The sequence below is a fragment of the Carassius carassius genome, chromosome 31, assembly GCF_963082965.1.
Source record: "Carassius carassius chromosome 31, fCarCar2.1, whole genome shotgun sequence".
In the NCBI taxonomy this organism is placed as follows: Eukaryota; Metazoa; Chordata; class Actinopteri; order Cypriniformes; family Cyprinidae; genus Carassius; species Carassius carassius.
The window spans coordinates 27120048-27264226 of NC_081785.1; the positions used below are offsets into that span (position 1 = coordinate 27120048).

General features: G+C 39.1%; 3 protein-coding genes and 1 pseudogene across 6 annotated transcripts; all 4 read right to left on the reverse strand.

The window, feature by feature from the left end:
• Nucleotides 1-13282: 13282 nt before the first annotated feature.
• Nucleotides 13283-87040, reverse strand: LOC132111818 (collagen alpha-1(XII) chain-like). Of its 4 annotated transcripts, XM_059519430.1 has the most exons (66): nt 86928-87040; nt 86221-86322; nt 82063-82179; nt 81839-81979; nt 81243-81293; nt 80262-80525; nt 79853-80017; nt 79587-79760; nt 79176-79466; nt 77567-78169; nt 76672-76950; nt 76310-76582; nt 75941-76210; nt 70994-71263; nt 69027-69293; nt 68721-68913; nt 67902-68026; nt 65574-65723; nt 64962-65081; nt 63865-64029; nt 63619-63765; nt 62221-62363; nt 61766-61895; nt 60158-60303; nt 58756-58885; nt 58507-58643; nt 55672-55801; nt 55417-55556; nt 54481-54613; nt 54347-54367; nt 54097-54236; nt 52499-52628; nt 52244-52383; nt 51301-51430; nt 49463-49605; nt 47676-47805; nt 47238-47380; nt 46953-47082; nt 46642-46761; nt 46387-46533; nt 46160-46276; nt 44819-44971; nt 44669-44743; nt 44326-44465; nt 44117-44240; nt 43871-44014; nt 42716-42880; nt 42587-42625; nt 42345-42483; nt 40677-40819; nt 40261-40370; nt 29205-29363; nt 28847-28924; nt 27401-27487; nt 26895-26948; nt 26604-26699; nt 25647-25700; nt 25099-25152; nt 24817-24870; nt 23639-23710; nt 23435-23470; nt 23143-23209; nt 22857-23039; nt 22496-22573; nt 15497-15667; nt 13283-14044 (listed from the first exon to the last, which is right to left on the reverse strand). In XM_059519430.1, exons 2-66 carry the CDS (start codon nt 86288-86290, stop codon nt 13899-13901), a joined length of 9336 nt encoding a protein of 3111 aa, XP_059375413.1. In that variant the 5' UTR covers nt 86291-86322; nt 86928-87040; the 3' UTR covers nt 13283-13898. The 4 variants fall into 4 exon arrangements, with proteins under 4 accessions (XP_059375413.1, XP_059375410.1, XP_059375412.1 ...); XM_059519427.1 differs by lacking the exons at nt 58756-58885; nt 60158-60303; XM_059519428.1 differs by lacking the exons at nt 58756-58885; nt 60158-60303 and having other exon boundaries at nt 13901-14803.
• A 1020-nt stretch (nt 87041-88060) lies between these two features.
• On the reverse strand, nt 88061-90568 carry LOC132111819 (cytochrome c oxidase subunit 7A2, mitochondrial-like). Its single transcript, XM_059519431.1, has 4 exons — nt 90412-90568; nt 89780-89869; nt 89172-89256; nt 88061-88270 (listed from the first exon to the last, which is right to left on the reverse strand). Exons 1-4 carry the CDS (start codon nt 90427-90429, stop codon nt 88212-88214), a joined length of 252 nt encoding a protein of 83 aa, XP_059375414.1. The 5' UTR covers nt 90430-90568; the 3' UTR covers nt 88061-88211.
• A 20976-nt stretch (nt 90569-111544) lies between these two features.
• LOC132111954 (cell cycle control protein 50A-like) lies at nt 111545-122924 on the reverse strand. The gene is made up of 3 exons (XM_059519556.1): nt 122747-122924; nt 113519-113728; nt 111545-111738 (listed from the first exon to the last, which is right to left on the reverse strand). Exons 1-3 carry the CDS (start codon nt 122922-122924, stop codon nt 111545-111547), a joined length of 582 nt encoding a protein of 193 aa, XP_059375539.1.
• A 161-nt stretch (nt 122925-123085) lies between these two features.
• On the reverse strand, nt 123086-124252 carry LOC132111955 (filamin-A-interacting protein 1-like; annotated as a pseudogene).
• Nucleotides 124253-144179: the final 19927 nt, after the last annotated feature.

Genomic DNA, 144179 nt, shown 5'->3' on the forward strand with positions numbered 1-144179 from the left:
TGACTTTGCTTTTTCCCGTCCGAGCATTAAGGTGCTACGTAGACCGGACACAAAGCTTCAGGACCTCAGACCAGCTCTTTATCTGTTACTGAGGCCGGCAGAATGGGAGTGCCGTCTCTAAGCAGAGGATGGCCCACTGGATTGTGGATGCCATAACCCTGGCTTATCAGGCTCAGGATGTGCCCTGACCATTCAGGTTGCGAGCTCACTCAACTAGAAGTGTTGCATCCTCCTGGGCGCTTGCTCATGGCGCCTCGCTGACAGATATTTGTAGAGCTGCGGGCTGGGCGACCCCTAACACGTTCACTAGGTTCTATAGGCTTCGTGTAGAGCCGGTATCCTCCTGTGTTCTCACCTCAAATGGGTAGTGGCACTGAGAGGCCCCGGTTAGTGTCAGCTTGCTTAAACTGCTCCAGAGTGGAAGGGGCAGCACCCATGGCGCTTTGATAGGGATCCCATATTCGTCGGTCACTGACGTGGTGTCGAGAGTGACCGACTGAAAGGGAACGTATCGGTTACGTTTGGTAACCCTCGTTCCCTGAAGGAGGGAACGGAGACGCCACGTCCCGTCGCCATGGTTGCTGTACCGCCGCTGAGTTGCCGGGCCCCCGGCTCAGCTCCTCAGCGAAAAACTGGAATGCATTGCACCTGCTGCCTACTTATACTCAAGCAGTGATCAGTGGCAGCTGGATACAATAATTACATGCCAATGTGCATTGGCTCGTTTAGTTTACACTCGAAGTAGATTGGTCTATCGAAGCGATATCCCATATTCGTCGGTCACCGACGTGGCGTCTCTGTTCCTTCCTTCAGGGAACGAGGGTTACCATACGTAACCGAGACGTTTTAGGGTTCAAGGAAATGTCTGTATAATGTATAATTACAGATTCTTTTTTCTTACAGTGTAACACAATAAAGAAAAAAAAATCATGTACAGGCAGTTCATATCCCAAAATGATCAGGTCTGAACCTAACAAAGTTTAGGTAAAAAAAATAATTCTTATACCCTCATTGGGGGCTGAGCCCCCCTAACATGAAAATCCTAGAATCACCCCTGTTTACTATCCAGCACTGTACTTTCTCCTAATCAGTGATTTATATCTCTGTCAAAACTAAGTATATCAAATGCTCTTTTCCATGATTTATCCATGATGCCATGATTAAAGTCAAAGGAATTTTTCACAGTCTGCCAGCTTATGGGTCAAAATTGCTATGACATGACCATACAGCTTCTACTTTACTGCTATAGTTTAAAAGTTCCACAGCGACAAGCTGCTTGAAATGTCACATGAAATGGAAAGCATCGGTCATGTCTGCTGAAGCCAAACTGATTGTTGTTATACAACTAGGTTTGTATATTTTCTGAAAAGAATAAATGAGCAGTGTTTGCCTGTATTGAGGTTTTGGGTGTGTTGCAATGCAGCATCTAGGTTGCTGGTTGCTTATGATACTATGGTCCCTATTTGGTCATTATAAATGTTTGTGATATTTTTTACTCAATTTATTGTCTGCCAAATGAAATCTGACCTACTACAAGAAAAGCAATAGCACATAAAGAACACAACAATAGTAACAGTTTCACCTGGCTGTTCTTCATCTGAGCAATTGTTTCAAACATAGATTCCCTAACATAAACATTGTCCAGTTTTCCTATATCTTCTGATTGGTTGCAGTTCCAATTCCAATACCAATCAGTAGTACAACGTCTGAGTCAAAAGATGAACATGATAATATGTGTTAATAACACATTTTATTCATGACAACATTCAAAATAGTTTTAGCATTGTAACGGATATGACAATGGTAATTTATCTAGTCTTGGTGACCTAGATCTGCTTCACATGCTGCTGCATCAAAAGGCAATCATAATTACCATAGCAGATCTAGACAGGTGGTGCTGGGGAGGTGGAGGGTTTCAGAGGAAAACCATTTATTCTCATTGACTGCAGAATCAGCAGAGGCTAAACAGCTTGTGCCATAAAGTAAATGATGTGATTGTTTGCAGATTATAGGTAAAGGACTAGAGCAGGATTCCTCAATAGAAAAGAAATTCCAAGAAAAATGTCTGACAGAGAATATTGTTTGGCCCGTGCTAATTTCAAATAAAGTGTCATGAAAATTAAAACACAGCATCAGAAAGCGACATTAACTTACATCGTGTCCACACCGGATGCATGCGACGCAACAAAATACAACAGAACTTATAATCAGTGATGCTGTCTGCATCGGATGCAGCGGGGTGTCACGGTTGGTAAACCTGGGTAAACCTAATCTCTGGGTTTTGCACTTTGTGGGTGAAGGCTGTGTGTCACGCGTCAGCACTGATTAGTTTGTGGGTGTCTCTGTTAATTGTCATCAGCAACAGCTGATGACCCCGGAACCCCGTCCACTCCTCGCAACCACCATCAAGCAACACAACTTACCTTCGGCTCGCTTCCCCGCAGTTCCTGTGTCACCCTCTCCTGCTGCATACTCACCTCCGCCTTCTGGATTCATCACTCCTCACCACCATCTTGGACAGTGCATTCCTCCCAGCGTTGTTTGTGTTCCAGTTTTGTATTGTCTCCGTATTCTCATTAAACATTATTAACCTCGCACTTGCTTCCTGCTCCTCCTTCACCCAGTCATCACAGAACGCTCTCACCAACCATGGAAGCAGCGAGCATCACTTCACTGTCGGAATTTATTCACCACAGCGTCAACCGCATGGATCAGCAGCAGGAGAGCATCGTGAACACCGGACGCGTGATCCAAGCGGTGGTGACACAGGTGTCCGAGCTCACCCAGCAGATTCACCAACTCACCTTTCCCACTGCGCCCACCGCACCGCCTGCGCCGCCGTCCCCCGGGAGACCTCCCAGGACCACTTCCGGCCAGAGCCGCGACTTCAGTCCTACTCCGGTGAGCCAAACTTTTGCAAGACTTTCCTTAACAAATGTTCCATGCATTTTGCATTACAGCCCCGCACCTTCGCGACAGAGGAGTCCAAGGTTGCGTTTGCGCTTACTCTACTATCTGGCAGAGCCGCCTTATGGGGGACGGCGGTGTGGGAGAATCAACATCCGTGTTGCGCCTCGTTCCACACCCTCTCCGATGAGATGAAACGGGTCTTCGATCGAGCCGTGGCTGGCAGGGAGGCCGCCCACCAGCTCTCGGATCTTATACAAGGAAAATCATCAGTGGCGGACTATTCCATTCAGTTCCGCACCCTGGCGGCCGTGTGCCAGTGGAACGAGGTGGCGCAGTGGGATTGATTCCTGCATGGGCTGGCCGACCGTGTTCAGAAGGAGATCTACCTCCTCGAGCTGCCCCCAACGCTCAATGGTCTTATCGACCTGGTCCTTCGGGTAGATGCTCGGATTAACCACCTGGGTAGACAAGTCAGTCCTACACGCCATCCCATCTCTCCGGAAAGGGGGCGCTCGAGTCGAGAGAACATGGTCGGTCCCGTTGACGATGACGAACCCATGCAGGTGGGTAGAGCTTGGCTTTCCCGGAGGGAGAGAGAGCGGCAGAGGTCCCAAGGACTGTGTTTATATTGCGGTGGCTCGGAGCATTCCATCTACTCATGCCCGGTAAAAGAGCCAGCCCGGTAGTAAGTTTGAGGCTACTATCGGGTGAGATCTCCGCCGGGAAGTCCTCAACCACATCATCGACTCTCCTTCCTGTGAAACTGCGGTGGGAGAATCACACTCACGACTGTCACGCCCTTCTGGACTCTGGGGCCGAAGGTAATTTCATTGACTCTCTCATTGCACGTCACTTGAACATTCTGGTCCGTCCTGTGTCTCATCCCATCCATGTCACTGCACTCAATGGCCAGGAACTGCCCCACGTCACCCACTACACGGAACCCATCACTCTGCTCACCTCAGGCAACCACGGTGAAACCATATCCTTTTACCTTATGGACTCCCCTGTAGCTCCCATTGTTTTAGGTCACCCCTGGTTAATCAAACATAATCCACGAGTGGATTGGGGTTCCAACACTGTCACATTGTGGAGTGAAAGTTGTCATGAGTCTTGTCTGGTTTCTGCTTGTCCTGTTGTGCCTGTTTCTGTCTTTCAGAAAGAGAACATGGTGTTATCAAACGTGCCCGCAGAGTACTTGGACCTGAAGGAGGTGTTCAGTAAGTCCCGTGCTGCTTCTCTTCCTCCGCATCGTCCCTACAACTGTGCGATAGATTTAGTGCCAGGTAAGTCTCTGCCTAAAGGCAAACTTTACTCTCTTTCTATTCCGGAGAGGGAGGCCATGGAGAAATACATTTCTGATTCCTTGGCATCGAGGTTCATCCGCCCTTCCTCTTCTCCAGCGGGGGCAGGATTCTTTTTTGTGGGTAAGAAGGATGGTTCTCTGTGACCTTGTATTGACTACCGAGAGCTGAACAAAATCACAATAAAGAACACCTATCCGTTACCGTTGATGTCTTCAGTTTTCGAGAGGTTACAGGGAGCATCCGTATTCACAAAATTGGATTTACGTAATGCTTATCATTTGGTCCGCATCAGAAAGGGGGATGAATGGAAAACTGCATTTAACACCCCTAGAGGGCACTTTGAATATTTGGTGATGCCGTTCGGGCTCTCCAACTCGCCTGGGATTTTCCAAGCACTCGTTAATGACGTGTTGAGAGACATGGTAGATCAGTTTATATATGTTTACCTGGATGACATACTGATTTTTTCTTCATCTCTCCAGGAACATATTCAACACGTCAGACGAGTGCTCCAGAGATTACTCGAGAATGGACTTTTTGTCAAGGCGGAGAAATGCGTATTCCATGCACTGTCTGTTCCCCTCCTAGGGTATATCGTCTCGTCCGAGGGAATACGTATGGATCCTGACAAGGTTAAGGCTGTGATAGATTGGCCATCTCCAGATTCCCTTAAGGCCCTACAGCGGTTTCTGGGGTTCGCCAACTTCTATCTATGTTTCTTTCGTAATTTCAGCCAACTAGTCTCACCTCTGACAGCCTTGACCTCCCCCAGTACTCCGTTCAGGTGGTCGGATTCAGCCGAAACTGCATTTACCAACCTCAAGAGCCACTTTGTTTCGACTCCCATCCTTGTAGCCCCTGATCCCACACAGCAGTTCGTGGTGGAGGTCAACGCATCAGAGGTGGGGGTAGGAGCAGTTCCCAACGTGCTGCCTCGGACGATAAGATGCATCCCTGTGCGTTTTTCTCCCATCGATTATCTCCTGCTGAACGCAATTATGACATTGGTAACAGAGAATTGTTGGCCGTCAAATTAGCTTTAGAGGAGTGGCATCACTGGTTGGAAGGTTCAGGGGTACCTTTCATTGTTTGGACTGATCATAAGAATTTAGAGTATATTAGAAGTGCCAAAAGACTCAATTCCAGGCAGGCTCGGTGGGCACTTTTTTTTCGGTCGTTTCGATTTTACTCTGTCGTACCGCCCGGGTTCCAAAAATGTCAAACCCGATTCTTTGTCACGTCTTTTTAATCCCTCCACCCGCCCGGTGACTCCCGAGTGTATTTTACCTGAGAAAATAGTCATCTCAGCACTCGTATGGGAGGTCAAATCGAAGGTCAAGACGGCCTTAGAAGGGGTAACGTCTCCGCCTGGTTGCCCACCGAATCGTTTATTTGTGCCGGAAGAGTCACGGTCTGAAGTCATTCAGTGGGGTCACTGCTCTAACGTTGCTTGTCTTCCAGGGATAAGCAGAAGCAAGGGGTTAGTTAAACAACGATTCTGGTGGCCACTTATGGCTCGTGACGTCCACGATTTTGTTTTGGCTTGCTCAGTTTGCGCCAGTGGTAAGTCATCTAACCGGCCTCCTGATGGGCTTCTTCAACTGCTGTCTGTTCCTTCGAGACCCTGGTCACATATCACACTAGATTTTGTTACCGCCCTCTAATGGCATGACGGTCGTTTTGACCATAGTGGACCAGTTCTTGAAGGCGGCACATTTCATTCCCTTGCCCAAATTACTGACAGCCAAGGAGACAGCGGTCACTGTCCTAGATCACGTCTTTCGTTTACATGGCCTCCCGGTAGACGTGGTTTCTGACAGGGGATCCCAATTTATATCCAAATTTTGGAAAGAATTTTGTAAGTTGCTAGGAGCGTCGCTTAGCCTGTCTTCGGGTTATCATCCCCAGAGTAAAGGGCAGTCTGAGCGAGCCAACCAAAATTTAGAGAGGACGTTGCGATGTTTGGTCTCCAAGAATCCTTCTTCCTGGAGCCAACAACTCTCTATGGCGGAGTACGCTCACAATTCATTACCAGTGTCAGCCACGGGCCTCTCTCCATTTCAGTGCAGCTTAGGTTACCAGCCACCAGTTTTTCCTAGTCTGGAATCTGAAGTCACAGTCCCCTCCGCTCACGCATTTGTCCAGAGGTGCCACTGCACCTGGACCAGAGCCCGGGAGACTCTGCTCCGGGTAAGGGAGCGCACTAAGGCCAAGGCTGATCGCCACCAGTCAAAGCCTCCCGTTTACATCGTGGGTCAAAAAGTGTGGCTTTCTATGAACAACATTCCTCTCCGTTCCGTCTCTAACAATAAGTGATAATAAGTGAAGTGACATTCAGCCAAGTATGGTGACCCATACTCAGAATTTGTGCTCTGCATTTAACCCATCCGAAGTGCACACACACAGAGCAGTGAACACACACACACACACTGTGAGCACACACCCGGAGCAGTGGGCAGCCTTTTATGCTGCGGCGCCCGGGGAGCAGTTGGGGGTTCGATGCCTTGCTCAAGGGCACCTAAGTCGTGGTATTGAAGGTGGAGAGAGAACTGTACATGCACTCCCCCCACCCACAATTCCTGCAGGCCCGGGACTCGAACTCACAACCTTTCGATTGGGAGTCCAACTCTCTAACCATTAGGCCACGACTTCCCTAACAAATTAGCTCCCAAATTCATTGGCCCGTTTACTATCACCAAGATCATTAGTCCGGTGACAGTCCGCCTCAAACTACCACCAGCGTACAGGAGGATACATCCTGCCTTTCATGTGTCCAAAATTAAACCTGTGTTTTATTCACGTATTAACCCTCTGGAGTCGATTAACGCGTTATGAGTCATTTTCTCCTGATAACCCCGAAAAGAACTTAAATTACACTTTCAGTTTTAATCGTACAGATAAGAGCAATACATCAATCGAATCTGTAAAGGGTCTACTTTTTTTGGATACAGAGATAATAACAACAAAACTTTGTGCACAACAAGGTGTGCTGTCTGCAGCCTTTGTCTGCGCTGATCTTAATTTACAAACATGTCATTAGAATGAACTGTAACTCCGTGAATACTCAACGAAGAGACATGAGAGAGATATCTATAGAAAGCTTGACATGTCTATTTTTAAACTAAATAAGTGCTGCCGAAAACAAATATTCTGTGATAAAGTAATCCATATGAAAACAACGCAATGTCCGTTTTTCACGTCTTCCTTCATTATATCTAATGTGACCACGCCCCCGTGCTGAACGCTCTATTCAGATTCAAACTGAAGCACGCGGCTTGAATACGCCCACACAGAAGAAAAAGCAGCGAGACTGTTGTTCAAGTTTTTTTATTTTACTGTTTGCTTCGCGATGAGAGGAATAAGACATAATTCACCCAAAAAGATGCGATGTGGTTGAGGATTTGAGATTTAGATTTCCTCAGAAAAAAAGGATGAAGCACTTTATTCAGCAGAGATCATAAACATGAGTAAGTTTATTTTTATTTATTTATATACTTGTACTAGTTTTCACATAACGTGTAAACATTTTACTAGTTAGACTTTTTCCAAACTATAATTCCTGACTAAATGTATAATCAAGTGAAATATTATGAAGTTTCAATAACAATATACAATACTATACCATTCAAAATCTATATATGTAAATAATATAAATGTAACAAATAAATGTAACTGTAACAAATGTAACAAAAAATGGTGTTCTTTTAATTTATCTCCCCTAAAAAAACTGAAAAATATTCTCAGCTCTTTTCAACATTAATAATAATAATAATGATAATAATAATAATACAAGTTTTTTTTTTTTTTTTTTTTTTTTTTGTAGAAAATAAGATAGTTAAAAGGATTTCTGAAGGATTGTGTGACTGGAGTAATGATGCAAAAAATTAGTTTGAAAGTCAGCTTTGATTGTTCCTAATAAACTGTTTAACTGCTCCCCCAAGTGGATATTAAATTATGTTGTGGGATAATTAAATATATTCTTAATAAACTACAAACATAAAATTATATAGATTTATTTTGTCATCACATTCTTTCTTGTAACTCTTCCCCTCTCAGTGACACAAGCTGACTTAAAGGCTCATTATGCAGCTCATTATGCAGGCCTTTGTCTTCTCAGGTGTAAATCACAATGATATTCATGATAGTTGACGCCTACTCGCATATGACTTTTACCAACAAAAAGTGTCTTAGAAAAATTTAAATCAATATATTGTTTTCTGTAAGTGAGTAAACAAAATGATTTTCACATAATTTAGAAAGAAAAATTCTAGGCTACAAGCTCCAGTTCTCAAAAATCCCGGGAACCATTGTTCTTTATGCCTTATTCAAGTGTTTTAACATTTTTAGTTTTTCACTAACCACGCATAACATTTTTTTTCTCAAAAACACGATCATGTACATGCATGCATTTCACATATTATTATAGCCAAGTTTGTGCTGATTACAGTGAGATTAGACTTTACCCATTTAGATATTTATAAGAAACTGAAAAAAGCACAAATGTCAGGGCATGACAAAACTTCTCCAGGCCCCAAAAATACCCTTAGACTCCAGAGGGTTAATCCGCCTACCCCGGTTCCCCGCCGCCGCGTCTCGTAGATGGGGAACCGACCTATTCGGTTAATCGTATTCTGGACTTGAGACGGAGGGGACGAGGATTCCAGTATCTGGTGGACTGGGAATGTTACGTTCCGGAGGACAGGAGTTGGGTACCTGCTAGGGACATACTGGATCACTCCCTTATTGATGATTACAATCAGCAGGTAGGCCCTTCTGGGAAATCCAGGAGGAGTTCTTAGAGGGGGGGCGGGGGGTACTGTCACGTGGTAAACCGTGATCTCCGGGTTTTGCACTTTGTGGGTGAAGTCTGTGTGTCACGCGTCAGCACTGATTAGTTTGTGGGCGTCTCCATTAATTGTCATCAGCAACAGCTGTCACTCATTACTCATCCCTTTATAATGGCTTGTCTAGCGTCTTGTGTTCGTGAGAGCGTTGTTTCCTGTTTGTAACCCGTGCCTTGCTTTCTTGTGTGTTTCTGCGTTGGATGTCCGTGTCTCCCCGGAACCCTGTCCACTCCTCGCAACCACCATCAAGCAACACAACTTGCCTTCGGCTCGCTTCCCCGCAGTTCCTGTGCCACCCTCTCCTGCTGCCTACTCACCTCCGCCTTCCGGATTCATCACTACTCACCACCATCTTGGACAGTGCATTCCTCCCAGCGTTATTTGTGTTCCAGTTTTGTATTGTCTCCGTATTCTCATTAAACATTATTAAACTCGCACTTGCTTCCTGCTCCTCCTTCACCCAGTCGTCACACGGGGTGCCGCGTGAAAAATACCCTGCTAAATCGTTATATTTATGATGCAGTGACACAGAGTGTCTAAAGTGATTTCCAATGCTTCGTCACTTCCAGTGTAAATATACAATGTGATAACAAAAACATGGTGAGTGTTGTTAAGTAAAGAAAAGTAGACACTGAAAATAGATGATTCAGATGTGAATGGACTGACAAGTTTTGAGTGAGTGGTACCATCTTTGTTATGGATGCTGGTTCGCAGTGTGTTCACAGTTTAGCATAATTCATTTACATTTATTCATTTAGCAGACGCTTTTATCCAAAGTGACTTACAGATGAGGACAATGGAAGCAATCAAAAACAACAAAAGAGCAATGATATATAAGTGCTATAACAAACAGTCTCAGTTAGGTTAACACAGTACACGTAGCATGAGATTTTAAATAATATAAAAAAGAATAGAGCAAGCTAGTGTTAGAGGTCTTTACACATACACACACACACATACACACACACAATTGCATAATAAATGAATAGAAAATAGAATACAAAAAGATTAGAAAGGTAGTTAGATATTTTTTTAAGAATAGAATTAGAATAGTGAGTGTTAAAGTTAGAGGGTCAAATCAAGATGGAAGAGATGTGTTTTAAGCCGATTCTTGAAGATGGCTAAGGACTCATCTGCTCGGATTGAGTTGGGGAGGTCATTCCACCAGGAGGGAACATTTAATTTAAAAGTCCGTAAAATTGACTTTGTGCTTCTTTGGAATGGCACAATCAAGCAACGTTCACTTGCAGAACGCAAGCTTCTAGAGGGCACATAAGTCTGAAGGAACAAATTTAGGTAAATGGGTGCAGAGCCAGTGGTAGTTTTGTAAGCAAACATCAATGCCTTGAATTTTATGCGAGCAGCTATTGGAAGCCAGTGCAAATTGATAAACAGAGGTGTGACGTGTATTCTTTTTGGCTCATTAAAAATTAATCTTGCTGCTGCGTTCTGAATTAATTGTAAAGGTTTGATAGAATTGGCTGGAAGACCTGCCAAGAGGGCATTGCAATAGTCCAGCCTGGACGGAACAAGAGCTTGAACAAGGAGTTGTGCAGCATGTTCCGAAAGAAAGGGCTTGATCTTCTTGATGTTGAATAAAGCAAATCTGCAGGATCGGACAGTTTTAGCAATGTGGTCTGAGAAAGTCAGCTGATCATCAATCATAACTCCAAGGCTTCTAGCTGTTTTTGAAGGAGTTATGGTTGATGTGCCTAACTTGATGGTGAAATTGTGATGAAACGATGGGTTTGCTGGAATCACAAGCAGTTCTGTCTTGGCCAGGTTGAGTTGAAGGTGATGGTCCATCATCCAGGAAGAAATGTCTGTTAGACAAGCTGAGATGCGAATAGCTACCGTCGGATCATCAGGATGGAATGAGAGGTAAAGTTGAGTGTCATCAGCATAGCAGTGGTATGAAAAGCCATGTTTCTGAATGACAGAAGCTAATGATGCCATGTAGACAGAGAAGAGAAGTGGTCCAAGAACTGAGCCCTGAGGCACCCCAGTAGTTAGATGTTGTGACTTGGACACCTCACCTCTCCAAGATACTTTGAAGGACCTATCTAATAGGTAAGACTCAAACCATTGAAGTGTGGTTCCTGAGAACTTTTATTAAAAAAAAAAAAGTTAAACTTTTATTTAACAAAGTGTTTTATTTAACACTTTTATTTAAAAAATCTGAGGTAAAATATATATTGTTGCTTTCACTAGGGCTATAAAGATCACGCAAAATAATATTTAAACTCATATTATACCATTTTAACACTGAATAAAGTAAATAATCATTACCTAAGATTATCACTGTCATATTTTGTATGTTGTTCCTGCCACGATGTCGCAGAAAAAAAAAAGCATTTCTAAAATAGAATTCTGTGTCGCTTATTGTCATGTGTAGCTGTCGCGAGTGGTTAGGACAAAAACTACAAAGAAAAGATACATATACGTGTGGTTGGGACACACGGTGTTACAGTTTGGTCCCCCCAAAAAATCTAAGTATAAAAATTTTAATGCTAACAGATCTAATAATTGAAACTGCAATTAGGGAAAGTGGAGAGAAGAGATTCAGTCAGGAGATGAGCAGGAACAGTTGATTTGCATGGCAGATGTGGAGATCCAGATTTTTTGTTTGTTCATATGTTTTTAATATTCAACAGGTAAAGTTCTTCAGTATCTAAATGCTAAAATGTTCATAATTGTTTCAATAAATCAATTGTTTGTGACCATCTTTTGATTATATATATATATATATATATATATATATATATATAGCATAGGTCGAGGTCTTGACAGAATGAATTGGTATCGTTTGCAGAATTCAGTCTCTGGTGCAAACTAATTGAACCCTGGACTAGAGTTTCATGACTGAACTAGATGTTTAGCCTAAATATCTGTTACACATGCATGTTGTTCTGCACGTGAACGCAGAACCCTGCAATTATCCTGCAACTTAAACACACAATTATGGGGTGTATTATACTATAGTGTGGACGCATAAACTGTGATGTAGTAATTGTAAAATTGATTTGATAATCATCTTCTATGCCGTAATCTCCAGTAAGACAAAACATTCCCTACCTGGGTTTTGAAAGTACTATAAATACATGATGTACCCTGCTTTTATTTTACGAGTTAGAATGAAAAAAGCAGTAGGTGAAACGATCAAAGTTAACTGCTTTCCTTTGAAACAGATGAAAGAGATGAGGAAGTGCACAGAGGTATAGACCATTTGTGGCAAATGCCTTTAAAGGATTTTTTTCACTTTAGGCTTAAGATGGAGGAAAACAGTCCACATGAAACAATCAGCTCTAATTGAGAGCACATGTATTTGAGGAAACACCATGAAAACGAGAGCCCTTGAGGGGCTTTGCAGCCGCTAACAAGCCAACAAACTGAGGATGTTGCTAGAGTTTCTGATGAAAACTGTATGAACAAAGGTTAACTGGGATGTGAACTGGACTAATTCCCAGGAACAGACAGCTTTGTATTGGGCTCCTGTTGCTTTGTTATAGACTGGTTATAAAAAGACTTTTCAATGACTGATGGCTCTTAACCATTCATTGAATAAAAGAAAGAATGATATTCTAGAAGTTGGAACTTTTCATGTGGGGAAAAGAAAAAAAAAAGTCAAAAGATGTCAGTAAAATGGATTATGGTTAAGAAACACCCATGATGGATTGAATGTAATGTTTCTCGCTAAATGGTTAAAAATATGGCTTGAAAACATTTGCTCCTGTGGTGAACAACAGCATCAAAGAGTTTGTAACCCGGCCCCAAGTATAATATCAGAAACTGAGGGTTATATAATCCAACATTCCAAACTCTTTTCATTTATTCAGATCTCCTCTATGTTCCTTCGATCAAAAAGTCTTGAAAATAGTCACTGAAATAGACTGATAGAATGTTTTGAGGAAAACTTCAAATAACGACTGTTTGTCTTTAATGTGTCAAATACATCTCAGATACAATTCCAATGTAGCAGAACAAAATATATCTCAATGAACATCTTTGGCATTCAAAAGAACATCTGATCTCCTCTATACTTTTGTTTTCTTTGGAAATACACACTCCACTGCTGTATAGAGCTCACCTAAAGTGCTTTATTTCACTGTAAAACGTTTATGTTGAAAGCAAGACTTTTAGCTGTTTCTTAGAATTTCATTTTAGGAACTGAGTGTAATTTTAAATGCAGTTTATTAAAAAGAGAACACGTGACAATAGCACTTAAACATTTTCAGTAGTTTTATTGAAAAATGCCTCTTCTGATTCAGAAATAAATTAGAACATAAGGCTGTGGAATTCACAATGTGCAATTCAGACATGAAGAAAACAATTCTATGTCCATAGACTTGCAACAAATTCCAACTGCATTTCAACTGATATCACTGGAAAAACAACTATATTCTGATTGTAAACGTCCTTACTAAATATACAACACAGGCATGCAATTCTTCTTTTGGTGTGAATTGGTATACAACAGATAAATATTCAGTTTAGGATAACAAAACAAAAGCCAGGTCTAAGAATTAAGAGAAGTTTGTCATTTTCCTTGAGAGAGAAAGAATATCACAACGCACTGCAGCAAGCACGTTTACACTTTGCAAACTTTCAAATGTGCAGGGAATCAGTTCGTAGTGTTTATAGGACATAGTGCTAAACATGAGTTTCTTACAAATACAAAATGCACTTATGTTACAAGCAAAGACACATTGTGGAACCATCGGCAAGCACACAGATTTCTTACGAGCCTCTCCACTTGACTGTGTTAAATTTGCATGTAAACAAGGCTAGATCTGGACTTAAATGCAGTTTTTGACAGTACATGAGATACACGTTCACTCTATGTTTCTATACTTGTAGCTTCCTTTCTTGATAGCGATCTCTTTCCACGCTGGTATCGTAAACCTGGTGACTCTGTCTGGATATCTTCCAAGGGCTGGGCTGGTATGGGCACTACATAGGTTTCAGGTTCTGGCTGGTAGGGGCCTGCTTGGAAATATTATTTGGCCAGCTGAGCATGTGTTTTTGGGTCATTTCAACTCTTCATTCATACATAGTGTTAATAGAAAAATAATTCCTATATTAACAAAAAAACTATCCCCCTCCCCCAAAACTATCACTAATCTAACATTCATGTATAAAAGAATGCATTTGTGAAAACTGGCTGTGAGGTATCATACAATTATATAAATCACAATATCAAACCATAGTACTCTGCAAACATACCGAAAACTTTGCGGTTGCATATGCTAATGGCACACACTGCTTTTTTAACCTGAGCGTTGCCTACATGTATCATCAAATATAAAAACCACAATTTCAAATGAAACATCAGCAAGAAGCAAGTTATCAGCTGCAAGCTTGATCACTGCTGTTAACCTGTTAACATTTACACTGAAAACTTTGTTTATTTACAGTCATCTCACCCTCATGAAGAGCTACCACTGTTGAACACTGTTAACATAAACGCTCATTGTTAGTAGTTTCACATGCGTTCTCAGCTGCTCTAGATATAAACGGGCCACGGGTATATAACCATCACTAGCTCCAGTATGATATAGTAGCGCACAGCTGGTGTTAGTGGCAGTCCAGTCCTTTCTTTGGTTCGGTTGTTTTTTAAGAGTTGGTTATCATTCAGCAATCATATCCATGGTGGTTATCCTTATTAGCTCAGAGCGAGTGCTAATCTCATTGGCACGGGATGTGTAAGGGATCAGGCAGTCTAGATAGCATACTACGCAAAACCTGAAATGGGTTAAAGATTGTGTTAGTTCATCTCAGTGGCAAAACCGCTACTTTCAAAAGTATAAACATGCAGTTCTTCATTGATTAGCTATTATGTTAAGCAAAGACACAGCAATCATATGATAAGCCGCTTGCTCTCAAGATCTTTTCCAAACTCTGCTGAGCTACCTAGCTAGATGGGTTTATGCTGCCTTCTAAAAGACTTTGATTTGTCAAAATCTCACCTCAACACATTGCATTAATAGATATGATCTTCTTCATTCTGTCATTTCATCTGAATATCAACATTTCAGTCAAAGCAGTTTTTAGGTTATCTGATCTAATTATGTCTCTATAATGTGTGATATTATGTTGTTTTGTTTTGGACACATTAAAGTGTTTAGGTATATGTAGCAAGACAATACATTTTCTTTTCAATTCTATCAATGAGAACAAAGCTTTCAAATTCAGTCAATCTTATAATAAAAATTAAAAAATAAATGTAAAATGCTCTTATATTGCATTATATGTTTACTTTAAATAGAAAAACAAGGTGGAACTGTTGTTTTCAAATTATATGAGGCTTCTGTTTAATTTAGAATGTTGCTTAAGAAAAGCTCAACACACCACAGCAAGACAGCTCACTAGATTTTGGGACAGAGCTTAAGCTTAAGTTGATTAGTTTTTAATCAACCATACTCGTACTGTGCTCACCTGGGTAACCCTGTCCATTGTAAGGGATGCCGACACACTGAGAGGAGTCACAGTATCCTGGAGGCCCAGGTGGTCCGCTGACTCCGGGTCCACCCTGCCGCCCTGGTGGGCCACGGGGCCCTGCTGAGCCTGAGGGACCAGGGGGTCCTATCTGAGACTGCCCTGGTGGCCCTGGAAAAAAGCAGAGAGAGAAGGTATAAGAAAGCACCCTTTACTTCGCTTCTAGGTTTTCACTGGATAGGGTTGGGGAAAAGTGATTTTGAGCACTGTAATTTAAATATTTTGACTTCTTAATTAAAAGGAAGAAGGGGTAAATCCCCCACCCCAACCATTTTCTGTCTAGACGGTGTAAACCAAACTGGAATGCTGTCCCTTGACTCTCGCTTTCATGAACTCTGAAGTCAGCACATGTGTTGCCAATAAAGCCTCCACAGAAAACACAAGTCAAACTACAAACAGTGAGTCACCGCAAGCTTCCTCCCACTGTACATATACAATCGCCATGTATTTCATTCACTGAGACGTCTTGGCATAGTTTGAACGAGGGAGATGTTTCCCTTTATTCATAGTTTTCTAGCTCCTGGAAATGTGTGGTTTAACATTAGCAGACTGGATAGTAATTAAATGTGTCCCCTGGAGAAAGTGCAGAATTGTGTTTGTTGTAGTTACCATGGAGCGAATAATTCATTTAGAGCCTTTGTGATGGGATGTGTTATGAGTGTATCAGGAGTGACTGCTTTCAGAATGCTAAGCATGTCTGTACAAATTCTCTCCAATAATAACTGGATTACTGCGACCTTGTGATCATGGCTCAGCTTGGAAGCTACCACTTTGGCCAGCTTTACTTCTTATGATAATGGAAGAGCCTTGTTGACTGAAAGCAAAATTGTTTCCAGGTTTTTGTGTAGCAGGAGGCCTGGGTGCAGATTATTACTGTTATAACATCTGTGACATTTTCTGCATTGGCCCTGAACAGGCAAGAGGATTAAAAGACAATACAGATGTTCATTTTAACTGGTTAACCATTAACCAACCGTTAAGAATTTTGACCAATTAATACAATCAGTTAAACATTTTTTAAAAGTCATTTATTTATTTTCAGTAATTTATCAAAATATTTAAAAAGGTTTGCTGCATGGTTAAGATATGCTATGTGTAGGCAATAAAAAGTTGTAAAAAAAAAAAAAGAAGAAAAGTATGTACAAGTCGCATTTTATTATTTCTTTCAGAAATAGGCTGACTCAAAATGTTTATAAACATTATAATAAACACTGTAAATATAGCTAGGCTATTTTAGTTTCCCTTATTCCACAACAACTCTTTCAATTAACAGTATTTAGAAAAGAACAAGACTTAAAAATATAACAAGCTATAGCAATATAAATTACAGGCCAAAACAAATTAATTTAGGCTAAAACGAAACTGAAACCAATGTCGGGTATCTCTTTCAACACAAAATCAAATGACTCCATATTCGCCATGTGTTTGAATGCCAAATTATTATTTATTATGTAGCCTAGCCTAGATCACTTGCATTCCAATATCTATGTAAAACAAAATGTTTTGCATAACATCACGACGGTACGGTGATAACACTTAATAGCACAGATTTTACTAGCTTCATATTTAAACTGAGCATTGTTTTTTTTTTTTTTTTTATATATATATGTTTGGCTGACTGTATTTTATTATGATAATAAACAGGTAGCATTGTCAAGGTAGCAATGCACTTAAATATGCTTTTGTAAAATAAGCCTAAAGAAAAATTGGATGCCACTTTCTGCCGCCTGGTTTTCTTTCGCACAGCACAAAATGAACTGAAACTCTGCATACTAGGCTACTTGTTGCCCAGTTTTTCATTCATTTTCTTAATTTTTTTTAAAGTAAAAAATTTTGTTTTCGTATAGGCCTATTTGTTCATTGTTTGCTGCTTTTTGTGCATGTAAAAATACTCCCTGGAAACAAATGTTAGTATTTTTATTGGGTCACAGACACTTATCCTTTCTAAATTAATTAAATTCTAATTTAAAATAATCTTGTCGGTTAACAGTTAATAATCCGTTAACGAGTGTCAGTTGTCGGTTAGGAAAAAAAAAAAAATTAACATCCCTAAAAGACAATTAATATTTATGAATATTCAGATTTGATATTCAGAGAATTTCAGGTTCAATTTGAGTGCTTTGTCAAATGAGAACAAAGCTTGAACTGAATTTAGCTATATAATAACAGTACTGTCTTATTTAGCATTGTCCCATTTTTTTTAAAATCATTAATGTGACAATATTGACATTGTTTTTGAATTGAAATAAATCAACATTGAACTAAATTAAAATGAACAATTAGATTATTGTCTTCTGTAAAGCTGCTTTACAGCTAAACTTAATTCACTGCATAATTGATTAACTTTGCAACATTGAGAGTAAATTGAATCAATTTTGAACTGAATAATGACACTATATATCTTTTGTGAAGCTGAGCTGAGTTTGAAAGCTGAGTTCTGCAACACTGTTGCATTGTTAACATTTGTTACAAACACGCCAGGTTCCACCTCCACTCATTCACAATGCACGCCCTCACCTGAGTACTGAGCACTTCCACCTGACCCTCAACATTACCCAATAACCTCGGCACCATAAATACCACACACACACACACTCAATCAGCGTCCGGTCTCGTTCGCGACAAGGTCTTACCTGTATGCTAACTCAAAGGACTAACTCCTCCTCTACTTACCTCTCTCCAGCAATTCTCCGAAGATCAAGATCCCCAGTGTGCGTGTGTGTGGTTCACCTCCCTCCTCTGACGTGTTCACCCAGCTCTCACGGATCCATTCATCACTCTACCCAACACTACCTGCTCCTCTGCTTGTGTCTATTAATAAACCCTTCTGTCTGTTACTCCTCAGCCTCCCGAGTGATCTGTAACAGAAGACCGGACCAACACCGCTAGGCACAAGCATGAGCCTCACGGACCCCTTTCAAGATCTGGTCGATGCACTCCGAAGAACACTCACGGCTACACCTGCATCCCCAACACAAGCGAGCACTTCCTCACCTTCCGTTCACGCCAGTCCCATGGCTCGGCCGGCGCCCTACTCTGGTTCGGCGGAAGAGTGCAGCGGTTTCCTCCTACAATGCTCGCTGGTCCTGGAGATGCAACCGCACTTGTACCCCACCAAGAGATCCAAGGTAGCCTTTGTAATTTCTCAACTGCAAGGTTGTGGGCAGATTCAATATGGACTCAAAATAACCAAGTTATCCAGTCTTATTCCAGCTTCATCGACCATTTCCAAGAAGTTTTTGGCAGACCAGCTTGGGACTCTTCCATTGGTGAGAAGCTGTATAATCTCAAACAGGGAAAATTGGCTTTCAATGAATATGCCCTTGGAACCTCGAGTGTGGTTGCATCTCGCTGCATACGAGGACACCATCGGGCTTGATCGATTCATCCAGCTGTCCATCCGCTTCGCCACCCGTATGCAGTCGTGCTTAGAAGAGCACCAGGGCCAGGCATATTCCTCTATGCCACTCTGCCGACCACAGGCGGTCAGCTCCCCAGAACCAGCCAGCGAACCCATGCTAGTGGACTCGTATCGTCTCTCTGTGGCTGAAAGACAAAGACGGCTGGCCCAGAATCTGTGCCTCTACTGTGCAGCCCCGGGGCATGCCATCGCTGTATGCCCCGTCCGTCCTCCTCATCCCATGGTGAGTGCCATTCTCCCTTCAAGATACCAAATGAAACCACTCACCACTGTTGTGACACTTACTGCCGCTAACATATCTCTTCCAGTTTCCGCCCTCCTCGATTCTGGGTCAGCCGGCAACTTCATCTCCGGCGCCCTCTGCCATCAGCTCAAGCTTGCTACCACAGCAATGCCGTCAGCCTACCACAGGGTAGGCCGTCAAGTCCACACTATCACCGGCAAACCGTTAAGTAGAAGATGCGTGTGTCATAGTGTGGGTCCCATTTCCCTCCAAACCGGACTACTCCATCATGAGGAAATCCATCTGCTGGTTCTGGAGGAATCCACTGCTGACGTGATTCTAGGGCGCCCGTGGTTAGAGCAGCACAATCCCATAATCTCCTGGAAGACAGGCAAAGTCCTGAAGTGGGGCGACGCCTGTTTCAAGAGCTGCATCTCAGGTTGTCCAGTTCCGGCCACACCTTCCCCTGAACCTCTTCCAGTTTGTTCCACTGTTTTCACCAAGTTGGACCTCCGCAGCGCCTATCACCTCATCCGGATACGAGAGGGGGACGAGTGGAAAACAGCCTTCATAACCCCTACTGGCCACTATGAATACTGCGTGATGCCGTATGGACTTGTTAACGCCCCCCTCCGTCTTCCAGGACTTCATCCATGAGGTGCTCCGGGAGTTCCTCCACAAGTTCGTCCTCGTCTACATAGATGATATCCTCATATACTACCGGAGCCCGGCAGAACATCAACGCCACGTTGCGGAGGTCCTTCAACGCCTGAGGGCCTTTCAACTCTATCTCAAGGCCGAAAAGTGCTCTTTCCATCAGCCCTCAGTGCAGTTCCTTGGATACAACATCAGCAGCAGTGGCATCCGGATGGACGAGGGGAAGGTAAATGCTGTCAGAGATTGGCCCACTCCTACCACCATCAAAGAGTTACAATGGTTCCTTGGCTTTGCCAACTTCTATAGACGGTTTATCCAAAACTTCAGTACCATCACCAGCCCTCTCACCAGTCTCCTCCCTAACAAACCCACTCCTGGTTCATCCCGACCCCGACCGACCCTTCGTCGTGGAAGTCAACGCCTCAACCACCGGAGTGGGAGTGGCCCTTTCTCAGCAGCAGGGGAATCCCAGCCGTCTGCACCCATGCGCCTTCTTCTCCCGGAAACTCAACCCGGCAGAGGTCAACTATGATATCGGCAACCGGGAGTTGTGGGCCATCGAGTTGGCATTAGAAGAATGGAGGCATTGGTTGGAGGGAGCCAAACACCCCTTTCTGGTCCTCACAGATCATAAAAACCTGGAGTATCTTCGAGTGGCCAAAAGATTAAATCCAAGACAAGCCCACAGGGCGTTATTCTTCCCCCGCTTCCACTTTAGCATCTCATATATTGCCCAGGGGTGAAAAACGTAAAGGCTGACGCCCTGTCCCGGTGTCACGCCCCCGAAGAGAATCTCGAAGAACCAGATACCATTCTTTCAGAAAAGGTCATCGTCTCTCCTATTACCTGGTCCACAGAGACCCTTCCTCCTACCAATCCTACTATGAACACCCCGCCGGGTTGCCCACCGGGACATCAGTATATTCCCAGGACACGGCACACTCCACTCATTCACTCCGCTCACACATCTCTTGGCACTTGTCACCCGGGGGTCAATGAAACCCTCTCGTTGCTTAAGGAACGCTTCTGGTGGCCCAACATGGCCTCGGATGTCAGGAGGTACGTGAACGGATGCACAAGCACCATAAATACCACACACACGCACTCAATCAGCGTCCGGTCTCGTTCGGGACAAGGTCTTACCTGTATGCTAACTCAAAGGACTAACTCTTCCTCTACGTACCTCTCTCCAGCGATTCTCCGAAGATCAAGATCCCCAGTGTGCGTGTGTGTGGTTCACCTCTCCTCTGACGTCTTCGCCCAGCTCTCACGGATCCATTCATCACTCTACCCAACACTACCTGCTCCTCTGCTTGTGTCTATTAATAAACCCTTCTGTCTGTTACTCTTCAGCCTCCCGAGTGATCTGTAACAACATTTGCATGATGCTATTTTGTACAAAGCGCTATATAAATAAATGTGACTTGACTTGAAGAGTAACAAATTTCTAAAGAAAAGACGTGGCACGTGGAATCTAGGAATGGTAACCATAAAGGAATTTACCTGGTTCTGATTTCATTTATGTTTTGTTAACAATTTTTATTTAGTAATTCTTAGGAAGAAAAAATGGCTAATGTTAAGACCACAATTCTTATTGAATAAACCTCCCATGGATGTCTTGCGTCAATTCCTGAGGTCATTTCAGATTTTAACTCATTTGGACTGTTGATTCAGGTACAGCCAGCAGGAAAAAAGAGGGCTTACTGCCCTGACAGTGGCTCCGCTGCATATTTTTGCATGTAATATGGTTTTCCGTCTACGTCAACTGAAGAACGCAGATGTTCCAATGATAATGGAACCAAATGATTTCATGAACATTATTTATAATAAAATGCTTCTTAACTTCTATTCATTTCTTTATTTTAAGGGGGGGGGGGTCTGATTATTTTGTAGTCCAAAAAAATTCTTAAGAATATATTAATTTTTATTTTTTCCTAAGATTAAGACAAAACTGAAGAATTCAAATGCTTGGAATCACTTCTGGTTCCTGTCTGATGATACTCAGTGCTATATTTCTTCATAGCCAACACCAATTTACCATACCAATTCTCAAAACTAACAGAATGCATAGTTGCAGTGAAAACTATGCAAAACTAACAGAATGCAAAACAGAAGTGTTCATTATTGGACCAAAAACCACATGTAATAATAACCTAAAACACTGTCTAACACTTGATAGCTGCTCTGTTAATTCCTCGTCACCAGTTAGGAACCTAGGTGTGCTAGGTGCTCCCTCTTAATACCAGCTGTCACAACATGGTTTGATGAGGGGTTAGCACTCGTTTGAGCCAACCTATCCAAACAATCCATGGGGAAAAGCTGTTCCTGACCACAGTTGTGTAACAGGCCATTCATGTCTAATTCATCAATCATGATTCATCAATTTGTGCTAATGTTCATCTATCATGCCTAAATAGTCCCAGAATGAGAAACATTGTGATATGGAATAACAACGTAGAAATCACAGTTGTTAAATACACATTAACGATACTAAGAATTGGTTCCATTAATCAGGAGATTTTAGATAGTCTATGTCTGGAAGCCTTGGAAAGGCAAGTGTGTGTACACATTCTGGCAATAATTAGCAGTGAAATGGACCGGTTAGGCTGTGGTGGCATACGGTTGCACAAAGACATACCAGGAGGTCCAGGTAATCCTCTCTGTCCTCGAGTGCCAATGCCTGGACTTCCTCTTTCACCCTTCTCTCCGGGCGATCCTAGGATGTTATGGGTAAATGCATAAAAATTGTAAACCATATGCGTCTGTTTGGCAGTAACATCAAATGGCAAGTATATACATGAGGATGATTTTAAGGGGAAAATTAATTATATTACAATCATGTGCATCAAACACTTGTTTGAGTTTTTAATAAACCAATAAATACACAAATACATTCAATGTGTTTGAGCCCACCCTCAAATCTATATGACTATGACACATAAAGATGCCTTATTTTGCCATCTTGAAAAGACTTCTTTCCATGTGAGGTAACTGCATACCTCTTTCTCCTGGAGACCCAGGTAAACCTGGATTTCCTGGGAACCCGTTGGGTCCGGGCTGACCTTGCTCTCCACGGGGTCCCTGGTCGCCAGGTGGGCCCGGAGGTCCAGAAGGACCAGGACTATTACTCCTGTAGTTACTGGGGATCTGGTTTAGCATCATATCAATTCTACTCATTTGTCCTACAAGCAAATGAAACATTTTCTGTTTTAACATGAACAAAACTTGATACAGCCGTGGCTGGAATATTTTGTTATTTTTTGTTATTATTTTGAAGTGCCTTACTGCTGACTAATTGTTCACAGACTTGTCTTGCTACAGAGCGCATCATATTCTGTGACGCAGTGTCTCCCTGGAAAACAGAAAATACAATAATCCAGACTGTTCTTGCTCAAGCAAAAGCATTGCTAGGTGGTTGCTGGGATTTTATTAGGAGTTGCTGTGCAGTTCTTCATGCAAGAGTGTTCTTCATGGTTACTACTAGGGCATTGCAGAGTGGTTGCTAAGGTATTGTTAGCATTTGCTAGGGTGTACAATGCATGACTTAAAATGCAAATTGTATGAAAGCGACACATACCCTTTCACCCTTCTCTCCTTTCATGCCAACAGGTCCCTGGGATTGACAGATGAGAAAAGATGAGTCAGAAATCACTCAAATCGCCTATAGCTTGTGACCATATGTATGGTTAGGTTGATTGGCACACAAGCGAAAGTTGTACATGCATTAATTTATATAAATATCTTTAGAACAAAATATTTAGAATGAGCCAAATGTACATACGGCCATGCCAGTGTCTCCAGGTTTCCCTGGTTTTCCTGTAATTCCTGGCATTCCAGGTGATCCTGGTGGTCCCTAAACATATTCATCTCATTAAGCATTACTCATATTAATTATAATTGCCATTTAGTTACTGAAAAATAGCCTGAACTCACAATACCAGCTCATTCATAATCACTAACATAGAGAACCAGCAGCAAGGTCGCCTTGAAATAAACAGCAGTGTTATTTTAGTATTACTGAGATACTTTTAAGTTAAACTTTTAAGTTTTTATTCATAGTATAATTATTATTGTTTTTTTTGTTTGTTTTTTTTTTTTAGATTTTCTAGTTTTGTTTTAATATAATTTTATTTTATAGTCTTAGTAATTGTGTGCATTTTGTAATTGTCATATTTTATATATTTATATATATATATATTTATATATATATTTATATATTTATATATTTATATATTTATATATTTATATGTGTGTGTGTGTGTGTGTGTGTGTGTGTGTGTGTGTGTGTGTGTGTGTGTGTGTGTGTGTGTGTGTGTGTGTGTGTGTGTGTGTGTTGATTAAGTACATCAAGCTAAACTAAATTTTCCTTTGGAACTAACTTTTTTATGTCAACATTTACTTCAAGTAAACTATAATTAGCCTTATGAACAGCACATGTCCTATTAGACATGACAGCTTGGATAGTTGTGGTAAAAACCATACACACATTTAAATTCCTAATTCCAGTGGCTCCAAAAATGCTTACACTTAATTTTAAGGTGATGCTGTTATAGTATAATTACACAAATGAGTACTGAATAATATTAAGTACTTACTATATGGTTAAAGCTTGGGTTTGGTTGTTATTACAACAAGTAATGTGTGCAACTATGTCACTTTAAAATAAGTGTTACCTCAAAAAGCAGTTAGACATTCAAGCAATAATAAAAAAAGTAAATGTCTTTGCATTATATTACTAAATTATATAATTAATTTGTGTGTGTGAGTGTATGTGTGTGTCTGTAATCGGATATAATTCCATTATATTATAAGTCCTTGTAATTCACTGTATTTGTGAAAGAAATGTGATCTGTTATAAAAGAAGAAGAGAAAATTTGATGCACGTGCTATATTGCTGAATTTTTTTTTACTTTTTCAAGTCTCACACTCATCAGATTCAAAAGCTTGCACATTACATACCATTGGTCCCGATGGACCTCTTGGTCCAGACGGGCCTTCATTTCCTGGTGGACCCTGAACAAAAACATATACCATTATGAACTGTACAAGATCTTTAACTTATAGCATTAGCAAATATTCATTCAATCTGGAGAACATTTAAGGATGCCCTTGAGATGGGCCTAACACAACCCCCTGAATATGTCTGACAAAACAGAAGAGACAAGTCAGATGATAATGCTAAAACTGAAAACATGCACTTTCAAACCAGTTCAAGGTGTACTTTAAAATCTTCAATCTTACCCTTGCTCCAGAAGGTCCAACAGGGCCGAGTGGACCTGGAGCGCCAATCGGGCCCTTGAAAGAAGGAAAAATACTTAATTTCATTCGTCACACCGGTGGTTCATGGATCAAAGCTGAGCGATTTCAAATATTCTCAGGATATGACTAAATTCAACCTTTCCATGGAAGAAAGGGAAGGTTTTTCTAAACCATATGAATACATGTACAAATAAACGTCTTGCAAAGTAAATGTGCCTTCATCCTGTACAGAAATAAGTACAGACATTTGTGCTTCTATCTGTGTATTTCTTTTGGAAGTCAAAAATAAAATTACGTCATGATGAAGGTGTTAGCAATCATTCCACTCTGTTTTGTTACCCTGCTGTAAATCTGACTGCTTGTGAGGATGTGGGTTGTTTTCGCCGATTGTTTTTTAAGCTTGAATGTAATCATAAAGTCATTTATCTGATAAACACATTAAATCTTCTGATCCCACACTGCACGGACCTGCCAGGATCCAATACAACACACGAAGCACTTAAAAACAGCTCAAACAAAAAGGCACTTACCCGCTGTCCAGATAAACCTGGGTCTCCGGGGTCTCCCTTAGGTCCGGGCCGCCCCTGTAAATGGAAGAAATGAAGCAAGCTTTCAACTCAATCCTCTGTTACATGAAATTGAATGGAATTTACATCTCAGCCATATGTGGATGAGGGGTAAGGGGGCGAGTAAGTGCTGGACCCGTTAAATAAACGGGTCCGAGTCTTTTAGTCATAAATTACAGCAACACTATGCAGTACTGTAGCCAGACAGGAGTAAGATTTTAATGTCCCATAGAAGATGAACACAACAAAAATGAGAGAAATATAACATAACATATAAAAGACATACATGAAACATACCCAGTTTTAAACACATTCAATGCCTGACCCGTCCTAAATGTGTTCATCTGACATTCAAATCAGTCTATAAAAACCCTGGCGTATTTTTAGAACATTGTGCATTTTCAGTTAGGAAAAATTATATGTTGACCTTCTGAGAACATTTTCTTAAAATGTAAACACCTACTGATTTTCAAATAGTGTTATATCAGTATTATTTATATACTTATATATCATTTATTAATATTTTTGCTTGAATTAGCTTTTATTTTTCTACTGTCTTTTAAAGTTTTCATTTGAGTTCAAATGTTATTTATTTTTTTCAGTTTTTCAAGTTAGCAATTCTAGTACTTAAACTTATTTTATTTCAGTTAGTTGCCAAAGCAGCTTTTATAATTACCGGTTAAGTTTATTCATTTTTAATTTAATCTAACGTTTATATTTTATTTTATTTTACTTTATTTCAGCTTCATTTTAATTAACTTAAACTCTTTTAATAGTTTGAGTTTTAGTGAACAATACCAACACTATTTCAAACCCTGTTTCAGACTCAAGAAAGGTCTTAATATTTACTAATTCAATTCTATGAGCGGCAATACTAACATTTTACAGATGGGAATGGACAGAGTTGCGTGATTTACTTACTGGTGCACCAGGAATAGACAATCCATTAGGGCCCTGTGGGCCTGGTGGTCCCATTTGTCCAGGTTGACCCTGCTCCCCACGTGGGCCCATTGAACCCTGCAATTGCAATGATCAGGTTTAAATCCTGTTAAATTACCCAGTTTCAGCACTCTAGGAAAAAGTGCTGAGTGAAATGGTTTCTTGATGGTATCGATGGAGGAACCTGTTCAACGTCTACTTCACTATCTGACCATTTATCATTCTTCAGCAGGTCATTTAGAAACTAGAGATAGAGTAGGAAGATAAGCTTACCCTGGGGCCAGACTCTCCTCTCTCACCTCGTGGGCCTTTTGTACCAGGGCTGCCCTGGAAACACAAGGAACAAAGAAAAGAATTTCAGAGGATTTGTTATTTTATAAGACAAACTGTCAAAAGTCTATAAAGAGAGTGATGTTTTCAAGTTCACACCTAACAGTTTGCCTAACAGTCTTCACTTCTGCTTCCTGACTTTTAAGCGTATCTCCTAATGTCCACGAGTAAGTCTCTAGTCATTAGCTCACTCTGTGCTGTTAACCATCGCTAAACTCCAGATGTTCAATCCATGCATAACAGTGTGGAGAGAAGAGCCCCCATAATCATAGTCCTGTGCTTAATGCAAAGAGCAGAACTGAAATTACAGCACTGGGGCTTTAGGGGAAAATATCCCACCGTCCCTGAACTCTGGACCTTTTCATCCTCATCATGAGAAGCTAGATTTGCAGCGGTAGTACAATGACTTCAGAGACTTGGGAAATGTCATGGGACTCTAATGATCTTACCTGAGGGCCCGCGGGGCCTGGAGGACCAATGCTGTCCTGAGCACAGGTGCAGGAGTGAGGAAGAGCGGGACATTTGGCTTCGTCTCGCTACAAAAATAAAGATACAAATCAAACCTCCTGAAAATGTTAAAGACTCGACAGTTTAAAAAAAAGAGAAAAGAACTACAATATTAAAAACAGCTGGAATGATGATGTCATTTCAAAGATTAAACCTGTTAATTAGTTGCCTTACTGTATACAGTGATAACTGTAATACTGTAGATCTAATAGGACATATAATTAACTTTTACCGTGAAATACTGTCGTTGCTGTTTTTCAGTGAAATAAATGTTTCTTTTTAGTTTTTTTATGGGTTTTATGTTTCATCTTATGTTGTTAAATTAATGTCTATTGCATTATTGCAGCGACGTGTGTTTTGTGTATTGAAGTATACATACAGTTGCCAATTTTGTTTGTTTTTGTTTTTTTACAGATTGTTTTACAGCATCAAGTATGTTTCAATAAAGATAAAAAACAAAATGCTGCACTGGCCACAGAAGGAACACGTCTACCTGCCCTTCAGCTACTCTTCATGGCCAAAGGTATGTGCACACTCCCTTCTAATGAGCGGGTTTGGCTAAGCTCTTTAATTCATGTGAAGACAAATGCTAAAGGAAAACAAAAATCCACATGTTTCAACGTTTGTAAAGGCATATGGGTTAATGTTCCTTGTTAATGTTCCTTGTTATTTCTTGTTATTTACTAGAAATGTATAAAATGTATATAATCTTTTGATTTTTAGTCCAGTTATTGTTTCCATATTATCCTGTTTTTACTATATTTACCATATTATCGTTAATTTAAAGGTCAAATTTTATTAGAGTCAATTGTTGGGGAACCTTACTTTCTGACTTTTGATTAAACACTTTGTAATGTAAGTGTTCATTTAAATTCAGCAATTTTGTGTACATCTTTGTGATTTTTAAATTATGCTAAATTACACTGTTTTATTTGTATTTTTCATCTATATAAACATAATATAATACACAGTCCATAGTCTGACCTGATGTTATGTGTTGATTTACTCATCATTAATATAATCCAAAACATGTGTTGATGCGTTATGTCATTTGAGAAAGATGGACCTTGAACTGAGAGCCCTTTCAGTGCTTTAGAACAAGACAGAGACATATTGCTACAAAGGGACTCCCTAAAGAAACACTGAGGAAAAGGGAAATGGCCGTGAAAACTGGGAATTGCTCAAAAGCTTGACAGCTGTATTTAGTGTCCCTTCTCTGATTACAAGCATCTTCTGAAGTCTGCAAAACTCAATGACATTTTCTTAGCAGGGGTTAAGTGTGCTTTCACTAAAAGCTTTCAACGTACTGACTGAACAGTAGACAAAACTTCGAAAGAGTCAGAAAACCCACCCCGTAAGAAGACAATCTACATACAATTCCTACTTACCATTGCTGGAATATCACAACATTTGTCTCGACTTGTCCAGCCCAAACTGCAGACAATATCAAACATCTGGAGCTGGAACTGAGGGAGAGAAAAATGGAACACAAACGGATGTTACAGATGGCTTGCATTGAGCGCTGGGACTCGAAAATAAAAAAAACATGTTCGCATGTACCCAAAAGTGTGTTGAAAAACAAAACAGACAGAATCAAATCCGTTCAGGCTTGAATGGGTGGGAGGACATGCACTTAATTGAGTATGAGGGGACAACGGGAACGGCAGGGTAGAATCCTTAGATCAATCATTTAGTGTGTGTTTAAATCTTTTGGTGTATTTAAGGGAAAGAGTAATCTTTACTTACTGTTGCTGACTGCTTCCTTGACCCTCCAGCCTTTGCCATTTTTCCGAGGACTTCATAGCCATCTGTGGATATGTTGCTGGCCTCTTTGATCTCTTTCTCAGCCACCTCTTGGCAGTCAATGTTGAGTTTGACATTTTTCGGTGAAACAGAAATGTGAAGCTGCAAAAATAAAACGGCATTAGTGCGAATACCTCAGTGGTGCAATCCAAGCATCAGTTAATTATTACTCACTACTCTGGACATCTTTGCTTGCTTCATAAATCTTCATGAAAGGGATTCACAAAACTTCCAGATTGACAAAAATTTGCAAAAACCATCCTTTCCAAAACCTTTCCAATGATCCCTGAGAACATTAACCCTATGGCCTGTAAACTATGTTTAGAGTTATGCTCTCAATTCTTCCAATAACAGTTTCTATCCAACTATAATGAGTTTAATTAGTTCATTATGTAAAGACATGCCAGTCGCCAAACACAAATACGAATCTTTATGTCAGCAGATAATATTAACTGGTTTACCAACTGTTATTTCCCCCATTGCATTCACCAACGGACTCGGAAGCAACCACCAAAATGCTTTTTCCATCCTTTTTTTTTTTTTTTTGAGGGAATACAACGTTTTCTTTATGTAGCATCACCACATGTTGCTATTATGTCATTTTGCGGGTGACCGTGTAATGCGCTCATTCCCCTGACTTGAGCAGTTTCTTTTTTCAGTCAAGAAGTCTGACCAGCCCATACATCTGATATTCATTCTTTGTAGAACAGTACTCCATAGGGAAGGTCATATTTCTTACCACAACACCGTCAACATCTTTGGCAACCAGCTTTTGGCTTCACACAAGGAGAAGGGGTCTGAAGTTCTGGCTTTAGATGGAACGTTTTAGAAGCTTAACCAAATAGTGTGTTCAAAAGCTCATGGGAAGCTGAGAATGCAATAGTTATCAATTCTAAAAATATACGCAGGGAGACCTTTTTTGATAAATGGGTAAGTGTCATAACAGACAGAAAAACTGAAATGTTTTCATCTCATTCGCTTGTTTGGTGAACACTCTCTCGAAACCTCCAGTTCTGGCTACTGTGGCTGTCTGAATATGCCCACCATGTGGTTTCATTTTGCTCTGCTCTAGTCTTCCCCTATATCCTGTTAGACTTTCTTTATATCTGTCGCCCTCCAGTTGCACGCTTGGCTGGCCATCTATGAATTCATTAATTAGTAAATTAGTAAATTTACATTTTTGACCCTGGACCACAAAGCCAGTCTTAAGTCGCTGGGGTATATTTGTAGCAATAGCTAAAAATACACTTTATGGGTCAAAATTATTGATATTTCCTTTATGCCAAAAATCATCATGTTCCATGAAGATATTTTGTAAATTTCCTACAGTAAATATAGTAAAACTTAATTTTTGATTAGTTATATCCATTGCTAAGATCTTAATTTTGGACAAGGTGATTTTCTCAAAATAATGATTTCTGGCAAACGGGTTGGAGACGGCTCGTCCTATCTCCACCTGTGTTCACTAGATCTAGAGCTCGTTCTCGAGGCCTGGAAGCCCGCGCTGTGGTTTCTTCGCCCTCTGAGGCAGAGCTCGCTGCAGCATTCATCTTTCTCTGAGGAGATTGATGTTGTTTTTGTGACTGAGTGGCAAAAAAAAAAAGAAAGAAAGAAAAAGACGTGCGCTGCCGAGGCAACGCGTGTATTACATTGTTTCGTTTTGATGTGAGTTTGTGACTAATTTTGTTCAGTCTTTGGTGTGAAAAGGTTGCATTAGCAATTCCGAAAAAAAAAAAAAAGCTAAAAGCTTTTAAAGCTAGCTAGCTAAATTAGGCGCGGTCACTTTAAGAGACAATGAATGCATCCAACATAATACACATACGATTTTTTTTCTCAACGGTTTACTTTCACTGAAGACATAACCAACAGTGTTTTCGAACATACTATCCAAAATGGGTATTTTCACATATTTTGTATGTATTTGTCGGTACAATAGCAAATACAGACAAATTCGGTGTTCAAGTGTTTTGAGACGCCTCTCTCTGCGTGAGCCCTGAACACCAGAACACTGCGGTGCTGAAGTGGGCTCTTACACATCCTTTTCTGTTTGTTTAAACTGCGAATTGTTTTAAACAGTTTGTTTTTAAACAATTTTTAAACAAATTGTTTTTGTTCAGGTGCAGGGGGAACTTTGCAAAGGAGAGCTCGGTTCAGTGTTGCTGTCTGTGAGACGCGGCTCTCTCTCCGCGTGCACAGCGCTCGAGTTACCAGCTACTCAGTTCAGCTTTTCCGTGTCTTGTGTTTGAATGCTTTAAAGTCTTTTAAATGGTTAAATTAGACAGTGGCAAGGCTTAATAACGTGAAAATTATACGCGTGACGTGACGACAAGCAACAGCGTTCTGTCAACTGTCCTGAGCATCTTTTTAGACTGGCCTCAGCCAGACGGTTGAGATCTTTGGATGCGGCCGTTACCTGACACCGTGATGGTGATGGTCACAATCACTGCCTCACGTGTCTGGGCATTAAACACGCTGAGGGGGATGAGTCATGTTCCCACTGCGGGAAGATGACCATCTCAGAGCTGCGAACCAGGCTCTGCTACCTCGAAGGGGGCGGAGTCCCGTTGCTGATGCCGTGATCTTGGGCTTTTTCTGGTGGCTGATAGACGAGAACCACTTCCAGCAGTAGGGCAGGCCGTTTGAGGGTTCCAGTGGTGGCAAACCCCTCAGGGAACCAACCCTCAGTAACACGGAACCCACGGAACACACTGGGCCCTCTTCAATGAGCATACCAGCGGTATCCAGTGGACCTCCCCCCAACCAGATGTCGCTCTCAGCATTGTGAGATCGACATCCCTCCGGGACGGTGGCAAAGCCTGAATGATATAGAGATGGCAGCTATGCTTTCCCAGGCCACCGAGAGGGTCATCAGCCTCGGCTATGTGATTCAGTTCGCTCAGCGTCCCCCCAGCATTTAGTGGCATCCGCTTCACTGTAGCCGATGCTCCTAATCTGTGGGCAGAGATCGCAGTCCTACTTGAGGAGGATGCCCTTACTTTATTGTACCCAAGAAAGGTGGTGGGTTACAGCCAATCTTGGATCTGTGAGTCTTGAACTGGGCCCTTCATCAGTTACCGTTCAAGATGTTGATGCAGAAACGCATCTTTCCCCAAGATTGGTTTGCAGCGATCAAGCTGAAGGATGTGTACTTTCATGTGTCGATCCTTCCATGCCACAGAACACACATTCGAGGGGTGTTCATATCATTACAAAGTCCTGCTCTTCGGGCTGTTCCTGTCTACCGGTTTCTACAGGTCACGAGGGAACTCTGGCTCACCTCAGAGAGTTAGGTGTTTGCATTATGATGATTGGCTTATTATAGCACAGTCTTGAAACCAGTTGTGCGAGCACAGGGACTGTTGGACCTTCGGGTGTCCCCGATGCAGAGGTTCTCTTTTCTCGGTATGGAGTTGGATTCGGTCGAACAGACGGCGCACCTCACAGAGGAACATGTGCAGTCGGTGCTAGCCTGCTTGAATACATTTGAGGTCAGGACAGCGGTCCCATTGAAACTCTTTCAGAGGCTCCTGGGGCATATGATGGCCGCAGCGACACTAACACTGCTTGGCCTGTTACATGTGAGACCGCTCCAGCACTGGCTTTAATGCCAAGTCCCGAGGTGGGCATGGAAGCGCAGCACTAACCGGGTCTCAGATCTTAAGTTCCTCCGAACAGGGGTGCTCCTAGGACAGATCTCCAGGCATGCTGTGGTTTACAAGGATGCTTCCACCACCGGCTGGGGGGGCCACATACAATAGGCATGCAATCTCAGGAGTTTGGACAGGCCCGCAGCTGCAGTTGCACATCAGTTGCCTAGAGTTGTTAGCAGTGTGTCTTGCCTTGAACCGTCTCAAAAGGGTGCTTATAAGGCAAGCACGTGCTGGTCCGAATGGAGTTCTGAGGTTCTGAGGTAAGGTTTTGAGGTCACTTCGTGCTGTTCACATTCCGGGCCAGCTGAACTGTACAGACGATGAGCAATGTTCTTGTGAGAATGGCGACTCCATCCCCAGACGGTCCAGCTGATTTGGAGACATTTTGAAGCCACTCAAGTAGACCTGTTTGTTTCTCCAGAAACCTCTCACTGCCAGTTGTTCTACTCCTTGACCGAGGGAACACTCAGCACAGACACACTGGCACACAGCTGGCCGCGGGGCCTATATGCCTATATAAATATGCCTTTTCCCCAGTTAGCCTTCTCGCACAGAACCTGTGCAAAGTCAAGGAGGACGAGGAGCAAGTCTTGCTAGTCGCGCCGTATTGGCCCACTCAGAACTGGTTCCCCGAACTAGTGCTCCTCGCAACAGCCCCTCCTTGGCCGATTCCTCTGAGATAGAAACTACTGACTCAGAGACGGGGCACCATTTGGCACTCACGTCCAGACCTTTGGAAACTCCATGTCTACCCCAAAAGGTATTGAACACCATCACTTCGGCGAAAGCACCATCTGCAACCTCATCATCAGGTTCCTTAGAGGGGCCAGAAGGTTAAATCCTTCCTGACCCCCCTCTATACCCTCTTGGGACCTGACTCTAGTGCTAAAACCACTACACCAGGGCCCATTCGAGCCTTTGCATTCAGTTGAGCTAAATTTCTTTGATTGAAAACTCTGCTCCTGCTTGCACTGGCCTCCATCAAGAGGATAGGGGACCTGCATGCATTTTTGGTCGACGATTCGTGCCTAGAGTTAATGCCGGCTGACTCACAGGTAATCCTAAGGCCCCCCCACGGCTACGTGCTCAAGGTGCCCACTACACTCTTCAAAGACCAAGTGGTGAACCTGCAAGTGCTGCCCCCAGAGGAGGCAGACCCAGCCCTGGCTTTGCTCTGTCCCGTCCGAGCATTAACCCTCTGGAGTCAATTGAAGTGGATACACATTTTGTGGCATCTTCTCCTGATAACACTGAAAAAAAGTAAAATGACACTTTCAGTTTTAATTGTACAGATAAGAGCAACACGTAAATCGAATCTGTAAAGGGTCTGCTTTTATTTGTATACACGCAAAATACAACAAAACTTTGTGCAGTTCCAAAATAAAGAAAACAAACAGGGTGCACTATATGCAGCCTTGGTCTGCGGTGATCTTCATTTAGAAACGTGTCATTAACCCTTTGGAGTCGATTAACGCGTAAACATTTTACTAGTTAGACTTTTTCTGAACTATAATTCCTGACTAAACGTATAATCAAGTGAAACATTATGAAGTTTCAATAACAATATACACTGCCATTCAAAAGTTTGATGTAAATAGTATAAATGTAACAAATAAATGTAAATGTAACAAACAATGCTGTTCTTTCAATTTATCCCAAAAAACCCTGAAAAAAATATTCTCAGCTCTTTTCAATATTAATAATAATAATAATTATAATGATAATTGTTTTGTAGAAAATCTGATTGTTAAAAGGATTTCTTAAGGATTGTGTGACTGGAGCAATAAAAAAAAAACTTTGAAAGTCACCTTTGATTGTTCCTAATAAACTGTTTAACTGCACTAGCAAGTGAATATTAAATTATGTTGTGGGATAATTAAATATATTCTAAATAAACTGCAAACATAACATTATATACATTTATTTTGTCCTTACATTCTTTCTTACAACTCTTCCCTCTCAGTCACAAACCTGACTGAATGGCTCATTGTGCAGCTCATTATGCGGGCCTTTGTCTTCTCAGGTGTAAATCACAATGATATTCATGATAGTTGACGCCTACTCGCATATGACTTTTACAAACAAAAAGTGTCTTAGAAAATTTAAATCAATATATTGTTTTCTGTGAGTGAGTAAACAAGATGATTTTCACATAATTTAGAAAGAAAAAATTCTAGGCTACAAGATCCAGTTCTCAAAAGTCCCGGGAACCAGTCTTCTGTATGTGTATTTTTAGTTTTTCACTAACCACACATAACATTTTTTTTCTCAAAAACACAATCATGTACATGCATGCTGCTCACATATTATTATAGCCCAGTATGTGCTGATTACAGTGAGATTAGACTTTAGCCATTTTGATGTGTATAAGAAACTGAAAAAAGCACAAATGTCAGGGCATGACAAAACTTCTCCAGGCCCCAAAAATACCATTAGACCTCAGGGGTTAACACTAAAAAGCAATTATGAGTCTTGTCTCACACAAGCTTCATGTGAACAGTGCTGCCAAACCATTCACATGACATGACCGTCTAATCTAACTCGGAAAGCTTTTATTCATGGCTTGATTTTGGCTACTAAATTTATAATCTCTGGGATTTAATAAAAGAAAGGAAATGAAATGAAGAAAGGGCCAGTGTTCTGTGTGTTATTGTGTGGCTGACCACAGAATCCACTTTACTGCTGATTTCTTTTCCCTAGGATCTCGAAGCAGTCTTGTTAAACATAATAATGGCACAGTGTACACACTTTTGTTGACACTTTTAATTCCAATAATAATGGCTTGTAGGTTGTTATTAACTACTACAAAAAATATCAATTACAAATCCATCGGGCCTGGTGTGTTCATCTGAATTGGCAGTGGTAAGATTCTGTACAATGACATTTAAGCAAAACAAGGAATCAAATACGCCTCATTTCCTTTACGCAATATTATGTTTATTGAATTTCCGATAATCCTGACAGATTTCACAAGTTTCACTCAATAAGATTTCCCATGCAAAACTCTCCACCTTGATGCTAGGGTGCAAAGTGTCTATGATATTCTAGTCTCATGTTCCTCCAAGTCTGTGGGAGTTTTTGGTTCATTTTAAAGATTGTCGATAAGTCCAGTTACTTAAAAATACATAAACTGCATGATATGAAGTATCATTTAAGTCTGTAGTGGAAATGGTGCATAATGGGGTGAACAGTGCAGTTTAATATTTATGGTTAGGGTTGGTTTAAATTCATAACCCAAAATTTGAGCAATTGCAGTAGTGATGCTTGCCCTAATAAGCACAAACAAACCTAAGAGGGAAGAAAGAGAAAAGTCTTTCAACTTTTTCAACTCTCCAAAGCATGGTAGGCTTGTTTAACCCAAAAGATTTCCTTTTCATGTAACCAGTCTGTAATCTTGTAACCAAGGTGGTCAGCTAATCACCACCTTAGCTCAGAATTGCTGTTCTTTGTTCACGTCTCCTGCAATGCAAGTGGTTGCTGAACATACAGTAGGCAACAGTGGCAAATTATACTTTTTAATGAAGCCTGGACCAAAAATCTGCACGCAGTTACAATCCAGACTAATTTGACATCACTTTGTCATTGTAATGATGTCAATGGGTTAATCTCAAGAAAGCAATCAAAAGAAATTAAAAATGGCTATTATTATCACGCAATGATTCAATTACATTATTATAATACAGTAATTATATTTTTTACATTAAAATACAAATATAATTATGTTCCAAAAATATGATGTTTAACCCTCCTGTTACCCTCAAATCTGATAACATCTGTTACCCAGTAATTTAAACCTCAAGAATATGATTTTTTTTTTTTTACAAAGGTTTGTGTCTCAGGTAATTTATGTCTTTGTTGACTACTTAAAAAGCCTTTTAAGTTGACATCCACCCACCACCCCCCTCCCCACCCCTTATACATCCAGAATACCCATTGCACGACTATGGAAACATTTACAAATTACCATAAAATCTTACTGATTGACCTAAAATTTGAAAAGTATATATATATATTTGGTGTTTTATTTGTTTTATAATATTTCTAAGTATAGATTTTTGTAATCCATAACATTTGAAAAGAAAAAAATATTTATTTTATCAAGGATAGTAACACGAGTTATGTTTGGGGTCAATTTGACCCCGGGAAAAACAAACACAATTTCAAACATTTAGAAGGATTTTATTTTTAAACAGAACATAATCACAATCAAAACATCAGTAAGGAACACATAACAGTCTTTTTTGTTATCAAGGATTGCAACATACATAATGTGTGGGCCCCAAGAAAAACGTCCTAGGTTACGTATGTAACCATGGTTCCCCGAAGGGAATGAGACGCTGCGTCCGAAACACTATGGTAACGCCCTTTAGCGTGACCAGCTCTGAATAATATGTGAAATCATAGCGTGACGTCATAGGCGGGTGACGTAGTGACCAGGAAGCTATAAAAGAATTTGAGGTGGAATGAGCGTCAGCTTCTAGGAATGAAGCAAACTCTGGCAGGGATGCCGGAAGTATGGCTTTGAGACGCAGCGCCTCGTTCCCTTCAGCGAACCATGGTTACATACGTAACCTGGGACGTTCCCCTTCAGGAACTCTAGCTGGATCCAAAACGCTATGGGAACGAGAATGCCCACGCCGCCAGACTTGCAAGTCCCTGCCTAGTTCGTATACAAGGAGCACAATTAAGGGAAGAGAAAGAAGAGCCGTGAGTGGCTCGCAGATCTAAACCATAAAATCTGATGAATGTGAGGGGCGTGGACCTTCCAGCTGCGTTGCAGATTTCCTGTATAGACACACCTGACAAGAAGGCCTTGGAGGCTGCCATACTTCGGTTCAAGTGAGCCTTGACTCCCAATGGTATGGGGAGATCAGGACTCAAGGTTTTAGGATAGCATCCTGATCAACCACTTCTTCTGGCCGAAGGCCTCAGCCTCAGTGCACCGCAGAGGAAACATGTAACCAGAGGGTGTCTGCCCACTGAATGGCCACCAAGAGGGGCGCAGTAGACTGTTATGGCCGCCACGTAGACCCTCAGGGTAGAGTGGGTCAAACCTGCAGAGAGAAGGGCCTGCAGGAACTCCAGAACTGTCCCAACTGGGCAAATAACTGGGTCGTGCTGGCAGTCTTCGCACCAGTAGGTGAAAGGTTTCCACCTCAAGGTGTACAGTTTCCTCATGGAGGGAGTTCTGGATGATCTCAACAACCTCGGTTGAGAGACCAAAAGCTACAAGATGTGCCCCCTCAGGGGCATATTGCATTTTGCCCTTCCAGTGTCAGCATTCCAAAGGCTTGCTGTTGCGTCTCCTTTTGCCTTGTAGACTCCTGCTAAAATGAGCAACCCAATGTAGGCTTTCAAGTCAGTCACATCGAAGTCTTTCCAACCATCCCCATACTCACGCCTACCCTCTAAGTTTGTCATTTCAAGTACATTATTTTCAATTGATGGTGTGATAAAAAGATGAAATGCTGATTTTATATCTTGGACATGGCTGACAGCATATCTAGTGGGCCCTGGAACCATTTTGATGACATTAGCAGCACTAAGTCTACCCTGTTGTTCAGGTGGTGAGTGGGACCATGATAACTTTCCATTTTTGGAAGGTAATGGGTTTGTGGGTGGTTTGGAGACAACAGGAGGGTCAACATTAGGAGTCTCATTCTCGTCTTAGGAGGATGCCTCATAATCAGGGTCCTCAATATTATCATCGGTCTCAGACACATTCTCCTCTGTCAATTTCACTGTCAAAATCTCAAAATCTCATTGACAGAAAATCTTTGCTTAGATGTAATTTTCAAATGTCAGAGATGGAGAACATAGAGAGCACACAGAAATGGTTAAGAATGCTTCTGTTCAAGCTTTTATAATGTTTGCTCCTCCCCTTTGTTTGGTAAACCATGAGAATTAGGTTTTCCCCTCCCCACAGCACAGGAAATATCAAAGTTCTCGCAAAAATGATGTTTTCCCCTACCCTACGGCACGGGAAACATAAAAGTTCTCATGAGAATTATGTCCCATGTCATGTGAACTACTTCAGAAACGGTTATGTTAGGTTAGAGCCCTAAAACAGAGGGAAGTATTTTTAATATAATATTGAATATGTAAAATTATAATGAACATTATATAATTATAACATGTTATAGTGACCTCAATAAAACAACCAAAACAAATGTGTGTGAAATTTTTATATTTCTTATGTTTTATACAGCTAAAAGAGCCTGGGGTCAAATTGACCCCAAGGAACACCGATGCTACAAAATGTGTACAGGACATTGAAAAAATATCAGCAGGTTAATTTTATGTTTACAGAGTTATCCCCATTAAATTAGGAAAATTCATTAAATCTGAAGAAAACAATTTTTTTTAATAATGTATTTACAGACGTTAAATATTGACTGGGGTCAAATTGACCCCAAAGTTAATAGGAGGGTTAAATGCTTTACAATTTAAATAATACATTTTTACTATTACAGTAATGAACATTGGGTGGAAAAAGGCTTCATTTTCTTTAAGCATCATAATTATTTTTCTTTGACTTTTCAGTGGTCTTCGTGAGATTCACCCAAGCTGTGCTTTCAAATTTCCCACACAGACTGGGAAAATCTTTCATGTGTGGTTGTTAAATTAGCACATCTAGAAATCCGATTTGCCAATATGCACTTACTAGACCAAAACTGCCAAATCCCAGCCAGTATAAATTACAGCCTCCTGGTTGTAAGGCGTTTTTGGCATCAGCAATTAAACTATGTCTGTGGTCTGTTGGCACACACATGACAAAATGCCGACATGTTTAGCTTTAAAGAGACTACGGCGTGTGCACTGGGCTTAGAATAATCTCTGAGAAAGCAAAACCCTTTATATAAAAATAACATCATTAATGTCCTCTTTTACAACATGTTCAATAGTAATAATTGATGTTTCCAACTCTCATGAACCACATCACCATGAGCAGTGAGGAGCTGCTCTTGCACAAACCTGCAGCTAGAATGATGGCTGGTGGGTGTATAGGAGAAAACTCAACGTGCACCATATGGGCAGTTAAACATCTCAATTTAAAGCCAAAGGCAAAATCAGAAGTGGCAAATCTTTCATTGAGCTCCAAGAAATAAAACCGTGTCATTAATTGGAAACGTATTTTGAATTTATCAGCCAAGAGTTATTTAATATTTCTAAAAGATTGCTCCCAAGTTCAAATCCATCAGCCGATTCATATTTACGAGACAAGATAAGAAGATCAAGATAAAGTGGTTGTTCTACAGCATCAAAGTGAAAACCCCCTTTTGGAACCTTTATTTTTAAGAGCAATTTTAAACGGCCAAGTAGTCAACCGAAGTAAAAAATCATTCTACCTTGTGGAAACTGCCGTGGAAAACTTTCTTCACTTGGTCGTTATCAAAGGAGACTCTCTGAATTTCACCTCTGGAGTCCTTATTGTAGAATGAGATGCTTCTACTGGAGGCTGAGAACAAAACACACACTTACAAATGGCAATGCACTGAATGCCAGGACAAAAATGACAAAAATAAATAAATACACCAACAACCAAACAAAGGATTTCCATCTAAATCTGACCTTGATGCTCTAAAAGGGCTGATTAAGCATTTCTGAATAATTACTGCTATAAATCACCGCAAGCCTGAAATCTGGAAGCTATTTAGAGGGTTTCTGTTTCTAAATAAGTTTTAGCAGATACCACAAAGTTTACTGCATGCACACACATACAAACACACACACAGGAGACATGGAAGATGAACATGTTCCTTACGGTCAATGGTGAGCCCGACCTCAGGGTTGTTGTTCTTATTTGTTATTTGCCAAATATCAAACGCATCCTTGCCAGTGTCGGGAAGAAGACGGAAGAGGAGAATCAGAGTGTAGGAAGAAGAAAGACCATCTGGATGGATTTCCCTTCAAAGAAAAACACAGCTCATTTATCAAAGCAAAGAACTTCACCAGGCAGCCCACAGATTTAATGTTCATAAAATCATGACATAATGCAAAATATGACTGCACATGATGGGTTTCGTGGTAATATTGCATGTGTCTGATGACAAGAAAATAATTAAAAGCTGTATACAGTTGTGCAGTATATTGTGTATGTTGTGCAGTGAAACCAGACATAAATCAAAAAGTGCTGAACAGATTCATGTAGTGTCCTCTGAGAAAAATGCAAACAGACTTGCAGCCTTGAGTAATGACAACATACTGAAGGTTTTTTTTTTCTCCTCTGGTGCTCAGAATGTTTCCATTTGAAAAGCTGCCGGCCACGCACAAATACAAATCATTAAAGTTAAATTAATCAAGCATGCTTTGGCCAGAGACATTCACAGCCAATCTTTAGGCTTAGCACAGTACACCTCTTGATCTAAGAGTGTACAGAAAATCACTCCAGCATATTTGACAATTGCACCATTGGAACAATCTGAAAAAAGGCTGAGATTTTTATGTCATAATTAGTAATTTAGTAATCATTTGCATTACTTTTGTGTAAAAAAAAAAAAAAAAAAATTATGAGTAATACAGGTATAGTTAAACACCAATTTGCCACTGTCCATACATTTTGTATTAATTAATTAATAGTACACAAATTATTATTATTAAACTATATTAAAATAATTATTAAATTATCAAACTCTGCAGTTATTTTAGTATATTTATTATTATTAGTTCTTACTATAGTTTCATGACTATATTGAATGAACATAATTCAACATTATAATTGAATTGAACATCTTAATTTCAGCTGAATGTTTTGTTATGTGCTTGTGTCATTTTTATCAAAGTTTTTCAAAGTTTCTATTTCTAGTTAGGAATGTTAGTGCTTAAACTTATTTCAGCTCTAATTTTCTTTTGACCTTCTTAAATCTAATATTTTAACTTAATTTAAATTAATAAAATAATTTTCATATTTTAGTTAATGATAATAACCCTGCCTTTCTAATGCTGTTGTCCACTACAATGTACAGATCCTTAATAAGACAAGGAAGAAGTTTAATGTACTGTTGCAACAACTATAAATAGCAAAAAGCTTTTTTTTTCCTTCTTTTTTTATGAGATGAATTTTCTACCTCCAAAGCAATAGCTGGCATTGGATTTTGCTTGGACGTACCTTTTGCACTTCATGTCAGGCCAAAAAAACCTTTTTAAAATATATACATTTCTTCTCAAATGTATCAGAGTATGAATATAGTCTTCCCGTTTCGAGAAGGTCAATCATGAGAATGTTTTTTATGAGCTCACACTATGCAATATCTGACACCTCATTCACTCAAACTGCTACAACAAACAAGAAGAAATGTTCCTTAAAGAGACATCAGAGACTGCAAGCCTTTTGAAGACAGTTACAACAATTGTGATCACTTGACTCCCATTATAGTCTGTAGGGGAGCAGCTCAGTAAACATGCAAAACACATGCACTGCACTTCAACCTACTTTGTGGGCTGGGAAATAAATGCGTCCTTATGGAGTCTGTATGCAATGTAACTGTTGAAAGAGCCAGGTTCCATGGAGACGCCGTTCATGCCAGCAAACATCTTGTCAGTGATGTTAAAAGCTTCCAGCATCCTGAAGCCTGCAAGTTTTCATCAAAGCATGAATCACAAGGTGCATAACAGTGTGTTATAAGACTATGATGATAGAAGGTCTTCGGATATGGACTTCAGTCAGGTTCTGACCTGGTGATGTGAATCCATCGAGGTAAATCAAAGGACAAGCTGTAAAAGAATTCAGGAAATAGAATTCACTCTTTCATGTTAGCGATAAGATGAACAATACAATGCAGACTATAAAGATTGACGTCCTACTGGATGTTGCTGTTTCACAGATGAATGTAATAAGGTTGTCTTGGATCTTAGTAAATGCGTCAAAGTCATCAACAATGAAGACGTGTCTCTCGCTGGGCTTGCTTCCGATGTTCCTGAGTTCAGCGGTGTCCACATCTGCGACACCCACCACAAACACACTGTAGCCTGAGGAAAAGACAACGCTGAGGCCTTAGGACATGTAGAGTCACTTGTCTGAAGTCATTTGAGATACATTGTCTGTTCAAACCATGTCAAGAACTTTTCCAGGGTCTGATTTCACCCAAAGGTTAACAATTATGTTGCATAAAGAAAAGAGATCAGCAATTAATGCTTATTTTTAATACAAATAAATAAATAAATAATTAAATAAATAAATCAACGATGTCTGGGCAGGATGATTCTTTATACTACAGTATTTTACAGATTTTAATCAGAATAGCCATAGTCAAGTTCATGGTCCAAAAAGGCTTTATTTTCTTAATGCTAAACAGTCTTAAATAGTCCCTAAGAGTCTTAAATTCAGTTTGATCAAATTTAAGGCCATTCAAAATCGTAAACATTTTAAATGGTATAACAAAAGTCTTAATGGGGGGAAGTCATGGCCTAATGGTTAGAGATTCAGACTCATAATCCAAAGGTTGCAAGTTCAAGTCTCAGTCCAGCAGGAATTGTAAGTGGAGGGAGTTAATGTACAGTGCTCTCGTCCACCTTCAACCCGAGCCCCCAAATGCTCCCTGTGCGCCGCAGCATAAATGGCTTCCCACTGCTCCGGCTGTGTGTTCACGGTGTGTGTGTGTGTGTGTGTGTGTGTGTGCACTGCTGTGTGTGTGTGCACTTTGGACGGGTTAAATGCAGAGCACAAATACCGAGTATGGGTCACCATTACTTGGCTCTATGTAACGTCACTTTTACTTTCACTTTATCATCTTTCACATAGGAGCGAAAATATGCCTTTGAGAGAAATATCATGACCGTTTTTGTTTTTTGCCATTTCCAGCCCTTATTTGCTCTACATGGACATATGGTATGGTGCAGGTATTAAAAAAGGCCTTAAAAAGTTTTGAACTTTATTTTAAAAACTTTACAGGTACTCTGTCCAGTAAACAATTTCTTAATGTTATTGTTTGTTTGTGTGTTTATTTTACTCAGTGTTACCTGCATGCTGTAGTTTAGTAGCACTCTTCTTCACTTCATCTTGAGAACGTCCGTCAGTTACTACGACCAGAACCTTGGGAACGTTTCTCCTCATACCACTGTCTGATGTGAACACTTTCTCTCCGATATGCTTCAGCGCAACACCTAAAGCAATCACATGCATTAAAACAAAGCGTCATTTCATAGCCATTTTGTTTCTTCTTTTGACACATTTAGGTAGGGAACATGAAACAATGTTTTACAAACCCGTTTTGGTGTTTCCTCCTCTGTATCTGACCATCTGAAGGGCGGACAGCACCATCCCCTTGTCGTGGTAGGTGTTCAGTTTGAACTCTGTTTTAGCTTCATCGCTGTACTGCACAAAAGACACCTGTTTCACAGAATGAGAAAAAAGAGCAAATGAATCACAGCACAGTCAGGCAGATCAATCACATGACTACAGACAGGTCTGTTACCTGCATCCCATCACGGCTGATGACATCAAACGCTCCGATCATGCTGAAGACAAACTGACGGACTTTAATGAAGCTGTCATCTCCAATACTCCACGAGCCGTCGATCAGGAACACCAGGTCAGCCTTGGCTCCTCTGCACACTGGCATTACAGAACAAAGTATAATGAGTAATGCACAGATATTAATACATCATATCACCCCTGTCAAATGTTCTTTTAGTTATTCCACTCTTGTGAAAACTGTGCATTAAAGGGTATTTGTTTACTGGATCTAAAATTCCAGTCAGCTCTACAGTGTAATAAAAGTTTCAGAGGATTGCATTGTTTGGATCTTGTGTCTTTACCCTCGAGTGCGCCGGGGATGGTGGGTGGTGGTGGTGGAGTTGGAGGTGGTGTTGGGGCTACAGTGGGCTTCACCACTACAGAACAGACAAAGAAACCATGAGTAAAACTGAACTGTGAGACTGAATTCTTCTGAATGCGTGGTGACTTACGTGTGCGCTCTTTGACACTGACTCCGGGGCCCTCCTGGTTGGGGGTCTGTGTGTAGACTGTGGCATTGTACAGTGCATCTGGCGTCAGCCCGTCAAAACAGTACTGGCTCTCAGCGGCAGTGATAGTGACCTCCTGAGCCCCACGGTTAGCCGCTAATGATAAGATAAGAGAACTGAAAGCTTATACAAACATTGAGATTTATGTATTTGAATTGCATTTAAATTTCAAAGTTGTGGGAAGTCGTGGCCTAATGGTTAGAGAGTCGGACTCCCAATCGAAAGGTTGTGAGTTCGAGTCCCGGGCCGGCAGGAATTGTGGGTGGGGGGAGTGCATGTACAGTTCTCTCTCCACCTTCAATACCATGACTTAGGTGCCCTTGAGCAAGGCACTGAACCCCCAACTGCTCCCCGGGCGCCGCAGCATAAATGGCTGCCCACTGCTCCGGGTGTGTGCTCACAGTGTGTGTGTGTGTTCACTGCTCTGTGTGTGTGCATTTCGGATGGGTTAAATGCAGAGCACAAATTCTGAGTATGGGTCACCGTACTTGGCTGAATGTCACTTCACTTCACAATGTCACTTCACTTCAAACATATAAAAAAAATATTGTTTATGTGACGCAATAAATATATAAACAAATATAAGAAATAAATAAGTGCACAATTTGTTATTACCTATTTTAACTATTAACTAAAATTAAAACCATACAGCTTATAACTCTAAGACATAATATAAAAAATATAAATATATTTTTTTTAATGAAAACAAAATATTAATAACTCTAATTCAAAATATAAAGAAAATCTAACAGGATATTAAAATTATTATTAAAAATATATTATTAAAATACTAAAAATTAAAATAGTTTAGAATCAGCATAAATCTGTTCATTCTGAAAACAATTGCATTTCTTCAGTTGTAAAGCATGAACATGGTTAAAATATGACTTGATGTGAAACAAGCAATATTCACAATTAATATCCAGTTAAAAATGTATGAGATTGAAGCTTATTTGATTTATTGTTAATAAATATATAAACCTGGTTATTGTTTAAACACATTAAATTAATTAGTACTATTACAGAAATCTGACCTGTTTCATTTATTAATTACTAATAAATATGCATTACATTAGCACAATGGTCACCAAAAAAAAAAAAAAAAAAAAAAAAAAAAATATATATATATATATATATATATATATATATATATATATATATGCAATGCAAATACTTAACTCCTAAATTTAGGCCTAAATATTTTTTGTACTGTATGTATAACACCTGTAGGTGGAACATGAATAAAATGCAGCGTTTATGTCTCTTCAAATTCTATTAACTTACGATTGAAAGGATTGAGTTTAAGTCTGTAAGAGGTGGCGGCTCGATGAGGCGTCCATCTGATGCAGAAGGAGTCATAGCCAACGTTGTATGTGATGAGGTCAGTCACATTGAGGTACACTGCAAACAGCATTCCACAGTTAGAGCAGTTCCACAGTTTAAAGCAGGCGCTTTAAAACAATCTCATAACATGTCTGTACAATCTATCAGTCAAAGAAACAAGCACGTACAGGTGGTTCCCTGTCCAACCAGAGCGCCGCTCACGCCTGCGTCATACTGAGCGTAAACCTTCAGGTCATAGGTGGTGCCCGGCTGCAGGTTGTGCAGGATGTGTGTAGTAACATCTCCAACAAACACTTCCATGGTGTTATCTGTGCCTGCAACAACACGTGGAACAGAACTTACTAGAACATGTATCAGCATGACCTACAACAAGATGCCCAGATTATGACAACATGGTAAAATCATCAAGAACTGTCTCTTACCCACTGGGGTATAAACCAGATTATAGCCGTTGACCCGTGCTGGTACAGAGTCCCAGGACACACGGAAACGAGTGTACCACTCATCAGAAACACGCAGGTTACGAGGCTCCAGGAGACCCACTGAAGGAGAAGAAAGGAAATGAAAAAACAGAAAGCAAAAAAAACAACCATATTTTCCCAGTTACACTGATTTCCAGCACAGATTTTTTGCTACAATCAACAATCCGTCCATCCGTCCATCCATCCATCCGTCCAGCCATCTCTATCTATCTATCTATGAAGCTGTAATGTGATTGTGTAACCTTCCTTACATGTTTTTCCATCTCCAGAAAGACCTCCTCCAGGCCCATCTTGATAAATGGCCTCCACGTTGATGTTGTAAGGGGTGTCTGGCTGCAGGTTTTGCAAGATGACAGAGTTTCTGTTGCCAGGGACACTTGTCTATGTGAAAAACAGCAGGACAAGATCAGCTTTCTAGCATGCATTCACTCAAATAACGTCCATGGGCTCATAAAATCAGGATTCTAAATACCTGATGTGAACATATAATGCTGCTCTCCTTCATAATCACTACTATAAAATACAACACCACTCACAAACTCCTCGATGGGATCTCCAGTGGTGGGTGCATAGACGATGCGGTACTGCAGCACGGGTCCTTCTGCGTGCTCCCAGCTGACAGACAGCGTGCTGGTGGTCGGATCATACACACGCAGGTTCCTGGGGCCACCACGGGGCACTGCAATCACATCAACAGAAATTCTCTCAAAATCATTATACTGTACCTGTATATAATTGTATATATATATATATATATATATATATATAAACAAATATGGTAACAAATCACAACCCTCATAATTTGGGTTAAGTTGGAAAATGAGATTTGCTGAGATTTCATCTGTTACCTTTACATCTGAAGTGATTAAATAACAAATAAAAATGATGACATTTCATTGGACAATGTCACTGAGAATGTGCCACAAACACATAACAAAGGAACTCTGATAGAGACGTCCTGCAGTCAGACTCACGTGTTTTCCCATTATCAGATGCAGAGGAGCCCTCGCCGTCAGCATACAGAGCCACCACACTCACAGCGTAGTCTGTGTCTGAATCCAGCTGCTCCAGCAAGGCAGTGTGGGTGTTCCCTGGAACGAGCACCTAACCCACAACAACAACAACAAAACGAATAATTAACCAGCAGTGACACACAGGCTGTCTTTGTTAACTAGCGATATTTATGATACTTTAAATACTGTTTTAAATAATAAGTGAAGCTCACAATGAGAATACGCAGGTCACATCTGAGCATAAAATCAAAAGGAAAATTAATGATTATAATACATTAATACAAAAATAAGCTTATTTTAGGATCATCAGCCAGAACACCTACTGTACATTTGCTCCATGTTTAATTGGTCACACTTCAGTTTAAGGACCAATTCTAACTATTAACTAACTATTAACTATGACTTCTGCCTCAGTAATTGCTGCTTATTAATAGTTATTAATGTAGTTGTTAAATTTAGGTATGGGGTAAGATTAAGAGATCTAAAATATGCTCATGCAGAATAAGGCATTAATATGTGCTTTATAAGTAGTAATAAACAGCCAATACGCTAGTAATATATATGATAATTACCAACTAGTTCATAGTGAGAATTAGTCCTAAAAATAAAGTGTAACTGTTTATATAATGTTAATTCATTTACATAAGGATTAAGTTCATAGTTGAGGCAATAAAAATACAACTAAATGAGCACATTTTACTACAAATTATACTGTTCACCGAAGTCTACCACTTATTCTTATCGGAGTCATATTTAGTAAATCTCGGGAAAACAATGTTTTACAACAAATACTACAGTGTTGTATTTGAGAGGAGTGCTACATATTAAGGAAAATCTCACAAGGCAAAAAAAGAAAAAAAAATCTTTATGCATATTCAACATTTCATCTCTTACGATCACACACAGCACAACTGCTGGTTTCAAATCTCTGATATATTACACCCTGAGAAAGACGTTTGTCTCTCTTTTTCGACAGATGACCTCTTGCACTTACTGATGTTTGTGATTTCCAACCCAACCATTAGTGATCACTTACTCCGCCAGTGAAGTGGAAACATTCTTTTGATGTGTTAATAGTGTAGCAGTTGTAGCAATTCAAGAGTGAATGATGTGCTGACAGTGTCGTGCAATCACCTCCTTTCACTGCCCTTCACAACGCCAGGTCAGGGGGTCACTGACTTCCCAATTAATAACACGGGACACTATCTTTTTGCATTCCTGACATCACTGTCCAGGGGACGATTGATTATACTTCTGGAGTTTTTCAAGGTTCCAGTTGAAAAGGTAAAAAATGTATCATAGTTCGAAGGTTAAAAGGAAAGCGCAGAGAATTTGGAAAACTGGCTATAATAACGGAAAAGGTTGTGCGTCCAAAACAATATTCCACAAAGCTTTGTGGCTGCAGATAAGAAGCTAGTTCTGTTAAGACGTAAGACTGAATGTTTAAACTCTGTTTTCCTAAGTGCTGAAATAAAACAGGTTTGGACTCAAGATTTCCCACAGCTGCTTTCTTTATGCAAGGATCTGACCACAATAAAAGTCATTTATGGATTTCAGAGCTTTGCGAAAATTCCTCTCAGGCAATAAAGTTCATGTGAGAACGAGGTTGCACGATATTAAAAACACAAACATCGTTGCAGGGGGGCAGACTGCGAACAGACCGTTATGCTCAAAAGGTTAAGAGACTGACATTTGTTGTGACATTTTCCTGAACAACCTCTGGTGTGAGCCTAAAGACAAGGACTTACAGACTGAGGGGAACGTGTTCCAGAGAGAGGGGTGTAGGCGACGCGGTACTGCAGCACATCTCCGGTGGCCGGCTCCCAGCGCACATTCAGGGTGTTTGTGGTGGGGTTGTAAACACGGATGTTCTTGGCAGGGGTCCGCACCACTGTTTCAGACAGGAGTGGGAGCAGCATTATAAAAAACAAAGACAGTAAAAGGGGTGAGTGGTTAGAGTGGTTAATCTTGAACAGAAATTTACAACCACTTACAAAAGCACGAAAAATGACACATTCAGGTCTAAACACAATAATAGTTTCAAAATCAACTACTACAGTTACAACATTTCAAAAGGGTGAAAAGAGACATCTCATTTTTGATTAAAATGGCCTTTAAACTAAAACCGATGTAAACACTTGTGTCAGCTTGTGGGTTAGTCTTGAGAAATATTGCAGCTTTTGGAGATTTCACCCTAAAATCAAAAGAAAGACATGCTCAGCTTTTTCATCTACAATAAATTAAAGTTTTGTTTTATTATTATACAGTACACTAGTCAATTTTGAGATTTTGGATTATTTGGCTCTCATTTTTTTAAGTGTTGTTTCAGATTTAATGGGAAGAAAATATCCAAAACACATGGGTAAATGTTTATTTTTGTTTATTTATTTATTTATTTTTTACGATAGGACAGATCATAACTGACAGGAAGCGAAATGGGGAGAGAGAAAGGGGAGTGAGATTGGGAAAGGGCCTGGAGTCGGGACGTTCCGTAATACAACGACGCTGTTTGTTGCCCATAAGGCTATCGATGCCGATAGAAGTTTTTTTTCTTTTTTTTGTGAACTTTATCTGTTTGCATTTGTAGCTTTTATTTATTTATTTATTTATTTATTTCCAGAGAGGTTTGGTTATATGCTATTCACCTGATCTTACGCAACTTAAACATTTTATTCCTAAAAACATTTTTTCTGGTTGTTGACGGTATTTTCTGATGTAAATTAGATATCCAAAACATTTTACAAACCTTTGAATAACATGTCGACAAAATGAAACATTTCTGCTCTGGAAATACATGCAAACGAATGCATTTTTATTTCAATAATTCATAAATATTTGCATATTTAACCATAACATTTCAGAAAATTTGTATGCTAACAATTGTTTGCGATTCTTAATGAAACCAATCGACTGTGGATGTAAGATGATATCTATTATTGAGATATTTTACCCTATTCAACTGTGGTGTCTTGCCTTAACAGTGAATGTGCACATCTTTCGATAACACACATCGTGAATGAAAACAAAAAGCAGAACAGAATAAGGTTTAGATTTCCACCAGCAAAAACCCTGATACCAGATTTAAACCAAAACAAACACTTGCATTAATGTGGCACACAAACTGGAGACCAAAGTAGCTCAGATGATGGGAAGCAAAGCACCACGTTATTCCCTGGTGGAAAAACAATGACGCCAACAAAAACCTGTTAGTTTGACTCTGAAAGAGGAGCATTGAACTGACAGCAGTAAATAAGGCTGCTTTTATGTCCTTGCATCTCCCTGGGCTTTCCATTTGGTGAAATAGATTGTTCGTAAGCCTCACACCAGCATCTCCAGTCATTACACCCCATAAAGAGGGCTCATTAAGCCCAGACTGGAGTCGCATTTATGGGGTTGCCAACACATAGGCATTCCTCCTTTAGTGATCAGTCCAATAAAGCTAATTCAATCTTTGGACAAGTCTCTGAGATTCTATTTATAAGTGCAAAACGTTAACGTTAAAGCCAAAAGACTGTACTTTGCATTGAGTATGGGAATATGTTGCTTTCCAATAATGCTAAAATAAGAAAAGGCTGCATCAACTCACAGGTTTTTCCATTCTCCGACATGCGCTTGCCCTCTCCAGGAGCGTATACTGGCACCACTGTAACTGTGTACTCAGTATCAGACTGCAGGTTCTTCAGAACTGTACTGGTGGAGCTTCCAGGAACTTGGATCTAAGAGAGCAAGAAAAGAGTGCAAAAACGCACAATGCTTGGGATGGTTGAAAGAGTGTGGCTATGTGGTTGCTAAAGTGTTATACTGTATGTGCATTTAGTACATTCTATGCACTTGTCTAAGTGGTTGCTTACTGGTCCAAGCCAAGTCTCTATGATTGCTATATTATTATAATATTCTGGCTTCAATAAATAGGTCTATGGGAGTTTTGCAGTATTGATTAATTTTTTTTTTTTTTACACAAAATTTGAATATTATAAACAGTAATTCATATGTGTGTTTGTGTGTGTGTGTGTGTGTGTGTGTGTGTGTTATGTATGTATGTGTGTGTGCCTTCCTGAAGGTCAAACAGTAAAGCATTGCACAAGAAAACACCAAGACCATGGGTTTGATTTTCAGCAAAATACATGTTATAAACTATAATAAAAATGTACGCCTTTAATGTAGTGCACATTTCTTCAAAAAAAAAAAAAAGGGGGGGAGGGGGGTCTGTCAAATGCATAACTGTAAATACCCATTAGAGGGCAGTTGAGAAACTGACACAATAAAATAACTTTTTCTTAATTTTGGATCGGTGCACCTGCCTTTAACCATGACAGACAATCAAACTGAAACTGCAACATCACAACTGTAATAAGACATTTCAAACACACATTCTACAACACCTCAGCATGTCAAAACTTTGCAGGCAAGTTTATGACCCTTAATGAAAAACATCACACAATTTCAAGAAAAACATGAAGACAACCAAAAACATGGGTCAAATTGACCCGGAATGTAATATAAGGATTAAGAGGTGCCATGCTATTTACCATGTCTTCTGCGCCCCCTGTGACGGTCTGGTAGTAAATCCTGTATTGGCGAACACTGCCCTCAGCCGGCTCCCAGCGTACATTCAGAGTGCTGACCGTGGGGTCCGTGACCTGAAGGTTTCTCACACTGCCCAGTGATACTATAGGAACACACATCAAACACTGTTCAACTTGTTGACAAAGGCCTAATTTATGTAAATGTGCATACTATCCGAAAATGATACATGAAAACATTTAAAAAATCATGTGACGCACATGTCTTTCCTTCGCCAGAAATGTCTTTGGCATCTCCATTCGCATAGATTGCAGCAACAGTGATGTAGTAGGGAGTGTCTGGAGTCAGTTTCTGCAGAATAACTGTGTTTTTCTTCCCTCCAATCTGTGTCTGTGACGGAGAGAAGTCAAACGAGTCAAAGGATCAGCTCCACTCATTGTATCTATAGCAGTATCTGACGTAATGTTGGCAACCACAAAATTATGACAGAATTATTTTGACTCATTCCTCAGCATGATAAAACAAACATATTAATAGCCACGCATTCATATTTATCTGATTTTCATTTTCACAAGACTTTGTTTTTTGGACGAGTTATATTCATTTTCTGTGTTAATCAATAGAGCTTTTTTAGACCAAAATATTCCTTTAAATTAGCTTAACCAATTTTCAGCAATAATGTCAGGAAAGGCAAGCCACATCACAAATATGATTGCCGATAGGACAAAAAACAACGTGCAGTTTTAAGCTGTTATTCCTATGACTGCTGCCAGTGTACATCCTCTGCCTTCTAGATGAAGAAAACAGACACTGGAAAAGTCACTGCAATGACTGTAGTATAGGAAAACAACACCTCTGCACCCATTCAGATAGCATGAAAACATGATAGTAGTCCTGCTGACAAAAACATCGTAAAACAACTTAAGATTCGCCTTAAAGTTTTAGTTGGACCAGCATGCCACTGAAAAACAGCAACCTGCATTCAGATTCAGGCATTAATCTAAAGACATAATACAAACTACAGATCTTCAGAAATATTGTGCTGCTATTATACACTACCATTATATTGTGAAATATTATTACAATTTAAAACAGCTGTTTTCTGTGTGACTATATTTGAAAACGTAATTTATTCCTGTGATCTAAACTTATTTTTCCTGTCACCTTTGATCAATTTAATACATCTTTGCTGAATAAAAGTATAAATTAAAAACCTTATGACCCCAAAGTTTTGATGGTAATGTAGATTCAGATAGTAATTACGTGACTAATTAATTTAATTAAATATATATGGTATATCAGTACCTTCAACAGTGCATGTGTCACATAGAAACATTTAAAACTAGTTAAAGCAAAAATTGGTGATGAACTGTGACCTTTGATTTAAATGTTATCTTACATTCATGTTGATTAAAATGCTAATGGGCATTATGATTATAACTACCAACAAGCATCCGCCATTATTATATTTATCCTAATCTATCTCACATCATCATCTTTAATGGTGAACTCTTGATGACTCTTCAGCTAAGAATACTACTGTACACAGTACTTGCATTAACAAGATGAAGCCAACAGATTATTGAATGGTTGTGTTGCATTGAATCAGTAAATTAAAGGTGATGTGCACAATTCTTGATCCAATACAATTTCGGGATCCAAAACATTTTGTGAAATCATTCAACTCACATTTGGAAGAAGTCAAAATCTTGTTTGCCAAATGAATGAATGTTGGTTTAATTTAATACAGATGCTGTTTGTGGTTGGTCTCGCTAGTGGAAATGATACACATCACCTGTAATACTGTTATCCGTCAGCCAGATCTTGTGAACATAAAAAATATTGAAATGTTCTTTACGGATTGTGATCTTCCTCCTGCAACCGGTATGTAGGTGATCCTGTAGTTCTGTACTTTTCCAGGAGCGTGATCCCATTTGGCGGTGAGGGAGGTGGTAGTCGCATTGAACACCTGGAGGTTCTGAGGAGGTCCACTAGGAGCTAAGAAGGGAACAACATTTGATATTTCATTTTTTGTGTTATAACACATCCTCATGTCCATATGCAATCCAGATATCAAAGGTCATATAGCTGGAAAACAAAAGACTCACCGGGAGTAATAACCTTGGACACTGCAGTCAGAAAGGTGTAGAGAAGAGGAGTGAGAGTTTGTCAAATACACATGTGGTGTCTAAAAGTGCAGTAGATGGAAAAAGTTTATCATTTGGATTTTGTGGTTTCTTACATGTACGTTGGCTGCCCAAAAGATCTTCGCTCTCAGACTCATCAGGGTAAATTGCAGTGACAGAAACATCATAGAGAGTGTCTGGCTCCAGGTCCTCCAGAAAGAGAGTGGTGTCTTCGCTGTTCAGGATATCCTGAGCAAGACAGTGGTATTAGCTACATACTGAACAGCAGCTAAAGGAGCTAATACTACTACTGCTGGATAGTAACAATCAAACTATTACATGCAGGGATGTAAAAAAAAAAATCGAATTTTTGATTTAATTAAAAGTCTTTACTAAGTACTTAAAAAAATCATTAGGTGAAATAAAATGTATATTTATATAAAAAGATAAACTTGTTTTATTTCAGTTTGTTGCCAAAACAACATTTCTGTTTTTGTTGAAGAACTAAAACAGTTAAAACTGGAAACTAAAACTTAATAAAATCTATATAGAAATAAAAAATGCCAAAAACCCACAACAAAATAAATAAAATTAAAAAGAAATATATATATATATATATACATATAACCAATTTAAAATATGAAAGTATCCATAATTAATTTTATTTGAATATTTAAGAGCTGAGAAATGAAACACTTTTAACTTTTAAACATTCTTAGCTTATTTTAATAGATTTTTGAAAACAAGAGATTTTCTCACTGTAGTATTTTTAATGCATTTTATAGGTGTTTTTATTTTTATTTTATTTGTCATGTGAAAATCTGCTAAAAATTTGCAGAAAATTATAATACAGTGACACTTGAAAACAGCAAATGAAAAAATGAAATTGAAATTGACTAAAAAGTGTTATTTTTACTTTGTAAATGTAACTGAGTTAAAGTACAAATAGACATTTCAAGTAAAGCTCAGTTACTCAAATACCCAGTCAGAGTCATATCTTCAGTACTTCAACTTGATGAATCAGAACTCAAGTTTAGTCTCTGATGTCTTACATAACGAAAGTTGTTCTCTCCACTCTTGGTCCAGCCGACACGGTAGAGGGAGACATCAGGAGCGCCGTGCTCCCAGTGAGCCCTGAAACTGGTCTGAGTCACTTGAGAGAACCTCAAGTTCTTCGGAGGAGGGACAACATCTAGAAAACAGACAGCATGATAAAGAGTTTCAGGTTACAATTAAGCATTTGAAACATTTAGCAGTCAGATGTAAATTCAGTTTTGAGGTTAGTTATAGATAATGGAGCCTGTTACCTGTAATGGCTTGGTTAAGCATTGGGTTTGCAGTCCCAGAATCATACACAGGAGTCACAGCCACGTCGTATTCCGTTTGGGAAATGAGATTATCCACTCCTCTAGACGTCACATCTCCATCAACTTCAAGCTAAATTTAAACATGAGAAGTGCAGTTATGGCCACAAAATCCACATCTATGTAAGAGACCTGACAGCATCAGAAGGTCAAGGTTTGACTGGTTAGAACTGGCAATTAGCTAGCAGATGGATATTTACTTACAAATTATAATCCATTAATGATTCCATAGGACATAACATTACATAATCTATTAGATTGCACAGTTTAGATAATGTAATCTGACTACTCATTAATTACTTTTAGATTACTTTTAACTTAACTCGTTTATCACATAGCTTTGAATGCTGTATGTTAATAAAAATCTGATTGAGTATTTTAAAAAATATTATCTAATTACTGGAATCTGATTACATAATCCAAATCACATGTAATGGTTTACTACATTGAAAAAAGAGACTAATTTATATATTTTTTCAGAGGTTGGAAATAAAAATTTGTCACATTTAATTCAATGTATTACGTGCCATTTCTTTGTAAATATTTGTGTAATTATTAGCAATTTCTGAAGGAAAATTGTAAATCCTACAACAATTTTATAATTTGTGTCATATTTTGTGTATTCAGTACATGCACTTTGGGTCAAAATCAACAAAATCCATCTTTGCACTCCTGAAGCGACGCACAAACTGCATTTGAAGTGGCATTTAGATGTACTTAGAATGTTTAATATAACTCTGAGATGCATTTATACTGCCATTGCATAAATAATGTTAGGAATATAAAACTATGAAATGACACTTTAAATATGAAACTATAACCACCAGTAGGTGGCAACAAGTCACTTCCCTAAGAGTCACTGATTTGTTCAAAACAACTGATTCATTCAGGAATGAATGAAGTGACTTGCTGATTTAGACACTGTGTACTAGCTTACTATTCTTGCTATTTATGCGATTGAAAGACATGCAGAAAATAGTAAGATCGGTATACTACTATGCAGCTGTCTTGATTAATGGCTTATTGAATTATTGACTTGTCTGATTCATTCAGAAATGCTGAATCATTCAGGAACGAAACTAGACAGTCCTACTTAAAATCAGAGTGACAGCAACCTTATGAAGCATTTTTATTTATTATTTTGCTAGACAAGGGTTGAAATTGATTGGAGCAATGGAGCCTCAATATATATATAAAAGCACTTTAAGTTCCTGCAGAATATGACCTGATCTTTGATCTAGTGTCAGGTAACAGGAGTGCTGCCATCTGTCGGGCTTCTCAGGCTTACATCCACCTGTTTGTTTCATCTTTTCATCCCATAACGAAGAGTTATGAGCAGCACTGTGTTATGATTAATGTCTCAGGATGTGGAGCACAGCTGAGGCCAAAACTGCCACTGAGACTCATAGGATCATAGGAAAAAAAATCCCACCCATAAAAAAACACATCCCAAAGCACTGGATTGCTGAGTGCCACTCAAAACTCCATCTTTTTTTATCGTCTGTCTGTTCTTGTAATCTTTGGTAGATCGCCGTAACCGAAGCTCTGGAGAGCAGCTGTATTCTCTTTCGGCAGCTGCTGTCTCCACTTACTTGTGCAATCTAATTGCTGATATGTTAAAAGGTCCCAAATTCATCAACATGTGTCTCTTCTTGGTTGTCTGCCTGAATGCTTTGTGTAAACAGACAGGAATCTTTCCACAGGAAGGCTTCCACAGTGACCCAGCAATGCTTTGCACATTTGAAACAAGACTGTTGTTCAACAGCTGATAAGATGTGCACACAGCAGTCATGGCTACTGGCCATTGGGCAGTCGTGGCCTAATGGTTAGAGAGTCGGACTTGTAACCTGAAGGTTGTGGGTTTGAGTCTCAGGTCTGGCAGGGATTGTAGGTGGGGGGGTGAATAACCAGTGCTCTCTTCCACCCTCAATACCATGACTGAGGTGAGACCCTTGAGCAAGACACCGAACCCCCAACTGCTCAATATGGCTGCCCACTGCTCCAGGTGTGTTCACTGCTGTCTGTGCACTTTGATGGGTTAAATGCAGAGCACAAATTCTGAGTATTGGTCACCATACTTGGTCACACATCACTTTCATTTTCAATTAATCCTAAGTGCAGCGCTACTCAACATGTGGACAGCAGGCCACATTTGCCCTCGGACCACCTTGTTGTGGCTAGTGTGATATGATCTTCAAACAAATGTAAATATTACTTGATCAAATTCCTTTTACTATTAGACCTCCCACACTCTCGTGTGATCTTATTATGCTTTGAGATCTTTCTGCTTTCAGTGGTCATTATACTATACGGTCAAAGTCCAGACCAGCGAATTTTCTAAAAATGTACTGGAATCAGCAGTCAATTAGGATGATTCTGATATTAGAATAGAACTAAATGTTGTGGATAAACTCGTAAAAATTTTATAAAATCATTTAGCGCTATGATTCAAACAACTTTACAGTTCAAGTAATATAAGACTTGACAGTTTTATGAAATGATAAACCTTACATTTCTGCCTAATCAGCGATTATGTATGCTAGATGTAATTGGTCTGAACAAAAACTAAAGATGGGCTGAATGAAAATGCAAATCTAAGTGGTGATTTTGGAAAAGCAGAAATACATCATACGTAAAGCAGCACTTCACTTATAAAAACTCATTTTAAAGAAAATGCCATTGAAACATTTCTTAAAACAGTAAGATATTCATTCACAAAATCACTTTTTAATGTCAGAAAGGACAAATTTCTTCGAAAGCTGACATGTTTGTCCTAACCTCTTTCGCCTCTCCGTCCTCTGGCTTGTAAGTGATGATGTATTTACGAACAGCGCCGGGGGCAGCATCCCAGTCCAGCAGCATGGTGCTGTGGGTAACATCTGTGATCCTCAACTCACCAGATGGAGGAACAGGCACTGAAGAGAAGGGTGATACACAAAAAAAAAAAAACAGACAAACAAACGATGAGAAACAGACAGGCCAGCTAAACATCCCTGCTGAGGGGAAGACAGCCCTAGTGCCACCTACGGGTCACCCCCTGATCAGAGAGGGGGTCACTGGCGTAATCGCCGAACAGGCTGAAGACAGAAACTCTGTAGGCTGTGTTGGGACGAAGTTTCTTCAGCTGGACGTCAGTAACTGTCCCTTTCACACGTATCTGTGAATGTTAATCACATCACACATGAAAGGGATGGTGAACTTATTCAAGGGAACATGATGGAAAAAGGATTTACACCAATGTTTGAAAAGACCAGGTTGAACCAGTATGAATTTCTAAGTAAGATTATGAATCGATATGGATGCTGAAGCAGGGTTATTACCACCAACTAAAACTAAAACTATTACAAACAAATATCAGCCGTACTAAAATAACTAACAGGCTGAACTCAGTTCTAGTAGCCATGATGATGTCAACCAAAATTCAAAAAATCATTTCAGAGAAGAAGAAAGTTACATTTTAACAAAGAGTTATAAAGTTACCATGAAGAAAAATGGGCAAAAAGTGAATAGGCTTCATTTTGATTTCATGTTGAGGTGAAGCTATTCAAGAAACGGGTGCAGAGATGCAGGCGATAAATATCCAAAACACAACTTTCACTGGTCTTTTCAGCAGGACAGTTAGCACAAATACCTTTAAAATACCTATAAATCCTCTCTACAGTTTTCTATAGAAATTATGGCTGTAGAAATTATGGTTGAAATTATGGCTGTAATCTTTACTGAGATATCCGATTTTGTATCCCAAGAGCGATACAAAATGAATTATGAATTAAAAAAAAAAAAAAAAATATATATATATATATATATATATATATATATATATATATATATATATATATATATATATAAACTTAGTTTTTCTTTAAAAAAAAATCAATACCCTACTGGCAGACATTTGTTCTGATTCTAAACAAACTTTTGGACTTAATTTTGTCTCTATGTCTACAAACTAGAACAAAACTCTAAGAATATGTAACCCAACCCTGAGGCCCTGAAGCCATCTGATCCAAGACAGAACTGACGTTGAGACTTCTGGGTCTTCTCAATATGAGAAATACTTGAAAGAGAAACTGTGCTAACAAGCCCCAAAGCACTAATGAGCCGTTATTTTCCAAATGTTGCAATATAAAAGATGTTTCTGAATCCAATAAATGTAGACCCACTACCTGTGGTATCTATAATATCTCCAAAAATGCTTTCCATTTCCTCTTTCTGCTACAGTATGTCACAGTTGTTGACAGATTTGAGCTGCATAGCACCATTGGGTTCCCATTAGGACATTTAGTCCTGATGAAAATTATTAGCATGTTTATGTGTTTATTATTTTTTTTATATTCAGCTTCAAGACTGGACTTTCCAAAAGGCTGGCTGACTAGGTGAGACGGGTCGGCAGACTGGGCAGTGGTTGAAATGTGTGGCGTCACCGTACCTCCTGTTCCACAGAGGGCTCGGTGGCATTAAGGGCGCTGTAGAGAAGCATGTAGCCTGTGGCCCCTTCGGCCGCGTCCCATCTCACATTCATGGTGGTGGAGCGCACTTTGTAGATGTTCATGTTCCTCACATCGCTGAGAGGCACTATAGAGGGGGACATGACTTTTCTTTCTTTCTCTTGTGCAATTTGATCCCTGACTATCCATATAAGCGAACTGAAGCTTAAATGACAACATGGAAGCATTCCGGATGGAATGATGGATGTGTGACAAGGTGAAATGAAACGCTATGAGAGACAGTGATTGGATGAGAACAATCATAGGATGCTCACGTGATGGAAATAAATGACAGAAGGACAGACAAACAGATATGCAAATGTAGATACACAGACAAGAAATGAAATCATTTCCTGACACTTTGCGGTGCAAAGCAGCATCATGCCGTATGAAACATGGTTACATTCAGAGCGCTGTGAAAGGAATGATGACACTTGGGTTAAGTCATAATGTAAATGTAAAAAAAAAATTAAATGTGGCAAAAAAGGATACAGCAATATTAGCACATACACATTGAATAGCATTTTATCTGCAGTAACTGGCTAAACATCACAAAATAATTTTTAAACAGCAAAGATGCTTCTAAAATATAAATATTTCACTTTACAGAGAAATCTCACAAAACCTGACAAGAACTGACTTACATTTAAAAAAATATATAGGAAATTACACTTTGCAGATAAAAAATAAGAGCATTTTCAGTATCATTAACGTTCTGGTATTGACATATTACTAATCAGAGTTTCATTTGTTGGTAAGATTTTTTCATGTTTTTCAAAGAAGAGTCTCATCCTAACCAAGGCTGCATCGAAGACACAGTAAAACAGAAATATTGTGAAATACTACATTATTTTAAAATGTAGTTTATTCCTGTGATCAAAGCTGAATTTTCAGCATCCTTACTTCAGTCTTCTGTGTCACTTGATCTTCAGAATTCATTATAATATGCTGATTTGATGTTTCAGAAACTTTTCATATAATCAGTGTTGAAAAACATTGTGCTGCTTCATATTTTTGAAGAATGAATGAATGATGAATAGAAATTTCAAAAGAACAGCATTTATTGGAAATAGAAATATTTTAAATAGAAACATTATGAATGTCTTTACTGTCACTTTTGATCAATTTAATGCATCCTTGCTGAATAAAAGTATTACTTAATTTATAATTATTATTTTATTATTCGCCCAACTATTTTATGATATAATACTTATCAAAGTGTCTATCTTTGTATTGTGGCAGTACCATGGTAAAGTAATGGTGTGAGATTGTAAGAATATCATATATATCTATCAAATATATCAAATATAGTATTTCTGTGTAAAATGTACAAAAACAAGGTATTACAATGCAGTAAACTGTATTACCATGCTAATAGAAGTGCAGAACCAAATCCTCATTAATATGTCCTTCTAAAACAACAATTGCATTTGTCAATTATGCACATAATAAATGATTTTCAGCCTTTTTTGGTGTTCAGAAACATATTGTTGAGGAATTGTCTCTGTCTGTTGTGGTGTTGAGTGAATTGTGGGTAAATGCATACTTACAAGTTGTCTCTGAGCCTTTGAGAGGGTCGCTGCTCTCCTCTCCCATCACTGAGTGAACCTTCACGATGTACTCCGTCAGCGGAGTAAGATTCTCCAAGACCACGGTCGTCACCGTCCCGTCGACAAGCAACTGCAACAGAGGAACAGAATAAATGTGAGAGCTCACAAGAATAGAACATGACTGTGTTTGCAAAGAAGACACGTTAATTAACGTTAGCCTTTCCAAATTATCTCTGGACTTCCAGATTTCTGAAGAAATAGTTCTGGCTCAACATGAAATGGATCAAGTCTCACTTTGTCTTTCTTTGCTCTTTCTTGCTGTTAATGTGCATTGCATTAAGAGCTTTAGATGAGTTGCACAATAAAGTTTAATACTTAGGGTTGGTTCAAATCCTTAAGCCTAATAATAAGCAATAGTAATCATGGTGCTTTTCAAACATGTGAAGTGTTCCTACGTTTTGTGGCTCTCCTCCTGCAGTGCTCACATACTCTATGCTGTACTTCTCCACGGGGCCATCGGGGCCGACCCAGCTGACACGGAAGGAGTAATGGGTCACTTCTGAGGTCGTTAGATCAGTGGGTGGCTCGGGGCCTCCTCCTGTAAAGGGTAATGATGGTGATTAGAGTTTAACCTTTGACCCTTCACATACTCCAACATTAGACTGTCACATCAGGGCTGTTTCTGAGCAGAGTTGTTTGTGCTACATTTAATTTAAGTTATATTTGTGTAGATTGTGTAAGATTTTATTTTTGTACAGGGTTTTTTTCTTCTTTTTTTTTGCACTTACATTCACAATGAGACTTTTTTCTGATTTTCCAGACACCTTTGTCCCTTTTTCTGATGGTCAAAAACTTTAGAATTCAGAATATTGTAACATTATGATCATCTCAGAACTGGTTGTTTTGGCTCATGGCAGGTCTTATATTTAACTTTGCTACACTGAAAGAAGAGGAGAAGAATGTCCTCAAGAGATACAGGAGCCATGTCATTGTAGCAGCTCTAACAATGCTCTAATGTGTCTTGAAACGGCTGAAGATGAAACAAATAAGTCTAAAGTTCAAGTATGGAGAATATTAACATTCTCATGTCTTTTATTCCAGCTTTTTTTGTTTTTTGGTGGAGCCTGGAACATTTGTCTGTGCATTGATCGAGTTTCAGCATGTTAAACTTTCATCAAGGAAACGTCAAAGCCTTCAGGTATTTAAATTTCACGAAAAGGAAGAGAAAAGGTCAAATTAATTCTTGAACCTTTTAGGACGTAGCTTTGGATGGCACCCCATCAACCCCATCGCTGACATAATGACAATGCATTTATCCACCATTCACCACATTTAAATAGGGTGTATTTTTAGCCTAAGGCCTTAAAACGAGGTTGATCACAAATACAGGTAACAAATTATTTGGATAGTCCAATTTAGACAGTCTACCAACAGTAAGTAACTTTGCAAACAATAGAATATCAGTAGACTGTCTGCTTGATGTAATGTAATATAATATACAGATGTAAGGCAACATAAATGCCAGATTAAATTATGTCTCATCTGACCCAGTTCCACCCCTAGTATTAAAGTATCCAATTGTAATGTTTGTGTAAATGCATTCATGCCACCTCTGAGAAGCATTAAACTATCTATTTGTTTAAGATGCCTAAATGCCACATCAGAAGCTCTTAAATGCATTATTAGCAGTGTAAATTATTAGGCATTATACCTTCATTCTCATATAGATCACCCACTTTTTTACAGTCCAGTCCATTTTTTCTCTACATTTTTTCTTATTGCATATTCCTTTTCCGTCAGAAATACTGTACCTTTCAGCCTAATTGTTTTATCGAGTGTGACTTCAGTAATACCTGGACCCTTGACACTGTTACACAGGTTGTTTGTCAGGTCGTCCACGATGTCCAGCAGGAAGGAGAAGTCAGCCACGTTGTACATGTGGATGTCATCAGGATCGGAAGCAATGGTTCTCAACTCATTCTCATCTGCGTTCTTCACACCTGGAGATCAAAACCACAGAAGTCATGTTAATGCCCAAAAACACTGACTATTCATACCAGACCAAGTCTTATTGACCAAAAGGGAAAACCAGTTCCTACCAATGGCATACAGCTCAATGCCCTGATCGCGTAGGTTCTGAGAGTTGACCGTGATGTCATCCTGAGATTTGCCATCAGTAACCAGGACGCCGATCTTCCGAGAGTTCGGACGCATTCCAACATTAGCCTTGAAATTGTTCTGAAGGATGTAGTTTAAAGCAAGGCCTGTGAGATTAGAGAATATTGGTAATATTAGTCTAAATACACAACACAAGCAGTAAATCTACTGCAGACCAGTATTAACCCTATAAAGCTACTGTATCATTATTGATATGCAAATTTCTATGGCCTCTAAAGGATTGACATGATAAAAACCTTACTGAAAAAAATGCCTTCTTCCATCTGTTTAATAGCTTATTCTTTTTTCAAGTAAAATCCCTTTTAATATAATTGTACAAACTTCCACCTTTGGCTTGTTCTTCACTTGTCAGTTTGCTGTGTAATCTTCACAAATTTTTATAAAGCACACATAAGAATAACTTTTATATAGTTAGTCATATAAGGTAAGGTAAACACTCAACTGAAAAAATATTTTACTTTATCAATAGATTATATTGTAAAAAAAAAAAGATGCTTAACTGTGAGTCTCAAATATGATCATCAGGCATCTGATGGACATTTATTTCATCTCTCAATCATCATTGCATTGCATTGCATTATATGTTTTGATCATTTAAATATCAGCTTACTAAGACACATTTTGGGAGATAGAGTGAAAACATATTTACGCCAATTTATGTCAGTAGTCTACGATACTGCTATAAAGATCTCATTGATTTACATACAAGCTCTCAGTTCATCTTATTTTTTGATCACATGCTCAGTTTGTCTCTCTGAATAAAACTGAAGTGTTTTTCCATCACAAGCTTGAGCTCCATTATTCTCATTCTATTTTACTACGAGAGCCATAAATCTTGATGTATCAAATATAATACTCAACATACATGCAAAGCTTTTTTTTTCTTTAGATATTTTCCAAAGAGTCAATAAACTGCTCCATTTTTGAAATTGGACAAACTGTTAAACAAACATTCCATACAAACTGGAGGATTTCACCTCAAATCAAGTGTGTTTGGTCTGACATAGAGATGATGTACCAGTCAGAGTGTTTCCTCCTTTGTAGGGTAGATTGGCCACGGCTTCCAGTAGGTCTTCTCTGGTTCTGTGAGAGTTTAGGTGCCACTCAGTCTTTGGGTCTCCACTGTACTGTGCCAGACCTATAAACGGACAAATACAGTGTTTATAATTAAACACATAAGAAGATGCCATTCCTCAGAAGATTCTCTTTTATAGTTTAAAAGATCGAATATATATTTTGTTCTCAGATATTTATCCTAAAATGTTTGAAGAGCAGTAAAACATTTATAAGAAACAAAAGAGAGAATATTTGACATCCAGTATGAGTACACAGCTATAATACATCATTTGGCAGACCATTTGATTTTGGAGGTTCTACTGAGATCTCATTTTGATTACAGAATGTAGTATCCTGATTACTCAATCAAAGATTTAGACATTTTTTAGATATTTTCTGAACTTCTAAATAACACATTTGGATCTTTTTCTCAGGAGAAATCAACATCTGAGAAAACTTAGATTTGAGAGAGAATTCAAGAGGAAGAATTGAGATGTTTTGTGATTTTTCTCTCCTGTGCATAGCACTTAGTTGTGGATCTTCTCACTTTGGATACAGGATAAATTTCTCTTACCAATCTGGACACGATCCGGCCCGATGTCAAAGGCACCCACCATGCGTCCAATGAAAGACCTTATGGTCTTGAAGTTCAGACGACCAATGCTCCAAGATCCATCAACAAGCAGGACAATATCAGCCTGGGCTGTGGTTTTGCACATTATATCTATTTGGCCAGAGAACAATTCAGTCAGTTATCATAAAGTGATAAAAATAATTAAAACTTGCAAGCAGATGTAAACATCATAATTAATTGTGATTTGCAATAAAGAATGTAGAGATTTATTTTGTAAAACCGTTTATTTGGCATTTTGGAAAGACACTGTTTTTTTTTTTTTTACATTTTAGTCTAAAATAACATATTTTAAACCAGAAAATCCATTTCTGTAAGATATGTCTTTGTCTGTGTCCCATCCTGCTGTCTCTCCAGAAACCTGAATGAAGGGAAAAAGAGGGGAAAGTGCCGCCCATCTGGCCCTGCTCAAAAAGAACATGTTGCATAATTGTCAGATTTTTAGATCATTCCCTTAAGCAAAAAAAAAAAAGATATATTTAATGGATATAGCCAGCTAATATTTTAAAACGCTGTGGTTATTATGTTTATAAAATGTGTTATCTAGACATATCTGTGTGGAAATTTCTTAATAGTAATAAAATGAATTATCTAAGGATTTAAAAGAGATTTATTAGCCAAACAGGTGCTTTTTCTCAGTTGTAATATGGAATTCTCACATCTAAATTATGACCCCTTGTACCCTAAACACTAAAGTCAGGAACATACCTTCAGCAAAGTCAGCAAACACCAATGCAAATCGGTCATTCATCGTCACACGCCAAAATAAAATACTAGGTAATTAAAAATATTCCTTAAAATAAAGACTTCACTTTTAACAGCTAATGATATCAATCAATATCCTGCAAACTTCCCTCTCTGTATTATTATAAAGATACAATGAAATGCTCTTTGTAATGCAAGATGAATAAAATATCTGTGAATAACTGAAAGGATAGACAAAGAGTGTCCTTAAACAAACCCAGACTGCTTAATTTGGGGTCAGTAAGTGTCTTATGCTCACCAGGGCTACATTTATTTATATAGTAAAAACAGTTATATTATGAAATAATATTACAACTTAAAATAAATATTTTCTTTTTTGAATATTTTAAATTGTAACTGTAAATGTGTTTCTGTAATCAATGCTGAATTTTCAGCATCATTACTCAAGTATTCAGTGTCACATGATTCTTCAGAAATCATTCTAATATGGTTCAATGAGCATTTCTTATTTGTTGCTGTATCAAATGTTTGTGATAGATTATTTTCAGTTATTTTCATGATACAAAGTCGAAAAGAAATATAAATCTTATGTAATATTATAAATGTCTTTTAATTAATTTAATGTGCATTTGCTAAATAAAAGCATTCATTTAATAATAATAAAAAAAGAATAATACTGACCCCAAACTTTGAATGCTAGTGTATGTGTTTATACATATACTGGAGCCAAAATATAATACTGAAAATCTGCTTTAGAAAATATATTTTAAAACTGAAAATGACCTGAATATCTTAGAAATTAATTCAAATTTATATATGTATAATGAGAAAAATGCAAGAGAGAAGCATTTTAACCATGATTTTGGGAACAAGTGTAAACTATGTACCAATATTTCCATAGAACTAGTCCAAAAAGTCACTGTATTGTTGGGTTGTTATTTATATATATATATATATATATATTTTATATATAATTTTTTTTTTTTTTTTTTTTTTTTTGCATCGCATGCAAATTACAAGCTGAGAGCTCTAGTCTGGGAATATATGCTTTTCCCTCTCCTGTCGATGTCAGTCAGCCGACCCTCATCATCGGACCTGTTTCCAATTAGGAGCAACATACCAGACCAGGGTCAACCGACCATGAGAGCCTTCATTCAACCAAGTTGTAAAGCATTAGTAATTGTGAGCAGATATTCTTTCTCGCTCTTGAAAGTCAAGAGTCCTTCCATGCAAAGGCAGAGATATGGCTACCATGTGGCGCAGTCACCCTGTCTGCTCTTTCACAACACAATTAGCTGTGCTGAAAGATATTTGCCATTACTCAAAGCACTAGACTGCAGGCCTACTTTTCCAATTCAAGACTGACCTACGCTTTGTTATATATGGATTCACTAAATGAAGAGCAGACACAGTAGATTTGTTCCATCTATCCTCTGTTACAAAATGAACACTGTATGCTCATTGTTTTGGAACTCAAGTAACTCCCTACATACTGAGCTGAATACTCTGCAGTAACACGAGATCTGATTGGTGGGTTTCTCAGAAAGGGTTTTTTATTAAACGCACCTTGAGTTTCAAAGGTTGGGGGTTCAGGAGCATCAGAGAGGGTGGTCTTCTCCTCTCCAGCCAGTGGCATACTCTCTCCTCCGTCAAACATACCAAGCACACTCACTGTATACTTAGTGCCGGCCCTGAGATGAGAGGAACACAAAACAGTCAACGATCTTATTAATTAACCTTAAAAGGCTAATAGATCACATTTCATGGTTTTCACATGACATCACACCCTTAGTATTCATCCATAGAAAACTTTTATAAAGGAAATACTTTATGTAGCTTAATGCATTAAGTCAGTGATATTAGATGACCAAAGTATACAGTTTATTAATTAAAAGCAGAATATAAAAGCAACACAAAGTTACATGCTAAGCATTTTCCAATAGAAAATATAAAAAAACGTGCAATTTAGCGCATTGCATTCATATTCAGAGCTCAACTGCAATTTGATATTTTAATATCACTGTATTACTTTTTTTAAATATGAAACAAATTTACTGTAATAAATTTTTCTGTAATTCAGCAGTAGTGTCATTATTGAGCTCAATTGAGATAATTGTTGATAGTTCAATAAGTGCAGATTTTCCAGTGTTCAATCTAAATATCTGTGGTTTGAAACAGATGGTAAATTTATAGGCCTGTGCTGAAGTTCTTTGTATGGTTATCCCTACAGGTCTTTGTGACTGAAAACTAGCATTGACATGTTTTAAGAAGGTACATGTTGTCCACTTGATTTCACACTGACTTTGAAGGTGTTTATAGGGCATATCTTCAGTGTTCAGCAGATGTCTGTTAAGTTTTTCATGTGTCTGCATTGCCGTCTCGTACCTTAGCTCCTCCAGAACCACTGTGTTGTCATAGGGGCCAACTAGCAACTCTCCCAGGTCCCTTTCCTCCCCGGTGGGATGGAAGGTGACCTTGTAGCCCTTTACATCCCCAGGAGCATGATCCCAGGTCACCCTGAAACTGGTTTTAGTGGGCTCTGAAGTTTGCAGGTTTCTGGGAGCTTTATACTGAGACACTACAGAGAAAATAAAGGGTGACAAATTAGACAGCAAAGAGGATGAACCTGTTCACAGTCAAATAACAACTTCTAGCTCAGCTCAAGTTGTCCCATATCTGCTATTTACTCACACGTGGTGCCTTCTCCTTGTCTTTGTCTTCCATCACCAAACCTGTAGACGGGAACCACTGTGATATCGTAAGGGGTTCGTGGCTGCAGTCGTCTCAGGACTAAAGTGTTAGTGCCCCCTGGTGCTTTGGAGACTAACTGGCGTGTCTCACCCTGAGGTTTATACGATACCCTATAATTGACAACATTGCCGGGTGCTGGTTGCCATGTCACTCGCATGGTCCTCTCTGTTTCTTCTGAAACTATAAGAACTCTGGCAGCGGCGGACACTGTCAGGGAGATAAATGAAAGACAATGTCCATTAAATGTTGGATTGATTCAACCATATATCCTAGGGTTCAGGAAAAGCAAACCAACTAAATAATGAAAGTTTGTCTGCCAAGATAATCTTGATCCAAACACAGGCCACGGATCTCCAAACCAGATGAATCCAGACATGTTGTACATCATGCATAACGCAGACTGTCTGTAATGTTCTGCGGTGACAGGAGTGTTTTTACGCAACAGGGAAAGGAATGAATTGTCTGCTTTTAACAGGCCTACGGAACACTTTCACACGGAGAGACCTTTTACAAATTAGGAGTTTATGGATGGAAAATGACACAAAGAATCCCTGATCCAAAAGGACAATGTGTGTTAATGTTGGTATTTAAGGAGGTAAGAAATAGAGTAATGGCAACACACATAAAATGGAGCCGCCTAAACCAGAAGAATGTTTTCAGCTCAAATGCTGCACTTTTTAGATGACGGACAATAAATAAACCACCAGACAGCAAGATAAACCAATAACAGATTTACAGCACGCTTAACCAGTTCTAAACTGGAGTGAGTTGCCCCACTGAATAAGTAAGAGGGTGAAGAAAGTGCTGTAGATTGTGTTGAAATCCTGCATCACTTGATAATAACGAGCATGTGAAAATCATTAAATCCACCACTACACACACTCCATACACTACACCATTTGTTACAATAGCCCACAGCGAAGGTATTTTAGAGGAAACAGTGGCAATGACGCAAACCTATGGCAATGACGTCCTGTCCCCGCCTGGTGTTGAGCTCATGAAAGGATATGGAAGTCACTCTTTCACTTTTTCCACATCAGACTGAACACTGAGACGTTTCTGTTATAGAGCTTTTGTCTCCAGCATACTTCTGAGAGCATGTCATTAAGTTGCAGAGTGTTCTTAAAACAGACATTAAATTCAAGAAATGATTTTGTCATTTACTGAAGAAAATGTAAGTGATGCTTTCCCCAAAATCCAAAACTAGGTTGTAGGCAAACTGGGAGATCAGATGCCCACGTTGCATATTTCTGTATGATTGCTTGGGTGTTCTAAAGGCGCAGAGTCATTTGCAAAATGTTGGCATAATTTAACAGACAGAAAAGTGCCTTTGTGTGAATTGTCTAGAAATTTATGACAAACAGCCAAGAAGTCTAACCATGCAGCTTTCTGTTGCACCAGCTCATGGACCAACTTGAACATGAGTGAAATTTGCTTGAGTAAACTTTTCACCCTCACACATAGATTTCTCTTGATAATTAATAAATTTCGCCCAATGAATTTCGATAAGCAATCTTCGATTTGACTGCGCCTTAAGTGGTTGCTTGTTGGCTTGGGTTCAGTCTTTAGGGTTTGTCATCATTTAGGTAAAACAATTTGTTCATTCATTGTTAAGGCATCCAATTCTGAAAAAATTGGCTGAACACTTTACGCAGTTTATCAAGCACAACACATTTTTTTTTATTTTTTCCGCAGACTTATTCAGATTTGGATAAGTTCAGCAAATACTTCACTGAGGTTTATGTGCATGTCCGTGAAACATGCTGATATTATATACAGCATTTCAAGTTTTTTTCCTCTCTGGGGTAGGTTACCTCAGGACGAGAGGCCTACTTCAGACAAACAGAGTGAGGTAAAGAGCGTTTGGTCATATGCAGCATTCATTTTGCAGGTGGGAATGGTCTTACCATCTGTGGTCTCTTCTCCATGCAGCGGCTCCCCCTGCTTACTGCTGTAGGCAGCGTAGACAGAAACCTTGTAGCGGGTCTCCGGTGTCAGTCCATCCAGAACAGTGGTGGTTATGTCCCCGGAGACAGTTTTCTCGCCAGCTTCCTCCGAAAAGAGGGATTTCCAGGTGACCCGATAAAGGCGGACATTGCCAGGGGCAGCAGTCCAGGATGCTACAAAACTATTCTCAGTGACATCTGAAGTAACCAGATTCGTTGGTGAACCAAGCTCTGAATGATTGAGAAAAAAAGACAAGTAAAACAGAGATTGAGTAGCTGATTCACCAGCACTCCTGCTTCCCTTACTTGGGACTGGCAAACCAAAAATCAGCATCCAATGCTGGTCGCAGCATGCAAAACATACCTATGCTGGTGACCACCAATGCTGGATTTTCAGTAAGGACTTACAAATCACCTAAAACATTTAACACCAGCTTGGCCAGGTTTAGAGACTGATTAGACCAAATAAGACCAGATTTTTGGGGTTATTAAAAACCGCTTGTCATAATTTTACAATAGCACTTTTTGAATTTGATTTGGAAATGGACTGGAAAATGGACAAAAGACTTTTGTACTTTTTGGAGGTTGACAGGCCTGATTAAAGTTTACTTTCACTGAAGATTAAAAAAGAGCAGTGGTCTCTTTCAGTGTTCCCCAAAGTAAGAAAACTATATAGTTCAGAACAAAATAAATCTGAGAAATTTGAGTGAACTCTTTGGTTAAATTTATCTTCTGCGTAAAAACGCGGGTAGCTTGCGATTGCTTTGATTTACTCTGTAAGTAATGCATACCCTGGAAAACAGCTCTGCAAAAATAATCTATCTCCCTGCTGCCACACATCTGTCATCACATCTACTTTCCATTGAACACGAAACCCGATCCATTAAACACAGACTGCTAAAACTGCAGATGTAGCTCGCTTTTTGTTCTGTGCCATACCACCTACCTATCTTCTCTCTCTTTCTCTCAGTTCTAAATTGAATGGCCCGAAGCAAAAGAGAGGAGAGGGACTTGAAATGATATGCAATTTTGCTGACAGCATAGTGAACTAGAATAAACTGCAGTGTACAACTTCCACAGAAATACCTCTCTCTCTCACAATCCAGCCTCAGGTTCTTATGACTTTTGGATAGTCACCTGTCTCCCAGACATTGAGCTCTGCTGGTCTAAAACAAACTTAACGGGCCATTTTTCAATCTAGAACAACAGCCCAAGTAAAAGGGCAATTACCAGGCTCTTGGTCATAGCTCAAACTGGGACTAGATAGCTCATAGACCTGGGAGGTTAGGGACTGCAATGACAGGATAACTACTGAGGAAAATTATATCCCAGTTTCTTTCAAGAGAGGTGCTCCAAAATCGAATTCTTCTTAAATGTCTGTACAGGTTTTTGTTTTACGTTGGAATATTTTAGACAGTTCAGAAAAAGTTCTACGTCCACCATAGGGGTCTGATTTTACTGACAGAGCACAGAAAAGAGCAGATCGTATGTCTTCTGCAGGCTGCTTTTGATTGTTAAAATGCAGATTAACTGCCAATGCCAAATGCACCTCTACTCAGAAAACACATGCTATTAATGGTTATTCATTTGTGGTTTTGCACTGATTAAAAAAATCAAGCCACTAAACAGAGACGCAACAGTGCAGTACCATGAATGATTTTATTAATGCTGTCCTGATATTGTTATATGTTGAGGCTAGATTTATACCAGACTTCTTTCGGACCTTCACATATGCTATTTTCCTTCTTTGATCCTTGTTTTAGCATTCCATCCAAGCAAAATGTTGATGTTAACTGGGAAAAGGAGTTTTAGCACTAAGGCGACTGTCATCCTGAATTATTTCACTTTGGAAAAGTTTGGAGTGCCTGGAAGCAAGACAAATTCTCCAGTGCTATGTCCTTCTGCACATTCACATTCTCTTGACAAAAGGTCTGACTACCTACCTTTTTTGGGGGCTTTTGTCTATATTTTGATAGGATGATGCCAGGCTACACAGTAGGCAGTGGAGAACAGGGTCAGGAAAAGAGCGACTTGAACTTGCCCACTTGCCTGCACGGTACCCTGCCTTTGACTAACCATCTCATGCATATTACAGACATATTCATCCTCATTCAAACCATACAGGAAGTCAGAACTAGACGTATACCTTAGTATACTGTAACATTTTACATGTTGCTTACATGACTACATTTTCTTTGTGCAGTTTCAGCACATAACAGCAGGGACTAAATCGAACCAGCCAAAGTTTGAGCCTCTGGTCATAGGTGCCCACTTACAAAAACAAACATAGATCTTCGTAATTAAAAATTTAGCACCAATTTCTATTGATTTCCTCTTTGTAGCTGTTCCATATGGACTTCATGTAGAGCTAATTTCTGGATCTTCTCATCGGTGGCCACATTCAGAAAAAGCAAACAGTCTAAGAAATCGATCTTTAAGAGGTAATAAACCAGTGGGGTGGTCACAAACTGAGAACACATTGGTAAAGAACATTTTGAACGTCCTTTTGAACAACTGCCATACAAAATGGACAAAAACATCTCAAACTATCTTGCATGACTTACACTTGGATAATCTCAAATAGCACACTGATTAAGATTTGCAAAATTTGCCTGGGATCTAACTTGACAGCGCTTGATGAGAAAATGAGGTCTGTTCTCTCTCTTCTCACAGATTTCAGCTCATATTCAGTAAAACAGGGCAGAAGTCTTGGTTGAGAGACAATCTGGTGCTGACAAAGATCTCACAGCCCAAGCCCATTTTTCCACAAAAACTATCATGAGACAAAACTCATGCTGACTGCAACCACATTCACCAGATGTGAAAACACAAAGACGCTCTGAGACCCCCCGACAAAACTGGCGGATTTAGAAAAATAAGTTTACATTTTTGAATTAAGAAGCCATGCGAGCCAACATTTGTAATGGTATTTTTAACAATTCCATTTAATAGGCTAAAGAGGAGATGCAGTGTAAGCTGGTCGGTCCCTAAAGCCCTCGTTTAAGGTCACTTCCTAATTGCCTTGACTGAGTTTGGCCCCACAGTGCACTTTTCTGGGGGCTAAAACAAAGAAAGCTGTGTTATGCTCCAGGATATGGAGTTAAACGCAGCTCAGTTTGGAAACGCCTTGTCATCGGCCAAAAATGTGTCACGTTTCCTTTAACTCTTCATCGAAAGGCGGCTAGAGTCAGCATACATAATGACAAGCCTCTGAAATATGTGCTTTTGTATAATGAGAGGAGGACAGTCATTAGCGGTCCCGGTTAGATGCTGTAATTGGTCATTTTAATATGACACTGCTTGAAATACTTCCGAAGAAAGACATGCAGTAATTATTGGGCATTTATTTTCAAGCTAAAAATCTTGGATGAAATTGTTTGGCGGTGGCTAATATTCAACAAGCCCACACATTAATGATAGGTCTGATATGCTTTTTATCAAGAGAATACTGAGAGAGACATGCACTTCACAAAAAAGGAAGCATTTTTTTATGTTTGACAGAAATTGGCTCTTAGTGGTTTGAGACCACTCGTGTAAGCCAGACAGCAACAGGACACAAATAACTAGCAATCACTAAAAATCCAGCACAGTCTCCAAAGAGTATGTAATCTATATATCGACATGATGTGGTTTTTAAATTAGTAACTTTAGAAAAGTTAGAACAGAACAGAACTATACACTGTATGATTTAAGTTAAAACCCCCAAATTCTGATTACTAGACCACAGTTAGACACTAGAAAAGATGAATCCAAACCAATATCTTTCAAGGTTTTGTTTCCATTCACTCTTCTTGCAATGCTAAGCATTAGTGAGGACATTTTTACAAACTCAGCTAATTTGTCTGCTGCCCACACACCAAATGTATAAACCCAGAGCGTGTGGGAATCCACACAGTGAGATCAGTCATTAGATGACACATCTAAAAGGTCATCCATTTGGTCCCTAAAATTACAGAGTTCACTTCACACTGACAGACATCAAGTATTTTAGGTACTCTGTACGTCATTACTCTGTTAAGAGTGTGATATAGAAGTGTGCAAAAAACAATTAGGGTAGCAGTTAGTATTACGGTTTCCCTTTAACACTTTGCCATAAAGTTCTGTATGTGCCAATATTTGTAAATGATCATATTTTGAGAATTTGATAGCATTTTCTGACAGCCCTTTTTTTTTTAAACCATTTTGAGAGACTTTTGATAAAATATTGTGTCAGCAATATGTGTATTATATCATATAGATTGGCATTCTCATAGTAGCCAAACTGGCTTTAGGTTATCTGCATCTATTATTGAAAAAGCAGTGTAGGTCAACCACTGGTCCAGACTACCATCATGGTGTCTTAAACCACCCATCACCCATCAGTTTGTATTTAACCAATTAGAGCTTTATCAAAAAGTTGTAACATCTCTAGAACAGACATAAGTCAAAATAATCACTTTAGTAAAGGTGTAACAAAATTTCTAAAAAAAAATATATAAATATAAATAATAAAAAATATATATATATATATAAATAAATCCCCTGTCCAGGGACTTTTTTCTTTTTTGCCATGCATTGTTCATAGAGCTCATTAATTGTAGCGGTGCCTCAGGTGTTGAAATAGATTTATACAGGTTCACACATAGGCCTACTCCGTTTGCAGTGTGTATACAGTATGTGTGTGGTGCAGAAGCAGCAGCAAGAGCACATAAATGTAACGCGAAAGCACATTAAAATAATGCATGAGCGCAAATCTTTGTTGACCTTGTCGACAGCCATTTATGCATGTTTGAACTTGTTGTTCTGTAGCATATGCAGCAAAAATATAAATTGGTGGTTTATTCTTAAACCAGTCAGTAAGCTCCAATAGTGGAAGCATAGTTACAGTTTAATATTTATTTTTTGTTATTTAATTATATATATATATACCTTCCAGAGTGGTGCCTGTTCCCATCAGTGGCGCTCCAAGTCCAGAGGTGTAACGAGCACTAACGAAGAGCTCATACTCGGTGTCCGGTGACAAATTTTTCAGCAAAGCAGTTGTTGTGTCTCCTTTAACAAACATTTCTTTTATTTCCCCACCATCAGATTTGTAGGCCACATGATATTGAAGCACATTGCCTGGAGCTGCCCGCCATGAGACCCTCATGCTGGACACGGTCTCGTTGAAGACCCTCAGGTCACGTGGAGAGCCCCGAACTTAGAAAGAATAATAAATATGGCATTAATTAATTCGTTTTTGAATTTCAAGAGAACATAATCATAAGTAAAAACAACAAAACTTCCGACAGTGCTGACCTTCTTTAGTGGTTCCTTCAGTGTCCATGGAAGGACCCGCTCCACTTGCATACTCAGGGTACACTGTGACACGGTAGGTTGTGACGGGTAGCAGTTCATGGAGCACAATGGTGACCTGACTCCCATCAGTTTGTGCTTCCAGTTTATTTCCTCCACCCACTGGCTCATACAACAGTCTGTACCTCAGCACTGCTCCTGGAGCGGCTCTCCACGACACGCGGAAACTGTCTACAGTCTCTTCACTCACCACGAGGTTACGGACAGAGCCTAATTCTGAAATGCGAGAGCAGTGCGTGTTATCAGTCATATGCAAACAAAGCTGAATATGTCAGTGATAAACGACTTTGACTATCATTAAATACCTTCTAAAGTCGTCTCCTCCCCTATTAAGGGAAAACTGTCTCCTTTATCATACTGGGCGATGACGTTAACCTCATAAGTGGTCAGGGGCATGAGATTGGGCAAAATCGTAGAGGAGGTGTCATGAGGAACCACCAAAGAGATGTAGTCTCCAGTTATGTCAGCCGCTGGCCTGAAGCGCACCAGAAAAGACAGGATATCCTCTCCGTCAGAAATCCACGAGGTCCTGAAGCTTCTTGAGGTGACCTCAGAGAAGCTTAGCGACTTTGGTGGAACCAAACCTGTATGACAGAACACATCACTATAATCACATTTCCCATGTTTATTTTCTTGAAAGTGTATCATCTGGCTTTCAATAAAGATGTTTGATCTTACTTGCAGATTTGCTCCAAGAGAACCTTTAGCAATACATTCTAAATATACAGGAGTTAACACAATAATACAATTGAAATATGTGGTGTATTCCAACAATTTAGTATTGATTATGATGATGTTGAGATGTTGATTATTTATTGTTTATTATATATAATCTGTCCTCAACAGATGTTTCCAGAGCCTGTGTGTGATATGAATTTTTGTTGATCCTGGAACATCATTAAATACATCAAATAAAACATAGTCTGAAACCTATCCTTAACTAACTACCCAGAGTAAACCGCTTATCATAGGGAATAGATAGGCTGATAAGACTGAACTGAACTGAAGTTCCTAACCCTGGCCCTAACCTTTCTTCATTCATAAAATTTTATGGTGGATTCCAGGTCCATCAAGACTCTTGATCCAGAAACATGTCCTACTTGGAAAGCATTTTAAGCTCTCCATAAATCTCGCTCACATAAACATGAATAGAAATGACAGAAAATTCAATAAAAGAATATAATTGAAGGTAGCACATACTTCTTTTCTTGATGTTATGGAGCTCCTGCTCAATTCTTAGGCAGATGGATGTGGTTAGTTCCTTGGAGATCCGCTGAAAAGAATCAAAGTCTTCCACCTCAAACACATGGCTATCAGCAGGAACATTGGCAATCGCCTCCAGCTCGGAGCGCACGGCGTCCTTGACTCCCACGGCGAAAATCTCCACGTCTGCATCCCTTAGTTTGTTGGCAGGGTTTTTGAAAGAATCTGAGGACTTGCCGTCTGTGATGAGCACCATGACTCGGGGCACGTTATCACGAGCACCACGGGCTGGAATGAAGATCTTTTCCCTTACATAGGTCATGGCCTTGCCAGTGTTGGTGGAGCCTCCACGGTAGGGGAAGGTGCGTACTGCACTGAGCACAGCTGCATTGTCACGGTGCTTATTCAGGGCAAACTCAGTGTGAGGATCCCGGCTGTACTGAACCAAGCTGATCTGCACTTTGTCGAGTCCAATGTCAAAAGAATTAACGAGCACTTCAAGGAAGGATCTAACTTTAGCAAAGTTAGCCAGTCCTATACTGTACGAGCCATCGACCAATAGGACAATATCGGCTTGGACCTCGACTTCTAGGGAGCACTCTATAGGGGACAAAACACAAGACTTAACAACCTGTCTGTTTGGAAATTTTAAATATAATTATTTTACATTTTGAGGGTAAACAGATATCAACAAGTACCAGTACATAGATAAACTATGGATACGGTGACACACTACACAACTTTTGCCATTATTTTTGCAATGGTTTACAGTCTGGGGGACTCAACACTAACTCAGATAAGTCATGTAGTATATTCCATCCTATAATAAGATGGCTAAAGATTTAGGCTGGCAACTCAAAGGTTGTTGATTCAGTCCCCATAAGAAGGTGATACATGAACAGTTGCATCCTTGATCAACACAATTCAAGGAATATTTTGTAGTGCTCAGATCTCTTTCATACCTCTCTGCACTCAAACTTAGTGCACTGTGATTGAATACTTTGGACACCTGACCTGTTTACACCTGATATTAAGAAGTGTTTTTGTCGATCCAATCACAAGAGGACAACACTAAATACAGATGTGAACGGTGTGTAAAATGTTTTGAGCTTGTCAACTTTGAGGTAGTAAAAAACACATTAGACTGGATTGTTCTTATACTGGACACTTATGTGAAAAGACTGTCTTCTCTGCCTGCTGACCTAATTCTACAACACTGCAGGATGTGTTAGCCAGACAGGATGTAAATTTTGCCATTTGAAATGTTCTAAGGCAACAAAAGCTCAATGCTGTCGTACCAGTAGATTTTAAAGCTGCTGATCTCTGAAGTTCTTTTGTAAATTGTGCAAGTTTATTTTACAATATTAGATCAAAAGATAAGAGAAAGACCATATATACAATTGCCCATAACCCCCCTTCCCCCCCCCCCCTCAAAATCAGGACAGGAATGGTTGAAAGTGGAAAAAAGTTTTGGATTAAAAAAAAAGGTGTAAATGGAAATGTGTTTCCCTTGTCTACTTATGATCAGACTGACCAGAATGCATCTTAATACCAGGTATAAACAGGGCCTTGGAAACATGATCGAAATGAGTTGTTAGCATCTTACCTGTAGACACCTTCACAGGCTGTGTTTTCTCGCTGACAACTTGTGGCTTACTAGGGGTCAGACCTTTGAGGGCAAACAGACTGATATCATACTCTGTCTCAGGAGACAGGTCTCTGACATTGGCCACAGTGAATGTGGGCCCCATGTAGAGCTCCTGCTTTTTAGCAGCAGCAATCATGGGGAAGACCTGCAGCTTATAGCCTGTGATGTCACCAGGAGACGAATGCCACGTGATTCTCATGGATTTGGAGGAGATGTCAGTTACTCTGAGTTCCGTAGCTGGTTCAACAACTGGGGTAAAAAAGGACATAAAAGATACTTATAATTTAAAGATATTTATGATTTATAAATCTTCCAATAACTGGTCAATTCTCTGTGAATTTAGTGGGATTATGTGTGCATGGGCAGTACCTTCCTGACCGCTTGCAAGGAAATTGAGCTGCTCCTCCACACCAGAGCACACCTGAGTGATGAGCTCCTTCTGCACCTGATTGATAATGTCAAAGTTTGGGACATTATAGATATGCTTGCTGTGGGGAGTGGAGGCCATCTCCCTTAACTCATCCTCATCTGCTCCTTTGATACCTGAAGACATAAACTGTGGCTTGAAATAGTGTTCCATACAGTTTTGGATTATGAAGATCAAAAACATGTTCAACAGATGTGTAGACACTTACCCAGGACAAAGATCTCTACTCCAGTGTTTCTCAGCCGTTCGGCGTACTCCCCAACTGGGTCTTGTGATTTTCCATCCGTGATGATCATGGCTACTTTTGGGTACCCTTTCCTGGCTCCAGCCGACACAGTGAAAGTGTTTTTCACCAGATAGTCCATTGCATCACCTGGTTGAGCGTGTAAGAATCCAAGATACAAATTCATACATTCCGTTTTCATGTTACTGCATGATAGATTGATAAGAATGCTGTTCACACTATTTGGTTCCAAACCAAACCATATCCATACAACTTTCACAATGCCCAAACCCTGATTGGATGTGTAATGTTGAGTAGGGTTCTTCCGGGACCAACAAGGATGTCGATACAGAAACAAGTCCAAATTATGGTAAATCTTAAATCTTTTACACACCTGTCATGGTATTACCACCCTTGTAGGGCAGATTTTTAATGGCTCGTAGGACATCAGGCCGCCTGTAATACTGGTTCAGGTTGAACTCTGTCCTGGTATCTGAGCTGTACTGTACAACAGCCACCCTGGTCTTATCCTCTCCTATGTCAAAGGCTCCTGTCATGGCCCAAATGAAACTCCGGATGTATTTAAAGTTTTCTCTTCCCACGCTCCAAGAGCCATCTACCAGGAAAACCAGATCCGCTATAGCACTCACTGAACACTCTGCATGACAAGGAAATGAAGAGGCATTAGAGAAAGTCATATAATAGTATGACATCATATGATCTACTACAGTCTTTGTCATTTTACTTATTTGTTTTGACACATTAATGGACATTTAAAAAAAAAAATTTGACTATTTATGCATTTGTTTATTTTGCAACTACACAAAAAAGTCCAAAAGTAATTGAAATCTTCAATAAACTTATTTCTGTTTCTTAAGATGACTCCAAAACTTTATTGCGAAATGTATATCTTGAGAACCGGTTTTCTGGAATTTCAATTGTATTTGTTTTGGCAGCGGTACTCAGTATTTGGACTCACAAGAAGTTAAATTGTATCAGGACCATAATCCTTTCCACTAGTTTAAAATGTGATGTCTGAGTGTGTGAGGGTCAATGAATGAGGACAGAAAAGGCCTCTGAGCTCCCTCTTTGTATTATACCAGCCATTTCTATCAGCACGAAGTTAAATGTTTTATGAGCTCTGATTCTATTTTAATGCTTTTAATTAAAGGCAATTTTTACATTGCCAATCATAACCTTGAGCGTTCTTTCTTTTTGCAACCAATAACAAGTCTACAGTGGTCAGGCAAAGGAAGTTTAAAGGGATAAATTTGATCTAGTACACTGAAAATAAAATTTTATTTCACAGATGACAAAAAGCAAGAAAAATCGAATATCTGGAATGAAGAAGAAATGGTTTGATGAATATACTCACTGATAGTCTCTGACGGTGTCTTCCTTGTTCCACTTGTGTTGCTGGATTGAACTGTAATGGGAGAATATATTAGGCCTATGTCTTGGAAGCTCACAGTTGCTTTTGGCAAATGGATTTATCAAAACTGATAATCAAACAACACCTAATGTATTGTAGTTTTGCTTAGAAGATCACAAACTAAACAGAAGAAGGTGCTTCAAAACAATTACAATATATGATTAATTAACTATTGTGCAAATATTTTTACATTAATAAATGTATAACAAAGATGTGTACTGTCACATGTACTTAAGCTGTAAGGAACACGTTATTAGTTTTTACTTGATAGCTAAACCAGTTGATCTTTTTAAGACATTAAATGTAAACAATTCTTGCAAGTGCATTCAAAAGCAAAATTACATTTCTAAAAGTCTGTATCTCTTCTTTATCACATAAGTCACATGATTTGATATTTCACTTATGTCCAAGTTTCATGCCAAAATTGAATACATGAACAAATCCCTTACCATGCATACTTGCAATGCTAATAGTTGCTTGTTTTAAAATACAAAACTAATAATAAAAAAAGACATTGAGGATGTCTTGTGTGCACTTGCTTGTTATTTGTCCAAGGATAGGGATACTTTCTTCAGCACCATCATGTGAACTGATTGACACTGAATAGTCTACATCTGGAGTTAAATCTGTGATTGATGTGTCTGTGGCCGAGGAAGGAAGACTGAAATCTTTCAAATCATCTGGAACAGATAACAACATATCAAGTCAGAAGATAAGTCCCTCGAAGCTGATCAAAACACATGCAGCTGTTGACATCACGCACCTGTATCTGATATGACTTGTATTCTGTAGCCCTGTATCTGAGACGAAGGCCTCCTCCATGACATATGCACTGTGTTTTCATTCAGGATTTTAAATTTCAAGTCTGAAGGAGGCTCCACTGCAACCAAGAGGTCAATAGAGTCAAGATCATGAGAAACTTTAATATCTGAATTAAGAATAAATTGTGAAGAAACATTAGATGATTTTAACAATCCCAACGACAAACACTTCAGGACTGAAGTTTAGTTGTTTATTGTTGGGCGAGACAAACAGAACCAACAGTAAAGGTGACAAAACACGACGTAAGAGAGTGACGCAAGCCATTTCGGTTCAAATGGCCTTTTCTTGAGTTGCAAAACCTGGAATCTCATGGTCTGCAGCTCAAGCACAGAACTAAATGCAATTCAAGACCTATCACAAACAAAATGTCGTCGACAAACCATCCAATACATGCTGAATGTGTTCAATACAAGGCATGCCTGTCACTGGAAACAGAACTCTGGTGACAAAAAGAAATCATATGTTCCATTCCCAAAATATTGATTATACAATGGAATCAAGTTTTTGAGGTGTCAAAGATGTCCAGATGGCTCTGTCCGGAGTAGAGAAAAATACATATATGTTATATATACGCTTTGTATATATGCATATATTCCAACAGGGCTTGAGTACTAACAAGTTTTACTGAAGGCACGTATCCATTGCAAATCTCAAAAAAAGAATACACAACTTGTCGTGACAGACTTTTGTGTAGTTCCTTTTCAAACAGAAGGTGTATGTGACAAGACAAAACTTCTAATTTAGAGGTATGAAGGAAAATGAACACACACACACTCAAAATAAATAATAATATATTTTTAAAAAATCACGCATGTATATGAGGAAACCGATCTGCATTCATCTGGTTGTCAAAGTGTCATGCACATGTACATGGGTGAACAACTTATTACACTGTTTCCATGTACAACACAAAGGACAACACAACAAATGTATTTCTAAATGATATTCTGTCATAGACATTACTGACACACAATCTACATCAAACCGTCATGGATCACATCTCAGAAGGCGGGATCTAAGATGATAAGGTGTCCAGATACATACTCAACATCCATGTTACATCTGCATGCATGAATGCTGATGATTGATGTAAATCTCTGCTGTCAAAATAATGTCTTGAATGCAAAGAATGCATAGGAAAAACAGGAAATGTCATCCAAAATGGAGATGATATTAAACATGTGTAATATTACAGAAATGAATTAGAATATTTAACCAGCAGAAAGCAGCAAGTAATATTATGCGAGCATGATTTCACCAAGTACAACATGTTCCTGGATCAACTTCCTTGTTGATCTTTGAACAACATTTCAATCAGCCAATCAGAACAGAGACAACTTTTCTGAAAATATATGTTTTAGGTTTAAAATCAGAGTTAGGTGCTTCTACACTCTTGTTAATCAGTTATCATTTCCCACTGATTTTAAGAATAAATTATGGGTAGGGTTAGGTTTAGGGGTAGGGATTGAGTTAAGTCTATATTTTTGGACAATAATGTTGATCCAGGATCATCAGAAGATATTGATCCAGGAACATGTCTTACTTGGCAAAATCAAGGTGACCGCAATATTACTCTCTTAAATATAAGGGTTCCTAAATGCCCATAGAACAACCATATTTGGTTCCCCAAAGAACCTTGCAGTGAGCAGTTCTTAAAGGAACCTATTTTTTTTTACTTTGAATAACATTTGATTTAAAGAAGAATTTTTCCACAAAAAAAGAACCTTTTGTGCAATTAAAAAAAGTTCCAAGAATGTTGAATCATCAATGCCAATAAATAACCTTTTATAACCTTTAGGTTTAAGAGTTTAGATAGTGTTTAGCACACTACTAAAAGTAAAGGTCACTTGAAATTTTGTCGTTCTTTTGATTTAAAAAGTTCTTGATGCTACGATACATTACAGGTTCTTCAAATCAGTATTTTGTGTGGTTTGAGCATCAGAATATGAATTTTAATCAAGAAATCAGAACCTTTATTTTTAAGAGTTTTGTAAACTAGTTATTACTTCTCTTCATCAACAAGGCGATGAAGATCCACAGTGTCTGCTATAGATTTATAATCATCTATAAGAGCAGATCTTTGCTGTTGAAACCTTGATCATCTTTTTCCAAGCACTACTGTTCTTAATTCTATTGATGGGCCAGATAAATAACGAGGACGTGGCAAAATGTCACATGCGCATAGAAAAAGGAAAGTTTTGGGTGGAAAGAAGTGTGAGTGGATCGAGTGGAGGCCAGAGCAGCAGAATATCATTCAAAAATAAACGGTGGAGGAAACACAGCAGGAAAACCACAAACAACACGACCTGCTGGAAAAGAATGCTCACCAACCTGACACGTCAAACTCAAGCGGTCTGAGCTGATTCCCTTCATGTGTCCGAACAGGCCGAACCCATGAGTCTTCACGGTTCACAGATGAGGCATCTTGTGTCACGGCACCAGCGCACGCAAACGATGTGTGAAACACTACCTACCACTGAGCTCAGCAACTGTTATAATAATGGAACCTGACAGCTTTGTTGACTCTGTTGACAGTTTAATAACGAAAGTGACACAAACGTCGGCTCGTGTTGAGTTTCTGGAAACTTCAGGATGAGGAGGCCCATCAGGAGAGCACTTCTCTCATCCCCCTGAGAGAAGTCTGCCCCATGTCAATAACCTCCAGCCAGTCAGGCATTCTTTCTGGCTAGCACCGTTGCCAGGCAGTTCGGAAAAGAGGTTGGAGTCTCCCGGAGAAGCCGAGCAGATGCCAAAGTAATTCCACAACATGTGCTGACATTAAACATTACTGCAGATGAACTTTCCGTATGGATTGCAACTCAGTGTTTTCGTGAAACCTAAAAAGGCTCTTTGTCTTTGTGCTGTCTGAGGACTAATTCAGCCCTCTCATGTTACATCTTTCCATTCTGTTACAACACGCACAACAAAGAAAAAAAATGAGTGTTTCCATTTGGTTTTCCAGTTGAATCAAGCTCCATCCTCACGTTTTCACATCACATCCCTTTCGCTCGAGACAGCTGTCGGTGGGCTAAACTGATGCTGTGTGGGGACTTTAATTACAGATCCGTCTTAAACTAAGACAACTTTATATCATGCGGTAGAAAACACTTATCCATTTTACTTGTGGAACACATTTAGTAAAGCATAAAATAAAAATTTTAAGTATTTTTTATATTTTAAGCACGTTTTATGTGTGTATCTAGCTCAGGGTTGCCAAGGTTGTTTTGATAATACATCTTGAATGAGAATATCAGAGATTTAATTTCATGTATGAAGAATTGTATAAAAGAATTAAGGACAATATGCATTTAAGTGTTTTAATCCAGCAGCTGTCAACTATGATTGGACGTGGGGAACAATTAGGCTAGATTTCTTTCCCTCTGTGAGGGTTTTGAGTCTGTTTCCAGCTGAAAAGAAAAAAATTGCAATCTGGCAACCCTGATATAGCAACTCAAAAAGGTTTCAAACTCCGTGGTTTTGTTGCATGTCTTTTGACTCTTGATAACTCCACAGTGGAGTTTAACTTGAGAGAGTTAAATCCCTGCAAGAACACTTATGAGTTTTTTTCTTTGTAACAAAGTTTTCATTCCGGCTCCTGTAATAAACCAACACTAATGGTAATTCATTAGGCAATAACTGACTCATAGAAGAGGCGATGACTGTCCCAGACAGCTGTGTCTCATGTCTGCAGAACTGCTGAGGCATGCCTCGCAACAAATGGCAGATTGTGTGACTGTTTTTCATGCTAAACGTTTTAAGTATAAATAGATTTGTCTTTTGTAATTCTCTGAATGTGCAGAAGCACACACCTCTATGGAATCACAAACAAAGTGAACAGTAACATTTATACAAAAACAGAACACATCATTTTAATTTAACAGCTTATTAGAATTATTTCATGCTTTCCATAATTATATAAACTGTAGAAGTCAATTATAAGTTGAGTTAGCCTAGAAGTAGTAAACACGATTTAATATAAGATATTCAAAAGTAAATGATGAAATCATTGGTGTCCAATTAATAACAACATATTAAAAATAATAATAATAATAATTGTACATTTTAAGAATAGAAGAAAGGCAGACAGAATGGACTATACCTTGAGCCTCTACTGATTTCAGTAATATAGCAAAGAGTGCAGCGGCAGCCAAAGACAGCCTGATCTTCATGTTTACAGAGAGTCAGCAGCTCATTAATAAATCTACAAAAAGAAAAGAAAGAAAAAAACATTATTTCTGAAGTAGACCTAATTGCATAGTATGCCAATGCATTCATGGTGTGCCGGGTTTTTATTTATTTTTTTACTAAATAAGAGTAAATCATTTTAACAACTGAACATGTAAATGGCACTTAGATACTTAACAGAATCAATATCTACAATAAGTTCTCAGTGAGACACGGTGATCCGCGTGACGGCTCACGAGCGCCTCCTCGTGCAGTTTGATACAAGCGCAGTCAAAACGCTAACCATTCATCTATAGACCAACCTAATCATCAGTTCAGTGTGATTTCTGCTAGACATAAACAAAACGTTTAAAAAAACTTTGTATTTATCAAAACTATAAAAAGAAAAGATTTGGCACAGCTAAAGAAACATGCATTTATAAATTACAAAATTTTGATGAAATCCTCTAAACGTCACATACATCACCTCAAACTCAGTGAGAAATTTCAGACATTAAAACTTTCCGAGTAACAGCTATTTAACGTGAATTTAGCTCCCAGAACACGTTCATCAAAAACACCCACAAAATCTAAATAAATCTTCTGAAATGTTTGAATGAAGTGCAGAAATCTTATTCAGACCTGTAATAGTCCGTCAGTGTCCCCCGCAGACAGACGGAGAGCCAGCAGTGAGGGAACCTCGGTGTGAATGGGAGGAATCTGAGCTCAACCTGACTCTAAATAGGGGGTTGTTCCCAATCCCTACACTCTTACGAAACTCCTCAAGAATGGAGCTCCCTCTTTTAAATCAGAGGGATGCAGATGCGCTGTGGCGTTTAACGATGTAATACTGTTTTAAACGAGATCGATTGTGTTTAGAAAAGATTGGCACAATTACTAACTCGAGAAAAGATTAGAATGAATAAAATATAGTTATTTGTGAAATGTAGGCTAAGTTCCTTTAAAGAACGATTTGGCGTAATGGTATTAAAACCTCATGTTTAGATATACTTGTGGAAAAAAGTCGACACGTGACCGCTTGATCGCTGGCTACACTTCAGACGAATACTGTTTCTTTATAACTGTTTATAAAACGTACAAGCAATTTCTGAGGGGAAATTATTCCAAAAGACATTGTTTTTTTTCCAGAGAAGATCAGTTTTTCTCACATCTAACTACTAAAATTCATTATTTCTAACAATACTAATTAAGGAATATTTAGCCTATTTGTTGGCTACTATTCCTCGGCATAAAACACAGAAAAGTGTTTCGAACATAATTGTCACACACACAGCTGAACGATTATCCACCATATTATGGAGTTCATATACATACTCAGGACTCCTTCAGTTCAAGAAAAAGTTGAGAATGGGATCAAGACAAGATGCTGGTTTGAAAGGTAGGCTACTTATATTTTAAAATCAACATGAAATGAAGATTCACTGCTTTCTAAATGCACGTAATAGATCTTACGGTGCATGATTCATCCATGAACATGTTTAAATAAATATTTTCATTTATTTGTTGAACTATTTAATCAGTGTCATAACCAGATGATGTAGAGGTCACATAAACCCCGCCCCTTCAAGTGCCACACCCACATTCCAACATCCAACCAACAACCAATGCATAGAACCAATCCATTTTAGAAATATTTCCCATAACATGTTTCAGTCAGATGCACAGGATGGAAACAATCTGAGCTGAATCGTGACTTGAAATAGAAATAAATGGAATGAAAACACATTTAAGAGGAAAACTTCAATAACAGACTACCAGTACAGTGGAAAGTTTTATTACACAATGATTGCGCTTTACATTACAATCAATAAATATGAATCCATTGTAATGAAAATAACTGACAGGCAGGATATCTTTCTGAGGATCAGGTCTTTACAGCTCAGACACGTGAATAGAGAGGCATGTTCAGTTCTTCTTCTTGGGCAGCGCTGCATCGATCAATGAATACAGCACATAACCACACCCTGAGGAGAGAAGAGACAAATACACATTCACTACACCTTTACACTGAAAAGAGTACAGAGTAGAAAACAATATGACCTTTGAACACACTTAAAGACATTTAACTGAAATGAAGATTCTGGGATTTACTGGTATTCACTGGGATGAGTAACTATAAACAACTGTACTGCTGTTAATACATTCTCCATTATATCTGCAAATACAGCTGTACACTATATAGCAGCACTGCAGAGAACAGGTATGAATGTTTTATATTCAGCATATTTCTTCAGTTTCACACGACTCAACATATAACACAACATGCATGAACTACATCTAGGGTTTCTTTTCTGTTCATAGTAGTATGGCAGGACCCACAAAAACATTCTCCAAGATGAATAATTATTATAATAATAACATTACAACTTTAAGGAATATCGCAATTTTTCTTCCATGTTTTGGGATTTCACTTTCTTTTCCAAAAATAAAATTGTTAAACTTTAATTTGATTCTTAAAATAATAATAAAAAATATTATATTTATATATATATATTTTACTTAATGCAAAACCATTAATAATAATATATATATTTTAATTATTATTATTTTTGATAATTAAATTTAATAATTAAAACAGAATCAAGGAAAAGTGAAGGGGGGGGGGGGCGCAATCGAGAAACATTAAAATCTTATTTGTTATTTTAATTAATTTAAACAATTTTACAAGGCCCTAAAGAGATCAAGAGAGATTAACAAAGCAAATGTTGTGTAATATTATTTAATAATATTTATTAAGTTATTAATCAGTATACTATGAACCACACTGTTCATTCCCAAGATTCCAGATAAATCAAATTAAAGTCAGTTCAAGTAAAAATACTATAAATGGACGCCAAAATGGCAAGCTAAACATCTCTAGCTTACCAAAGACAGTAAGAGCCATCGTAGCCCTGTACAAGAGAGCATCTGTCGCGCCTCCCTTCAAATGAACCGGCATGCCATTGTCTTCCTGAAACAAACAGAAACAGCATCTTAGCATTTAATACAACACACAATGCACTTTTGGGTGGCCACAAGTGTAAAGCATAAAAACTGCATTTGCATAATAAAAGGACTCAAAGTACGCAAACTATGTTTTTAGCAAACGCTTGTTTGGGTCAGTTTTACTCCTATGGATAGGACCACCAAAACATAGCACAATATAACAGACACCCTCCATTTATCACCAGAGCAGAGTGTGCCAGCGTCAAAGCCAGTGCTATCGCAGTTATAAGTGAAGCTTTACTGGTTTAATCAGACTCTATGTTCAGCATGACAGCACATGCAGAGATTAGTCATTACAGCTTACTATTCAAGTGAACCCTAGGAGCGAATCATCTCATACTTATCTGTTCATCCACACTGGACCATCAGTCCAGAACCTGGGAACAAACTGCAGTCTTAACTTTAACAGCACCATTAGAGTGTCAAAGAGGAACTGAATCAGAGAGATCTGTGGCTGGATTCGATCAGAACTAGTGAAGAGGACTGACCTGAAACATCTTCTGCTTGACAGGGACTTTATTCTCCAGCTGTCTGGGTGCAGAGCTGGACAGGGTCCTCCTGGAGACCTGCTGCAGGGTCTGCAAACACAAAAACACATCTGCGAGTTTAACACATTTCAGCTTCATAAGAGAAAACACTCAATTCAGAAATTAATGTGCAGTATTAAACCTGTTCACATTGGACCTATATAAGATTATATATAATGCCTTCATAAAGCCTCAAATACTATAAACAACCTACACGTATATAATAATGTCAATAAACGCCAAAATTAAAAAAAAAAAAAAATTTGTAACGTTAAAGCTTTCCAGGAAACTGCGATGTATCGACCTTGAAAGAGAGTGGTTAAAATAATTACAAGATTTTACATACTGATGTACTATTAGAGTGTTTGTATATTTATTACAACAGCTAAACTAAAATATACATTTAAAAAAAATAAATAAATAAACACTCAATATCCTGGTTATGAGCAGGAGGTCATGTCACGAGCGCTGCTGCTAGGCTAACGGCGCTGCTAATTCTGCTCATATCTAATCAAGCTGCGTTATGAAAAGACAATCGATCGATTTCTTCGTATAAATGCAACGAGGACAGGCATAACGAGCTTAAATCTCACCCTTAAGTGCCTAAACATGGTGATAATTTCTTCTTTAGCCCGCTGTGTTCAGGAAGCCGCACAAGGACACTTGAAAATGTCACTTCCTTCTTCTGCTCGGCTCTGACGCAGAATAAGCCGCGAGAGGCGTGTTACTGCCGCCTACCGGACAGAACCGTTTGGGAGGTCTGGTTCTTCAGAGAATCGGTTCGTTCGGACAGATTCAAGTTCATTTAAATGACTCGACAAAAAGATTCACGTTCATTATCTGGTGTGTCCATCCTTAGGCAATAACATTTTTGCATACATTTTGTCACAACTTTTCATATTTCACCCTCATTAGCTTTCATAAATCTGTTTTACATAAGGTAGGCCTACAAAAAATGATTACACTCAAAGATCTTATGACAAAAATGTCTCCACCGAAACCACATTTTATCGCAATGCCAGTGCAATTTAAGAATAAATTTATACACTGGGTTGTTCAGAGGTTTTCTTTTTTTAATGTTTTCCTTCTGATTGCACCATTTTCTCAAGGTTGACCTATAAATAAAATACTTGCTTTTATGCGTACTTTTGCTTATATATATATATATATATATATATATATATATATATATATATATATATATATATATATATATATATATATATATATATATATATATATATATATATAAATTAATACTATATATATATCCCATTGAATTGAAATGATGTTATTATAAGTGTGTGGGTATTGGTATGCATATGCCTGGTTTGTTTGTTTGTATTGAGAAATTTGTGCGTGTGTTAGTATGCATATTTATTCATTTAGCTACCACACAAAACTAACAGTGCATCAAAATTAATGTTATTGCTGATAATTGGCATTAGCCTGGCCAGCCAGACTTACATCAAGATGTTTACTCTGGAAACTCTCCATAGACGAGGCTTACTCCGAGGGGCGGGATAAACGGCTGTCTCTCAAAATCCCTCTGCACGCAATAGGATAGCGCTACAACCAATCAGAGCAACGAAGAAGGTTACGTATCCAGTCGGCATCTTCCTTTTTTAAAAATGACTTAAGTGCCGTTCTTTGCTCTTTTCTTAAAGAGAAACTTAACTCCAAGTCCTCCAGAGTCGCGGCCAAAGCCGATTCAAAAGATCGTTGTTCGACAGCTGCAGCCATAGATATGTATAGAAAGGCTAGATGGCTCAAGGCGGAGTCAGCTGTGTCGTCACTTGGCGGCCATCTTAGGTCAGGAGACTGCGCTGCTGCTCCCTGCTGCTGTGGACGGAAGGTGAGTGACATAGCCAACTAAAATGCTCGTAACTTGCTGAATTCTTGACGAATTTACAAACGGTTTGGTTTATTACAAACCTTATTAACGTGGCTATGATTTGTGCTGATGCCGATGTTTAAATTGTAGCTTCACGTTTTGATTAACGCTTAACATTGCAGCGTAGCTGTGTGTTTCATGGCTGCCCTCTACTCTAAAGTGATACCACAGCAGAGGTGGGTAGAGTACCCAAAAACTGTACTCAAGTAAAAGTAAAAGTACTTCTAGAAATATTTACTCAAGTAAAAGTAAAAGTACTAGTCTTGAATAGTTACTTGAGTAAGAGTAAAAGAGTATCGGATAAAAAATCTACTCAAGTAGTTAGTTACTAGTTACTTTGGGTCATATATACTGAGCCTATTTTTATTTAGATATATAGATAAAATGTATGTAATGTATGTGTGCGTGTATAAATGTATATATTTCATCAGCCTTTACTCCAATTTATGTAATTTATTATAAAACCCTGTCTGTTTACTTAAGTAACAGATATAGGTGTCATGCCATAACATATTTTTAATACGACTGACTTTATATTAAATGTGAATTTAACATTGAAAGTTAATGTGATATAAATATTTCTACTAATCTTTCATTGTTCAGAAAGAGAGCAAATAACATTTACATTATCAAAGATCATTTTCACTGACAGTCTAGATTTCAATCACTCTCAGTGTTGTATCGTAGATTCCAAGGGAAAACTCATAAACAACAGAACTTCAGAATGGTCTCTCTTTATTAGGACTCATCTCTGTAGCCAGCAATATACACACACAAGCACACACCACACGGCATGTTCTTCTCTGCTTTTAACACTGCTACAGCCCACAAACATGGTACGTCACCGCCCCCTATTGGACAACCCCAATGCCACCCTTAACATACAACATTTCCCCTCCACTTAACTCAGAGGCCATCCATCCTTCCTTCAAGACACCAAATCTTTTAGAACAACTGTAAAGTGATTTTTTTTTTTTATATATATATATATATATATATATATATATATATATATATATATATATATATATATATATATATATTGTTTTTTTTTTTTTTTTTTTTTTACATCATTCAACTCATAACATTTCTCAAATGTTGTCGACGTACTGAGTGATTCTGGCATTTGAATATCAGCATCCATTGACACAACATCAGTCTCATAAGGTTGAACACACAAGGCATCTTCAAAGTCTTTAGTCAGCATCTCTTTTTGTTGTCGACTGAATAATTGATCAACATGACGTCGCACTACTTGGGCACTTCCTATCGCTACTTTATAGGATACAGGTCCTGTGATATCCTGAATTACTCCCTGCACCCATTTTGGTCCATATCCAAAATTCCTAGTATACACCATATCTCCTACTTCAAAATAGCGAGATTTTGCATGTTGGTCATGTTGCTCTTTTTGAACTACTTGTTTCAATTCAATTTTGCTGGTGAAGTCGGGGTGTATTTTGTCTAAGGTGCACCGCAATTTCCTCCCCATCATCATTTCGGCAGGCGACAATCCCGTGGTAGACTGGGGTGTAATACGATAACTGAACAATGCTCTATGCAACTGGGTATCCACAGTGGTACCAGAACTTTTTTTCATGAGATCCTTAAAAGTTTGAACTGCCCGCTCAGCCAGACCATTAGATGATGGATGATACGGGGCTGAAGTAACATGTGTTATTCCATTCTTAGACATAAATTCTTTGCTTGCTTCACTTACAAAGCATTGAGCATTATCAGACACCATCATTTCAGGAATGCCATGGGTACTGAAACTCTTTCTGAGGCACTCAAGAGTAGTCGCTGTTGTTGCTGAATTTACGGGATAGGCCTCAATCCACTTAGAATGGGCATCGACTAAGATTAAAAACATCTTCCCCAGGAATGGACCAGCATAGTCCACATGCACTCTTCTCCATGGCTGTCGTGGCCACTCCCATGGATGGAGTGGTGCACTCCCAGGGGCTTTTCTCTGTTCTTGACACACAGTACAATCTTTTACTCTGGCCTCAATGTCCGCATCTAAATTTGGCCACCACAAGTAACTCCGCGCCAGGCCTTTCATCCTCGACATACCTGGGTGAGATTGATGTAGCTGTTTCAGCAACCCCGAACGTCCTTGTTCTGGAATGATGATGCGGGCTCCCCACAGCACACACCCGTCTTGAACACTAAGCTCTTGTTGTCTCTGTTTATAAGGGGCAAACTCATTTAGATTACTGTGATTAGGGCAACCTTTAAGAACATACTCACGGACTCTAGAAAGGACAGGATCTCGACTTGTCCAATGCTTGATTTGTTCGGATGTCGTCAAAGGACTAATAATGCTGTCCAGCATTAAAACATAATCCTCCTTTGATTCTTTCTCTGGAATCTCTGGCACCGGAAGACGACTGAGGGCATCGGCATTTCCATTGTCCTTGCCAGCTCTGTAAGACATGACATACTCATATGCCCCCAACATCACTGCCCATCTCATAATTCTTTGAGAGACCATCTGTGGCACAGCTTTGAGTTCATTCAGTAAACTTAGTAAAGGCTTATGGTCTGTACAGATCACAAACTTACGGCCATACAGATATTTATGGAATTTCTTGACCCCGAACACTACAGCTAAACCCTCCTTCTCCAGCTGCGAGTAGTTTTTTTCTGCTACTGTAAGTGTTCGTGATACAAACCCAATGGGTCTCTCCGTTCCATCTACCATCCGATGAGATAACACGGCTCCCACACCGTATGCTGAGGCATCACAAGAAAGTACTAGATCTTTTTCCTCATCATAGTGGATTAACACACGGTTAGACTGCAGTAGTTCTTTGGATTTTTTAAAGGCTTCCTCTTGTTCCTCTTTCCAACACCAGGGGACTTCCTTCTTCAAAAGCAGGTGTAATGGAGCCAGCAGTGTTGAGAGGTTTGGCAGAAATCGGTTATAAAAATTCAACAGTCCTAAATAGGCTTTCAGCTCTGTTACTGATGTTGGTCTTGGTGCCTCTTGAACTGCTTGAATTTTTGGGAACTGGATGAATACCAGTGGCATCCACTTTGTGTCCCAGGAAAATTACTTCCTTTTCCAAGAATTTACACTTTCCCCTTTTCAACCTCAAACCATACTCCTCCAGCCGCTGCAACACTTTATCCAGTGTCCTCAAATGCTCCTGATCATCTCGTCCTGTCAGCAAGATATCATCCAGATATACAGTGACCTTCGGAATATTTTTCAGGACTCCTTCCATGGTCCTCTGGAAGATTGCTGGACTGGAACTAACTCCAAAAGGTAATCTGGTGTAAGTGAACAACCCTTTATGTGTATTCACGGTCACATACGGCTGTGATGTCTTATCCAACAGAATCTGTTGATATGCATGACTCATATCTAACTTGCTGAATTTTTCACCTCCAGCTAAAACTGCAAACATGTCCTCCATCCGAGGAATGGGATACTGCTCCAGTGACGACTCTCTGTTAATGGTTACTCTGTAATCTCCTCAAAGTCTTACTGACCCATCTGGTTTTAAAACAGGCACAACAGGTGCTGCCCACTCTGAAAATTTCACAGGCTCTATAATATGATCTTTAATCAGACGATCCAGTTCGACTTCAACTTTCTCTCTCATAGCAAAAGGTAGTGACCTTGACTTAAAAAAATGAGGCTTTGCATTACTTGGTACATAAATCTTAGCAGTGGCTCCTTTTAATGTTCCCAGTTCCTCTTTGAAAACCATTTCATGTTTCCTTAGGATATCTTGTAACAACTCTGAACTGTCTTTAATTTTTGTCACTTTTTCCCAGCTGAGTTCCAGCTCTGTGAGCCATGATCTTCCCAGTAAATTAGGCCCAGATCCTGCTACCACCACTGCTGTGAGTTCTTTGATAAGCCCTTTTTGTTTGACTTTAACCTTGATGGTACCCAGAACGTGCACTGACTGTCCGGTGTATGTTTTTAAACTGAGAGAGCTTGTTTTAAGTTTAGGCAAGTTTTTCTTAGCTTCTAATTTGCCATACTCCATCTGTGATAAGACAGTCACGCTACATCCAGTGTCAATTTCAAACTTTACAGGGCATTCATTTACAACCAGTGTCTGTGTCATGGGGGGTACATGGGGCTGTGGTGTCTCTATACTATACATGGTGAAAACGTCTTCAGATTGATCTTCCTCCTCTTCTTGAAGATAATTAGCCCTCTTTGATTGATTTCCTCTCCCCCATTTCCAAAATTTCTTGTCTTTATCAACAGCCTTTTCTTGTGGTTCCATTCTACACACTCTTCTCACATGTCCAATTTTACCACAATTATAACACTTTTCATTGGCAAATCTACAGTCTTTGGGCCCATGATTACTTCCACCACATCGATAGCACAGTCCTGTAAATTGCAATCTTGTGCCAGCTTCCTCAGTTCGGCCACATATTCTACTATGCTTTCATCACAGTGTCTGTTACGTGAATTAAACTTCCACCGTTGAACAATTTCACTGGGCTTTGGATTAAAGTGATTTTTCAGCAAACTCACCAGATCCTCAAAACGTTTTGATCCCGGTTTCTCAGGACTCAGTAAATTCCTCATCAGTGTATATGTCTGAGCTCCGACACAGCTCAACAATATGGCTCGTTTTTTCTCTGGTTCCTCCACATCATTTGCCACGAAAAAATGATTCAATATTTCACAATACTCCTCCCATGATTGTGACTTATTGTCAAACGGTGTAACGGATCCCAGCATACCAGCCATAGTTCAGTTCAGTCAGTACTCCAGGTGATAGTGATTAACTTTCCTCAGCTCACCCCGTTGAACTTGGCAACCTGCTGCTCCACAGTTCTGACTTTCATCCTCGTCGCCATATGTTGTATCGTAGATTCCAAGGGAAAACTCATAAACAACAGAACTTCAGAATGGTCTCTCTTTATTAGGACTCATCTCTGTAGCCAGCAATATACACACACAAGCACAGACCACACGGCATGTTCTTCTCTGCTTTTAACACTGCTACAGCCCACAAACATGGTACGTCACCGCCCCCTATTGGACAACCCCAATGCCACCCTTAACATACAACACTCAGAAACTCCCATTAAAATCACTGAAACTGTTAACACTGTGAAATCAATATCTTAATTAAAGATTCGTACACACATCTGCACTTTGTTGTTTCTGACGAGAGAATTCGCCAGAAAGAGGTATTCAGTCAGTGAGCGAGTGAAGGAATCACCGGCATTTTAGCGATGACTCATCGGAACACCTCTGATTGGCCAATGCTTTAATAAGCTCAAAAAGATCATGTGTGATTTGTTATAATGCGCAGCGCTGTATAAACGCATCTATCTCTGGCTCACCGCCAGCAAGCAATCACAGATCTGAATTCAGCAGCTGTTGCTATGACTTGCTGAACGTACTTGCACCGGTGTGATTGTATTAAAATTAATAAAATCTTCATCGGCTATTTTTTCTCTTTTAGAAGCTGCATTCAACTTGACTCCCCTCTGTTATAAGCCACACACGTACAACAAACTAATGTCACAGTGGTATCGTGTACTGTAATCGAATGTAGCCCAAGTTATTACCTGTTAAACAGTAGACAGCACACGCGGTGTTCATCTTATAAGGATCTCCATCGCTAGCAAATAATAGCCTTTGCAGATTTGCTTTCAATTCAGTGCAGTTCCAGACACGTTACAACTCTGAGTGAACCGTTGATGCTTATGGGGTTACATTTCAGTCAGAATTCTGCGCGCGCACAATCACATTTTGAGCATGCAAAATGGCATTTCGCACGCGCGTGAACTGAGTTGTGCGGAGAAATTTTCGTCTCGCAAATAAGAAAATATTACGAGCGAACGAAAATCAGTTTTGTATTTAAAATCAGTATTTGTATGTGCGCGGACGTTCTCTTTCGCCTGTGCAAAGTTTCACTTTCTTGCTCCAGTCATACCAGCCGTGCGCGCTCTCCAAGCGCAGATGGCTCGTTTGCTCAACACAAACCCAGCGTTACAATATGTCATAATTCCAGCCAATCAGAGATGAGACTGCTAAATTCTGATTGGCTGGCTTGAAAACCAATCACAAGACTGCCTGCATCACCGACTGCGGAAAAGGAAGCCCCCCACCACACACACACAACACGAGAACCAGCTAGAACGTGTGCTGAAAAGGAGAGTTTAATTTTAATGTGCTAATTTTAAAAAAAAAAAGAAGAAAAGGAGAGAGACGATCTAATAAAATGTCCAACCAGGAGGGTAATACACCGCAGCGCCAAGTGAGTTGTTGGTTTGTTTACTATTGGGTAACGTTAGCTAGCTGTCTAGTTAAGTTAGCAGATGAGTAACGTTACTGCGATTTTTATGATTAGCTTATAGTATCCTGTTAGCTGCTATATCTTTCAACTTGTAAAGATCAATTTTTTTTCGGCAGTTATGGAACATTTGGTAATACTTTACAATACGGTGTTCAGTAGTTAACGGTAACGTTACATTAGTTAGCATGAACTAATAATAAACTGCACTTATACAGCATTTATTAACCTTTGTTAATGTTAATTTCAACATTAACTAATAACGTTACTTTAATTAAATATGGGTAACATTAATGTACCGTACACTTACATGAAAAAAACAACGGACAGCTGTATTTATATTAACTAACGTTAACAAAGATGAACAAATACAGTAACTAATGGATTTTTCATGGTTAGTTCATGTTAGTTACTACATTAACTAATGTTAACTAATGAACCGTATTGTAAAGTGTTACCGAACATTTTGTTGCATAATTTTAATATAATGGTCAATCTAACTGTTTATAGTTGCTCTGATTTGGATAAAAGCTTCATCTAAAGACATGCAATTGATGCAAATGCTTCAATTTATTCAAAATGATTTAGGGGCTTGGAGAAATCGAGTCAGCAGCAAGGAACCTCGTGTCGTTGCTACTCAACTCAGTGAGCTCTGACATGCAGGCAGCAGAACCTGAGAGACCAGGCCAAAGTGTGATAGTGCAGAGACCAGGCCCAAGTGAGACAGTGCAGAGACCAGGCCCAAGTGAGACAGTGCAGAGACCAGGCCAAAGTGTGACAGTGCAGAGACCAGGCCCAAGTGAGACAGTGCAGAGACCAGGCCCAAGTGAGACAGTGCAGAGACCAGGCCCAAGTGAGACAGTGCAGAGACCAGGCCCAAGTGAGAAAGTGCAGAGACCAGGCCAAAGTGTGACAGTGCAGAGACCAGGCCCAAGTGAGACAGTGCAGAGACCAGGCCCAAGTGTGACAGTGCAGGAGGAGATGGCTAGGTTCATGCTCACACTTTGTTCTGAAGGGATATTATGAGCTTAGTCAACATTGCGTTTAGTTTCTGCAGAGAGAATTAACTTTAGAAGTCCCACTGAAGTTTATGCTTTACTTGAAAGGAAAGGAATATTTCATAACTTAATTTAGTAAACAATGTTTAGAAACATGGTTATGCTTTTCCAATTTGATATTGGATCTATTAGACTGTAAGAAGACTGTAATTCACATTATTTTCATGTCTTCTTGCAACATTGACAATGTATATTTGCACTTCCTCATGTATTTTCCTTCCTCAGGTCTTTTCCGGGATATTTTAGGCCGGGCATAAAGCGGGCCAAAAAGAGAGCATTATGTTTCCCTAAGCAAAGTAAATTAAGTAAGGTGATTACACTAAATTTTTACCTGCTACCAAAAAACACTTCAATTACACCACTGCCAAATGAGGAGCTTGAACTCTTGCAAGCAGGGATGGGAAGACGGACCGTTTCCATTTCTGAAGACAGTGACCATGCAGAGGTACAGTTTACTAAAATGCTTTGAGACATTGTGGGACATTAAATGTAATGCCTCATAAATTAAAGCAACCTTTAATCCTGTTATATTTCTTTGACCTCTTTTATATTGTTTGCAATTATTCAAGATCTCAAGAATACTAACTCAAACATATCCAAAGATGGAGGGCCTTTCTGGAGGGTGGCTTTTACACAAGGCAACAGGTGTGCAAGATTTTAGCTGGTCTAACATGGTATCCTCCTAGCCAGTATGTACAGGTAATTTTTTTTTTTTTAAAGGTGGTAGTGGTAGAAGAAAGCTGGTGATCATTCCTCCAGAGGCAGAGGGATACTCTGCAAAAACATTAAAGTCTGTGTCCTCTGGAGGGAAAGCCATATTCTATATTGTGCCACTCCAGGAGTCATTAGACACCTCTCCTCTAGCTCCTGACTCGCCTCACTTTTCAAAAATGCCTAAGACGACCTGCTATCAATGTAGTGAGGAGATGCCACTGCAAATGTTAGCAGTGCACATAAAAACCTGCATTGGAAAATTGTCCTCTGATGAGGATCAGGTGAGAACAACTAAAGTAACCTCTTTTTTTAATTTGTGTTACTGGCAACAGATTTTTACTGATATAATCTAAAAAATATATCAGTAATGTTTTTATCTAAGGCATGTTTATAAAAGCTACTTAATGGAATAGTTCCACCATAAATGAAGCTTCTGTCATTTACTCACTCTCATGTTTTTCCAAACATGAATGAATCTCTTCTGCTGAAAACAAAACATGGTATCTTGAAGAATATGGACAACCACCCAAGGATGTGTTGACCTCCAAACTATGGGGATAATAATATGGAAGTCAATGGGGTCCATTAATGTTTTGCTCAAAGAAATGTTTAAAACATATAATCTTTTGTGTTCAACAGAAGAAAGAAACTCGGTGAAACTTTCGATGAACTATCCCTTTAAATGCCCTATGAACTAAGGCCTAATCCTGGCTTAATCTAAGCCCTGTCTGTGAAAAATGGCCCAATAGTATTAAAAGTGAAGTTTTTTTTATTTGGGCCAGTATTCTCAAGTCTGTCATTGTTTGTAATGCATTCCTTTTTTTTTATTTGTTTTTATGGGAAACCATTCAGGTGTCTTGTCCAATTTGCTACAGAGAATTCCTGAAAGAGGATATTACACTCCATGCAAGTGTCTGTGGAGAGAGGTGATTTGCATTGTGGTGTTTTATGTAACATGTTTGTATGTATGCCTGCCTAAATTAATTTACGAATGTATTTTTGCATTTGGTTTTATGTAGTTTGTGTACAGTGACTTCTGCAGCAACTTGCGCTGATGAAGTTATTACAGTGCACACACCTGCATATACACCAAAAAGGTAAGAGGTTTTGTAAATTGCCATGTCTTTCCTTACATTGAAGAAAAAAGTTAGGCTGTTAATCAATGCATTATACACTAATATTACATAAGTAACCATATCTTTAATAACTCCAAATACACATCACTTGATTTACATTTAGAAATGTGTAATTGGTCTAATATTATGTTCTTCACAGCCTTGAAGAGGTTCTGACGCTCCTTAAAGACAGAGTTGACACAACAACCGAATTCAAGTTGTGTGTCGACAGAGATTGTCTTCCAGAGAGAGGCATCGCTCAATGGAAGAGAAAAAAACAAGCATCTCCTGTCAGTCTGCTCAAGGTAGTCTTTATAGGAGAGTCAGGGATTGATACTGGGGCTCTCAGAAAGGAATTTCTTACTGGTGAGTTATTTTCTTATTTTCTATATTTTTATCTGATGTATCAAAGCAATTAACAAAAAGATTTCTCTTTGCTTAAGACATGATTTCAGGTATTGAAACACGGTTCTTTGAGGGAGCTGGCAGCCAGGGGAAAAATCCCAAATACTCGTTAACTGACCTTGATGATGAAAATTTCAGGTGGGTAACAGTCTTTTATTAGAGTTAATTTAACACATTGTAAAGATGAAATGGGTTTTGTAGTTTTATAATTGGTTCTTTTGGTTTTTCTTTTAAAAACAGAATAGTTGGAGAAATATTTTGTGTCAGTCTTGCACAAGGGGGCCCTGCTCCTGCATTCCTGAGGGAGTGGTGCTACAACTTTCTTTGTGCAGGAGAAGTTAACTTCAGATGTCTGAGCAAGGAGGATGTAATGGATCTGGAATCTTCTCTTCTCATCTGTAGGGTAAGTAATCATTTGTTGAGTGTGTGTCAGGTTAATATTATATTTATGAATCTTAACCATCTCTTCCACTGTTGAATTTTGCAGGTTGAAGATGCTGCAGATACAGAATCTCTAATGATGTTGGCTGATGAAATTGTTAGTTGTGGGTACACTAGTCCGATCAATCATGAACAGAAAGAGAGCATCATTCGGTGAGGTTTTATTATTATTATTATTTTTTATTTTTTTTGGTAATTTATTAGTTTTTAAAAACTGTTTATCTGTTTTCTTTAAAGGGCTATTGTCTTACACTCTACAACAAGGCTAATTCCAATTCTCCAGCAGCTTCAGAGTGGCATGCAATTGTATGGCCTGGTGGCTCAATTGAGTAAAAACCCTGAATTATGCAAACCACTGTTTGTTCCGGGAGAGATAACACAAGTATTTAACCTTTTTTTATTGTTTCAATTCCAGTACAATTTTCTGTATTTATAGAAAAGTAATAACCAATTTTTATTTGTTTAGCCTGATGCAGACTTCATCATGATGAACTGTCAGCCATTATACAGTGAGAAGGGAACGTCAAAAGAAAGAATTGAGAGGAAGGTGACTAACTTCCTTCAAGACTTCCTGCAAGAGCTTGAAGTGGCAGGTAATTAGTTTAATTAGTAAGTAGTTGCTGTACTTTTCTAGCAGAATGATCTTATGTACTGATTTCTTTATGTAAAACGAGGTTAGACACTACTTTTATCAAAGCTGTACTGCTTTGTTTGAAGACCTAAAACAAGAACTTTGTTCCGATTTTCTATTTGAAGTTGATGCGTCCATTGCTGATGATGGAGATACAGTTCTGGGTGACACACAACTGCTCTCTGTCCAAAAGGTGCTCCAGTGGATGACAGGGCAGTCCCACATTCCCATCCTTCCAGATGAAAAGAGACGGTTTAAAATAGCATGTCATTTTGATCATGATTGCATAGAAAGACTAGGAAGTCACTCTGTATGTTATCCAGTTGTTAGTGCCTGCACTTGTACAGTAACATTTCCTGTTAAACACCTGAGCACATACGAGGAGTTTAAAAGAATTATGAGTGATGCTGTTAGATATGGAGGAGGATTCTTCAGAGTTTAAAGCATAGTCAGACAGATCTATCAACACAGCTCATGGTTTACAAAATTTATTTTATTTTATGCTGTTTAAAAGCAGCACTTAGACGATGTTACTCTTTTTCCTGTTTCTATAACATTTCCTGTTAAAAACGAATTATGAGTAATGCTGTTTGATATTGAGGATTTTTCAAAGTTTAAAACAAAGTAGTCAAAACAGATCTATCAACACAGCTCATTGTTTACAGCATTTTATTTTATTTTTTGCTGTTTAAAAACAGCACTTTAGACAATGTTGCACTTTTTCCTGTTGAGCACATACCAGGAGTTTAGAAGAATTATGAGTAATGCTGTTAGATATTGAGGATTTTTCAGAGTTTACAGCGTAGGCAGACAGATCCATCAACACAGCTCATTGTTTACAGCATTTCTTTTTTGCTTTTTAAAGCATTTCTTTTTTGCTGTTTAAAAAAACAAAAAAGCAATTTAGACAATGTTGCACTTTATCCTGTTTCTGTGGTTAATACAATAATAGGTCTTTGGAGATGTGCATTGCTGGAGATTTGCATTACTTAAATCACTGCAAATTAGACCTGCTCTAACTATATACATTCATGTGCCTTGGTCTGTAAACTCTTTTTTTTTTTTTACAACTGTTTTCAAATGACCACTATTGAGAAGTCTTTTTGAACAAAAAGTAAACAGTGTTTGTATGAAAAAAGTGTGTAGTAGTTCCTTATTGACCTATACTATTGAGAAATTGGATGTACAAGTCTCGACCATGTGAAGGAGAGGGAGAAAGAGGATCAACAACTCTTTGCAGCTCGGTCAATGCTTGCTCGTCAAGTGGGCATTCAATTTCAGGGACCACAACTGCACCAGTAGCATTCTCTTGCAGTATGGCACTTTCCCAGTCTATGCCTGGATCTTGAAGATCCTATAAATTCATAGAAAAATAGAGTAATATTATAGTTCACTGATGGTTAAAGACTCAACTACTGGTTTAAATTTCTAGTCTGCTGATATGTAGCTTAAAAAGCCTTACATTTGTGTGTCATATCACTTTAAAAAAAATTCAATTTAATTAGTTCAACTTCCCAAAAAAAAAAAAAAAAATCTAAATTCTATAATTTACTCACTCTCAAGTTGTTCCAAACCTGCATGTTTTTTTCTTTTTGTTGAAAACTTGTGACTTATACAGTAGGAGAAAATAAAATACTATGGAAGTCAATGGCTACTATCAACTGTCTGTCTGGTTACCAAGATAATTTAAAATAACCAAAAAAAAACCTCATTTAGGTTTGGAACAACTTAAGGGTGGGTAAATTACAATTTTAATTTTTGGGTTAACCAAGTAAAAACAAAATATAGAAAATTTGGGACCTGAAGTCTTTCCTCTTCCAGATCTTGTGCATCTCCCAATAGCCATAGTTGTTCAGGAGATGTCCTTCTGTCCGCAGAGGGTGGTTGTTCCATCCTTCAATGAAGCAATGAAGGTCTAACCTAATGCGGGGAAGAAAGATGTAATGTACCCCAAACAGGTGGAAGATGTCCGAGATGTCCAGCAGCCCGTCCTCCTCAAGAGTGTGCAGGACATCATAGTACTTGCTTGTGACAGCCACCCAGACATCTCGCCAAAGGCGCTCGATACTAAAATTAAATGAATTTATTGAAATTAGATTTTAGGGAAGGACTGTTTGAAATTCCTAATGCTAATAATACAAATCTGAATTTGGCAAGGCCAATAATTTAAAGGATGCAAAAAAATACCGCTGATTGTGAACGCTCTTTCCAGAAATAAAGCTTGCCCTTCCTGTTCCACGTGTGGAAAACATGTAGTGAGCAATGTCAACATTTTCCACTCCCTGATCTCCCCTAACCCTACAAAACAGAAACTAGTAAGGAAGAATTTTGGGTGCAGTATACAAAAAAGCCATTAATGCTGGTTTTATGACTATAAAACTATGTAAATCTGTGACTTTATTAATATTTTATAATTTCAATTATGTTTCTGAACTGAGCAAAATACCTTAATGGCAAACCATGGAGGTGTACAGATTTCAGGAAAAATGAGAGTGCTGTTGAAGCTTTATTATTCGTAGCAGCGTCCAGGTACATAATCTGCAGTTATATAACAAATGAAAAGTGGCAAAGTTTACTCAGCCTTGTGTTTCAAATCTATATGACTTATTTTCCTCTTTGAAACACAATTGAGGTGGATTTCGTAGGCCCTGAGGGCCCTAATGAAATAATCTTAAAAAACAGTAATGGACTTAAAAATTGAACAATCAAATCATGAATGCTTACCTTCCGTGAGTAGCCATCTACTCCACCAAATACAACAATATTGTACCTACATGGGATGAAAATAAGAATAAATTAATTATTAGGCAAAAGTTTAGTCCTTTGATTTTTAACTAGACTTGACTAGCCGTAGCCTCTAATTTTCCACCACCAGTAAAATACAATATTACACTCAAAGACTTAAGATGTATTATGCCCTCAACATCTACTTCATACATTACTGTTTACATTGGAATTATACTATACCTTATCAGTTTATGATTGGTATCAATATGGACCAAGGAAAGGGGGCCTCGCACAGAATAGCTTCTCCGTACTACACAATCTAGTTGTGTGAGCCGCGAAAAGATACCCACTGCATCGACTCTATGCATGGATGCCATCATTCTCCACCATTGAACACGGTGTCCCATTGAAACTAGATGTCCCTGAACCATGCGGTAACCAGCATTTGGCATCTGAGACTTGATGTATGATATTACTTTATCTAGCTCAGGGTCTGTGATGGAGCTGTATGTTCCTCTAACAGAAAGATCATATTCTTTCATTCTCCTTTGAACTGTACTTGTAGAAACACCAAGGCATTTGGCAATGCAAGAAACAGGTAGATGTGTATCCAGCAAATCCTTAAGTTTTTCTCTCTCAATTAAAATTTTTGGGCATCCAGCACCTGGACCAACCACTCTTTCCACTTCCACAATTGGCACACATCTGGCTTCAATCTCAGACCTTACCAGGTGATAAAGATTTCGTACTCCATCTATAATCTCTGGGGGAATGTCTATCTATCCAGAAAATGATTCAAGTATAACAAGCTCATGGTGGCTCATGAACTCTAAGTAATCAAGGTTAAGTGGTTGCTGACTTATTGCAGATTGCAATTTGTTTAAAAGTCTCTCAAGAAACTGCTGTTTCAGAATATCCTGTGAAATAAAGGTCAAATTATGTTTGTCAAATTACATTTGCCTTAAAAATTACACGTGTATATTTGTCATATAATACTCAAAATAGCAAACATGACAATGTAAACAATTAGCTGCCCGGTTTTGCATTAATTGTGTGTATTAGTCTACTGTAAAAAAAATAGACTGGATTAGTAATCTTAAATACTATTTAGTATGGATAGTATGCACATTGGGATGCAGGCTTATTCTCCCTCACTGCAAAACAATTTATAAAACCCCTCACTAATATTAATTACATAAATTGAAGCTTATGTCTCGGCAGAGGTGGAAAGTAACGAATTACATTTACTCGCGTTACTGTAATTGAGTAGCTTTTTTGTGTACTAATACTTTTTAAAGTAATTTTTTTAAATCTGTAATTTTACTTTTACTTAAGTATATTTTGTTTGAAGTATTGTACTTCGCTACATTTTAAAACACATTACTGAGTAAAAAAAATAAAAATAAAAAAAATAAATCGCTCCCTGGAAACTACGGCATAATGGGCAGGAGGGCAAACTGGCGCTAAAGTCACAAGAAAGATGCAGACGGACAAAACAGGCGTTAGTGGTGCAGACACCGCTGAAAACGAAACCCCGTCATATTCTGAAGTTGAACTCGAAGGAAATGAAGTGAACCCCTGGCCACATGCAGTGTAAGCTGTACTTGCCTAGGAAGACCAAACTAGCAGCTTATAAAATCTCGACAAGACATCAACCCTTCGCAAGAATGTAGAGGTAAGCTAAATAATTGCATCGTTGCATTGGTGGTTAAAATGAAGCTTTGACATTTTAGCAAGAGGTTTTGCACAAATTAGCCAAAAAGACCGTGGTGAGGAGTGTGCTATTTTTGTTTTAATGATGTGCACGCGCATTTATAGTGCGTTCTTTCACTGTGTGATTCAGTCTCCTAAAATGCATTTAGAATGATCACAAAATTGAAGATATAGGGGCAGAAAATTCACATATTTATATAATTTCATAAATTAAATCAAAATCACACAAAGAATGCCATCGTTTCCTCCAAAAATCATCATGAATATATACATACATATATATATATATAACAGTTCAGTAAACAAGTTAATTAAGAGACTTGCGTTTTAGACACCATATTGCCTTTTTAGCTCTATTTCTACAACAGAAAATAATTCCAAACACAGCCACCAAAGCAGTTTTGCGTCTCTGAGCAACGTGACAGTGTTTCGTTCCTGAATGAATCAACCGTTTAAATGATTCGGTTCAATCGCAATGACTCACTTATTAACAGTGACTTGCTGACACATACTGGCCATTTTAATTTCACATTTAAAGTATCTTTTGATTTTTTTAAATAATTAATTTCTTATCATTTCAAATGAGTATTCAACATTTTATGTCTTGTATATCAAAACATTATTCATGCATTTGTAAATGCAGGTTAAATGCATTCTTGTCCTGCACTAAACAGTGTAGTACATCTAAATGCCACTTCCAATGAATCTTCTGCATTAAAAGATGGGTTTGTTGATACTGATTTGCCTGGTAACAGCCCAAATGCTTTATTATTCTAAATAACTGATTCCTTTAATTAAAAACAACTAGTTTGAGATTAATAGACCTATCCCAGGGGTGTCAAACTCAGTTCCTGGAGGGCCGTAGCCCTGCAGAGTTTAGTTCTAACCCTGCTCCAGCACACATATCATGTAGTTTTCAAATAAACCTAAATGATTAGATTAGCTGGATCAGGTGTGTTTAATTAGGGTTAAATCTAAACTGTGCAGGACTGTGGCCCTCCAGGAACTGAGTTTGACACCCTTGGCCTGTCCCATTTTTGACTCCCTCCCACTGTTAAAATGTAACTAAGTAATTTTTACTCTGAGTAAAGTTTAAATGAGCTACTTTTTACTTTTACTTGAGTTGATTTTTAGACTGGTACTTTTACTTGTACTTAAGTAAAATTTCATTAATGTAATGGTACTTTTACTTGAGTAGAATATTTTTGTACTCTTTCCACCTCTGTGTCTCGGACATGCCATTATGTACAGCAATAGTACGATTAGATTTTGATTTAAAAATAAAGAATTAAGCTACTTACATGTGGTCTTCGAATGGTAGACATTTTAACTTAAATTGAATTGATGAAAGTTAGCAAACAAACATCTCTTCCACCCATAGACATATATCTCTTCCATATATCCATATATCCCTCTTCCGCAGTCGGTGATGCAGGCAGTCTTGTGATTGGTTTTCAAGCCAGCCAATCAGAATTTAGCAGTCTCATCTCTGATTGGCTGGAATTATGACATATTGTAAATATGTCATATGCTCCAGTCATACCAGCCGTGCGCGCTCTCCAAGCGCAGACGGCTGGTATGACTGGAGCAAGAAAGTGAAACTTTGCACAGGCGAAAGAGAACGTCCGCGCACATACAAATACTCATTTTAAATACAAAACTGATTTTCGTTCGCTCGTAATATTTTCTTATTTGCGAGACGAAAATTTCTCCGCACAACTCAGTTCACGCGCGTGCGAAATGTCATTTTGCATTCTCAAAATGTGATCGTGCGCGCGCAGAATTCTGACTGAAATCTAACCCCATAGATGCTCAGCCCGTGCGGCAGGGAACTGAACAACTCATTCAAACTGATTCATGAACCAATTCACTCGTTTGCCAATTGATTTGATCAAGCCTTTGAACAGAATTGACTCAAAAGAATGAATCATTCGCGACTGGGGATCGCTCATTGCCCAGAGAAAAGTAGACGGCGCGTTTGGAATAAACTGAAGCATTTATAACATCTATTGCATTAAGATAAAGTAACGAGAGCAGCGTCGCCCACAGCAACGGAGTAAAAGTACAGATTTTCCCCCCAAAATTTACTCAAGTAAGAGTATAAAGTACCCATCTTTAAATATACTCCGAAAAGTATTAGTTACCCCAAATAATTACTCAAGTAAATGTAACGAAGTAAATGTAACTCGTTACTACCCACCTCTGTACCACAGTCGACATTTTCAATTATTAACAGGTTTCCTGAGACCAACAACGTTTCTTGATAACCTAATCTTTTGTCTAAATGTCATTTTGTGGATGTGGTTGTATTTATTTGCTGGCTAGCAGTGAAGAGGTCGTAAGTGAGTCACCAAGCAATTGTAAATTGGTGGGAGAGACAGGGTTAGTCTTTCGTTTCAACATAGCTTTGAGTTACACATGATTTCCAAGTGGTTTGGTTTCTTAAAAACATCTTTACATTTGGATTACTTTGTTGGTTTTTTGTTTACAGAACTTCTGATTACGCTTGTGGAAAATGAGAGGAGGAGAGGGAGGGAGCTGTATTGATTATATTGTATTGATGGAAAGAGTTTTGTGTCCAATTGTGTCTTAATGTTTTTTGTTTTTTTTTGTATATTTTGTATATTTTTTTTTGTAAGTTTTTTCTAATTGTGTGCCTTTGGACCTAAGTAAAAAAACAAAGACCCATCTCTTTTCTCTTTATTTTACAGAATGGCAACTTGAGACAGATTTATATTATACATAAATTTACACATGTATTTAATAATGTAAATATTAGTAATAAACTAAATTGCACTATTTCATGTTTCATGTACCTTATAAATATTGACATCATTACTGTGTGTGTGTATGGGTATACCTAGTACTTTACCTGTCTAGTCTACTTAATATACTATTTTCTTAATAAACTCCGTGGCTATAATTTTTCACAAGTATGCAGTTAAATAGCCGCATCCCTGAAGTTTATGACACACCAAGCCGTTTGAAAATCGGTTGAAAATTGAGCAAAATATAGTTATTTCAGCACTACATGCACAATAGACTTTAATGTTATAACTGGACGAGCGGTCCTGTCCAAAGATGGCCGCCGTGTGACGTCGTCGGGTCCCATTGGCTCTCAGCGCCGGTAAGCTATCTAGCCTTTCTATACATGTCTATGGCTGCAGCCGCCATTCTTTGTTTTCAAGTGGCAGCCGTCGCAACTCTCTGTCGTCATATGTTAAGCCCGCCCCGCCTGCTCTATACACGACGTGATTGGCCTGACCCAATCTGGGTTTTTGCTGCTAGAAGGTGTATTGAGAGTTGCTGTACTCTAGGCTGCGAAATACATTTTGCTGCCGCTAGGGTGCGTCTAGTTTTCTAGGCTAAATTGGCATATGATCTGCCAAAAATCTGCATAGCATTTAGTATTTGGTAACTTTTTTACTATTACTGATAAGCATGTTTTAATTCACGACTCATAAGAGAAAGGTTAAAGAACTTCAGGAGACCTAAAACTAAACTTCTTTCTTAAATTTGCAAATGCATTGTGTTTGAATGCATCATTTTGAAAAAAAAAATGAAAATTACATTACTAGGCTCTTCCAGGTGTGATTAAAAACACTTCATTAAATACTGAGTCTTTAGACTAACTGAAATCTTTGAAAAATATAAAATAAATTCCCAACATCTGCCTTGTCATTCTGTCCACAGTTTTTGGTTGGTACAACATTAGGAGCAGTCATTGACAATCTAAAAAATAATAATAATAAAAATAGTAGTAAATTACATTTCAGTGGCAAATCAAGAGTTTTACAGCCAACTCTCATCTGTCCTGCAGTGATCTACTGCTTACAGCAGTCTGGTAATAAACTGAGAGAGGCTGTTATATTGTGCTGAAGTCCTAAAAGTCGTGCGTTTGTGCTTTATTATCACAACACTCTTGAGTACATGACATGACTTTGGCTCAACAACAGACACGAGCTGGATAAAGGATTTCTTAGCAGTGCAAAACACAGCTATCCATTTTAAATACACATTGCACAGAATAAGATTTTCAATAAAGTAAATAATAATAAATGAACATGTTAAGCATATCTAGATGCTCCCAGTTTAGCATTTTAAAAATACAGTAACACATCCCTTGCTGATATGCACGAGTCAAACTATCTGAAATAACGCATTCTCATATATATATATATATATATATATATATATATATATATATATATATATATATATATATATATATATATATATATATATATATATATATATATATATATATATAAATCACTGATTAAAAATCCATCACTGTTGTGACTGTACATTACATTAGCAATAATTCCCAAAATTATAAATCTCACAATGCCTGTCAAAAACATATTTCTCCTCTCTCTATATATATATATATATATATATATATATATATATATACATATATATATATATATATATATATATATAAAACATTATTATTTTGGGGTAAAATATGACCTGGACATTTTTGTGGTAGGATTCGTTTAAATACAGTCATGCTGTACGACTACACATAATCTAGTTACTCTAAAATACTTCATGTAGAAAGATCATAAATTATAAAGCTTTGGCGTGGATGAAATTAATGCTTTAAACACTGCCAGTGGATACACAATAAGTTTGCAAGTTGTCCTCTGTGCACCTGTGTGTACAGCAGCATGAGATACGACAGACTGTAATTTCGTGTCAGTGTACAGACTGTGGTGTGCCGATAATTCTGCATTTAATTAGGGATGTCAGCGTTGTTGTTGCGGTTGCCGTATTCATGGTGGATGATCAGAAGCACCACCCCCAGGAAGAAACAGACGGAGCCCACGGTGATGTAGGCAATGCCCAGGAAAGGGTTCTTCCCTCCCATCCAGGAGATCGTGCTGAGGATCATGCGCTTGCGGCCGTCAAAGCTGTGCAGTGGGTAACCTGGGTTCACATTATTAAAGAATCTTTTCGAATTATTTCAACATCTGTTCCCTTTCAAACATATTTTAACAGTTGTATTTTTCCATTTATTTCATTAAGGAATCATAAAGGAATGACATTCTGTCATCTTCTACTCACCTTCATGTTGTTCCAAACCTGTATGAATTTCTTTATTCAGCTGAATGTAAAAGAAGTGGCACTCACTGACTTTCATAATATTTTTTTTCCATGCTACTGAAGTCAGTGGGAACCAGCAACTGTTTGGTTACCAACATTCTTCAAAATGTCTTCTTTTGTGTTCTGCAGAAAAATAAATTCATACAGGTTTGGAACAACCCGTAGGTTCAGTAAAACACGGCAGAATTTTCATTTTGGGGTGAATTGTCCCTTTAAGGCAAGACTCCACCAGGTGAATAGAGTAAAAAAAAAATTAACCAAGAGATATATACTTTCCAAGTTGAATGTTTACATTAAAATTAGCAATTTTTGAAATACCGTTTAAATACGAAAATTAGGCATAGTCTATTTAAGTATGCACTAATTCACATATTTCTATAAAGCCAGGCTCAAAATTGTTTGATTTTGTTGACAAAGTAGTCAAAGGTTTTTACAGATGGGATTATTTAGGAATAAAATGTAGGTGATATAGTTGAACAGAACTTATTTAAAAACTAGGTCTGCACGACAAATCGCATTTGATTGTCATGCGCATCTCATCAGTAAAGCCGGTTCTGCGAACTATAGCCCTGTGTATTAAATGCCGCTCCATCTGAAAGCGTGTGCTGGAGATTTACTACTAATCACAGAACATGCTTTACTGGCGAGATGTGCGTGACAATCACATGCAAATTGTAAAATCACAGCTCTAGTAGAGCCCTAGTTTTTTTCAAATCTTGCGATTCTGCCTTTATAACACGCAATTTATAACACTCAAAACTGTGAGATATAAAGTCAGAATTGCGAAATATAAACTCGCAGGTATGAGAACAAAAAGAAAGTCTCAATTACGAGATATACAGTTGCAATTCTGAGTTTTTTTCTCTTAAATCTCACACTTCAGACTTCATAACTCACAATTTTTACTTTATAACTCGAAACTGCAAGTCTGAATTGAGAGGTAAAAAGTCGCAATTACCATGTTTTATCTTTTATTTAGTGGTGGAAATGGGCTTCCATAGGAAAGTCTCACAGCCTTTATATATACGACTTTTTTTACATATCTAATTTATATATATCTACAGACATTAATAGATATAGTGCAATAACAAAAACACTAAAGAGTGATTTTGGATGTTTTCTTACCACTGAAAAGCCACAAAAAAAGCCACAAAGACCAAAACCCAAAAATTCCCCAGTGCATTAAAAAGTTTTTGTCTGTAATGTCTTAAGTTATAAACGTGAAAGCTGGTTAAGATGTTAATCTCATAGATCCTTTTTTTTTTTACAGAGGCTACACTGAAGAAAAAAAAAATAATTGGTGTATGATTTATGTTTAAACTATTTTCACTCAGAAATTTTTAGTAAACTTCTCAAATAATTGCAAAGAAACAGCAAGTAAAATTTTTATTAAAAGGTTACATTTTGAAATTGAAAAAACGAAATCATATTTTCTTGTAAAATATATTCCTATTATAATTTTTGTAGATTTTTTTCAGCATACATGTGATAATTTATGAATTTGATAATAAACACTTCTTAAAAAATGCAATAACCCAAAATCCAGTAAACCTGAGCATTATAATTAGAGTCTTCATTTTGGTCATGCACTTCTCAAGGACACTGTAGGTCACGTCCAGGCTGTAGTTTCCCGGCGGTAATGTAGGGGTCATGTTGTCCTTCTTCTGAATGATGCGGTAGAGTTTTCTGAAGGTGGGGAGAGCAGCGGTTCTCATCCACATGATGAAATCCTCATTGATGAAACCGTTGTTCTCTGAACCAGATGGGTCCAGCTCATAAACGGGTTTGCTCCAGTTTACCGGTTTACTTGTATCTGTGATGACGTCAACACTGGTTAGCAATATTACAGACTGAAAGACTATTATATCTGACAAATCAGACTTTATGACTCATAATGATAGGTAAAAATTTATAGCCTGAATGCACTGTAAGTCGCTTTGGATAAAAGTGCCTGCTAAATGCATTAATTTAATTTAATTTAATTTAATTTAATTTAATTTAATTTAATTTAATTTAATTTAATTTAATTTAATTTAATTTAATTTAATTTCATAACAGAGTACAACACAGTAAGAATATGAAGGAATTAACACATCAGAGGCAATTATTCAGAGGCTCAAACTGAGAAACAAATTTGCAATTTGGTTATATTTATATGACCAAAAAGTAAGATTAAATTCTGATGCTTGAAATGTAATTCAATGAGATCTTTATAACTGTATAGCAGATACTTACATGAAATGATGTAAATTAGTCATCACTATATATCACTCTATATCTACGAGAAAGATGATATTTAAATGCTTAGATTTATGATCAAAACATAATGCAATGCAATAAAATAATGACTGTCTTCTTTTTCTTTTCTTTTTTTAAGTAACCTGAGGAATTTACATCCTTTGAAGGTCTAAGTTAGGCCGATTGTTCAGATGAAATTAAAATTCCTGATGTGCTGTGCTTCTATGGCTGCACATTTGGATCAAAATTTTGTGGTTACGTGTTAATAAAGCTATATAATAATAATTATTATTATTGTTATTTTATTACTACAATATTTTTTTTAAAATATGTATATTTTAATATTTAATAATAATATTAATAATAGTTATCACTACTGTAAAAAATATTTAACAATGTTTAAAACTAATAGAATTTTAAATATTTTTCATATTTAAATATTTAAGAAAATAATAATAATCAGCATAATTTTACATCACAACTGTAAAATTACAATAATACCATTTATGTCTTTTAAGTCTTAACTTCTTCATTTACAAACTTTATACTGAACCTTTGACAGAAATCTGGTGGCAGCCTTTAAAGCTTCTCTTCTGTTGACAAGTTTTAATAGTTTGTGATTTTAATATCCATGTTGATAATGAAAAAGATGCATTGGGATCAGCATTTATAGACATTCTGAACTCTATTGGTGTTAGACAACACGTTTCAGGACCTACTCATTGTCGAAATCATACTCTAGATTTAATACTGTCACATGGAATTGATGTTGATGGTGTTGAAATTATGCAGCCAAGTGATGATATCTCAGATCATTATTTAGTTTTGTGCAAACTTTATATAGCCTTTAAATGGGGTGGTGTTGGCGCAGTGAATAAGACACATGCCTTTGGCGTGAGAGACCCGGGTTCAAATCCACTGTGTGACACCAATGTGTCCCTGAGCAAGTGTCACTTAACCCCTAGTTGCTCCAGAGGCGTGCGACCTCTGACATATATAGCAATTGTAAGTCACTTTGGATAAAAGCGTCAGATAAATGTAAATATAGCCAAAATTGTAAATTCTACTTCTTGTTATAAGTATGGAAGAACCATCACTTCTACCACAAAAGACTTTTTAAGTTATCTTCCTGATGTATCCAAATTCCTTAGCATATCCAAAACCTCAGAACAACTTGATGATGTAACAGAAACTATGGACTCTCTCTTTTCTAGCACTTTAAATACAGTTGCTCCTTTACGCTTAAGGAAGGTTAAGGAAACCAGTCTGACACCATGGTATAATGAGCATACTCGCACCCTAAAGAGAGCAGCCCAAAAAATGGAGCGCAGCTGGAAGAAAACAAAACTAGAGGTATTTCGTATTGCTTGGCATTAAAAACTGCTAGATCCAATTACTTTTCTTCTCTTTTAGAAGAAAACAAACATAACCCCAGGTATTTATTCAATACAGTGGCTAAATTAAAAAAATAAAGCCTCAACAAGTGTTGACATTTCCCAACACCACAGCAGTAATGACTTTATGAACTTTACTTCTAAAATCGATACTATTAGAGATAAAATTGCAACCATTCAGCCGTCAGCTACAGTATCGCATCAGACAGTGCACTATAGACCCCCTGAGGAACAGTTCCACTCATTCTCTACTATAGGAGAGGAAGAATTGTATAAACTTGTTAAATCATCTAAACCAACAACATGTATGTTAGACCCTATGCCATCTAAGCTCCTTAAAGAGGTGCTTCCAGAAGGCATAGATCCTCTTCTGACTATTATTCATTCCTCATTGTATATATGTCCCCAAAACCTTCAAATTGGCTGTTATTAAGCCTCTCATCAAAAAATCACAACTTGACCCCAAAGAACTAGTTAATTATAGACCAATCTCGAATCTCCCTTTTCTGTCCAAGATACTAGAAAAGGTGGTATCCTTACAATTATATTCCTTCTTAGAAAAAAATGGTATATGTGAGGATTTCCAGTCAGGCTTTAGACCGTATCATAGTACTGAGACTGCTCTCCTTAGAGTTACAAATGATCTGCTCTTATCATCTGATCGTGGGTGTATCTCTCTATTAGTTTTATTGGATCTTAGTGCTGCGTTTGACACAATTGACCACAACATTCTTTTGCATAGACTTGAACACTTTGTTGGCATTAATGGAAGTGCATTAGCATGGTTTAAATCATACTTATATGACCGCCATCAGTTCGTAGCAGTGAATGAAGATGTATCCTATCGATCACAAGTGCAGTATGGAGTACCTCAAGGCTCAGTACTAGGGCGCTACTCTTCACGCTTTATATGTTACCCTTGGGAGATATCATCAGGAAACATGGTGTTAGCTTTCACTGTTATGCTGATGATACTCAGCTCTATATTTCTTCGCGGCCCGGTGAAACACACCAATTTGAAAAACTAATGGATTGCATAGTCGATATAAAAAACTGGATGACGAGTAATTTCTTACTGCTAAATTCTGAAAAAACAGAGGTGTTAATTATAGGACCTAAAAACTCTGCTTGTAATAACCTAGAACACTGTCTAAGACTTGATGGCTGCTCTGTCAATTCTTCGTCATCAGTTAGGAACCTAGGTGTGCTATTCGATCGCAATCTTTCCTTAGAAAGCCACGTTTCTAGCATTTGTAAAACTGCATTTTTCCATCTCAAAAATATATCTAAATTACGGCCTATGCTCTCAATGTCAAATGCAGAAATGTTAATCCATGCATTTATGACCTCAAGGTTAGATTATTGTAATGCTTTATTGGATGGTTGTTCTGCATGTTTAGTAAACAAACTACAGCTAGTCCAAAATGCAGCAGCAAGAGTTCTTACTAGAACCAGGAAGTATGACCATATTAGCCCGGTCCTGTCAACACTGCACTGGCTCCCTATCAAACATTGTATAGATTTTAAAATATTGCTTATTACTTATAAAACCCTGAATGGTTTAGCACCTCAGTATTTGAATGAGCTCCTTTTACATTATAATCCTCTACGTCCGCTACGTTCTCAAAACTCAGGCAATTTGATAATACCTAGAATATCAAAATCAACTGCAGGCGGCAGATCCTTTTCCTATTTGGTGCCAAACTCTGGAATAACCTACCTAACATTGTTTGGGAGGCAGACACACTCTTGCAATTTAAATCTAGATTAAAGACCCATCTCTTTAACCTGGCTTACACATAACATACTAATATGCTTTTAATATCCAAATCCGTTAAACGATTTTTAGACTGCATTAATTAGGTAAACCGGAACCGGGAACACTTTCCATAACACCCAATGTACTTGCTACATCATTAGAAGAATGGCATCTATGCTAATATTTGTCTGTTTCTCTCTTATTCCGAGGTCACCGTAGCCACCAGATCCAGTCTGTGTCCAGATCAGAGGGTCACTGCAGTCACCCGGATCCAGTACGTATCCAGACCAGATGGTGGATCAGCACCTAGAAAGGACCTCTACATCCCTGAGGGACAGCAGAGACCTAGGACAACTGAGCCCCAGATACAGATCCCCTGTAAAGACCTTGTCTCAGATGACCACCGGGACAAGACCACAAGAAACAGATGATTCTTCTGCACAATCAGACTTTGCTGCAGCCTGGAATTGAACTGCTGGTTTCGTCTGGTCAGAGGAGAACTGGCCCCCCAACTGAGCCTGGTTTCTCCCAAGGTTTTTTTCTCCATTCTGTCACCTGAAGTTTCGGTTCCTTGCCAGGAGTGGTTATGAACAAAGGTGAAGTTTCTCCATGTCTGGAGAGCATCAGCGCGGATCATTTCAGAAAGATAACAGATATAACACCAGCATTAAAAACTTTTTAAAATAAGTTGAGTTCAAAAATCACTCTTACTGAGCAGCGAGTGTTTGAAATAACTTGATCCATGTGGGTTATAATCACTAAACAAGGCAGAAATATTCATAAGCGATGTAAAAGACTATGCACGCTAAACATTAACACTACCATAGTAAATATGGTAAATGCAACCACTTGGAGAAATCAGACGTCAGCTTCTTATTCTCTATCACAATTGTGTATTTATTTACTAACATATTTCATCTGTCATCTTGTCTGAGAGTTTAGCTCCACGTAGCATAGCCTTTCATCAAAATATAATAGCCTAATGATTTTTGTTCGGTAGCTTTTATAAAAATAGAGAGTCTGCGCTGCGGATCATTTCAGGAAGCTAACAGCTATAACACCAGCAATAAACATTTTTTTTTTTTTTTTTATAAATTGAGCTCAAAACTCACTTTCATTCAGCAGGAGTCTTTGCAATAACTTGATCTGATGTAAATTATAATTACCATACAAGGCAGAAATATTTATAAACGATGCAAAAGACTGTGCACGCTAAACATTAACATTACCATAGTAAACATGGTAAATATGACCGCTTGAAGAAATCAGATGTCAGCTTCTTATTCTCTATCACAATCGTGTAATTATTTAGTAACTTATATTATCTGTCATTAGTCTCGTCTCAAGAGTTTAGTTCCACGTAGCCTATCATAGAAATATAATAATGTTTTATGTTCGGGAGCTTTTATCAAAATAGAGATATTATCATTCATTCTAAATGTGACTACAAATAAACAGAAACAGACTCGACTGAATAAGCAGGCTATTTTCATAAGCTTTAAAAATAAATAAATAAAATATAAATACATTTATATCTGTGTGATAGAGTCCTGATAAATTAATTCGTATTCTATAGTAAAACATCGATGCTTTTGAATTTAAATATTTAACAAAGCATGCAAACAAACGGCCACTTTTATCATGTTCATTTTGTGATTGCGCTAGTTCCAGTGACTTATTTCTTAGTTTGCTGATAACTTCTCTTTGTTGGTGAAATGAAGGGGTTTCGTGAGAGACTTTGCTTCTGGGAGTCAAAGTCAAAGTCACCTTTATTTATATAGCGCTTTAAACAAAATACATTGCGTCAAAGCAACTGAACAACATTCATTAGGAAAACAGTGTCAATAATGCAAAATGATAGTTAAAGGCAGTTCATCATTAAATTCAGTGATGTCATCTCTGTTCAGTTAAATAGTGTCTATGCATTTATTTGCAATCAAGTCAACGATATCGCTGTAGATGAAGTGACCCCAACTAAACTCCATCGGTGACAGAATGGAGAAAAAAATCTTGGGAGAAACCAGGCTCAGTTGGGGGGCCTGTTCTCCTCTGACCGGACGAAACCAGTAGTTCAATTCCAGGCTGCAGCAAAGTCAGATTGTGCAGAAGAATCATCTGTTTCCTGTGGTCTTGTCCTGGTGCTCCTCTGAGACAAGGTCTTTACAGGGGATCTGTATCTGGGGCTCTAGTTGTCCTGGTCTCCGCTGTCTTTCAGGGATGTAGAGGTCCTTTCTAGGTGCTGATCCACCATCTGGTCTTGATACGTACTGGATCCGGGTGACTGCAGTGACCCTATGATCTGGACACAGACTGGATCTGGTGGCCACGATGACCTCGGAACAAGAGAGGAACAGACAAATATTAGCGTAGATGCCATTCTTCTAATAATGTAGCAAGTACATAGGGTGTTATGGGAAGTGTTTCCGGTGCCGGTTTACCTAATTGATGCAGCCTAAAAATCCTTTAATGGATTTGGATATTAAAAGCATATTAGTATGTTATGTGTATGCCAGGTTAAAGAGATGGGTCTTTATCTAGATTTAAACTGCAAGAGTGTGTCTGCCTCCCGAACAATGTTAGGTAGATTAGAGAGGCGTGTAAAGGGCGCGTTTTAGTGACGCACAGCGTACTTCAGGCCCTGACTGTGGAAACGCTGTGCTATTCTGGCCTCGGTGCTACTGGCCCGAGGCTAGGAGCCCCGTCCGGCCCGTTTTAAGCCCTGGCTCGCACTGGCCCGACAGTGGAAATGCGGCTATTTATTCTGGTGCCGAAGCCAGCTTCCTGGACTACAGCACTGCTAAGGGCTGGGGTGTTCCTGCTATTCCTCTTTCTTCTCCTGTCACTGTCTCTGTTAACACTTCCCATAACACCCGATGTACTTGCTACATTATTAGAAGAATGGCATCTACGCTAATATTAGTCTGTTTCTCTCTTATTCCGAGGTCACCGTAGCCACCAGATCCAGTCTGTATCCAGATCAGAGGGTCACTGCAGTCACCCAGATCCAGTACGTATCCAGACCAGATGGTGGATCAGCACCTAGAAAGGACCTCTACTGCCCTGAAAGACAGTGACCACCAGGACAAGACCACAAGAAACAGATTATTCTTCTGCACAATCTGACTTTGCTGCAGCCTGGAATTGAACTGCTGGCTTCGTCTAGTCAGGGGAAAACTGGCCCCCCAACTGAGCCTGGTTTATCCCAAGGTTTTTTTTCTCCATTTTGTCACCGATGGAGTTTCGGTTCAGATCTCAAATGGCAATTCATTGTTGAGATGGATGCATCTGAGGCTGGGGTCAGCGTAGTCTTGTCCCAGCGTTCTTGTTAGGATAGGAAGGTGCACCCCTGTGCATATTTTTCCCATCGCCTTAACCCCGCAGAATGAAATTACGACATTGGCAACCTTGAGCTGCTGGCGGTGAGGTTGGCCTTGGGTGAGTGGCGTCACTGGTTAGAGGGGTCAACGCTGCCCTTCTTGGTTTGGATGGATGAACTTGGAGTATGTCTGTTCAACCTAGAGGCTGAGTCCGCGCCAGGCTCACTGGGCACTCTTCTTTGATCTTTGATTCTTTGATTTGACTTCATCCTTTCATACCGGCCTGGTTCTAAGAACGTTAAGCCCGATACTCTATCCCGTCAGTTCGAGCGATCGGGAGAGGAGGCCCCTGCTGTGGCTATACTCCCTGAGAGAGTGTTGGTAGGGGTTCTCTCCTGGTACCTCGAGCGGCGGGTGGAGGAGGCCGGATGAGGGGAGGAAGTACCAGTCAAGTGTCCGGCGGGTCGATTGTTCGTGCCGGCAGCGCTACGCCCTGAGTTCCTTCAGTGGGGTAATGAGTCTAGGATCGCCTGCCATACAGGAGTCAGGAGACCTCTGGCTGCCATCCGCCAGTGATTTTGGTGGCCCTCAATGGGCCAGGATGTCAGGCAGTTTGTATTGGCTTGCTCCGTTTGTGCCCCTTTCGAGAGGTTATACTGTTATTCTCACGGTGGTAGATCCTTTCTCTTAGGCCGTTCATTTTATTCCCCTACCCAAACTCCCGTCTGCCAAGGAGACAGCCCACCTGGTAATTGACCATGTCTTCCGAATCCATGGTCTTCCGTTGGACGTGGTCTCTGAAAGGAGTCCCCAGTTTGTCTCCCATTTTTGGCAAGAATTTTGTTGGCAGATTGGGGCCTCTACGAGTCTGTCATCAGGTTTTCATCCCCAGACCAACGGCCAGTGTAAGCGGACCAATCAGGATCTCGAGCGAGTTCTCCACTGCCTGGCATCCCACAATCCTGCCTCTTGGCGCCAACAGCTCACTTGGATTGAGAATTCCCATAATACTCTTCCAGTAGCATCCACTGTTTTGTCACCCTTTGAATGTTCTGCTGGTTACCTACCTCCTTTATTTCCCTCTCAGGAACCCAATGCTGCAGTGCTGTCTGCTCTAGCTTTTGTCCGGAGATGTCATAGTGTCTGGAGGAAGGCTAGAAAGGCCCTGATCCATGCCACCAGACGGACCAAGACAGCAGCTGATCGCCACCGGATACCGGCCCCCCGTTATGTCTGTGGTCAGAATGTATGGCTGTCTACCAAGGACCTGCCTCTCAAGGCAGTCTCTCGCAAGTTGGCACCCAGGTTCATTGGTCCATACCAGATCACCAAGGTCCTTAATCCAGTTGCGATACGGCTCAAGATGCCTCCCTTTCTTGGTCAGGTGCACCCTGTTTTTCATGTATCCAGGGTTAAGCCTGTTTTCAGGTCCTCCCTTAATGCCAACATTTCATCCCTTTATCTTGAAAAAGACAGTTATCAACAAGTGTCTAAATGGGACTTCAGAGGTTGTTGGGTTGTTGGAAATTAAATACACCACTCCGAACAGGTTAAGCCTCATTGTGTTCATAATTGTGCTCTTCCAAACTATTCTGACTCAAATTTTATTTTTTAATTATTTTTTAATAAAGACTAAATGTGTTGTCGGAAGATAAATCAGGATGATGCTAACTTACCGTTGGCCCACAAAAATATGTAATTATTACTGCACCATTTGTCCTGTATTAAAGGCAACACTGCTGCCAAACCCCAAGTCTCCTTCCCTATTTCATTCCCGAGAAAAAGTCCATGTGTCTTGCATATAAAACAACTTCAGAAAGTGGCAAACATTAATTTTGACAGTAGACTTAAATGTAAACAGGTATGTTATTTGTTCAGTGCTCTCAGCCCTTCCCTCCACCCTGCAGGGCTCCATTAATGACTTTTATGGGCATTAATGGCTGTTTTTTCAGGTCAGTGTGCATGGCTTTATTCTCACTATTTGTTTCCATTTAAACTCCTGTAGTGTTTCCCAAAGCTCCAGGCACAGCTTTTCCGGCTTTTATCCCCCGAGACATTTGAATATGACTGAGCCCTCATTGTGTTTCTTAAAGAATAGTTTAATAGTATCCCCTATGGTTTACATGAGACACCCACTGAGAGTGTAGGTCTGGCTGGTGCTTTAGTGACCAGCGTGATGGTGATGCTGCTCATCGCTTTTCTAGATGTTGATTTGCTGGCAGTCACACAGTGTGGTGAGTGTAGCACAGTTTCAGTAGAAACTTTATTACAGTCAGATGATACGGCAGTAGATTTTACCATGACGACTGAGCCATGATCAGTGGTCTTCTTGAACTTTGATCCTAAGTGAATGTGAATCTTACTGTCTTCTGTGGTAATGACATTAGCATTTGATTTCCTGATAGATGTGGGGACCATTCGTTTTTTTGGGGGGGTCTCCTTAAATACAGCTCTACCTGTTATCATGTCCACAGACCTTGGGAGCTGCTGTTGGATGCATTGGATACAGGTGATAAAGATTTGTCCATAGAGGGCCTCATGAACTCTGCATTCTTTACTCTCCAGATGGAGGCAAAGGTCATAACTCTTTCAGGATTCTTTGGGTCTTTGGTTCGTTCATTTGTAGAAATGATGGTTGAATGGAGGTTCTGAAATTCTTGTGATAGTTTGGCAGAAGCTTGTTTGGTCAAGTCCTCAGAAAGGCCAATGCAAATCTCTAAGGTTGCGTCATTGTTCTGAATATCTGGGATCACCTTAGCGTGCAATGGATGGTTATACTTTTGGGACATACTGACTTCAGAAGATGCAGCCTCCCCACTGGTATCCAACAATACTTCAGAAGAGCTGCTGTCTTTCTTCCTCATCCAAGGAATCCAGGACTTCTTCACAGTATAGTCACTGACTGTTTGAGGGTAAAGTTCAAGTACTGTCGGTCTCTGTGCTGGCATCTTTAAGCTCCTCTGTTGAAGACTACTCATGATCCGGTTCTCCTCTTGGACGGACTTCTTGATAAACGCAGCAGGTGTGTCACTGTCAGTTGTCCTATTTTCAATTGAATCGGTTTGTACTCTAGATGACGTCACTGGAACATCCATCATCCGGCTTCCTTTGGTGCTGGGCCTTAAAGCGCAGCTGTAGTGCTAAGTGACCTCAAGTTCTTTGGTAAGGGTTAGAACTTCAGTTCTTTTGCGCTTTTTCTTGTCTTCCTCTTCTAAAAACCTCTGGTGCAGACCAGAATAATCCACCTGTAGCTGAGATAGCTGATCTTCTTTGTTCATGAGCTCGTGGATCTTCTCCTTCAGGGCTTGCACATCTGCTTGAATGTCTCTGGTCTTGGTCTCCTTCATCATGAACTGATGTCTCAGCTCAGCCTCTTGACAGCCCACCTCACCTTGCTCTATAACCTTTATAATGCTGTTTGTATTATTTCTTCTACCTGCTGTGGGAGAAAATGTGCCCTTTCTTTCTCAGTTGCTAACAGATCATATTCTGGTTTGATCAGGTCTCGCTCAATGGCTTTGAGCTGTTGAAGACGGTTCTTCAACCTTTCAGTCTCCAAAGTCAACACCTTATCTTTATTCTCATCTTTTCCATGTGCATTTGAGACACTCTGTAGGTCCATCATCTTTTGAAAACATCCCCTTTCTTCTTTGTTTGTGGGACAGTGTTTCATTATACCATGCTTGGAGCTCAGGGCCCGGTTCCCCGATAACGTTCACTCTTAGCGCGCTAAGAAGACATCGAAAGATATATCTGACCAAAGTTGTTGATGTTTCTAAGTGTGTTCCCCGAAGTGTCCCTTAGGAAGCTTCTTAGCACGCTGCCTCTTACGTCCGACGTTACAAGAGCGCTGTCCAAAGTCAGGGTGCTGAATTAGTTGGCATCGATTGCTCATGAATCGATTTTCCACTTTACGCGAAGGTGCAATACAGCGTTAAGAAAGACAACACGTTCTATGCAAATGAAACATTCCTCAAATTATTACAGTAACATTTATTTTAACAGTTTAAGTTATCAGTAAAATATAGACTATAAATTAAATTATCAAAGGGTCAGTAATGTTCACACGATATGTTGTGACGGTAAGACAAACCGGGTATCCCTCGCTAATCATCCATCCCGTTGTGCCACTTGTGCCCCTTCTTGACATGGGTTTAACGACTTATAAAAATTATATAATACACTTTTATATTAATGGCAAGGTACTTTACAATTAGAATTGATTGGCAAGCAGCTGCAGTTACTTCTGTTTAATGCGGTATTGATTGCAATTGGTTTATGTTTTTAATAAAAAGCAACCTATCTACAATGAACAAAGAGAGAGAGAGAGAGAGAGTTAGATACAAAATATGCTGGGGAAGCAACATAAAAAAGGGCACCTAGCCTCTCGTCAGAGGAACTTGAAGTGTTGCTGGACCTTGCCACCAGGTCAGATATCACACCCCTATGGTCCACTATAACCTGCACATTTATGGCCGCGTCTTCCTTTCGCGATAAGTAGCCTACGCCTGATCATTCACTGATGGATTGGCGATAGGGATGAGTACCATCCACCAGGATGTAATCACCGGCATGGCGCAGAAGGGCGTTGGTGACAGTGTGGACGCACTTCCACACAGAGGTCTTGATTAGGCTGTAGCCCTCTCCCACGACCTCGATGAATCTCTCTGTAGCAAAAAAAAAAAAAAGTAGCGCTGGGCTTCAGGGCTTAAAGCAGAATTCCGCCGCGTTAGCCTGGCCAGTGCAGGTCTGGGAAGGTCCAGCTGCTCCACAATAAGTTGTCTTGGGAGGGGATTTTTTTTAATATAGCCAAGTCAGGCTTTTTTGTCAAGTCAGGCCAAGTTTTGCCGAATAAAAAAACTGACATGGACTAAACGGCTCCGAGTCCGGCTCCGTCTTTGATTCAATACATGAACACGTTGGATCGCTGCCATAGCTGGTCGCTTACTGGACCCCACCATGCTTACCCATTTAAAGATCTTAGCTATTTAGAGCCAAATTGTTTGCCAGATTTTAATTATCAAAAAAATGACTGACTCTGTCTCTTGACTCTGACTCTGACTTCTGACTCTGTCACGAAAACAAATTCCTCGTATGTGTGAACATACCTGGCAATAAAGCTCATTCTGATTCTGATTCTGATTCTGATTCTGCCAATTCGCTTTAATTACATTACGAAAAAGCCTAGGCTAATTACCACCTTATTAGTTCTGTAACCACATAAAGTCAACTTCATAAATAGGCCTGTATCCATTGCGAACATAATTTATTATGAGTCTTAAAAAATAACAGAAAATCATTGTTGAGCCACAAAATTGTCAACATACCATAGTTTGACTTGTACTTCGCTGCACTGGTTTCTAAAGACTGCTGTACAGTAGCGTCATGAGCTCAAATAACGCTAAGAGAGAGCTACGAATGGTCCAGACCAACCTTACGAAAGTGTGACTTACAAAAGATATACTTAGCGTACGAACGTGTCGGGAACCGTGCCATAAGGTTAAGAGAGAGGTTAAGGAATAGGTTAAGAACTACTTAGCGATAAGAACGTTTTGGGGAACCGGGCCCAGATCTTTACACAGTTCTTCTGCTTTAATAAGCTTTCGCTTTATTTCATCTCTCTACTTTACAAGAGCAGCTACCTTCAACTCCATCTCTGACTTTAGTTTCAGATGCTTCTTGCTGTCCTCTATTAACCTCTCACTAACCTCCATGACTTTCTCATGCTCTTCCTTGTAGAATTGGATCATTTCATTCACTTTACTACTAGTATTTTATTCACTTTACAGCATATGCCAGTATGAGTTTTTGTGCTTATCCCGCAGTCTGTCCAGAGGCAGTCATACAGACAGTAAAAAAAAAAAAAAATTATAAGACTAACTAACAGAGGGAAGACTAACTTCATCCAAAAATGAATATTCTGTCATCATTTACTCACCCTTGTTCTATGACAGATTTTTCTTTATTGGGTGAACTAATCACTGTTATTCTTTTATCTGTTTGTATACATCTGCCATTGGCTTATCATACACATTTTCATGTTGTGCATGGATATTGATGAGTGTTCAGTCTCTCTGCAAGGCTTACAGGGGTCAGTCAGCCCAGATAAGCCATAACAGACTCTAGCTCCTCTGGTTGACTCAGCATCGCAGACCTCAGTAAATGGTTCACATCTTCTCATGCCTGGGTGACAAGTAAAAATCATAAATGGTTTGGGATATATTTACAGTGCGAATAATGTGGGAATTTGACCTAAATGGTCAGTTGGTGTAAAGCAGTCGTAAAAAATGGCACACACGTAATATGAAGATTTTCTTGTAAATAAGAAGATACATTTCTGTATAGCTTTGACTGATGTTGAATAGTAATTTTTGCCACCCCTGAAATACCATTGGCATTACCTGAGAGATGCTGAAGTAAATAGGCTATGCCAGGAAATTTGATAGATGGGAACATTATGTAAGAAAATACACGTGTATTTTTCATCTTAATTATCAAATTCACCCTCTTTAACTTGACTTTGTCAAACTATACGAAGAACTGTTTGCTGAAATATTGACAACATCACTACTAGATAAGAGCATTACTATCCCAGATAGCAGACATACTGTAAGATGTCTGTTAAAGATTGCTTCATCTGGAAAGTTTCTGCTGTGTCCAGACATCTGATAAATGTCAGTTTTACATTCATAAATTATAAACATCTCAAAGACATCTTCTAAACGTCTGTTTGACATCTGATAGGAAACGTCCTATAGATGTATTGGAAATGAGCATACACTCTTGCATATGTAAACCCTTACAAAACAAGAAGTTTATTTTTAAACAAAAAATAGGAAAGTATGACATTTAAGTATACTTATACTTACAAAAAGTCTAAATATATTTGAGTTATACTTGTACTCCTAGATTCTGAATTTTCATTATTATACGGTAGAGGGCGCTAGTACACTTCTTCTGCTCAGAATTTCAAAAAAAAAAAAAAAACACAAGTGAAGAAGAAAAAGAAACAACAGATACTAAGTTAACACGTAATCTACCACGATTATCTGACATGGAAACAGCATCAAAACTTTAACGTTTTGGAATACAATGTCAACCGATGAAGAGGTAATAATTATAGTCAAGCTTCAGGGTGTTGATCGACTTCATCTATGTTTTGATTATCATTCTGAAACCAATTCATAGTCTTTTTTCAGCTTTTTGTTCAAAATGTTATTTCTTTCTTTTTTTTTATGAAACTTACACACATTAAAGTGTTTAAAAAAAAGAATGCATGAAGCTAGAATAAAATGTTTTTGTTTACAAGCAGATACCCTGTTCTTTCTTTGGATGTTTTGTATCTTCAGATATTCATATAACAAAATATATACAAATTCAAACCTAAATATCTTGTAATGTTGTCAATATTTCAGCAAACAGTTCTTCGTATTCTTAAAAGTATACTTTTATATACTAGAAAGAGGGACAATTTAGTCCCAAGGAGTATTGAAACAGTACACTTAAAAGTATACTACTAGAACACTGATATTTGAATACTTGCTACATAAAGTATACTTAAAAATATACTTGAATTTTCCTTAAATATACTTAATAAAATAAACTTAGTAAAAAAGTAGTAAGGGAATGGAGACAATCTCTGTTATGGACGTGTGCTGTCAGGGTGAATGGGCTACAGGTTATTTCATTCTGAATCCTCCTCTTACCATTAACCGAACGTTAATGTTTATTGCAACCCCTTTGTTGAACTCCATATTGCTACCCATATGCTTCCATACAATTTGAGAGCGGCACTCAATAAACAAAAACATCCAAATAACTTTGCTGGACACCAGATAGACACCTAATTATATATTTATGGAGAGGGGGGGGGGGGGGGGGGTAACAACAGTAAGAATTGTATAGCCTATAAAAATTATACTGACACGACTTGTCAAGTGGCTTGTGGATGAGAATCAATAACTGACTGGTAGAGAAAATAAGAGGATCCTGAACCAAAACGTTATAATAACACACTTATGTGACAATGCTACATGTATTAACATATTAAAACAATATAACATTAATACATTTACATTAAAAAATATCTGCAGCTGAGGCACATCAGCCTGTAAGTACCAAAGTAGAAGTTGCGCAGATGAACACAGACAGGTTGTGATGACAGATGATAATCTTTCATTTTCAAATTTCATTAATAAATATTTTACCTGGCTCTCTCCTTCCATGATCCCAAGCAGTTTTAAGAGGTTGTCTTTGGACAGATCTCTGAGCCCAAATATTTGGTCATCATTTTGTGCTGATCTATCATCATAATTCGGTCTGATTTTCTCTTCATCATCCACGTTTAACCCTGCTAGTCTTTTCTGTGTCCAGCATTTTCTCCTCCTCTTCTTCTTTGACATTATGTGAAGTTTGGGCCTCATTTTCCTCCTGAGGAAAGAAACTGATTTTAATGCTTGCCAGTGATGATTGTGTGCTTACAAAGTTCCAAAGCAACTGTAGTGCATGCAAAAGGTTTTTTTTTTCTTAGAAATGTTGCAGATATTTACATGGCCATAAAGTAAGGTGAAAGGTGATCTTTATAAGAGTATATAGTGAGAGAGGAGGGGCGCTGGATGAGCCAGGGCTGGCGGCGTGTGATGTGGCACACCTGACGTAAATGGAGCCTCATCACCGCCCCTGTTGAAAAGCCCAATGCGCCTCTCCTCGGGAGACCGGTCTCTTCCCCGTGCACAGGGGCGTTGCACAAGATCCCGGGCCCTATGCATAGGCAGTCCTGATGGGCCCCCATGGCGGCTCCCATGAAAATATCCAGGTAAATAAAATATATTTCAGACTTTTCAAGGGCCCTCTCTTCCTTTGGGGCCCTGGTAATCAGTACTGGTTTTACCCCCAGTCCGACGCCCCTGCCCGTGCATGCACACTGGTGTCCTCGTGGGTCCAGGAAGGGTGCATTGAGGGACTCAAAACACTAAAACACTATTTGTAATAATATGAAAACTCCATAATCACGAAGGAGAAGGAGGCGGGAACCGGCGGACATTCAAACCAAGACTTTAATAATTAAATAAACACAAAACAGCGTGACAGCCCCTCGCGGACGACAGCCGCACACAAACAAAATCAAAACCCAAAATAAAGTCCAGGCCTGGTCCTCTCTCGTCCTTCACTGTGGTCGCTCCTCTTTTGTATCCTTTCAATCTCCTAAGTGGGATGCGAGACTGGCGAGTGGAGCAGGTGTTGCTCATTTCCCAATCACTCCACCGGCCTCGCTCCATTCCCACGGCTCTCACTTGTCACACTATTCAAGAACTACATAGAGGTGTTGTAATAAACACTGCTTTGGTGCTATTTTCCATCAATCTGTTTAGATTCCACTGGCAAAATAAGGTTAGGAATAACTTGGACTAGCGAAATGGTTTCTCAAACCTGTTTATGGTTGTCATTTATTGTGTGGAAATGTATTCAAAGAATGGTTTAAAAGTTACTATTCAAGCTGTTACACTGGGGTGTATTCATGGAGCACAAGTGGAGCATATTTTTAAAACTTCTCTTACATAAGTTATTGCGTTCATTCCAGTGGAACAGATTATGTAATAATGGATTTATGAACAGTTTGTTCAGAAATTCATTCTGTTTGTCTTTCATGATAAGGCCCATCTGACTAGGGGAAAAAAGCACTCTGTCATCAATATTTTAGTGAAGTTCTGTCCGTTTTTAAGTTAGAGAGGTAATGCATTGCATTTTTTTTATAATGTTTCCTTGGGTGCACTTATAACATTATTAGGGTTTTTACATAAAAATCTGTTATAATTAAGAAATAAAATGTAATTTTCAACCCTGATTTTGCCCCTCTGATTTAAATATTCTCTTTAAAGGTCATGTCTGCTTTAAGAATTCAAGAGTAAATGCCCACTGATATGACTGCCTAACACTTTGCATACTTTATGAAGTAATGTGCTCTTCAGTCAGAAATATTATAATTACAAGTTCCGAGCACATGGCAAAGTCATATTTATGGGCAATTCTGAATTCTAGATGCTACTCAAGTTTGACATTAGAAGGAACAACAAGTGTCAGTTTGAAACATTGCAGGAAATGATTGATCTATAACATAGATAATGTCATAATGTATTTATAATCTACAATATAGAGTTCAATGAGCAATAGTGAATTACAATGCATGCTTTTTCAGGTTATTTTAAATTCACATCCTGTATTTTAATCATTTTAAAGGGTTAGTTCTCCCCCCCCCCAAAATTTTTTTATTTTATTTACTCACTCTCAATCCATACAAGATGTGGGTGACTTTCATAATTCAGTAGAAGAGCAAAGAAGATTTTAAGCTAAAATCATGGTCCTTGGTGATTCATAAAATGCCAATGGCTCCCAGCACATTTAAGAATAACAGGCAACACAAAATTCATACCTATGGTTCCTGACAAAGTATTTAGGCCTTATAATAAGTCTGTGTAAGACACTGAACATTATTTAAATCATTCAATTAATCGGTTTCTTTCTGAACATAATCTTCCAGCCCCCGTGAGCCTCCCATTCTTTTCTGATCTTCATAATGAGATCAAGAAGGCTTGGGATAAACCCATAATCAGCCTGCAATTGGTAGATCAATGGCAGCAATAGTGGCCATGAAGAGGCACCTGTGGGTGAACCTGGTGGACGTCGGTGAGAAAAAAAAAATGGTTTCTTCTTTATACACCGCTTTCACCCTCTGAATTGTTCGGCACATCCGTTGAGATAGTGGTTGGTAAATTCAGGGACGCAAAGGCACGCTAGGCAGCGTATAAATCTTTTATACCGTGCCAGTCTATGTCTGCGCCCAAGCTCGAAGAGGGACCTGGCCCATCCTGGTCTGCGGGTTGGAGACAGGGCCAGGTGGCTAGTGTGGCTACTCGCAGTCATCCTCCTCCTAGGAGGAGTCAGTCGCAGAGGAGACGTGAGTGCAGAAATAGAAAGAAGGAGCTAAAGGGACAGTTCCGGCCTACAGGCCAGGGGCAGAAGGCATCTGGGGCTGGTACTAGTACCTAGTTAGCCTCTGTCTGTCCTCACTGTGCTCCCCACCCCAATTCAGACCCTGAGGCCTGACCAATGATGAGAATCCACTGTGAAGATCGGGAACCAGGTTCCATTACAAGTAGATTTTGTTGGGTGAGAGTGTTGTGGCTTCCTCTCATTATGAGAGTCATTTTGCTGAAGCCTCCGCTCTCCAGAGCTCCGCTTAGACAGTTTGGTATGCAGGATCCTTTTTATGAGCCTCACTAACTGCCTTTGATGCTGAGTGTGGCTAGGTCTCCTCTCATTTTAGAGAGTCATTCTGCTGAAGCTTCCATTCTCCATAGCTCCGCTTGGACAATACTATTGGTAGGTAGGCTCCTTTTATTTTTGTGAGCCTTTTTCTAACTGTCTTTAGCGCTGAGTGTAGTCTGTTCTCCTCTCGTTCTAGAGAGTCGTCATGCTGAGGCCTTCATTCTGAAGTGTTTCTTTAATAGGGTTGAGCACTAGGCTTCCTCTCATTTAAGAGAGTCATCTTGCTGAAGCCTCTGCTCCCCAGAGCTCTGCCTAGGCAGTAATGTGAGTAGTAGGCAGGGGCGATTCAAGGGTCAGAGCTTTAGGGGTGAGTGAGCCCCACTGCCACCACCCACCCTTTTTTCACACAAAAACAAAAAATATGTCTATTGAAAAATAACTATCATTTTAACATTGATTCAACTAGCTCGTGTATGGAGACACACAGATCCAGCATGACACACGACTGCTTGCGGTGCTGGGGAGGCTGCAGGAGGCAGGCGTCACGCTGAGAGGTGAGAAATGTGAATTCTCAAAAGGCCATGTCAAATTTCTCGGACAGATCATAGATGCAGCCGGCGTGAGAGCAGATCCTAACAAAGTGAGGGCAGTGACCGACGATTCCTCGGAATGGTGAATCACCTGGGAATGTCTCATTTTCTTTGAGCATAGAAAATGGCTGTGAAGCGGTAACAAGTGAACACCCACACAGCGTCTCACGCCCTCACTAATGTTTGCTCATCTTTAAATTCACCGTTTGTAACTTAACTGTCTCCTAAACTTAGCCAAAGTGGTGGATTTACCAACTAACTAACTAACTGATCTGTTGTGACTATGCCGAAGGCAAAAGCGGTGCAGACCGACTCAAACGCTGAGACGGTCACAATGGCATCCCTCACCCACCTGCTCGAGTCTCACCGAATCGCCATCTCCGACACTTCAAACAAACTTTTTCAGCTATTGAGACCAAGCTGAATGGTGTCATAACTACCGTGACAGAACACGCTGAGAAAATTGAAATCCTTGAGAGTGAGGGTGACGCGCGAGAGCTATGCCTGAAGGCTGCCAAGGAAACTATCACCAAGCTCCAGACAGACCATGCTAAACTAGCAACTAAAATCATCGACCTCGAATCACAGAGCCGGCGTAATAACATCAGGGTCATTGGTGTACCTGAATCTGTGGAGGGGACACAACCGACAGCTTTCTTCACTAAGATGCCCGAGGAGGTCTTTGGAGGGGTCCTCGATTCACCTGTGGAATGTGAACGGGCTCACAGAGCCCTGGCACTCAAACCTTCTCCCAACCAGCGGCCAAGACCCATCATCATTCGTCTCCTCAGGTTCCAGGTAAAGGATAGGATCATCCGCCATGCACGGTCCATGAGGGGTAGGCTGAAATTCCGGGGCCATTCCATCCTTGTATTTGAGGATTATCCTCCAGAGGTTGTGGAACAGCGGAAAGAGTTCAAAGCGGTCATGTCGGAGTTGTATGAGCGTGGATTCAAGCCGGCCCTGCTCTATCCGGCCAGGCTTTATATTAAGATGGAGTCGGGAGGTAAGATACACTTACCCATGGTAGCTGAGGCTGAAGCTTTCATTGTCTCCTTGCCTTCGCGGATCACTGCCCAAATCCATGCGACGAGGGTGATAGACTTGCAGGCTATGACTGACTGTTGTTTGTGCTCCTATCTTATTCCGTTCTCTGACAGCGCACAGCGGTGATCTGTTTGCCTTTATTTTTCGCAGTTTTTGGGCGACAGTCTCTCTATCATGAATTAATGTTTCTAATAGCCTACTTCCCTTTACGGGAGGAATTATCTTAGCGATTTTTGTCATTTTAGATACAATACCAGTAAATAAAGAAAGGTTAATACAATGAGCCAGTGGCTCTACAATGATGTTCGCAATGGCCTTCATGATCATACTAGATATTCCATCTACACGAGCAGTCTTTATGAGACTATTTTCATTTTTTGTTTATTTGTTTATTTTTTGCGAGTCAGCGCGGATGACTGCAGCATAGTACAAATGGTTTATACAATGGTACCGGAATGTTTTTGTATGTGTGTGTGTTGTATTTGTGCATGCGTCTGGTTGCTCCGAGCATGTTTGCGACTATCGCCTTGTTAGTGTCTTAATGTAATCCCAGTAAACTCCATGATTGATTTGTACTGCTTATATTATGGGTTTTGATGATTTCAATATTGTTGGAGATTCTCAGCACTGCATTGATATGGATGCCAATACTACTTGTAATGTATTTGACTCTGATAACTTAAAATTATTAAATCATATTAGGGGTGTCGCGATAGACCGGTATTGGCGATAACCATGATATTTGAAATGAACAGTTCTCTTATGACAACACCACATGTAAATACTCCAGTGCCAGTACCGGATTGAGCTCCCAGGTGGCAGTACTGTGCCTTAACGCTGACACTGTCACACGAGAAGGAGACACAGCGCTCGCTGCTAGTGCAACTCAGAGGAGAGCCGTGTTCATCAGAGTAAGTTGCCTTGCCATTATTTTACTGGTCATAGAATGGGTAACGTTTTATGAACCTGTTAACAGCAGTTTTCTGTGTTCATATATTTGATTAAATGGTGATTATTTTAATAAGTAACGCGTTTTCTTTACTCGTCTAGTTTTTGTATTTGCAATCAATACGGCCTGTGCGTAGTCACACTTTTTTTCTTTGTTCAAATCTATTAACAGTTACACGATTAAAACTGATCTTGCTGCATTAAACTCTATAAAATGTTAAGTTGGTCGCAGTGCCATGCACTGAATGCTTCATCTGCGGTCATTCTTCAATTAGGTTCATTAGTTAACATTAGTTAATTACATTAGTTAACATATATAAATAACATTAATAATAAACAATATTTCCACAGCATTTATTAATCTTAGTTCATGTTAATTTCAGCATTTACTAATGAATTATTAAAATCGCAAGTTGTGTTTGTAAACATGAATGCACTGTGAACTTACATGAACAATTACTCAATTTTTATTAACATTAACAAAGATTAATAAATTGTGTAATGTATTGTTCGTTGTTCATTCATGTTAATACATTATTGTTAATAAATGACATCTTATTGTAAAGTGTTACCATTAATATTTATTCATCATACTGTTGAACTTGACAGTTTCTCTCTTGTTATTTTATAGGAGCTGCAAAGAAGACCGAGAAAGCCAGAGTCTTGTGCCCTGCATTTATCAGTATCAATATTATGTTCGTTGGGTGAAAAAGAAAAACTCAATAAACAAAGTAAAAAATCATTCGACTTATCCTTTCCCCTCCAAGATTTCTATAGATATCACGATATATCGATATCGTGAATTCGTATGGCCACAATAACCGTGATATGAAAAATCGAATATCGTGACAGCCCTAAATCATATATATAATTATTCATTGTTACATTTAAACATCAGAAGTCTAAACAAACATCACTTTGATTTAGTTTCTCTTCTATCTAACTTAAGCTGTCATTTTGATGTTATTGGGTGTAGTGAAACCTGGCTCAATAGATTTTCAAATGTCGAACTACTTAACCTTGATGGGTACAATCTACACGTTAAGAACAGAACAAATAGAACAGGCGGAGGGGTCTGCCTTTATGCTAAGAGTAGCCTCCAAGTAAATATCTGTGATTTTTGTTTAGAGGATGATCATTGTGAGTCTTTATTCATTGAGATCAACAATTATGTCAAAACATTTATCGTCGGAGTAATCTATCGTCCACCAGACTCTGCTCTTGACACCTTTTATTGTAAACTGGAAGGTCTATTACATAAACTGAATAATCAAAAAAAAGACTGCATACTTCTTGGTGACTACAACATTGATATTTCTAAGGAAGATGGGGCAAAACATGACTTCATGAACACATTGCATTCCTCCTCTTTTTTCCCCACCATTGATAGATATACTAGAGTAACACCTTCATCCAAAACTATTATTGACAATATCATTACTAATATCCAAAACATCAAGCTTGAGACGGGAGTCGTGCAGGCTGACATTACAGATCATTTTCCAGTTGCAATATTTTTTGGCTCTGGCAAATCGGTCTCTCCTCCACTCTCCAAAATTAAATCTAAAAATTTTAATGAGAAAACCTTACAGCACTTAACTGCTAACTTAAAGGCCAAATTGTGGACTTCTGTCTATGACAGTGCAACTCCTGATGCTGCATATGACAATCTGATAAAGATCATTCAAGACTCCATCAAGGACACAATTCCTGAGAAGACTGTCAAAAGCAGCACTACTCTTCGGAACCCTTGGATTACAAAGGGAATTTTAAAATCCATTAAATATAAAAGTAGGCTTTACAAAGTCTACATGAAAAATCCTTCTAGTTTAAATAAAGAGAAAAATATATTTCCTATAAAAATAAATTAACGCAGATTATAAGAAAAAGCAAAAGAAATCATTATACTGAACTTCTAAAAGCTTCACAGGGGGACTGTAGGAAGTCATGGAATATGTTAAATGAAGTTCTCAATAGGAGACATAAACAGACTGCTCTACCTGTTCTTGGTGATGCCAAAGCAGATCTTGCACAGAGTTTTAATAATCATTTTGCCTCAATGGGTCTAAATCTGTCAAAAAATATAAGTCCACCCAAGGGTGTCACTTTTAAGCAGTTTCTTTCTGGTAGTTACATTCACTCATTCTTCATGATACCAACCGACAGTACCGAACTCCTCAAAATTATTTCTTAGCTGAGGAGCTCATATACTGCTCGTGTAGATGGAATATCTAGTAAGATCATGAAGGCCATTGCGAACATCATTGTAGAGCCACTGGCTCATTGTATTAACCTTTCTTTATTTACTGGTATTGTATCTAAAATGACAAAAATCGCTAAGATAATTCCAATTTTTAAATTGGGTGATAGAAATTATATGAATAATTACCGGCCCATATCAATCCTACCCACTTTTACTAAAGTCATGGAGAAGGTAGTATACAATAGACTTAGTGGCTATCTTGAAAAACTGGATATACTTGTTCCCTCCCAATACGGTTTTAGAAAAAAGAGCACAACCTGTATGGCAATATTAGACTTAATTGAACAAATGAATGACTATTGAAGAGGAGAAATGTAGTATTGGTATCTTTTTGGATCAAAAACCTTTGACACCATTGATATTGATATTTTACTGCACACATTACAACATTATGGTATCAGAGGTCTAGCACTTGAATGGTTCAGAAGTTATCTAAATGAGAGGGAACAGTATGCCCATGTCAATGATCATAACTCTACTTGTAAGCCCATAATTTTGGGAGTCCTCCAGGGCTCCATTTTAGGGCCACTCTTATTTATTCTATATATAAACAATTTTGTAAATTCATCGACATTATTCCATAAAATCATATTTGCAGACGATACAAATTTGTTTACATCACATAGTAATCCAATTATTTTACAAGATATAGTTAATTCAGAGTTAATGAAAGTTGACTCCTTGTTCAAATGTAATAAAATGTCATTAAATGTAAGCAAAACAAATGTTATTATATTCAAATCGACCAAAAAAGATTACTTAAAAACAATGACCATTGCCTGATTAAAATTAATGACCAATTTATAAAAATAGTGCATTCCACTAAATTCCTGGGGGTCATCATTGACAAATCTCTAACCTTTAAATGTCATATTGAGCATCTTGTAAACAAACTGTCAAAGTATGTTGGCTTGTTTTATAAGATTAGACATGTTCTTCCGTTATCTGTTCTACTCTTGTTGTATAAAATCTTAATTACTGTAATGTGATATGGTGCAACACCTTCACAAGTCATCTTAAAAACCTTGCGTCATTACAAAAGAAAGCCATACGGGCTCTGTCCTGTTCCGAGATAAATTCTCCTACTCACCCTCTATTTTATCGCTATGAGTTACTAAGACTAACTGAGCTAAATAAATATCATAATGCCTGTTTTATGTTTCAAATTGTTAATAATGTGATCTCTAGATTAAGTAGCCTTGTTCCTATCTCCAGCCCCCAGCACACTTACCAAACGAGAACCAAATCACTCATATCTGGAAAATATCACAGACGTGTTCGTGACAGTATGACCGTTGTCTGTAGGGGCCGCAGATTTGCAATGGGATTGATGATGGCCTTAAGGTGCTGCCCTCTATCTCCAACTTTAAGAGACAACTAAAAAAGCATTATCTATCAACCTATATTTAATATATAACTGTCTTTTCATGGTCTACTGGGATGTATGATTGTATGTGTATGTATTATTATGTCTGTATTGGTATGCTCTCGCATGCTTTCAGTTCATTTACCATCGTCTGGTTGCAGGTGGTAAATGTGTACTTTGTCTGTACCACTTATTTGTTTTTTTTATTATTATTATTTTTTTTTCTTTCATAAACTATGGGCCCCCACTTATAAGCTTTTTTAGCTTCTTTGGGGCACCCGTTTCACTATACCTAATTTGCATTTTCTGTACCCCTGCTGTATCATCATAGAATTTGCTGGTATTTCTGAATAAACTTAAAATTGAAACTTGAACCTTATCTGGCAGAAAAGACACAGCCACTCCCTGACCTGTTAAAGAAGCAAAACGTGTTTCAGTGGGGGCATGATCAACAAAGAGCATTCAACAACAACAAAGAGGATCTGAGCACGCCACCTGGGCTGGTGCTCTATGACGCAAAAGCGGAGACGGTCATCTCAGCTCATGTGTCATCATTTGGACTGGGAGCTGTGCTACTCCAGAGACAGGAGGATGGCCACCCCAAGCCAGTCGCGTATAGCTCCAGAGCACTCACAGACACTGAGAAAAGGTATGCTCAGATTGAGAAAGCAATCACATGGTCGTGCGCGTTTCTCAGACTTCCTGGTGGGCATCACATTCCACGTTGAACCGGACCACAAGCATCTGGTTCCATTACTAGGCTCCAGGAGCCTGGATGAGCTCCCGCCACGCATTCAGAGACTCAGAATAAGACTGATGGCTTTCAGTTTCTCCATCTCCCATGTAGCCGGCAAGAAGTTGGCCACAGCGGACGTGCTATCAAAGGCACCGTTGCGAGACAGAGGGCAGCAGGAGCAGGAAGAGGAAGTCAACCTGTATGTAAACATGATCATGTCAACCCTCCCAACTACAGAAAAGAGGCTACAAGAAATAAGGGAACATCAAGATCATGATGAAATACTGAGCCAAGTGAAAAGGCACTGTACTGAGGGCTGGCCAGACAGATCCACAATAGACAGAGCTTACCTTCCCGTACACACGTCGCAGAAGAGCTATCAGTGGAGAACGGCTTATTACTGAAAGGATGTAGATTAGTTATTCCCAAGCTGCTACAGACAGACATCCTTCAGTCACTCACCGATGGAGTTTTGGTTCCTTGCCGCTGTTGCCTCTGGCTTACTTAGTTGGGGTCACTTCATTTACAGCGATATCGTTGACTTGATTGCGAATGATTGCACAGACACTACTTAAACTGAACTGAGATGACATCACTGAATTCAATGATGAACTGCTTTTAACTGTCATTTTGCATTATTGACACACTGTTTTCCTAATGAATGTTGTTCAGTTGCTTTGACGCAATGTATTTTGTTTAAAGCACTATATAAATAAAGGTGACTTGACTTGACTTGACTTCAGAAACTGCACGCAGGACACCAAGGTATAGCAAAGTGTCGTGAAAGAGCAAGCAATCTGTCTGGGGGCCGGGACTGTGTACAGAGCTTCAGAAAGTGGTCGAGGCTGCGACACGTGCAAAAGAAAGAATCAACCCCAAAGAGCCACTGCTGCCTATAGAATTCCCTGATAGACCATGGGCAACGGTGGTTGCCAGTATCTATTGGTGGTAGTTTACTTTTCCCAGTTCATTGAGGTAGCTAAACTCACATCTACAACTTCATTAGCAGTAGTGGAACATTGCAAGTCTATCATTGCCAGGTTTGGCATACCGTCCAAGGTCATGACAGATAATGGACCCCGGTTCCCTTTAAGGAACTACCGCTGCGTGAACTCGCAGTGGGAACGCAGCTCTCGAGGGGGCTGACTGTGAGCATTGCGAGCATCTGCCCCTAAGGACGCTGCACTCCCGTCGATCGCTCTTTGAGGAGTTCTTCTGTCGAGGCAGAGCGGAGGCGTTTGTCATGGGGTTCGCAAATGGATCTCACCGAGGGGTTTGAGACGGGCTCCACCCTATCTCAGCCTTCACCGATGAGATCCAGTGTCTCTATCGCGGCTGTGGAAGCACGGTTCGCCGCTACTTCTCCCCGTGTTGAGACACAACATGATGTTCCGGAGCTTCAGCTATCCAGTTCTGAGGAGCTGGATGTTGAAAGCCTGGGAACAGAGGAGGCTGGAGACTCGTCACTCGATGAGGAGCTTATTGATGTTTTTTGCCGTGCTGTAGAAAAGCTCAGCATTGAGTGGCCATCTGATAGGCAGGAGTCTTTTATTAAAAGCAAACTTGATGACAGATTTCTGCCCAAACGCACTCAGCCTTCTCGCCGGAGCTTACCGTTCTTCCCGGATCTTCACACTGAGGTGTCAAAGACCTGGGCTAGAGCAATGTCAGCGTGCATTTACAACCACACTTCAAAAATTTATTCTAATATTATGGGTGCTAAAAATGAAGGTTATGTGACGATGCCGAGGGCAGAAGAGACGCTCGCGGGCTATCTCTCTCCCGAACCGGCATCATCACTTAAAGCTCCGACGCTCCCCACCAGACCTTTAAAAAATACTTCAACACTGGTGGGGAAGGCTTACTCGGCGGCTGGCTAAGCGGCAGCCTGCATGCACACTATGGCTATAATGCAGGCTTATCAGGCTGACCTGCTTAAAGAGGCTAGTGAGCAGGGAGAAATTTCAGCTGATATTATTAAAGAATTGAGGCAGACTGCTGATCTTTCTCTCCGGGCCACCAAGGAGACGGCTAGATCTATTGGCCATTCTATGGCAGCCCTGGTGGCCATGGAGAGGCATTTATGGTTAAACCAGTCTAAAATGAATGAGAGAGAAAAATCTGTTCTTTTAAATGCCCCGGTTTCTCCTAGGGGTCTCTTTGGTGAGGCATTACAATCTGTCACTGAGAGGTTCGAGGAAGAGAAGAAACAGTCTGCCGCTTTTCATAAATTTATCCCGCTCAAAGTTAAGATTTCTGGGGCTGCTGGGCGAGGGCAGCCCCAGCCATCAAGTAGCTCCTCAAAGAGAGTGCAACAGAAGCAGAGCATCGCGTCTCGTGCCTGCCCCCCCCCCCCCCCCCCCCCCACAGAGAGACTGGAAGGACGAGGCGGGACGCTCTCCGGCGTGGTCTTCGAGGGGCAGGGCTGATCTGAGGACAGTCATTGCTGCCAAGCAGGCCGCGTTGGAGTGTTCAGACCAGTCGTTCCCTGTCGGTGTGCCGTTACAGGGCACTGTGTCTGTCACTCACAATATTCGACCAGAGACCAGCCTCGAGAGGCTGGTTCCCTTAGTTGATTTTCTGGAGGAGTGGAAACATCTTCCCAATGTGTCTCAGTGGGTCCTGCACACAGTCGAGAGAGGTTATGCCATTCAATTCAGGTTGTCTCCTCCTCAGTTCAGAGGGGTTCTAACCACAGTGGTGGGCCCCGAGCAGGCGCTGGTCATGGAACAGGAGGTAAAAACTCTGCTGCTAAAGGGAGCTATAGAACGGGCAGGGAGTCAGAATATTACAGCCGTTACTTTATCGTTCCAAAGAAAGACAGGGGATTGCGTCCCATTTTAGATCTGCGTCTCTTCAACCGCTCTGTAGGGAAGCTCAAATTCTCACAAGCTCAGATGCTAACACTCAAACAAATCGTGTCACAAATCAGGTGTGAGGACTGGTTTGTAACGGTAGATCTAAAAGACGCTTAATTCCACATATCGATCCTCCCTCAACACAGGAAGTTCCTGAGGTTCGCTTTCGGGGGCGAAGCATACCAGTATCAGGTTCTTCCGTTCGGTCTAGCACTGTCACCCTGAACATTCACGAAATGTATGGATGCTGCTATAGCTCCTCTGATACTTCAGGACATGCGCATTCTGAATTATATCGACGATTGGTTAATTCTAGCTCAATCGGAACATCAGGCAGTTCGGCATCGAGATGTCGTTCTTGCTCACATCAAGAGTTTGGGGTGATACCTTTTGGCCACTTGCACGTGAGACCTCTACAGTGGTGGCTCAGATCCAAGGGATTCTCCCCGAGGAAATCCATTTCACACGATCTTGAGTTCACGATGGTGTCATCGCGCCCTGATCATGTGGAAAGATCCTTGGTTTCTTTCTCAAGGTCCCGTGCTGGGAGCTCCTTGTCGTCGCGTTACGCTAACGACGGATATCTCTCAGGGTCTGTGGCAGTACCATCATCTCTAGTGGCATATAAATTGTCTAGAAATGTTGGCAGTGTTTCAGGCTCTAACAGCTGTAATATCCTGACTTCCCTCCCTGATTTTATATGACATATGATGTGACGTTGCCCCCTTGTGGTTAGGTGGGGGAAGTGGTAAACCAAGCACTTTAATAAAGTCATGCTTAGAGAGTACACGTTGAACATGTGTCTCTGTGTTTATTTGTTAAGTTAGAGCTACTTAACTCTAAAGTCTGTACCTGGATGGGAGAGCTCCTTGGAAAAACTAGGTTGCTGCTGGAAGAGGTGGTAGTGAGGCCAGCAGGGGTGCTCACCCTGTGGTCTGTGTGGGTCCTAATGCCCGAGTATAGGGACGGGGACACTATAATGGTGGCCAGGTGACACTTTGTTTTTCAATGAGCACATGGCTTGTGTTTTTTTTTTTTTCTGTTTTTTTTTTTTTTTTTTTTGTGCCATGTCACCACAGTAACTGACCCGTAGCATAAGTTACCTTGTTTTCAGAAACTGGCTTGACTTAAATTTTAATTAAATTTTAATTTATGCATTTAGCAGATGCTTTTATACAAAGCGACTTATAGTGCATTCAGGCTATACATTTTTACCTATCATGTGTTCCCGGGGGAAATTGAACCCCCAACCTTGCGGTTGATAGTGCAATGCTCTACCAATTGAGCTACAGGAACACTTACCCTTTGACTTACCCTGCTTTCAACAGTTTGAAAAAACTCTTATTCTGAAATGGAACACCCATAGTTTCCCTCATTTCAGGGTTGACATACTCAGAGTTTTCACTTAACCTCCTTTCTAAAACAGGGCCCAGGCCTGGTCCTCTCTCGTCTTTCACTGTCGTCACTCCTCCTTTTATCCTTACAGAGCTCCTCAATGGGACTCGAGACCAGTGAGTGGTGCAGGTATCGCTAATTATCATTTACTCCACCGGCCTCCCTCCATTCCCATGGCTCTTGGCCCCATTCACACTCATCACAGTGGTATATTGTACTGAATTTTAGATTTACATTAAGTCATTTTGAAGATGCTTTTATCCAAAGCGACTTAAAATTGGGGGATACATAAAGCGATTCTTCTTAAAAACAGACAAAGGAAGTGTTTGTAATACCACATTTTAGACATTGTTCAAATAAGTACAAGTTAGAAAGTGAAGGAATAAATAAGAGAATGATTTTTTTTATTTTTTATGATGAAGACCAGTCATGCTGCTGCATTCTGAATCATTTGTAGAGGTTTGATTGTGCTTGATGTAAGTCCATCCAAAAGAGCATTCAGTAGTCTAGCCTAGAAATGGCAAGGGCCTGGACAAGAAGTTGTGCAACATGGTCCATTAGAAATGGCCTTATCTTTCTGATGTTGTGCAATGCAAACTTGCAAGATCGAGCAGTCTTTGCAATTTGGTCTTTGAAGGTCAGCTGATCATCAAAGGTTACACCAAGATTTCTGACTGAAGTTGATGGAGTAATTGCAGAAGAGCCTAGCTGGATGGTGAAATCATACTGTAGAGTTGGAGTGGCAGGGAAGACAAGAAGCTCAGTCTTTGCCAGGTTTATCCCTGTGATGCCCAGTAACGAGAGGGCAGACAGTAGGATCTGATGACTGACCATGTCAAAAGCAGCAGATAGATCCAACAGAATAAAAACTGTTGATTTGGAATTAGCTTTTGGACTCCACAGGGCTTCAATGTCTGACAGTAGAGCTGTCTCCGTTGAATGGCCACTCCTGAAACCTGACTGGTTAGCATCCAGTTTGTTGTTCTCTGAAAGAAACAAAGATATCTGGGTGAAAACAACTCTTTTGAGGGTTTTCGCTAGGTATGGAAGGAGAGAGATGGGTCTGTAGCTATCTGTAAGTGAAGTGT

Excerpts from the sequence above, each read along its gene's own strand:
- LOC132111818 (XM_059519430.1), bottom strand. The coding sequence starts at position 86,290 with ATGAAGATCAGGCTGTCTTTGGCTGCCGCTGCACTCTTTGCTATATTA. Across the intron at positions 44,744-44,818 it reads CAGTGTCAAAGAGCGCACAC|TGGTGAAGCCCACTGTAGCC; the intron begins GTAAGTCACCAC and ends TCTGTTCTGTAG. Across the intron at positions 23,040-23,142 it reads CTGTGAACAATTAGTCAGCA|GACAAATGAGTAGAATTGAT; the intron begins GTAAGGCACTTC and ends ATTTGCTTGTAG.
- LOC132111819 (XM_059519431.1), bottom strand. Across the intron at positions 89,257-89,779 it reads TCAAGCAGAAGATGTTTCAG|GAAGACAATGGCATGCCGGT; the intron begins GTCAGTCCTCTT and ends TGTTTGTTTCAG. Across the intron at positions 88,271-89,171 it reads GATGGCTCTTACTGTCTTTG|GGTGTGGTTATGTGCTGTAT; the intron begins GTAAGCTAGAGA and ends TTCTCTCCTCAG.
- LOC132111954 (XM_059519556.1), bottom strand. The coding sequence starts at position 122,924 with ATGGTAAAATCTACTGCCGTATCATCTGACTGTAATAAAGTTTCTACT. Across the intron at positions 113,729-122,746 it reads ACTCTCAGTGGGTGTCTCAT|ATACAAGTAAACCGGTAAAC; the intron begins GTAAACCATAGG and ends ACGTCATCACAG. Across the intron at positions 111,739-113,518 it reads CAGCCTGGACGTGACCTACA|GTTACCCACTGCACAGCTTT; the intron begins GTGTCCTTGAGA and ends ATGTGAACCCAG.